Genomic DNA, 144,179 nt, shown 5'->3' on the forward strand with positions numbered 1-144,179 from the left:
CCGTATTTTAAAGAAGAAAATCCTTGACTTATTAGGAGAGCCTTCAGAAACATTTCTTCATATATGTACATGGTAAATATTACACATTGGAGCCTGCATCTACCCTGTTACTGTTTTCTACCTGAGAGACAAACGATCTATTTGAACACAATGACCGTCTGCCCAAATCATGGAGATGGACGAACACAGAATCCAAAGCAGCACAACTCTGGTGGTAGTGATCTTTCCTGGAAAACATCTGCTACCAGCTGAGTGTGTTTACATTTTGGCAGCACTGGCAGATGTGCTTATAGACAGCCCATCTGTGTGGTGATGGAGGCTGGAGTGAAGGAAGCTGGGCTGGACAGACAGCAGAGACACAGCTTACTATAATACACTGAGTTGTTCCGGAAAATGCAAATTATCACCTCATAGCATGTTTTTTCCTTCCTGTGTTATTAATGTTTTAAAGCTAACTAATTTGTGTATTGCCCAGTATAAGCAATAAAGTTTAGGTTTGGGACTGCTCTTAGGAATGTAGTCATGGTATGATTACTATTTTAGAAAAGAGAGTAATTGTTACTGTAAAAATTAATGTAAAAAGTTTAGAGAATAAATATATGTTTAAAATATTTTCCTATTTGAAAATATTATTCAAAAAATATTTTGGGCTGTGGGAAAAGAAAACACTGAATAAAGTAAGCATCGACCTTTCTAACTGAAGCTTCTTATCTGTTCTCTTCTTTTGTGTTGTTTGCTGTATTCAGAAGTGTTATCCAAAATCTGTTCTGAAGAACATAATTTCATACTTAATGGAAGTTATATACAAAATTATCCATGACTTTTTAAACAATAGAAATATCTCTCTTTATCTCAAGATTTCTCTGATCTTTTTCTATGTTAATGTATTTTCTGAATCTCCAAGGAAGAGATATACAGAGTTGTCATCCACTGAGCACATTTTTTGGAGCCTGTCCTGGACCAGTGTTCTCTTGTGTTCACTTGAGAAATTCCACTTTGGGGACTGAGTCAGAAATCAGCAATCTGGAAGCAAAAATATTTTTAAAAGAGATATTTATGTTAGCATTAGATTCTTTCACATAATTTATTGATTGAGATTCCAGAAATTAAGTACCTAAGTGACGGAAGTCTATCTTTTAAGAATGGATTGAATAATACTTATAGTCTTCTGAGAGTATTTATTTATTTGTTTGTTTTGCTTTCATGAACTCATGCATGATGAAGCCAGTATATAGGGGAAATCATTTAAACTGCTCCTTAATTTGGAGATTAGGTTACTTCCATTCTCAGGAAAAGAAGGAAACTAGTAAAAAAAAAATCAATATAAAATGGATGAACTTAGTCATCTGCAGAATTTCAACCTTAAGATATTTCTGTAAATATCATCTAATGCTAAATTGCTAATGGAGATGAAACACCCAGATTCAATTAAAATGTTTGTATAGAAATCTCATAATTAGACTCTAAAATGACTGCAGTATGATCAATTTTGTGGTACATAAAGTCAGATTCTAACATAACAGTAATCCAGCTTGCATGAAAAAAAGACAGGAAGAGTTTGGAGCAAGAATTATCAGTGTTTATGCAGAACCATCCAGGAGACACTGCCCTGAAAGGCATAGTTCTTCTTGTTATTAGAGATAATCATTTGTTTTTCACTTATTAGACTGCCCCAAAGTCTATATGATATACCCTGCCTATAGACTTACCTCAACTTTTAATCTGTGCTCCATAAATAATGACTTATTTGCAAACTAAGTTTCCCAGGAAACTTCTTGCCAGTTAAAAAGTATTGACATCAAAATCTGATCATCGGGCTTCCCTGGTGGCGCAGTGGTTGAGAGTCCGCCTGCCGATGCAGGGGACATGGGTTCGTGCCCCGGTCCAGGAGGATCCCACATGCCGCGGAGCGGCTGGGCCCGTGAGCCATGGCCGCTGAGCCTGCGCGTCCGGAGTCTGTGCACCGCAAGGGGAGAGGCCACAACAGTGAGAGGCCCGCGTACAGAAAAAAAAAAAAAAAAAAAAAAAATCTGATCATTAAGGAGGTGGACGCTGAAGTCAGACAGACCACTTGGATTCAAATCCTTGTTTTCTCACTTCTGACCTTTGTGACCTTCAGCAAATCACATAATCTCACATCTATAAAAATGGGATATTACAGCTCGCATCTCACAGGCTCATGATGAGGTCTGATTATATCCCAAGAATACAAAGGGATTCCCCACTGTATATAGATTTTTGAAAGTAAAAATTATGCAAATACAAATAAGATTGATATTCATCAACCATTGTTAATGGTTCATTGTTGGTCTCTAGCAAATGTTTCAAAATTACAAAAGGTTAAAAGTGACCTCATGAAAACAAAGTTAATAATTTCTGGAGAAAATAGTGCAGTCTGAAAACATAGACTAGCCAGTTCTAGAAAGCCATGGAAGATTTAAATATGAGGTTTTCAGAATCACCCCCTGGAAGGTGAACTGCAAACAGCACCAAGTGAGTGGAATAGCAGTCAACATCACAAGTCACAGGGAAGCCATATGAATGTGCAATGTGTAAGGAGCCACTGGCTTCTTCAGCCACGAAGCTGGAGTGACCCACTGACAACAGTCAGTGGGAATACAAATTGGATATAAATGACTGTAACTTGTGTAACACTCCATTCCCTCAACCACAAACAGAATGCACTACACAGAAAACTGTCAAGGATCTCCTGATGTTCATGGGCTTTTGATATTGTTCATATTGCCAGGTATACACTTTAAATAAATGATTTGCCAAATTGCCAATGGGTGGGGCTGAGGGGGAGAGAAAACAGAAGCACTAGCTAAAGCTTGTTAAAGCTTTACACTACCATATGTTGACATGTAAAGTGGAACAGAGGTCTTAGATATAAGAGATAAGAGAAAAATTGAAAAAAAATGGGGGTTTAATTTATTTTACAGTTTTACAAATGATAAAACAGTAACACCCAATTGCTATACATAAACAAAAGGAAAAACAGTGTTGAACAGAATGAACTTGACAGAATAAACCTCATCTTTCAATTCCACAAATGATGTAAGAAATACTCAGTAGCAATTATCCTGTGCAGCAATACTATCTCTGTAAACTCTTTTTTTTACCCCTGCTATATACATTTGAAACACTTGTGCTTTTGCCTACACAAAGAAACAGTATTTATTAAAAAGTGCTACTTAAATGGGGAGACACAGAGTCTGGAGCCACAATCTGAAAACTGCAATTCAAATACATTGCCAGCTTGAAGACATTTTTTTAATTTTTTTTTTTAAAGATTTGGATACACTAGACCCTTATTGTAACTCTAGGTATGAACAATGTAGAATTCAGTTATAAATAGATCCCTTTAAAGCAGGTTAGCAACTGAAGTTTCAAAAGAACTTCTTTATTCTAAAGTGGTCTCATCTCCAGAGTGCTTCACAGTGCAGGCCCCGAAGACATTAGCATAACACAAATCTAGTGTGTGTATGTTACAGACTAAGTGTGTATACACACAGACACACATATATAACATTGTATATACGCATCACACGTCTATTTGTACTATGTAGATATATCTATAACACATATATAATAAAATATCTATTTCTAGGTGGGCTTTATTTGGATTTTCTTCCATCAAATAGGAACAATAACCCTCTCTAGCTCAATCTGTCAAACGTTGGTATATTGATGTCTGATGGGGAAACTCTCAAACTTGTAGAGGTAACAACTAACTATACATAACTCTTCCTACACCCCTTCCACAATTATAGATACTCCAACAATAACCACATGAAAACAATTCTTTTATGAACCAAATACCACACTGTGTGCATTATGACTAACTGGCTCAATTAGAAATAAATTACTTTGTTCACCCTTTTCCTGTGTACTAGCTTAATAACTAGTTGGTATGTACACTACCTATAGCATTATTTAAATAAATTGTTTTTGTAAGCATATATGTAGAAATTCCCATTAGCAACTGATATATATTTCGTATGATATACAATACATAAAGACATTTGAATGCCCAGCACCTTCTTTCAGACAGAAAAACTTCCACAGTCATTTCATCAGTCCTGTGGGCTGAATCATTAGATTTGCCCAGAAAAGTCTGTTACTGATTTATTATTTTTATTCCAGCAACTTAATTTTAAGTATAGAACAGGCTGGGTAATAATGATGAAAATGTTTCCATGGCCTCTTCATGTCAACAGCACAGTAACAACCATGTTCTCTAAAGGACAGGAATATTTCACAATCAGCTGCCTGAGCATTGCCAGGTACAGGTTTAAATCGTGAAAAGGAAATAAAATATTAAAGAAGTGAACGTATGATAGTCTTAAAAGAAAAAAAAACCCCAGATATTTCAAATATGTATTTATAATTTGATTTCATCATTATCCCTTTTGCCCCCTGATCGGTTAAATCTCAATTCTTTTTCTTATTCTTGCTGTTAGCCTTCAGTGATTTCCTTGCCCTATCCCCGTAAGAAGGCCACAGTGGATCGCGAAGGGAAAGGGGAGATGGAAAGGTATACAACAGGGAATGAATTGGTCTTGTACAGTTTGTCTTCTTTGAACACTAAATGCCTTTAATTGAATTCATTCTTGAGTATTGAAAGTTCCCTGAGATGAACAAAAATAGTCTCAGTCGATACTGAAGCCCTTTTTATATGCTGAGCATTTTCAGAACTGGGCACTGTATTTAGAGAACACAAAGCATAGGGTAACAAAGCAATGTGAAGCTAAAAAGGCACTACTCTATGTACATCTATGAGATAAACAATGCACAGAACAGTGAATGTCTGGGATGCTTTTGCTGTGGCCTTAAAATTGTTTAAACACATTTGTTGAAAATGCAGTAAAAATGGCAAGGTACCTTGCTGCTGCTTTTTAAGACATACTTTTAATGAGTTCTGACATGTATTTTATCTACAAGAATTTACTCATGACTTCAAAATTTTTATTGAATTCAAATTAAAGGCTACTCAAACAACTTGTCTGCAAATAGTCCAAATTAAGTAATTACCTACTTTTGATTCATTGGGTAAATCAGACTTTTCAACCTTACATTCAAAATATTTATCTAGTACTTTAAAAACTTCCAAGAGGTAAAAGGTTCAATGATAAAAGTACATCATATTCTATCCATTTTTAGCTATGTGTCTTTATGGATTCTATTTTATGGGTTCTATTCTGTTTTCTTAGAGACACATAAATTCTCAGGAAATATAATCTTCTGTATCTCAAGGTTCTATCATATTTTTAAAAAGAATACCACATATTATTAATATATTGAGAACTGTAGTTACTGTGAATATCCTTTTTCTTGATAACAAATATATATATATATATTCTTTATGCTATTCATTCTTTTTCAGACGGTCTTCCCTAAGAAACAAAACATACATACTCCTCATGCTATTTCTTCTTTTCTCAGACTGCCTTCCCTAAGAAACAAGAAGTAATCTATGTTGTTTCAGGTCAAAAGTAGAAATGGGAACGCAGTATTTCTGCTTTCTAAAGAAACAATTTACCATCAGAATTACCTACCAGCATAGTAATTACCAGAAATTGGCCTATTGGTCAATTCTATTATGTGTTAAAATGTTTAAAAATCACTTTATAAAGAATTTCATGTGTTTCTCTGAAAACACATTAATGTGATAATGTGAATAAATTTAACTGTAGAAAAAATATTGGTCAATTTAATTAATCTGAAGTGCAAAATACTGATGTACAGTTTCATTGTTAAACCTCTTAAAATTAATCATCTCCGTGATGAAAACAATACTCTATTAATCATATTATTTCTGCTCTAAGAAAATTTAACAATAATCTAGAGAGCATGCCAATCTTTCCATCTGAATAACAAGGGGGATATCAAAGAAAAGTCACATTTCAGCCCTATCAAACATTTATTCTAATGGGCAAAATGCTTCCACAAAATCATTATGAAATGTAAAAGCTGTGGAAACTTCCTTCAAATAAAAATAAAGTTTGAATTTGGAAAATTTAAAATGCCTAGAGACAACTTTAGCTTTAGTAGCGTAAATAATATATTAATATGTTATTTTCATGAAAGGAAAATGGTTTGTTGTGTAGACACATGAGTATAATCTTTGGTACCAAAAGAACATTTTTTTCCTGCTAATTTTACCATCTCAAATGACAGAGTTTATCTTTCCTTTAGAATGGCTCAAAATTACTGAGTGATACAGTTTATCTGGTACCTTCTACACTGTTGGGAAAAAATCTGGAGGTTTAGAGTTGTGCAAAATAAAACTTTTTTTACAAAGTCATTGTGTGATAACCCTTTAAAAATACAAGAACTTTAAAAATGATCACTTGAAGGTTATTCATCTCATTCATTTTTATCTCAGAAGGATTTTCGAAGCACCCCAATACCCAAACCAAAAGAGATTCCAGAAGGCAAACAGAACAGAAACAAAAACATAAAGTTCATGATCAGACTCAGAATCCTGACTGAAGGCATTTATTTGAGTTATTTAATCTTATGGATTTCACTGCTCAAACTGTTTCCATCTTGATTTCTGCTGACAGGACTGTTCAGTTTCCCCAAGGGCTGAGTTGTGTTCCTGGGTTCCTCTTCTCATGTGCTTGGCGTTGCAGTGGCAGCCCAACAGTGATGAACATTTTTGCTTCATTAACTAATGACGAGTGCATTGTTGGATCTTGTAAACACTACTGATTATACATTCAAACTGTGTTCTTAGTGGAAGTGGCACTTACTAGGACCCTTGAAGTCAAAATACTTAATTTTCAGAGCACTTTGCAGGTATTTCATCAGTTGGTAGTGCATTTCTCATGAACGTCCTTTATCACCTTTCAGATAAGTGGTGGATGCTGAAACCCAGTCTCGTTTTGGATCCTGTTTTCAAATCTTAGGAAGCATCTTCAAGAAAAGAAGTGCATATTCAGTCTGTCTGTATGTTTCAGATGTGCTTTATTGCTTTATGCACTTTCCTGTTGTCAGTTTCAGAGCTCCTCTATTATGTAGCACATTTAATGTTTTGAATTCTAATGGCATTCTATGAGGGCTTGCATTGGAAAAGTACCTGTATTTTAAGTCATCATAGTAATGATATTTGACAGCTTTTCCATTCAGATCCTTAGGGAATGGCCAGAATCCATACAGGTGAATTTCATCACAGAATCTTGTGGCTAGGGTATACATGAGCAGACCTGTGCTGGGTCTTTTGATGGGAACTTTGTTTGTCAGCCAGTAACTGGGGAAAAAAACATACACACAAGAGAAGAATTTAGAGAAACGTTCAACATACCCTACAGCAAGTACACTTTGTATAATTAAAGTAAATGAAATTTGAAAAGTAACTGTATGAATGACATTCAAAAGACTGCTGAAGAAATAATATATTTCTTAAGAATTTAGAAAGTTGAATGCATTTATTTTATCTTTCTTATCCTTTATTTTCTTGCTTATTTTGCGGTCATATGAATAGCCAAGGGACCTGGAATGTGAGTAAATATTACTGTGGAATCTTGTATTCAAAAAGAACTAGAACAAAACATTTATATAACCTACAGAGTAGAATCTTCTCAGAAAGGGTTAAATATGACTGCAAAAAGTAATTGGGCAGTGATTAAGTAATTTTCCTAGATAAAGAGGATTTGAAACTATGCCTATAGGTTTTCAAAATCTTTAATATTTCAATTAAAAATCCAAACAAATAAATGCTTTGCCTGTATTATACTGACTTATTCAACTCCAACTTCTAAGTCACATTTTACTAAAGCTAATTAAGAATATTGCCTCAACCTGCAGAACAACATAACACAAATAACAAATATTTGTAAATAGTTCACCACTTATGCCATTTAAAATTTTTTTAGACAGGCAAACATATTTCAATGCTGATAAGTATTTTATACTATTCATTAAAAAAGGCAATAAAATACTCCAAAATGTTTGATCCACCACTGTTGCCAAACTTTCTTCACCTGAAAAACATGCACACTCACAACTTAATCATTACCTCTGGCAGGGAAGGAGGTGGCCAATACTTACTGGCACATTCATTATCTTATGTGGAATCAGCTACAAGTTAAGGAAGAGCGTGGATTTTCTCTGACATTCAAAGTTGTACAGTTATAAATAAAGTCAATAAATTGTTTGGTGTTTTTATTTTTATTATCTCCTATTCAGGGAAATATATACATGGTGATCCAAATATGAGGGCAAGATTGTTCAATTCTGGTCATTGCTGTGCTTAAATACTTGCCTCAGATTTTACATAATATTATTTCCTTTTTCTTAAAAAAAATAATTTATGAAGCTTTCCAGGCTGTATCAAATACATGTAGACTACTGAATATGAAAAAACCCAAATTTTGTTTTATTTCATTTGGGTAAAGAAATATTCAAACCTCACTACAAACATCCAAAAAAAGGGAAAAATATACTTAACCATTATTATTCCTGTTTATTTTTTTCCTTCTTTCTCACCCTTCCTTTGAACCTGGTTTGACCTTTCACATTTTTAATTTTTCTTGTTGGGTGAAGGCCATGTGCTAAATGTTGTGAGCAATGTGAAATGCATTATGAGCCTTTTGTTATCACAAGTGTTTTGAGAAAGCATATTCTCAGTAAAGAGGATTCATAAGGAATTGTTAGAGAAGAATATCTAACAATTTTCTCATAACCCAAAGGTATGAGCAAAAGCCATAGCATGTATATTGTTAGCATCTTGAAGAAATCACAGACATAGATTTCATGCAAGCAGAATAGTAAAACCACAGTCTGAAGGCTTTGAAGAAACTTTGATACAGCCTGAAGCTCTCTCAGCTCTGAGAAAGCAGGTGTTCTTAACATGAAATGGTTATTATAGGAAAGTTTTGTGAGCATGATTTGTGTGTGGTTACAAATGCCAGCTGAGGCAGTTGGTTAGTTTAAAAAAGTGCATTTATTTATAAATTTTTAAAGTGAGTGAAGCAAATTCATACTCAGTCAAAAAAATGATTATTTCCATCAGGGAATGTCAATTATTGGAAATAGTTTGGCAGTATGAAGGTCATGTTGAATTATCTTATTTCTAAAGCGGGGAAAAAATAGCTAGAAGAATATAACGTAATGCTATATCATTTGTATGGTATTCCAAGGTCACATTATATGTAATTACAAGATCACATTATAAATAAGCTTTGTGATGTTTGGCTTATAACAGTTTGAATAATTTCAAAGAAAAATAAACTACCCATTTGTCAGGACATTTTTGGAGAAACAATGCAAAATAAATGGCTCTTATTGATTTCTAAAAAGAAATCAGAGGAAAATAGGCCTTAACAAATGGCATCAATATTTAACAGATAAATTGAAATAAAATCTTAAAGCAGGTCAAGAACTACCGTCATAAGTAGTAACATTCTGTGAAATTAAAAAAACATAAGGAGAGAGGAGCTTCAAGATGGCGGAAGAGTAAGACATGGAGATCACCTTCCTCTCCACAGATACATCAGAAATATATCTACACGTGGAACAACTCCTACAGAACACCTACTGAACGCTGGCAGAAGACCTCAGACCTCCCAAAAGGCAAGAAACTCCCCACGTACCTGGGTAGGGCAAAAGAAAAAAGAATAAACAGAGACGAAAGGATAGGGATGGAACCTGCACCAGTGGGAGGGAGCCGTGAAGGAGGAAAGGTTTCCACACACTAGGAAGCCCCTTCGCGGGCGGAGACTGCGGGTGGTGGAAGGGGGAAGCTTCAGAGCCGCGGAGGAGAGCACAGCAACAGGGGTGCAAAGGGCAAAGCAGAGAGCTTCCCACACAGAGGATCGGTTCAGACCGGCACTCACCAGCCCGAGAGGCTTGTCTGCTCACCCGACGGGCGGGCGGGGGCTGGGAGCTGAGGCTCAGGTTGCGGTCGGATCCCAGGGAGAGGACTGGGTTTGGCTGCGTGAACACAACCTGAAGGGGGTTAGTGTGCCACAGCTAGCTGGGAGGGAGTTCAGGAAAAAGTCTGGACCTGCCTAAGAGGCAAGAGAATTTTTCTTCCCTCTTTGTTTCCTGGTGCGTTTGGAGAGGGGACTAAGAGTGCCGCTTAAAGGAGGTCAAGAGACGGCGTGAGCCGCGGCTATCAGCGCAGACCCCAGAGATGGGCATGAGACGCTAAGGCTGCTGCTGCCACCACCAAGAAGCCTGTGTGCGAGCACAGGTCACTATCCACACCTCCCCTCTTGGGAGACTGTGCAGCCTGCCACTGCCAGAGTCCCGTGACCCAGGGACAACTTCCCTGGGAAAACGCACAGCGTGCCTCAGGCTGGTGCAATGTCACGCTGGCCTCTGCCGCCGCAGGCTTGCCCCACATCCATACCCCTCCCTCCCCCCGGCCTGAGTGAGCCAGAGCTCCTGAATCTGCTCCTTTAATCCCATCCTGTCTGAGCAAAGAACTGACGCCCTCAGGTGACCTACATGCAGAGGTAGGGCCAAACCCAAAGCTGAACCCCGGGAGCTGTGTGAACAAAGAAGAGAAACGGAAATTTCTCCCAGCAGCCTCGGGAGCAGAGAATTAAATCTCCACAATCAACTTGATGTACCCTGCATCCATGTAATACCTGGATAGACAACGAATCATCCCAAACTGAGGAGGTGGACTTTGGGAGCAAAGATATATATATATTTTCCCCCTTTTTCTCTTTAGTGAGTGCATATGTGTATGCTACTGTGTGTGATTTTGTCTTTATAGCTTTACTTTTACCATTTGCCCTCGGGTTCTGTCTGTCCGTTTTTTTGTTTAACTTTAAAAATTTTTTTCTTCATAATTATTTTTTATTTTAATGACTTTATTTTATTTTATTTTACTTTATTTTATTTTATCTTCTTTCTTTCTTTCTCAGTATTTTTTCTCCCTTTTAATCTGAGCCGTGTGGATGAAAGGCTCTTCGTGCTCCAGCCAACATCAGGGCTGTGCCTCTGAGGTGGGAGAGCCAAGTTCAGTACACTGGTCCACAAGAGATCTCCCAGCTCCACGTAATATCAAATGGTGAAAATCTCCCAGAGATCTCCATCTCAACGCCAAGACCCAGCTTCACTCAACGACCAGCAAGCTACAGTGCTGGACACCCTATGCCAAACAACTAGCAAGACCGGAACACAACCCCACCCATTAGCACAGAGGCTGACTAAAATCATAATAAGGCCACAGACACCCCAAAACACACCACCAGCCGTGGATCGGCCCAACAAAATGAGAAGACAGAAAAACACACAGCAGTTGAAGGAGCAAGGAAAAACTCCACCAGACCAAATAAATGAAGAGGAAATAGGCAGTCTACCTGAAAAAGAATTCAGAATAATGATAGTAAAGATGACCCAAAATCTTGGAAGTAGAATAGAGAAAATACAAGAAATGTTTAACAAGGACCTAGAAGAACTAAAGAGCAAACAAACAGTGATGAACAACACAATAAATGAAATTAAAAATTCTCTAGAAGGGATCAACAGCAGAATAACTGAGGCAGAAGAACGGATAAGTGACCTGGAAGATAAAATAGTGGAAATAATTACTGCAGAGAAGAATAAAGAAAAAAGAATGAAAAGAATTGAGGACAGTCTCAGAGACCCCTGGGACAACAATAAATGCACCAACATTCAAATTATAGGGGTCCCAGAAGAAGAAGAGAAAAAGAAAGGGACTGAGAAAATATTTAAAGAGATTATAGTCAAAAACTTCCCTAATGTGGAAAAGGAAATAGTTAATCAAGTCCATGAAGCACAGAAAGTCCCATACAGGATAAATCCAAGGAGAAACATGTCAAGACACATATTAATCAAACTGTCAAAAATTAAATAGAAAGAAAACATATTAAAAGCAGCAAGGGAAAAACAACAAGTAACACACAAGGGAATCCCCATAAGGTTAACAGCTGATCTTTCAGCAGAAACTCTGCAAGCCAGAAGGCTGTGGCAGGACATATTTAAAGTGATGAAGGAGAAGAACCTACAATCAAGATTACTCTACCCAGCAAGGATCTCATTCAGGTTTGATAGAGAAAATAAAGCCTTTACAGACAAGCAAAAGCTAAGAAAATTCAGCACCAACAAACCAATTTAAAACAAATGCTAAAGGAACTTCTCTAGGCATGAAACACAAGAGAAGGAAAAAACCTACAATAACAAACCCAAAACAATTAAGAAAATGGGAATAGGAACATACATATCGATAATTACCTTAAATGTAAATGGATTAAATGTTCCAACCAAAAGCCATAGACTGTCTGAATGTATACAAAAACGAGACCCATATATATGCTGTCCACAAGAGACCAATTCAGACCTAGGGACACACACAAACAGAAAGTGAGGGGATGGAAAAAGTTATCCCATGCAAATGGATATCAAAAGAAAGCTGAAGTAGCAATTCTCATAACAAACAAAATAGACTTTAAAATAAAGACTATTACAAGAGACAAACTAGGACACTACATAATGATCAAGGGATCAATCCAAGAAGAAGATATAACAATTGTAAATACTTATGCACCCAACATAGGAGCACCTCAATACATAAGGCAAATACTAACAGCTATAAACGGGGAAATCGAAGGTAACACAATCATAGTAGGGGACTGTAACACCCCACTTTCATCAATGGACACATCATCCAAAATGAAAATAAATAAGGAAACACAAGCTTCAAATGATACCTTAAACAAGATGGACTTAATTGATATTTATAGGACATTCTATCCGAAAACAACAGAATACACATTTTTCTCAAGTGCTCATGGAACATTCTCCAGGATAGATCATATCTTGGGTCACAAATCAAGCCTTGGTAAATTTAAGAAAATTGAAATCGTATCAAGTATCTTTTCTGAACACAATGCTATGAGACTAGATATCAATTACAGGAAAACCCAGTAAAACCCCAAACACATGGAGGCTAAACAATACACTACTTAGTAACCAAGAGATCACTAAAGAAATCAAAGAGGAAATCAAAAAATACCTAGAAACAAATGACAATGAAAACATGATAACCCAAATCCTTTGGGATGCAGCAAAAGCAGTTCTAAGAGGGAAGTTTATAGCAATACAATCCTACGTTAAGAAACAAGAAACATCTCAAATAAACAACTTAACCTTACACCTAAAGCAATTAGAGAAAGAAGAATAAAAAACCCCCTAAGTTAGCAGAAGGAAAGAAATCATAAAGATCAGATCACAAATAAATGAAAAAGAAATGAAGGGAATGATAGCAAAGATCAATAAAACTAAAAGCTGGTTCTTTGAGAAGATAAACAAAATTGATAAACCATTAGACAGACTCATCAAGCAAAAAAGGGAGAAGACTCAAATCAACAGAATTAGAAATGAAAAAGGAGAAGTAACAACTGACACTGCCGAAATACAAAGGATCATGAGATTACTACAGGCAACTCTATGCCAGTAAAATGGACAACCTGGAAGAAATGGACAAATAGTTAGAAATGCACAACCTTCCCAGACGGAACCAGGAAGAAATAGAAAATATGAGCACTCCAATCACAAGCACTGAAATTGAAACTGTGATTAAAAATCTTCCAACAAACAAATGCCCAAGACCAGATAGATTCATAGGCGAATTCCATCAAACATTTCGAGCAGAGATAACACCTATCCTTCTCAAACTCTTCCAAAATATAGCAGAGGGAGGAACACTGCCAAACTCATTCTATGAGGCCACCATCACCCTGATACCAAAACCAGACAAAGATGTCACAAAGAAAGAAAACTAGAGGCCAATATCACTGATGAACATAGATGCAAAAATCCTCAACAAAATACTAGCAAACAGAATCGAACAGCACATTAAAAGGGTCATACACCATGATCAAGTGGGGTTAATTCCAGGAATTCAAGGATTCTTCAATATATGCAAATCAATCAATGTGATACACCATATTAACAAATTGAAGGAGAAAAACCATATGATCATCTCAATAGATGCAGAAAAAGCTTTTGACAAAATTTAACACCCATTTTTGACAAAAACCCTCCAGAAAGTAGGCATAGAGGGAACTTTCCTCAACATAATAACGGCCACATATGACAAACTCACAGCCAACATTGTCCTCAATGGTGAAAAACTGAAAGCATTTCCGCTAAGATCAGGAACAAGACAAGGTTACCTACTCTCACCACTATTTTTCAACAAAGTTTTGGAATTTATAGCCACATTTATCAGAGAAGAAAAAGAAATAAAAGGAATCCAAATTGGAGAAGAAGTAAAGCTGTCACTGTTTGCAGATGACATGATACTATACATAGAGAATCCTAAAGATGCTACCAGAAAACTACTAGAGCTAATCAATGAATTTGGTAAAGTAGCAGGATACAAAATTAATGCACAGAAATCCCTAGCATTCCTATAGGCTAATGATGAAAAATCTGAAAGTGAAATCAAGAAAACACTCCCATTTACCACTGCAACAAAAATAATAAAATATCTAGGAATAAACTTACCTAAGGAGACAAAAGACCTGTATGCAGAAAATTATAAGACACTGATGAAAGAAATTAAAGATGATACAAATAGATGGAGAGATATACCATGTTCTTCAACTGGAAGAATCAACATTGTGAAAATGACTCTACTACCCAAAACAATATACAGATTCAATGCAATCCCTATCAAACTACCACTGGCATTTTTCACAGAACTAGAACAAAAAATTTCACAATTTGTATGGAAACACAAAAGACCCCGAATAGCCAAAGCAATCTTGAGAACGAAAAATGGAGTTGGAGGAATCAGGCTCCCTGACTTCAGACTATACTACAAAGCTACAGTAATCAAGACAGTATGGTACTGGCACAAAAACAGAAATATAGATCAATGGAACAGGCTAGAAATCCCAGAGATAAACCCACTCACATATGGTCACCTTATCTTTGATAAAGGAGGCAAGAATATACAGTAGAGAAAAGACTGCCCCTTCAATAAGTGCTTCTGGGAAAACTGGACAGCTACATGTAAAAGAATGAAATTAGAACCCTTCCTAACACCATCTACCAAAATAAACTCAAAATGGATTAAAGACCTAAATGTAAGGTCAGACACTATCAAACTCTTAGAGGAAATCATAGGCAGAACACTCTATGACATAAATCACAGCAAGATCCTTTTTGACCCACCTCCTAGAGAAATGGAAATAAAAACAAAAATAAACAAATGGGACCTAATGAAACTTCAAAGCTTTTGCACAGCCAAGGAAACCATAAACAAGACGAAAAGACAACCCTCAGAATGGGAGAAAATCTTTGCAAATGAAGCAACTGACAAAGGATTAATCTCAAAAATTTACAAGCATCTCATGCAGCTCAAAAACAAAAAAACAAACAACCCAATCCAAAAATGGGCAGAAGACCTAAATAGACATTTCTCCAAAGAAGATATGCAGATTGCCAACAAACACATGAAAGGATGCTCAACATCATTAATCATTAGAGAAATGCAAATCAAAACTACAATGAGATATCATCTCAAACCAGTCAGAATGGCCATCCTCAAAAAATCTACAAACAACAAATGCTGGAGAGGGTGTGGAGAAAAGGGAACTCTCTTGCACTGTTGGTGGGAATGTAAATTGATACAGCCTCTATGGAGAAAAGTATGAAGGTTCCTTAAAAAACTACAAATAGAACTACCATATGACCCAGCAATCCCACTACTGGGCATATACCCTGAGAAAACCATAATTCAAAAGGAGTCATGTACCAAAATGTTCATTGCAGCTCTATTTACAATAGCCAGGAAATGGAAGCAGCCTAAGTGTCCATCATCGGATGAATGGATAAAGAAGATGTGGCACGTATATACAATGGAATATTACTCAGCCATAAAAGGAAACAAAATTGAGTTATTTGTAGTGAGGTGGATGGACCTAGATTCTGTCATACAGAGTGAAGTAAGTCAGAAAGAGAAAAACAAATACCATATGCTAACACATATATATGGAATCTAAGAAAAAAAAATGTTTATGAAGAACCTAGGGGCAAGACAGTAATAAAGACACAGACCTACTAGAGAATGGACTTGAGGATATGGGGAGGGGGAAGGGTAAAGTGTGACAAAGTGAGAGAGTGGCCTGGACATATATACACTACAAAACGTAAAATAGATAGCTAGTGGGAAGCAGCCGCATAGCACAGGGAGATCAGCTCGGTGCTTTGTGACCACCTAGAGGGGTGGGATAGGGAGGGTGGGAGGGAGGGAGATGCAAGAGGGTAGAGATATGGGAACATATGTATATGTATAACTGATTCACTCTGTTATAAAAGAGAAACTAACACACCATTGTAAAGCAATTATACTCCAATAAAGATGTTAAAAAAAAAAATACAAAAAACCCCCCATAAAAACCATAAGGAGCTAATCCAAATGCCATCAGTAAGAGTTTACTATGTGCTTATATAACTTTAATGTCATGCTTGAAATTGTTTAGGCTAACCTAAACTATCAAGATTCAGTATTTCCCTAGGAATACAGTACAATTTTAAAGTATCTGAGAGTGTCCACTTATATACAGCTGACATTTAAATACTACACATTTCTCGTGAAGAATTCATCAAAAATAGACTATTAAATTTTTAACCCTAATTAGGAAAAAAAATGGAAAACAATGCATTGATAAAATAATGAACTATTCATACTCTAAGTCAGTACAAGCTGTTCTAATTTTTATTTCAAGTTCATATCTGTTACATTTTAAAATTTAGCAATGTTTTCAATTTAGCAAATAATCTAGTTTCCATTGTATGTATTTCTTTTTATAGAAATCGATGTTTTAAAATCATAAAATCCATGCAGGCTCCCTGTAGAAGATTTGAAGCAAAAGGAAATGAATGAGGAAGAAAACTATTACCTAAAATCCAACCACATAGAGATAATTACTGCCACAATGTGCTGCATCCTTTTGTTTTTCTAGCTGTTTTGGATCTTAATATATATTACAATCATTCATAGACATACACAGAATATTTTTCATCAGCTAGGCTCAGTTTTACTTCAGATATTATTAATTCCCTCTCTCCCTCCCTTCCTTTCTGCTTTAATACTCTAATTGTCTTGTTGTATGAAACAAACTCACCCTGGATTTGCTATATAAGCTTTTGAACATTTCTTTTTATAGATGCAATACTCTCCCTAGGTTTCACAGCTTCCCAACAAGGAGTCTTATCTACTCTTCCTCCAGCATATCAGTCCCATTTCTTACTGCAAACAAACTCAACTTGGAATGCCTTTACTCACCAAATCGGTGAGGTATAGAAGGCCATATATATGGTTACAAGATGTGGATGTGAATCTGTAATATAATGCTCATGAGTCATTGGGAAAACTACTTCACTTCCTTGGAACTTGGTTAATAATATTTAACATACAAGATTGTTATGATAAAGTAAAAGAGATTGTAAGTATGTAAGAACATATCATAAAGCTTGACACATAGTAACAGTAGTTGAACTTCAACATACCCCACACAACCCATTCTTCAATCCCACTCACACATCCTACTTTTCTCCTGGCACCGTCTATAACTACATATTGGTTGGACAATTGTGGTCATGTCGTTTCACTTCAGTGGTCTGTTTCCTTAGGTGAGAAACAGAACCATCTGACTGTATGGCTTTGGGGCTTCCTCTATCTATAAGATTCTATTGCTGTTTCAAATCTCTCCACGAAACTGCACGCTCCCTGAAGCTGTGTGAAACTCTCTTGCTACTGCTCCGTTTCCTCCTCCCCATTCTGTTCCCTTTACCTTCTTTTAGTTTTTAATATACTGCAAAGCAAAGGTACTTGGTGACAAGTTGATATTATAATGGGTAATCACAGGCAGGCATACAAAATGGAGCTGGGAGGCTATTGAGGATCTGGTCTCAGACACATCTCTGCACCACTGAAAACCTGAACTGTCTTTGAACTGTACCAGGCCCAAGCACACCACCAGCCGTATTCAGAACAACACCTGCCAGCTGCAGCCTTACGGTCTCAAGGTCCCTCCCTGTAACGATGCAACCATTTCGGATTCCAACCAATCTCTTTACTTAACAAACACCCATATTTCTTCCCAGCTCCAATTATAATTACTGATAAACAACTCATGTAACTAACTGCAACCTTGTGTTTTTTGCCTTTATAAGCCTCCCCTATTGTATAGTCCTGTGGAACACAATTCAAGTGCTTCTTGAATATATGTCTCCTGGGCCACAATCCTAACAAACCCCAAATAAACACCTTTTTATTTCCAACAGGTCTCCATTTCTAAAATTTTGCTTAACATACGTAATAGGTGCTTTTTAAAGCCTGCAATATGTTCAATTTTATCTCATAATAAATTAAATAATCACCTTATGAGCCAAAATAAATGATTTCAAGAAACCCATGTTTTAGAAATAAAAGCAAAAAATGTTATATTCAAAAGTAGTGATTAATATACTGATGACAGCTCATACTCAACACATTGGCAAACAAGGAATATTAATTTGTATTTATGTTTAAACAGAGAAGCCAAAACGTTTAGAAGTAATATAATATTTTTTCCTCTTAAAACATTATCATTCTTCTTAAAATCAACCATGAAAATGTCTAGAAGAATTTGAATACAGAGTATGAAATCCCACTGTGCCAAGAGTTTTAATTTAGTATTTATACTATATGCAAAGTTTCCATTCATGAGTCCAGAAATTCTCTTCTCTGGGATGGGAGATGGAGCACACAGCATATTGTGCCTGTGCATTCTTACTTCCGCAGGAGTCTTCTCTATTTCTCCTCCCGTATTTATCTTCCCACAACCGAGCTTTGTGCTTGGCTCCAGAGGAAGAGTCTGTTAAAGGTAAATAACATGGCTTCTGGTTGTAAAATAGCTACAGAAATTTGAGATATTATAAAAGAATTAGCTTTCTATAATACATCTTTGCAGAAGATGTTTGCATCTTCCCAATTCTACACTCCACCCCCCAAAACTAATTCTTTTATAATATCTGAATATTATATATGAGTATTATATTCTGGGATTTTGTCTTCCACATTTGTCAATATGTTGGTTCACTGTTAGGAAGAGAATGTGTGTACAGGTTATAAAGTGTAAAACTTAAAAGCAATCATCCCTGGAATGATGGAATATCTCTGCTGTTTTATTTTCAACTGTTCAAATCGTCCTTTCATTGTATTCCCAGTCTGCGGTATACTACATAACATGACTTCATTTTTAAATTTTAAAATTAAAAAAATTTTTTAAATTGCATAAAACTTACTTTTTTAAAAAAACTGTTGTGGTAACATTCATGACACCTTTTAAGATTATGAGATGGCTTATCTTGTCACAAAACTAGGGTTGGAGATAATTTCTTTAAAAAAAAAACGAACTTCCAGCACTGTATTCACTGAGAATAATTCAGTCCACCATGAGTTATTCTATTATTCCAGAGAAGCAAAAAGTGATAGATCTTACATCCAATTCTTGTGTGAGGAAACAAAAGGACAGAGTAGCATATTTAATGTGATTTGGCAAGCTAGGAGTAAACCCAGGAGTAAAAACATAAGCAATTTATTAAATGGTAGTGTTAAGAACTCTACGTATGTAGTTTTTTTCATTTAATCCTCACCACAAACCTCTGAATAGATGTTATTTCACAGATGAGGACACCAAGGCCTAGGGAGGTTAAATAAACAGATTAAGGTCATGGAATTTGTAGATGATGGGACCAGTATTTAAGCCCACATCTATCTGGTTATGATGATTTCAGTTTTAACTTAAAAAGAATTGGATTCCTTAGCTTCTACAGAGCATTCAGCTAGGAATAGCAAGTCCTCAGGACTATTTGCAACACAGAGTTCACATGGGGAAAAATAAACATCTGTATGGTGTTTGGTGACTAACAGTCTAGTGTCAATAATGATGTGTTTTATGCACAGAGCTTTCTCGGTTTTCTTTGTTTTCTTCAAAGGTAAATAAGAGCTGACCAGTATAAAGGACCCACTTTTCCCATGAACACTCTCAAAAGTGAAGTCAGAAGATGATTTTGTAGTTTCAACATGTAACTTAACCACATTGCAAATGCCAAAGGCAATGATATTGAATCAAAGGGTAGGGATTTCCATGCAGATTTGAATAAGACTTCTTAAAGTATTTTGAAGTGTCATTAAAATGAAAGCAGGAAATTGTAACCCCAAAAGGTCAAATCTATCAATATTTTTTTCTGTGTGTCCTTTATATGCAGAGCTCTGTATGAAGTAGGTGACAAAAAGAAGACAGAAAATTCTTTCTGCTGAAGCCCTTCGTAGTCTACATACAGAAAATGTTTTATCCACCTTCATAAGCCTAATTTATCAGAGGCATAGAGGACTCACGGCATGGGAAAAGGAACAGAGATACTACTTTAGGCCTAAAATTCTCTACATTCTATTTGGTACCTATTCACGTTACTTGATATCTACTATAGGAATCAGGCTTTGACCTTAACTCTGAATTCACCCTTCTTTTTTTTTTTTTTTTTTTTTTTTTATGCGGTACGCGGGCCTCTCACTCTTGTGGCCTCTCCTGTTGTGGAGCACAGGCTCCGGACGCGCAGGCTCAGCGGCCATGGCTCACGGGCCCAGCCGCCCCGCAGCATGTGGGATCTTCCCAGACCGGGGCACGAAGCCGTGTCCCCTGCATCGGCAGGCGGACTCTCAACCACTGCACCACCAGGGAAGCCCCTTTGGGGACTTCTTGAAGATAATGCTTAAAAACTTGAACTGGCACATGAAGGCTATGGCAAAAAAATAGACATAATGCCACAGGCTTTAATGAGTTTCTCTTTTAACCCAATTGAATTCTGAAAGACAACTGAAATGTATAATCTAAACTGCCAGAATGAGGAAGTAGCGATTTCCAGATATTGGCAACATAGAAGGGGTATGGGTCTTTTGAAGCATGATGAAGGAATTAAATGAGGTTAATGCTAAAGAGCTTTGTGAACGATCCTTTTTATGAGATTGGGTTACTTTTTGAAAATAAAAAAATATGGAAACCTTACATTTTTCCTATTAAAATTAAAAGGAAGCAGTGAAATCATTTATCATAAGACATGGAGTCTTACAAGAAAAGAAAGAGGAATTAAGAGCAAGTAGAGTAGGTAATCCTAAAGCTTATCAAGAATGGCTTAGATATTGGCAGATGAAAATATTAGCAGTATTTTATCTATGTAATTTTTCCCTTTACATAAACATTTATTCTAAGGAGGCACTTAGAGATTATACTTCCACACTCCCCAGCCAACATAAGGGCAGTTTCTCAATAGAAGTCCATTTTACTATAATAACAAAATGTAAATGATCCTTCTAATGGCCTGATGATCTTATTTTAGCTTCATCTGGACTATTTACAAATGGATATGCCCAGTTTACATCATTAAGTCAGGTACATTAACCTTCCAGACAGGAGTTGTGCTAAAATCTATTTCAAGAGGAGTAAGGACCAGCAAATGTGATCTATAATCCATTCACTAATAATGGGATCTATAATCCACTCAATAATGAAAAATGCTTGCTAGCAAAGTGTACAAACTAAACATCAGCCAAAGATCAGAGTTCTCCTCAAAGCCCAGTGAAGAAACAGAATCAAAACAATCATAAACAAGTTCAAAGTAGTTATTTTAAGCTTTCTCAGCAATTATCAAAACAACATTTGGGGAGGTTAGTCAAATATAGATTATTCTCTATTTTTATTCTTGTCATAAAGTGTGTGATGCTGAAGAGACTGCCCATTTAGAAAACTGTCTTGTCCTTGCCATGAATTTATCACTCAGTAAGGGCTTTCTATGAGCATATAAGTCGAGAAAGGGGCTTCCAGCTGAGAGAAAAGCCCCATTAAGGAATATTGCCAAGACAATGCCACGGATGCAGGCATTGGGATCTGTATCATATATTAAAGCTACCTGTCACTAGAAATATTATTGCTGTAATTCTGTTCCACAAGGTTAATTAGGGGGTAATTTAAAATTTTTACCTTTAAAACCTTGAAGGCCAATGGGTGGTAAATAATATTTTTCATTATGTCAAATATTAATAAATATTTGGGCTTTTTTTCCCTCCAGTCGTCAATGTGCAGTTGATGAAAATCCAATCTAATGGAATCAATGCGAATTTTCCTCCCTTTTCTTTTTTTCAGTCTCACTTAATGCTGATCCCTTCAACATATTTGAGGCAGAATCAATTTATAAATCACATTTATTAAATAGTTGCTGAATGGAAGACCATTAGTAGATATTTAAAAAAATAGTGCTCTTCTGAGGAAATAAAACAATCAGAAACCCAGCTGTAAAGGCAATTATATTATGTAAACACTATTCTTTGCAATGGAAAAGTATGGAAGTGAAAATAGTACTACAAAATCAGGCTATTGTGCAACAAAATTGTATTTTGCCTAAGACTTGCCCCTATTATGATGTTTGTCATAATATTCAGCGAAAATGCAATGTTGAAAAAGTGAAGTTGGATCCCTCCATCACACCACATACAAAAACAGAAAGAAACAACTCAAAATGGATCATAGACCTAAATCTCTAAAACTCTTAGAAGAGATACAGGAGTAAAATGCCATGACCTTAGGCAAGGCCTTGTTAGGTATGATACAAAAAGCTCAAGCAAAACTCAAGCGACAAAAGAAATAAATTGGACTTCAAAATTTAATTTTTAATCAAAATTAAAAATTTTTGTGCTTCAAATGAAGCCATGAAAGTTAAAAAAAACCCCACAGAATGGGAGAAAATATTTGTAAGTCATATATCTGATGAGAGACTTGCATCTAAAATATATAAATAACTTCTATGATTCAATCATAAAAAGATAAAAACTCAGTTTAAAAAATGGGCAAAGGGATAGACATTTTTCCAAAGAAGACATACAAATGGCCAACGTGCACCTGAAAAGACAGTAAACATCAAACCTCACTATCCATTATGGAAATGTGAGATAATTTTTGCAGCAACTAGAATGGTTATAATAAAAAAGACAAATAATAATTGCTGTTGAAGATGTGAACAACTGGAACCCTCATACATTGCTGGTGCCTGTGTCTGAGAGTAAAATGGGGTAGCCCCTTTGGAAAACAGTCTGCAAGTTCCTCAAAAGGTTAAACATAGAGTTATCCTATGACCCAGCAACTGCACTCCTAGGTAAATGATTCTCTCCTCAACCAAAATTTAATTAGATTCCTCAGAGCCCTTCTCTCAACTAGGCCTCTATTTTTTGGCCTTCTGTGTCCATCCTTTCTGAGTCCAGTTTCAGCAAAAATCCTGCCAAGTTAGTTTAATGAGAATCCCTCTACTCTTTATATTTGACCACCATTGATATCTGATCAAATTTCCCATACCCCAACTTTGATGTCTAAGTTCTTGGCCTATCTTTAGCAGAATCTTGTTAAGCCTGTTCAGTTAAGAATCACCTCCCCCACCCCCATGTCTTCTCTTAGAATTTTCCATCTCTTACTCTGCTCATTGGCTGTAGATCTCTACTTGTTTTTTGCTGTATTCAGAATTGAACTCAGTTCTACACTGAAGTCTCTTTTCCCTTGCCGCAATAGTTTCTGATTAAAATCTGTCATTACCACTTTTAGCCAGTGTCTGGCTCTGTTTCTCCTTCATAATTATCAAGAGAACTGAAAGCATACGATCATACAAAAACCTGTACACAGATATTTATAGCAGCATTATTCATTATAGACAAAAAGTGAAAACAACCCACATTTTCATCAACTGATTAATGGATAAGTAAAATGTGGATATATCTATACAATGGAATATTACATGACAATTAAAATGAAATACTAATACATGCTACAAGAATGAACTTGAATACATTATGGTAAGTGAAAGAGGCCAGTTACATAAGAGCAAATATTACGTGATTCCATTGATAGGAAATATCTGGAATAGACTGATCCATAGGGACAGGAAGTAGATGAGTGGTTGCCAAGAATTAGAGTTGAGGGTTTCGGGGGGAATAAGGATTGACTGCTAATGCTGGGGTTTCTTTTCGGGTGAAGACAATGTTCCAATGTTGATTGTGATAATAGTTGCCCAGCTCTGTCAAAATACTGATTTAATTGTATACTTTAGAGAGTGCATTATATGGTATGTGAATTACATAGCAGTAAAGCTGTTATATTAAAGAAAATGTAATACCAAACATTTATACCTCACACTGGTAAGGAAATAAACTCCTAAGTCAAACATGTTATTTTCCTTTAATGTTATAAATTATTCACAACTCTCAAAAATTAAAGGATAGAGAATTATAACCTTACAGGACCTAAACAACAAGTAATTTAAAATTAGGCTATCTATCATCTATTTATCTATCTATCTGTCATCTATAATATACATCAGTTGTATGAACCATTTCTTCAATAGTATAGCATTTATCAAAACAAGAAATGGGAAAAAATGCAGAAGCAAGTATGAAACTGGCCTTATTATGTTGTACAACTGAGCAGCTTTGGTACAATGGAAAATCCTAGGACTCAGAATGGAGTCAGCTATCAGAGTGAGCTCTGCTCAAATTAGAATTTCCTTTGTGAGACCTGGTTGCTCCTTGTTATTTCTGTTTCTGTTTCCTATCCTAAATTTGGGCTAAAACATCTTACCTTCTGGGAATACTGGAGGAATTGAATAAGATACAAATAAGAGTTCACTGTGAACTATTAATTTACATATAAATAAATTTTAATATATTATGTTGATGCAATTTCATTAGGTAAGATCAGTCACATTACCTATGCACACACCTATGTCACACTCAACTAGTGAATCTGAGTTCAGTTTAGTTTAGTTCTTTCTTTGTTTAAAGAACTTGTTGAACTATTGCCTGCATTATGCAACTAGGGCTTAAAAATCATCTAGCAAAACAAAATAAATGAACAAACAAAAAACCCAATAGTTACTTCTTTTAAACCTGATAAATTTTAAGAGGCAAGGAGAAATGAGCATTAAGTTTCCATCTAGAATATGAACTATACAATTCGACTGAATATAGCAATCATAAAATTCACATAAATTTAGAGGCACTGCCTAAGACAAACATTTATTTCATACGATTTGTTTTCTTTTAGCCATACTGATATAATAGAAATTCAGGAATGAGAGTCACAAAACTTTCTTTCCAGGCTCTTTGAAGAAGAATATAAGTTGATGGAGATAATTAGCTCAGACTTCATAACAATAAACTTATCAAGAGGGTGAAACATAACTCTCTTTAAAATGAAAATGTAATTGAAATGGCTTTTTGTTGTTGTTGTTCTTCAAGAGGAATATTTCCATAATAATGCATCTTAAATCACTTGTCTGATGATTGATTCTACTTGGGAAAAAAAATCTGAAGATAAGCAATCTGTGGGAGTTAGCTTACAAAGCATGTGTACAGTATTCTTGACCATCTGCTTTTCTTTGTGTTAGAACATTCACGTAATATTGTTTTGTGTGCTGACTTGAATTTCATTTATAAACTTCCATAATGCATGAAACACACATAGAGTGCAGAAAGCAAGAGATGAATCTGGGGAATATACAGGTTTGGAAAAGGAGTATGCCCTACTTGAGAATAAATTACATTTAAATTTTGGAATAAGAGTGATCAGGCTTAAAATATTGAGAAATCTCACACTGAATCTCTAATGGTCTTGCTTAACAAATAAAACATCTCTGAAATATCTCAGTTGCTATCTTACTATTCATCCTTTCAAATACAGAGGATAAATGAAATGAAATACCCAAAAGGCTGCAAATCATTAAAATTCGTGGGCACTCTGTAAGAGCTGTCCAGAGGGTCCCTCATTTTGTACAGGCATAAAAACAAGCCTTTTTATCTTTGGTCTAACAATTGTGTATGAAAGCAAACTCAGGAACTCAGGGACAGAGCGATGTATCTGAGGAACATTAAATTATAGACCCTAAGTGAAAGAAAGGAGCCAATGTAGGCCATTCTGGAGAGTTCCCCAATTAAGTAAGAAAACATACCTAATGAGTTCTTTAAAATGGCTGCCTACATGAGAGACTTGGTAAATAAGATCCTTACCCAGCTTATTAGAACAAGTGATTATTCACTGAAGAAGGGGAAACAGGTACATTTCTGGAGTGAAGTAGAAATAGAAGAAGATTAATAAATACTATAGTTTTTTTGATTGGGTTTAAGTCATACTATTTAATTTATTTTGAAATTGCAAATATAATTAAAGGGCATGGAAATTTGGGGTTTTCAAAGGTGACAAAGTTTAAAAATGCTTTGAGGATGGTCTGTAAATTCTACCTAAAATATTTTATAATATTAGCATTAAGCTTTCTAAGTCAGTGATGTTGAAATGTAGTAATAAGCACAGACACAAAAAGTGCATTGATGACTGTCTTTAATAGTTCACATTTTGGTTATTAAATTCTGTCTGTAGCATGTGAAGCTCCCAAATTCTTAAGTGTTTAAATATTTTCAATTCTCTAATCTAGACCAATTTCTAATTAATTTAGTCTCACAGACTTTAAAGAAAGCTAAAAATACTCATTATGATTGTTCTTTTGGAAAGAGCTATCAGGTCAGAGACAGGCTCCGGAAGTACAAGTCAGTGACTGAATTCTAGACATTAAAAGGGCTTTTTAGGCCTGGCAACTGATTATTATATTGTTTGCAAGTAGATTATCAATGTACATATAAATGTGCATTTTAGAGCTATCGAATTAAGAGCTATCTGTCTTAGGTAGATTTTTAAAATAATTTTTTAAAACAAAAGTGTATTTAACTAATTTATAGCCTGTAGATAGCTTTCCCTGAAACTGAATTGCCAGTAAGGCTCAATTTAAGTTGACTCTATGAAGGTCAAAAATAGAATTTTAATTTGTATAGTTTACTTAAAATATAATTTGGCAGAATAAACAAATCCTTGCCAGAAGAATAATTCATTTCCTTTTCTATTAACATTTCGTCAGCACTTTCTGTATTTCTAGAACTCTAGTTCTTTGAAGAGTATTTTGATGAGAGAGAAAAACAGGCAATTTTTACACTAGTTAAAAACGCTCTTTTCAAAATGCAATGGAAGTTTGGTTGGTTTGGAATGACTTAAACCTATTTTTTTATATGTGGTTCTACAGATTAAAGAAATTGGAACTCCACTGCAATGCTAAGTGGTGATCTTCCAGTTTTCAGTCACACACTGGCCAGTTTCCCTGTTGACTGTCTCTTGCTCACATTTAAGAGTTGACTACATATTTCAATGTGGGAAAACACTGTTCCTTTTCAAACTAAAGTTCTACATTAAGTTTCAATTTCCAGCTGATTCATCAAAACGAAGCTGGTTCAGAAAGGGGAAAACTTACAAACTGCTTACATCTGTTTAACCTAAAACATTATTCATAATCTGCCAGTGATAACGGCTAAGCCCTCTGGGGAATATGACAGGTATTTGGGGGACAAAAAATCCGTCACAGTGCAGTGAAGAAATGACACGTATGAAAGTCTCAAGGTTACCTCATAGTTCAGTGATGGCTTTCAGCCCTGAATTTGTATACACACAAACTACAAACATTTATCTACTAAACAATTTTACATAGTAAGTATGGACATACTTGTTAAATAAAATAACGAGTTATTGGAAGCAAGAGTTTCTGAAATAAACAAGTGAAACAAATTACTATAGGTTATGATTAGGAAATAGGACATTTCATTCTAATTAGTAAAGCGAATCTCTCTATAAGTATAATATTAAGTATGGCTATATAATATATATAGTTATATGCTGCACATTATATTTACATATGTAATCATATATAATACATTAATATGTAGAAATGTACATGTAAATAAACTATATACATATATACATAAATATATGTAATTATCACTAGTTTGGTATGCAAATATGTGTACACACAAATATCTCACAGGTATATTAAATTCAGAATACATCGTTGACAATATTGCCTTAAAATCAAAAATAGTTTGGAATAACAAGTGTTTTGAACTGTAGTGTTAGTTGAATCAAATGTTTCTTTCCTTTCCTTTTTGCTATTAGAATGAAGTTAGTTGGCTGACAATACAGATCTGTATAATTCCGGATAAAACTTTGGCATTTTTGCTATGAGACTCGTTTCAGCCAGTTTTATCAAGGTTTCATAGTTGAATTTGGTACCTGACTTTATTTCCTACTTTTCAGAAGCTTTAAAAATGAAATAAAGAAAAGAAATTTGCTCTAACGTTGATTTACTGCCACCTATGTGGACACACCTGAGGGACCATGTATGTTAATTTCCTATTAAGAAAATGCTTATATAATCACAAATCTTACTCTCTGAACTTCTGTTGACATTAATGGTACAAGTTAGAAGTTTTCAAACCCTATTATACATTTTGGTTTTAGTGTTATAAATAGATAAAAATGTTGACTAGAATAAGTGCAGTATCAAGGAATAAACATGAAATAATTCTTTTAAATCTGGGTTATGGAACCATCTCTCCTTCAAACATTTCTTTAAAACACCTTGGGGGATCCATAGCAATTTTATCTTCATTGAGGAAAGAGAAGGACAACAAGGCATATTTTAAATCTGTCTGGCTTCCCAATACTCCCTACCCGCCTCAAATATAGACCAAGAGAAATACTGAACAAGTTTGCCTCCAGAAAATGCTCAGCAATCAAAGATGAGAAGAGGTACTGGGGTCACTTCCAGTCATCTGAATATTTAGGGTAGACCATCCTGTTGGAAAAAATCACATTCAAATGTGACTGAGCTGTGCATTTGTATTCATTCCACCATGGAAACAGTTTGAATGCTTTTCTCTGGAGACTTATGTATCTCAGTGACAGCTGCATTGCCACAATATGCTGAAGTGGCTCATCTTGACAGGTCATATCCTGGATTTCACATTCTGAATGGCAGCTGGGATACCAGAGAGTTTTCTCACAATGGGTAGGCCCTGTATTTAATCAGGTCTCCCTGGCTTCAGCGACAAGCTGCACGTGTGGCTACAGGCCATTCTGATAAGTTCAAGATGTACTTTTGTCACTCCCTAAATAGCAGTGACACTCACGGCAGCAATTTCTGCAGCTCTGTAAGAACCATGCTAAGTGCCTTTTAAGATCACAGATATCCCGCGTCCCCTTGCAGCACTTTTCCCTGATGCCACATGCAGCATCAGCCCCATGCACACTGTTGGTAAACACTGGTTAAGTGGTTCAAGTTTCAAGCTGAAATCTATATCTACATCCATTTATCTGTGTCTGTACAGATGTATAAACTGAAGTAAAAAATCTTAATTTAATTCTGGGATACCCTGCCAACCAGAGCAAATCTGTGATCATAACAACAAAACATGAGTCCACTCCCATTCACTGGAAGGTGAATTACCTGTCCTAGGTGAGTCCTTGCTTCCTTCTGGGGGTGAGTGTTCACTCCTTGAGTTCATTACCAACTGGGGCCTGCATAAACCAACCATGGTGCAAAATCCCAATAAGCTGATACATTTAATATGTGCTGAAGTAAGGAGTATCTCCCTCAGCTTTTCAGTCCCCCTGTTGTGCCAGACAGGCAGCTTTTCAGGGCATTCGCCCAGAGCACATGAGAGAGCAAATCTCTGCTACTCCTTTTGCACACTTGGAGCTCCACTTTTCACTCCCTGAAACCTCAGAAAGCAGCACCTCTTTGAAAACCTTTCTGAAAGCAGCTTGTAATGGAGTCAAACATTTTTCTGTTAGATGGGAACATAGGTTGAATTTCAGATTTCTAAGCACATCTTTGCAAAAAGACTCCTTTCAGGCCAAAAGCCTAGACTGTGCCCTAGATTTTCTCACTGGCGGGACTCCAGAGACATCTAGGGCCATGTTTCACGATTACACCTGCAGTTCGCCTGTGGAAAATCTAGGTAAAAGTTTCCAGCATTCTAATAGAGGAGGATCAGCAATTTGCATGGGGTGTGGAAGATCCTTAGTCTGCAGGTGTCAATTCAAGTCAACAGAGGTTAAGGCCTTTGGTTAATAGCACTCCCTAACTGAGCAAGGGATGAGAGCTTGTGAACCAATGGCTCTGGCCCAGCACTGTCTCTCTCTCCCCTTCAAAGCAATCACCTTTAGGCTCGATGCCCTCTCCTGTCTTTTTTCTTCTCCTGGATTAGAAATTAAACCTTAATCTTTTTTCAAACATAGATACGTATGTCCTGTTTGATCCCTTTTCCTTTACTCCTCCCAGCTGCTGCCTAAATGCTTTGATAAATCTTTTCATTTACTTGAAGTTTTTCTTTGCCTTAATTGTACTTTAGAGTAATAAAGAAAAGGTTGAAAAACAAAGGCTACTGACAGTGATAGATCTACAATAGGGAAAGTCATATAAGTTAAACAGAAAATGGACATAATGAATCACCTGTGTTCTTAACCTCTAAAATGCTTGAACATCTTTTAGAATTACCACAACGTTTCCACCTAGCAACAGTCTCTGCTAAGCAAAACTGATTTTTCTAAAGTACAATTAAATAGGATAAAGAGATACAAAATCTTATCTGTTTATTATTTATGCTATACTATTGAGTACAACAGTGATATTTTTGCAATCTTTGGCCATGAATGTGAAACATTAAAGATAAGGGGCACGTGTAGCTCAGTCTAAGAGTTTAGCTCTTTATAAAAATTTTTAAAATGTTGGATAAGACTTGTTCCAAGGGACAAACAAGTGAAAGGCAGCAGAGTTTAGCAAGATGTATCACTGTGCAGTAGTTACAGGCACACTGGAGCCAGACTGATGGGGTTCAATGCCCATTGCTAGAACTTACTGTATGAGCTTGTACAAGATGTTTAACTTTGTTGTGTCTTACTCCATCATCATCACTCCATCATCAGTAATATTTACCTTATAGGTTTGTTATAGAGACTAAATAAGTTAAAGTTTGTAAAGTAGCACAAACAATGCCTGGCACATAGTACTATACTATTTATTGTTGAAAATAATAAAAATAAGAAAGCAACTTTTTAAAGCTCAATCCATTTTTAAGTTAGAAACTGGGAATATGCAGCAGATATCTATACAAAACAAAGACTTTATTCTTCTGAATCCAAGAAACCCCTTCAAAGTCTTAAGAGACCTCGGGGCTTCCCTGGTGGCACAGTGGTTGAGAGTCTGCCTGCCAATGCAGGGGACACAGGTTTGTGCCCCGGTTTGGGAAGATCCCACATGCCACGGAGCGGCTGGGCCTGTGCGGCTGGGCCCGTGAGCCATGGCCACTGAGCCTGCGCGTCTGGAGCCTGTGCTCCGCAGTAGGAGAGGCCACAACAGTGAGAGGCCTGCGTACTGCAAAAAAAAAAAAAAGTCTTAAGAGACCTATTTTATGTCTTGTAATATCTCTGGGTGGTAATATATTGTAATAATGTTTGTGAGTTTAGGCAAGCAGTCAAGGACACTTCATCAAGAGTGATATGGAGAATTACTGCTTGTGTTATTTAGACAAAGATATCCTTTAGAATGATTGCGTTATATTTGTCTACGTGTGTGTACATGTGTGCGCATGTGTATAGACATGCAAAAAGTATATGTGTGCAAATACAACTAAAATTAATGTTTAAAAGAGATACAGACAAATGATTTCTAGAGGATTAAGTACATAGTCATATGTATTTACATAACCATACTTGCATATGACTTCAAATCTATGTATTATTTTTTATTACATTTGCTTAGGTTGTAACTATAAGTAGTGTTTCAAGAACAAATTGCTGAAAATATAGTATGACCAACACATCAGTTCTTAAAATTTAGACCCATAGTTTCTCAAAATAAATCTTACTGTAAATACATATAGGACTGACTTTGAGTGTCCACTGACAACTCCCTTTAACGATATGAGTTGAAACTGAAGTTCCTGGTTTTACCAGTGGATCATTAGCTACATTACATAAATATATTTATATGTTATAAATTACTTTTAGAAATATTTCTCTTTTTTGCATTTATGCTCCAGTCCTTCAGCAACCACTTAACTTTGAAGGTCTACTATCCGCCAGGTACTCTGCTGGGGAGCAAGTGCAGAGCAGGACATGCTCTTATCTTAAAAAGAGACTTAAAAAAAAAAAGAGAGAGACTTATAAAATCCACCTATTAGGAGGATTAAATGAAAGAATAAATGTTCAGTAAATGGAGTTATTCTTATTGCTATCGTCCTTCCTCCTGTGCAGAGACACACAACTCTTCTCCAGCGTATTTTCCAATCTGCATCCTGCTTCATCGTATTCTTTTTTCCTTCAGTCTCCACTACTTCTGCTCTACTACTTAACCTTCCACTGGAGTTGGAGTCCAGTTATTAGCTAGAGTGCTCCTAGATGGGTCAGATGTGATTATTTCTGAGGGGACCACCCCAAAAAATCATTTTAGTTTTAAAATTCTCATCTGACTCGATCTAACTTTTCTACATTTTTTTTTTGCAGGGGGGATAGATGGGTGACTTAGGAGTTGAGACACAATAGGAATCTGTATATGCAGGTGAAAAATATTGGAGTATACTCTCAGAATCTAGTACCATAATTTGGTCTAAAACACTGATTCTTGAAAACACTTAGCATTTACCTCTGAGTTCTAAACAGAAACTAGTTTTGTTTAAATACAACACTATTCATATTGGTCTAAATAGATACCAATTATCAATAACAGAGACTTCATATCTAGATAAGTTAAATATGTTGTGTTCATTCATTCTTGAAGTAAGAGCTCAGATACAAATCAGTCCATGCTTTAGGTTTTATCATTTTTTTTTAACTTAACCCACATGGACTAGTTTTTCCTTTCGAGGCTCTGTAGGCATACCACAGTTTTTGCAATTAGACCTAAAATGTGCTGCTGTATATCTGGGACATATGTCTGAGGGAAGCCTTCCCAATTCTTAAAAAATATTGAGGATATTTCTGTATCACAGATGTTTCATTACTAAAGACATTTCAGTAACACAGATGTCTCATTTTCAAATATGCTTTGGACCACAGCAACTATAATAATAAGAAGAAAGATTTGCTATTCCCATCAGTGAAGTGAAGGAAATTGTTCTTATTGTCAGTGTGACTCGCCCTTTTCAGTTAATGTAGGTTAGTGCACTAAAACGTATCACAGCGTTCTAAAATATAATATACCCTTAGCTAACTTCCACATCTTTCTGTTCCCTTCTCTTCTTGTTTTTATTGGCCTGCTTTAGACCATCAGTAATTTGCACACAGTTTAACAAATCAGCCTTTAAATAATCTTATAGGCCCTTGTTACCCAATACAAGACTAATTTTATGAAAATACAGCTCTGATCTTATCACTTCCTGCTCACAAACCTCTCCTGATTCTCTACTTTCAAAAGAATAAAGTTCCTTGTTACACGTTTCAAAGCTTTCTAGAATCTTACACTAGTCAAACTCTTTAGTAAACTGTCTCACTCTCTTACTCAATTATTCTCTCACTGTTCTTACTCAGTTATTTCTACTCTAATAATTTTGTTCATCTCCTCTCTGTGTCAAGCAATTTTCTTTTACCTTGCTAATCTACCATCTTCAAATAGGGAAATCCAATCCACATTTCAGGGCCCAAAATGCCCCCTTTTAATAAAATAGCTCATGATTTACATTGATGAAAGTAATTCTTCCCTTTAAAACACATTGTATATTCATGCATTCATTCTGTATTTAATCAGGTGCTAGACACTGTGTGATAAATTCAAAGGTGAATAAGGCAAATTCTCTGCCCTCATATTACCCAGGCGTCTATTTGGTTTTATTTGTTGTAAGTTTTATATACTGTTTTTGGTTAATATCTCACCTTACCCAGCAAAATTGAGAACCCCCTGGAGGGCAGAGATCAAACGAATTGATCTTTATATCCCTGGGTCCTAACAGGGAACTTGCATTTGGAGGAAGGCAGTAGATCTTCGTTGAAGTGAAGTGAATTCCTAGTCTATTATGGACTTCTGATTCATGATAAATGACACACGGGCTTCTTGATGATTCATATTACTATAGCCCTGGTGAGTGGTCTCTAAAATAATCTTACTGGTTTTATTAGACTCCAAAGTGAATACCTAGCATACTAAATTAAATTTTTATTTTAATGCATTTCTAGTGTAAAAGGCACTAGAGAGTACAGATTATGAAATCAAGCTGCATGGCTTGGATTCTGGCTCTGCCTTTTACTAGTTGTGTAAACTTGGTCAAGTTACTTACTTCCTCAGTTTCCTTATGTGGAAAATGAAAGAAACCACAGAACTAGCTTAGTGGGTTGTTTACAAAGTGTGAAAATCACTTGTAATAGTGACTGGTACATAGTGTTACATGAGTGTTATAATATCATACAATGAAATGATTGCAAAAAGGCATCTGTCTTTACACATGTCATTTTCTCTGCCTGTACCACTTTCCCCCATTCCTTACATTAACTAAAACACCCATTTCTCCAGCAGGTCTTTTTCTTTTAACCGAGCTCCCATTCTCATTTCTTTTAGAAGAGATCCTCCCACAGCATCTTTGCCTCCCCCTATCATAGCATTTGTTATACTGTCCTGTAATTTCCTGCTACTAATATAATCATCCAAATGAAGGTGAGAAACGTGTCTTTAGTCCAAGTTGGAACCCCAGACCTGCAAAGTACCTGGCACATAGCATATGTTCAATAAAAGTTGAATGAATGGGTGAAATTAGTAAAGAAAATTGAAGTTTAGGAAATCATCTTAGTCAAGTGAGTACTAATATAATAATAAGGGATATTAGTATAAAATGCAATCTAAATATATAAACATATACAAAATGTATATGTGAATATAATATTGAGGTCTATTTTCAATAAAATTAGAGAAGTCGAAAAAGGAAAGAATAATAAGTAGAAATAAAACATGAAATCCTACAGTGACAAAAGGAGCAACTGTTAATTTGTGGGGATTAGAAAGAGTAGAATAGGGCTTCCCTGGTGGCGCAGTGGTTGAGAGTCCGCCTGCCGATGCAGGGGACACGGGTTCGTGACCCGGTCTGGGAAGATCCCACATGCCGTGGAGCGGCAGGGCCCGTGAGCCATGGCCGCTGAGCCTGCGCGTCCGGAGCCTGTGCTCCGCAACGGGAGGGGCCACGACAGTGAGAGGCCCATGTACCGCAAAAAAAAAAAAAGAAAAGAAAGAGTAGAATAGCTTAGGATTTAGCATTTCTTAAAACTTCACTTGGATATTAAACACAGTAACCTCATGGTTGTCTATCTCACATAAAAAAGAAACGTCTTTACTTTTGACAACGCCTGTAATTTGGTATCTAATGGGGACATTAAAACATATTTGCTGGAAGGAATTATTGTGACTTACTTTAATTTGATGGTTTTGAATTTCTGAATGCTTAAAAAATTTATTTTCTCCTTCTCAAGTTGTCATGCTTAATGAAATTGACCTATCTTTCTTGAATTAATTTTTCAAAGCCATAAAACAAAGAAAAATGGGAAGAAGTCTTTCAATTTATATTCTTACACTTATAGCTATATAGCACTTTTGCATCCCAAAAGGGATACTAAAGATACTAACTTGGTCTTTTCAATTTGTACACAAAGTTCTCATCACAAATTCTAAGAGACCCATAGGTTTAGATCTATTAGCAAGTGGTCATTTCATTAACTATACAAAGTGACATTTCTCTCTTAGATTATGTGTTACAATAAGAACTATATTTGGTCTTTGTCCCCCAGTTCCTGGCACAGAGCTGCTAAACCTTGGAATTTCCTGAGTGATAGGAGTGTCTTTTGTTCTAAATAAAGATTACTAACATTAGTACTAAGTTTGTACTAATGAGGTGACTTAAGGTGAGGCCCCTAGATACCTCAGGACTAGTGCTGGTGATTAGAAAGGCCAATTCATTAGAGGGTGAAAAATTTCTGCCCACCCCTGACCTCTAGAAAGGGGAGTGGGGCTGCACTGGGGTATAAAAGGTCCTGAACAAGGCTATTCAGAGAGCTCCCTGGCTGGTATACAGTCCAAAGTGCTGAAAGCTCCCAGTCATCCCAGTTTTCCCACTCCCCACTCCATACCTTGCCATATGTATCTCTTCTATTTGGCAGTTCCTGAGTTACATCCCTCATAGTAAATCATTACTAGTAAGTAAAGTGCTTTCCTGAGTTATATATGTGTCCTAGCAAATTAACAAGCCCAAGGAAGGGGTTGTGGGAACCCTTGATTTACTGCCAGTCTGTCAGAAATACACAAGACCAGAGACTTGTAATTGGTGTCTGTAGTGGGGAGGTGTGTGGAACTGGGCCGTTCAACTTGAGGGATCTGATGCTAACTCTGGGTAGATTTTGTCAAAATTGAATTGAATTGTTGGACACACAGTTGGCGTCCAGAGAATTAGAGAATTGGTCCTTGGTATTAGAAAGCGCTCCAGAGATTATTGTGTGGGGAGTTATTCAATTGTTTATGGAAATGTTAGATATTCTGACAGCCAATGTTAGATATTCTATTTATTTTGAAAGATGTTGCCATTTTCCCCAAACATAACCAGATTATGTGGTTGAAGAAATAGGAAAATACATGGGAAAAACATTAATTAAAAGAAAAAGTCGGGCTTCCCTGGTGGCGCAGTGGTTGAGAGTCCGCCTGCCGATGCAGGGGACACGGGTTCGTGCCCTGGTCCGGGAAGATCCCACATGCCGCGGAGCGGCTGGGCCCGTGAGCCATGGCCGCTGAGCCTGCGCGTCTGGAGCCTGTGCTCCGCAATGGGAGAGGCCGCAACAGTGAGAGGCCCGCGTAAAAAATAAATAAATAAATAAATAAATTAATTAAAAAAAATTTAAAAAAAAAGAAAATGTCTTTCAGTCCCAATAAATGTGGCCAGCTGAAATCAGAACATGTATGTTACAGCAGGTAAACACATGACAATTTGCTTCATGCAGTATTGAAATTATTGGTAGTTGAAATATATTTCATATTCAGTCTTACCAAATTTTGCACCAGAAGTTTTACTTGTCACTCATGTGAAACGTTTAAGATAAAGTTTACAATGGAAAAAGACATTATGGATGCTGTGGTTGCCAAATAGTATTTCAGAAATAACGTAGTAAAAGACAATAGAGATTTATCAACAACTAATGCAGAGCTGTTTCACCTGCCAGGTTTAGAATAGACATATTTCCCCTTTTAGTATGCAGTAGACATATTTATCCATTATTAATATTCACCAGAATGGAAAGATAAACATCAGTTAACTTCAAACCAAACTGATGGAGCTATAGAAGTGAAGAGGAAGATAAACTCAGACATCTGGAGTACAGTACATTCTGACAACAGGGTAAGGTGTAAGATGTAATTACTGGTCTCCTATTGGATTTTTTTTAGCCAAAGGTTTTATCTATGTCAATATATTTTATTAGAAGCACGTGCTCTTAATTTAAATAAACCAACAGAAAGAAGGGGAGGTTGCCAGGAGAGAGGGGGAATATCTGAAGAGAGAAATAAGCTTTTCTGTACAGCAAAGGAAAGCATAAACAAAGCAAAAAGACAACCTACAGAATGGGAGAAAACATTTGCGAACGATGCGACCAACAAGGCCTTAATTTCCAAAATACGTATATAAACAGCTCATACAACTCAACCACACACACACACACACACACACACACACACACACACACACCCCCCAACCCAATTGAAAACTGGACAGAAGACCTAAATAGACATTTCTCCAAAGAAGAAATACAGATAGCCAATAGGCACATGAAAAGATACTCAACATCGCTAATTATTAGAGAAATGCAAATCAAAAGTACAATGAGGTACCACCTCACACCAGTCAGAATGGCCATCATTAAAAACTCCATAAATAACAAATGTTGGAAAGGATGTGGAGAAAAAGGAACACTCTTATGCTGTTGGTGGTAATGTAAATTGGTACAGCAACTGTGGAAAGCAGTATGGAGGTTCCTCAGAAAATGAAAAATAGAACTACCATATGATCCAGCAATCCCACTCCTGGGTATGTATCCAGACAAAACTCTAATCCGAAAGGGGTACATGCACCCCTGTCTTCACAGTATTACTATCTACAATAGCTAAGACGTGGAAACAACCTAAATGTCCATCAACAGATGAATGGATAAAGAAGATGTGGTACATATATACAATGGAATATTACTCAGCCATAAAAAGGAATGAAATTGGGTCATTTGTTGAGACATGGATGGATCTAGAGACTGTCATACAGAGTGAAGTAAGTCAGAAAGAGAAAAACAAATATCATATGTATCCCTTATATGTGGAGTCTAAAATATGACACAAATGAACCTATCTACAATACAGAAACAGACTCATGGAAATAGAGAGCAGACTTGTGGTTGCCAAGTGGGAGGGGGCTAGGAGAGGGATGGAGGGGGAGGTTGGGGTCAGCAGATGTAAGCTATCATATATAAAATGGATAAACAACAAGGTCCTACTGTATAGTACAGAGAACTATATTCAGTATCCTATGATAAACCATAGGATATTCTTTTCCATGATGGAAAAGAATATAGAAAAAGAATGTATATATATGTATAACTGAATCACTTTGCTGTAAGCAGAAATTAACACAATATTGTAAGTCAACTATAATTCAATAAAAAAAGAAATAAGCTTTTCTTAATTACCCAAAGGGTAATTTATTGAACCTGTTTTTCAGTGATGCATTAATTAGAGCTAAGCCTTGTTGAGCACTTATAATGTGTCAGGCACTAATCTCTATGCTTTACATATAACTCAAATGATCCTCTCAGCAACCCTATGAAGTAGATATTCTTAATAAGCCCATTTTACAGATCAGAAACCTAAAGCATAATGAGCATGAAGAACTGGTCCAAAGTAAGAGTTGGTAAGCTGTGGAACTGGGAAATAATAAATGATCTCCCTCCAGAGTCTGTGCCCTAAAAATTATGTTGAGCTGAATCTTAGTAATGCTATTAATTTGGCCATGCCATTTTTAGTTGGATGTTTTTAGTTACATGAATTCAATTTGAAATTTAAAAAATAAATTACTAAAAAGTAAAATGTGACTGAGGGTCCAATACTCCATGTTTTAATTTTCATGGCCATTATTCTGAGATTAGTTATTGGGCATGTTGATTAACTAATAAATATTGCAGAGAAGTAGAAATACTTCTAAAATCTAAAGTAGAAAAAAAGGTTAACACGCTTTTCTCAGTTAAATCGATTGTACTCCTTATTAAGTATAACCTGAAATTAAACAACTTTCACTTTTCTATGGCAAATGTTAAATCCCAAGTTGACTTCTTAACTTGTTAAATCCCAAGTTAACTTAACTTGTCAAAGTTATCATTCTCAATCTCTGAAGGGGACAAATAATTTTAGGAATAAAAAATAATTTAAACAATCAACTTGAATTGTGCATGATTAGAAAAAACATTTCTAGAAAGTATTTTATCATCTCTGGATTCTGTTTCTACTTAGATTTGGCAGAAATAACACTGATACTTGGGAAAGAATAAAATCCATCAGAGAAAAGTGCTACTGTTCAGTGCTGACATTAAAGTGGAATACTTTGGAGACCAACTTTCCAATTCCCAGGTCAAAAACACTCCTATGTCAGTTATTATCACTATTGACTTTACTCACAGGAGCTCTAATGGAAGTTTAGGGAATTTTCTCGTTAGTGCTAAAACACACACACACACACACACACACACACACACGCATACTCATTATACCTGAGGGAAATAAGAGGCCATTCTGATTATTAGCTCTACTTTCACTTGTAAAATCCGAGTCATCGTAAGTGTCAGAGGTACTTCGGGAGTCAATGCTGAATTGGTTTACAAAGAAAGAAAGAAAAAAGATAGGACAGATATATGATGGATAGGTAGATACATAGCTAGATACATAGATATATGATAGACAGGTAGGTATGTAGTAGATAGATTCCTGCAGCTTTATTTTCCATATTTTCTTCAAATTTGGGGAGAACACATAAAACAAAATCATAAGCCAATTTATATCTTAGTCTTATGCACCCATTTCTATACCCAAATTCTGTCTTGAGGATAATTCTAAAATATTAAAACATAGGAAATTTTACTTTTATGTTCTTTTTTTTTTTTCACTGCTCACCCCAAACTCAAAGTCCTAACCTTCTCCAAACCACTGGGAAAAAGAGATGATTTCCTTTATGTGATAGGTGAAAAACTATAAATAACAGAAGATAGAGTTCAACAACTGTGCCAAGTGATTCTCCCAGCACAACACACACATATACATACACACATGTGCACGCACACACATGTTCTTCCATTTTGCCAGTATTATCACAGACAAAATAAAATAAATGGTGTTCACAGGTCCTGTAAGCAGCAGGAACCTTTCACTAGGATTTAATTGTTCAAATCCAAAACTTATTTTTCTTGTTTTTCCTAAATCAAATACTATATTTGCTGTTTCTTATTGCTTCTCTCAATCAGGTAAGACAATTAATGGAAACGAATGGCACAGATTTGCTGTCTATAACACTTACTGGTTCTGTGGCATTGGACAAGCCATCTCCCAGCACCAGTGGTGAAATATTGTAGATGCAATGGTTACAATGGAACGACATTCAACCATGGAATGAATTTAAGAGGTTTTAGGTGCAATGTCCATGATACTATTTTGTCGGTACAGCTCTATAAAATCAGTTTTCTTGACAAAAGTCATCCTCCTCAATTATAAGGTTAAAACTGCTAAAAAACAGAGTAATGATGAATTCTGTATGATCTCAAGTATTTCTGTAAAAGGTTTGGTTCTAATTCTCTTTGCTGAGATGCTTTCTTATGGAATAAGGAGGAAACAATATTTCAGTTTCTTAACCTAAAACATCTCGGAAATAAATAACTAGGAGTTATAGTAAAACGTACAGTAAATGAAATATTTTTCCTATAAATCTGAACTGCTACTTTGCACACATACTTTCGTTCTATTTAGAAATGAATCTTAATCTGTAATAACAATTAATTCAATAGAAAACTCCATTAGAGTTCTGGAATATCTAGTAGCTAATATAGAATTGGATGCACATTAACACACACATATATACAAATGTGTAAATATATAAATTTGTTATAGTATTTTAATCATGTGTTATCAAGTATTAAAACTTATCTCTGTTTTCTTTATAACATTTTTATCAAAAACTATTTTTTTCCCTATATTTTTAGTTATGACTAAAGGAAATGACAATAAAATTTTACTTTCTCAGATAGGTTATTGTCATTTTTACATGTTATTTTTGTTTTTAGGTTATGTCATTAAGAAATCAAAATTTTCCAATTATGTAAGTAAACATATTTCTTACCTGTGAGAATCAATGTCAAAGCTACCAAGTTTCTAGGATAAAATGGAAAATTTTAACTCTTGTCAAAATGCTTTCAAGCTTTTATAATAGAGAAATTAGAACATAAGAATTTTGCCATGTCATAACTATCATTAATAAGATTAGGAGTTCCTACATTTTAGAAAAAAGAACAATATGTAGGTAAATAATAAGTTTAGAGTACATATTCATTTCTGAGAAACATCATAAATTGAATGCCATTCAAAGCATTTAGCCAGGCCAAACTCAATAGCAGGGAAAAGAAGTTGAGTATTTTTTCTTTAGTCAATAACATTCAGAGACTCCACTTTAGAAATTATCATATAAGTGATCCACTATGCATGCTTATATTTGATTAGAATAATAAACTAAAGAGATGAATTATATAAAAGTGATTGATTTTTCTTTTATATATATATCAGTGTTGTCAGTGCATTTTCATTAGCTGATCTAAACAATGATGACAGATACAATAAAAAGAAAATATTCTAGTAAGTGAGATAGACATTCCTGATAGAGTTGCCAGTGTGACAGAAAGGATTTTGTTTAATAAGCATGTATTGCTAGTGGCCTGAATTTCTCTGTAATATACACAAGATTCTCCTTGAATCATACATGTATTCTGGTTTGCTGGAGGTGGCTCTTAATGATTCACAAGAGCCATTGTTAAATTTTCTTGAATTTTATGAGCTGGTTGACGTCTCATAAGTAGGCTGAAATTGGACATGGTGGGAGTGTTTACACTATGGAAATCAGCAAATGCTATAATCCAGGTTTGTCTGTTTTCCTAGAGAGCTGATTATTAAACATTTATTAGCACACACTGCCTGAAACGAACCTCTACTGGTGAAATGCTGAGTAATTTTCTGCAACTATTCCACAACCAGTTTCTTAAGATAGTGAAAAGAACATGACATTTGGTATCAAAAGATGGATGTTTGAGACTAAGCTACTGTATGTACAGTCTCAGTAAGTCACTTAACCTGCCCAAATATGCATTAATGTCATTATTTTTAGTGAGACCTTTGATTAGATAATACGCAGTTTTCTCCAGTTCTAAGACTGTCTGAATCAATTGCCATATATGTTTATATCTCATTCTCCTCCCCATGAGTAGAACAATGAAACTAATGGTTAAGAGCTGGATAAAGCAGAGAACCAAGATAAGTTAATTAGGGTAATTGTCAGGATGGAAGAAACAAAGGGGTGTGTGTCTGGTGAAGACTGGATGTCTTCAACAACGCCTAGACACAGAAGACAGAACAACTCAGCTCTGGCTCACAGTTATCTTGAAGAAATGAAGGTCCAGTATTGCCAGATCTTCTGATATTTAAAGAATCAACAGAAATAGAAAATTTTATTTGAAAGCTCATGGCTCTGAAATATTAGCGAAAAATTTCATTTTTAAATATCTGTGTTGTTAAACAAGTCAGTGGACTGGTCAGTCATCAGTTTGATATCCCTATTCCATAAACAGGAAGAGGTACAGAAATAACAATAGGGTGTTTCTACAAGAGAAATGAAAGAAATCAGGTATTTTAATGAAAACCAACATTATATTACTTATACCACTAACAAAGAGATGAGTGCCAAATAGACGCCGAAAACAATATATTTAAAAGAATCTGTCTTGACCAGAAATAATATCTAAATTATACTTTTCTCATTCCAGTCCAAACATTAGTACCTGATTATGTTGGGAATACTACAGGGAGCACTAGAGAAAAAAACCTGTTAAATTAAATACTAAGATAAAACAGTATAACAAGTTGTTTGCTTATTTACCTATAAGAATGCAATTAGTTTAATCTGAATTAAAAATAAATACTTAAAATAAAGACTTGAGTCCAGAGATTCAAGTCTAAGTCATCAACATTGTAGCTAGTTAGAATATATTCTCTGGGACTTTTCTCAGGTATATCTTCATGAACATTTGCTTTGTATGGACTAATAAACGTGTACGATAGAAAACATAATTGTCACTAGGTAATTTCAGCAAATTGTGAAACAATGTCATCCACATTAAGCTTCCCAGCAAAACTGTTTAAACTATGTTGACAAAGCTAGTTCTTAAAACAGATTATTTTTTATTCCTATAGCCTTTCACCAACTTAGAATGTGCAAGAATTGATATTTAGTTATAATACAAATTTCACTGGTTCTCTGGACAAATAATTTTAAAGTTCCTTATGGTATTTCAAATTTCACTTAAAATAAAATATTTCAAATTTAGATGGTTTGAGTTTTACAAATAATATGGCACACCATCAATCAATTTCCTAGAAGAGATCTTGATTTTGCTCTGCAGATGTCAGCTGAAAGCCTGAGCAGATAAATGAACTTAAATTTAATGAAATGCTTCAGAACCCTCCTATAAGGTTTGTGTTATCTCTTTTGGAGTTGGAAAAAAAATTGGAATTCTATTTTAGAATTACTTTAAAACTTGTGCCTGAAGTTTGGGGTATAAATCCTTAGCTAGACACAGTTTATTTGGTTGTTTCCTCTTCTTGTCTATGAAAAATAATTTTCTTTTATCTCCTGCCAGGAAACACAGGCCAGAAACAGCTCAAGATCTGTGATAACATATAAACAGGAATGAATTCACTTTCTGAATATCATTTTGGTAAAGAGTACAAGGCTACATAAATTAATAGGTTTTATTATATTGAAAAATCATACATCCAAAAGGAATGATAAAATGGAACAAATATTATCATACTAATATAAAGCTACACTTTTCTATAAAGATATGTGTGGAAAGTGAGCTGCTGGCATCAGCAGTTCTGGCTCTGCTACTATCTGCATGTCTAGCCTTAGATCAGACTGGCTCTCAATAGCCTGCTTTGTAAAATAAGGGGTTTAGCTCGATTATGTCAAGGGATCACTACAGTCCCTTCAAGATATATTAATTAGCTATGCATAACATATTTATATATTTTAAAAATTATATCCTTTAAATATTTTCACTACACCTCAAATCTTTTTTTAACTATTCCTGATCCCAAACTTTATATTATATATGGTTTTATCAGTGAGACACAGCAAAATTTTCTGATTGTGAAATGACAATCTTCAATGCTTTTTAAATGGGTTAAAATTTTCTAAGCAGTTATGAACTTCCTTGCACCTTTTTTAACATTTTCAAATATTTTCTACTTATTTTAGGGAGGAATATAGTGCTATTTTTAAAGAAATCCAAAGCAAAGTATATACTTGCTTGATGAACATACATAAATACATGGTGATTTTAGAGGTTCCTTTAGGGTTAAAGATGGGGGATTTTCAAACTTGTTTTCAATGTATTACTACAATGAAATGAAGAACAAGCTATGAAAATGTTCCCTAATATCATCAACCATCAGCTTGTTTAGAAAGTCCCCAATCAAACCTAAGTGTTAAAAGGTCCAGAACACTGAGTGAGGATGCCAAATTCCCCAAGCAGGTCATTTCATCGTGAGTCACAAGGCTTGAGCAATGCAGTCATTTCCTAGCACACTAACTGCTGGAGAGGAAACTGCATGCCTCCATCATCTCCTGGCCAGTCAGGGCAGCATCACATTTGAATAGTCTGGTCTGCCTTTCAGTCTCCTTCCCAGAAAGCCTATGCTTGCTCTTGTGACTTTCCTGTCCCCAGGTTTCTTAAGGATATAAGAAAGCCAGTCTCCAAAGTTTTCCTATTATATAGATCCAAAAGAATAAAGTGAATGAAAATAGTGGTGTGTCACCTTTTTTTTCTTTTTCTTTTGTAATTGTTTCTTCCTCTTCTATTCTCCAGTACATCCCTGCCATCCACCTAATCTATTTGCAGTCCCAGTATGCCTCCTCTTCATATTCAGTGTCTCACACGCTATGAAAAATCCAAGGACTTAGTTCCTGTGCACACCAAGTAAAATGAGAAAACCAGAACAAGGGAAATGTCAAACCCACCATATATCATGGTGGACAAAGAAGAGAGATTCATAAATCCATCTGAATAAAATTTTGTTCTGTTACCTTGAATTATTTCTAAACAGGTTACTCATTTTAGTAGTTGTATACCTGTTTCCTTTTATCACCTTCCATCCCTTTCTAGAATAAATTTTAGCATGTGGAATCACTGTTCAGATCTTGAAGCTTTTTGTAAATTGGGATTCTGATGTATAGTCTTTTATTAAAAATCAAGCCATAAGGTATCGAAGTCATTCTGTTTAGTTCTTTCAAAAGAGGACTATTGGGCTTCCCTGGTGGCGCAGTGGTTGAGAGTCCGCCTGCCGATGCAGGGGACACGGGTTTGTGCCCTGGTCTGGGAAGATCCCACATGCTGCGGAGCGGCTGGGCCCGTGAGCCATGGCCACTGAGCCTGCACGTCTGGAGCCTGTGCTCCGCAACGGGAGAGGCCACAACAGTGAGAGGCCTGCGTACCGTAAAAACAAACAAACAAAAAAAAACAAACAAAAAAAAAACCCAGGACTATTATGCAGTATTTAGCTATGATACAATTAGAGAACAGACACTACTGTGAGTTCTTGGTCTATACGCCTAGCTAAGCTTTAATCCAGCTTGGAAACTGTTTTGTGCATCTCTGCTCAGTGATCCCGCTCAGCTCATATATGCCACTGGAGATATTCTAGGCATTTGCCAAATCCCTTGGGCTAGCATTTCCAAATTACCTTGTCTCTTCCTTAAATGAATCTCTGGATTATGAAGGAGGGGATTCCATCACTTGAGGAAGCCCATGCTTTTGTTACTTTCTCTGCAAGCTTCAGACCTAGCCCAGCTCCTGGCACAGGATGCATCTATAAGTGTTGAAGGGGTAAACATACAGAAACACATCTATTCATATTTTCCAAATGTGGAATTAAGTAATTTAAAGTATTTTTCCACTTCAGTATAAACTTTTTAATGAAAAACTTTGTATTTCATTTTTTTGTGCACTCTGATAGGAATGCCATGCTTTCTGCATTACTAAAATATTTGTATGAAACATATTCTGTGTTAATTATTTCCTATAAAATAATTAGCTTACTAATTTGGAAACTGACAGCAATACTGTTGTAGGCATCTGTTCTAGGGAAAAAAGAAAGACAATATTTGCCAGCTGAATAAACTACAAAATGTGCTTAGCAGCACTGATTCTGCCTAGAAGTGACTTTTATTAACGGAGACCTACTGACGGATTATATGACTACAACACTGTGAATTCACAAAGTATCAATTCCTTTTTCGTTAATGGTGACTACCAAGGAGCAAAAACAAACATGAGAGTTTTGGGAAAGTGCCCATATTCCACCCCAACACTGTTCCTTTAATTTTTATTATTTTAAAATAGATGCTATTTATGACGGTACTATTTTCCCAAGCACTACAGAGAAACAGATATTTTAATGCAAGATCAGGTTGTCATATTGCAAAAATTTTATATATGGCTGTAAAATAATTTCTGCAGAAAGTTTGCAGAATTCTCTTGAGAAGAGTAAGATGATCAATGGAATAAAATGCAAAATTATAACTTTAGCTGTAAGTAATAATTTTACTTTAAGTAAGATCCATTGGAGCAAAGGGAAAAAAATGAAGTTAAATTCTATTAGACTAAATCATCAAAAAATATTAGTAGTGTAGTACAGAATCCCTTGCACTTTAGATCATGTAAGAATATCCAGATGTCACATGATTGTTTTAGCTATTTAATTTCATCCAAGTCTGAGACTGGCACAAATATCATTGGATACCTGAAACATGGAAGCTCTAAATCTGAACTCAGTTGCTTGGTGCTACAGCTTTATTAATTCTGGCCAATTTCTCTGATCTTATTGCAAAGGCCAAGGAAACTCAGTCCATATAATTCATTCAGTGGAATCTATACAAGCTAAGTATCCAAGAATTCCTAATTACTTTATTGCACTATTACTTTATTACATTTTATTTTTTAAAGAAGAAGAAATGAATTCTCCCACTGATTTTGCTATATCTAGACTGACATCAAAGGACAATATTTTCTTCAAAAGCATGCTTTCAATGAGTAATTAGAGACTAGGACAAGCAATATGACCCATACTTTCATTATGAAAACAATTTGGTGTTGACAATGAAAATGTATACTGCCTGAAATAAAACCTGTTTCTTTTTAGTAAGGAATTAATGATAAGATAGCAACTGCCAGCCCAATCTCTCTGCAACACATTTCATTTGACTGCCAACATGGCCACTGGATGACGGTTTGGAGGATAAAAATTAAAGCAGGGTAGGATTGAGTGATTGTAACTGAGTTCTTAATACACTAACATTCGACTGATATTCTCTCCAGGAACATTAATCAGGGAATATAGCTAAATAATACCACTTCTGTGGCAATGAGATCTTATTCTGAAAACTCATGTAAAAGCAAGAATACAGCAGGCATTTAACCAATACAGAGCAGTGACTTGTCACCTACAGTTTTTTGGTACTGACCTTATCTGAGAGACCTAACTTCATGATCCAGCTGGATAAAGACGCACAGACAGGGTAAGAGCAACGTTAGCACAGAAATCAGCAGTACTGCTGCTCCCAATGTATATTCATTGGGCCTTTACGATTACTTTCTTTTAATCCCAACAACCTATTTGCCATTAAGTAAAAATTACTTATCAGTTATGTGTACCTTACTGCTTATCGAAGCTGCTCTCTCTCCTGAATATGTGAAGTTTAGGTGGCTATTTCTTATTGAGACAAAAATCTGCTCATATTGTACAGAAGTAAAGTCTTTTGAGGAATCAGGAATCTTTCATGGCATATACAAAAATTCTACCATATAGACGGAAACTTAATTTATGGACAAGGCGTAACAATGGTGTATCAGAAGGCTAAAGTTCTTAAGATATGATAAAAACTATCCGTCCTTAAGAACGGAGAAAATACTTTAGGATTTTACCTTCACTTAGGCCCATGAAGTGGGAGTCCCAGTATAATACCATTTGGAGGAAAGGATTGTGACAGTGAACACTGATCTGAAAAAATAAGTGTAAGAATTTGCAACTTATATAATGTGATTTGACTGGTTTTCAAAATAAACTACTGAACAATATTTCCCACATCTATCAACACATATACATTGTGTTTAAATACAGTCTTCAGAAAACCATATTGAACCACGAATGCCCTACCTTCAAGGGAGAGCACACTCACTTATTAATACATAAAAAGGAACACCATTCAGCATATTAGTGGGGAACAAAGAACAGCCCTGGCTTCTTGGGATATGCATTGATGAGGACAAGCTGGCAGAGGTATCAGACTCAGATCACTGCCATGTGATTTCCCTGCCTACCACTGAATATGGGTTGTTACTAGGGTTCTATGGTTTTGATTTTTCTCTTGTCTCTGTGAGCACTCTTCTTCACTTATTTCATCCATGAGGTGTGAAAATGTAAATGTCATTTCTGAAAAGTCAATCCCAGGTATCTGGCTGCAACTGGAATCCGTAGGAAACAGAACTTCCAGTCTGCCCCTGGCCTATGTGCTTTCCAATTCTTTGTTTGTATATAAACACAAAACCAGAAAGAATTGTTCAAGGGACTTTAAAAATATAGTCAAAAGTCCTTATTCTTGTACAACATCCTTACTTATTCACCCAAATTTTTACATGATTTGGGGGTAAGGCTGAGAAGAGAGAAAAAAAAGAGATGGCCTTTTCCTTGATCTCTTGCCAATAGGAATCATGGTGTGCTGGTGCACAGGCCTTTGAAATATGCAAAAGACTCTCTCAATAAGTTGTTTCCCACACGATAATTCTAGTGGTCAAGCCCCAAGTCTTGCCTTATTCTCTTTGTATACATTACTGTTACCTGGTGTCATTTCAAAGATCTATAGCATAATTTGGAAGTTGTAGCTTGAGGCTGTGATCATGTGATCAACCATATGAGGAGCTAGAGTTAGCTGACTATGATCAAACAAATGCAAACACTTAACCTAAACTATTTCCTTCAAGCTAAACCACATCTAAATTATTCTGAGGAGCTAAGAAACTGTAAATTTTAAAAGATTTTTGGGATACCTGATTCAATAACAATTCCTCAGCCAACTTAGACTGTATCTAGTCATACGCACTGTTTAAAAATTTATTATTATATATTTGCCTTTTATTTTAAATTCACAACTAATTATTTTAATGTATATAAGAAATCTCTGAATGTGGTCACTTCCAGATCACTTGAATTTAAATTACAATAGCTTTATGCAGATTAATTCAAGATATTCATATTGAATTCAATTCAAGACATTTTGCATACTGATCAGTGTTAGTCTTTTTTCCTTAAAGGTCAGAGAAACAAGGAAATTTCTAAAGTTATTTATGTACTTCCTACCACTCATTACAAGATTGGGTCTTGAGAGTAGAAAGGCAATAAAAGAACAAAAAGCATGTAATGAATACAATCCATGAAGTAAATTCATGAATTTTTCCTGCAGCTCTTAAATATAGCAGTATAAACCTTTGTTCTGAATACTAAATGTCAGTATATGAATTTTAAAAAATGATGAAAATAAATTTCTTTCCTCGGCTAACATGTTTGAAATAACCATTTTCTTCTAGAAAGCATCATAATAAATAAATATATATACAGAGAGAGATTTTGAAAGATAATAATTGAATAACATTAAGTTATTAAATTATGGAACAGGGCTTCCCTGGTGGCGCAGTGGTTGAGAGTCCGCCTGCCGATGCAGGGGACACGGGTTTGTGCCCCGGTCCGGGAATATCCCACATGCCGCGGAGCGGCTGGGCCCGTGAGCCATGGCCGCTGAGCCTGCGCGTCCGGAGCCTGTGCTTCTGTTTGTGTGTTTGTTTGAAACATACATCCCTTGTGAAGAGAATACAGAGAAAGGATACCCAGGTTAATTTCAGAGAAAGGAAGGAGAGTGAGGAACTGTGCCCAACTGGAACTAACCTTTAAACTGAAGAAGTAGGAATGATCTAGGTAGAGAAGAGAAAATAAAGCATACCAAGGAGAAACCCCAGGATATGTCAATATCACTGAGTGCCATGAAGGCTTCCCCACTCCTCAGAAGACACCCTAAATACTTTGCAAAAGCTTTTCATCTCAATGAGAGAGAACCAAGAATTGGGAAACATGTTGGCTAAGGGCAGCCTGGCAGGTCTGTTTCCCACAGGGTCCTGTTTGGGCCATACACCTATGAATGACTTCTCAGATGCAAGCCATTTGTATTTTCATATTCCACAATGAAATATGAATGATGGGAGCTGCTAGAAAATAATACCATGACTCAAGGGTAACTAGATTAAGATATCAAGAAACATTGCAGTTTAGAAGGGTGGATATCAGAGTCCCCAGTGAGGGAAGAAATATTCCATCATGGAAATATCATGAGGTTTAAAATACCTATTAAGCAGTTTCTAGCTACTCAAAAGCATTAATGAAGGACACACGTTTTATAAAGAAGTATTACAGCTGTGTTGCTCATTAGTCAAAATGGAAACCATATGGAAATGTTTTTGGAATAAGACTAAATTTAAAACAAGTAAGCCATTTTCAGAAAGCATTTGGAGTGAATCTCTCCATTTTCAAAGTTGTTTTTTAAAATTGCTTTTCCTTATGCAACTTTGAGTTGATTCAATACTCTAAAATAATCCACTTGAATAACAGAGGTAATTTACTCAAATTTCCTGAAGTCTACTAATGGTCTGTTTCAGCTTATATTTTTACCAGGGATTCTACTGGAAGCCTGGTCTGATTCAACTTCTTCTGCAAGTACATGCCATTCACATGAATTTAGCCTGCAGAGGATCAACCTAATTTTATACAGCCTTTTATCTCTATACTCATTTAAAAGTGGCAAATTTTCACATCTGAAATATAAGTTCAGAAACTAAAGTCTGAGATACGGTATTTTTGTGTTAGTCTTAAAACTGGAATAAAAGTTGATGCTGGAAGATGTATGAAAATACAACCTGTTTATTTGTAAGAACCGTATAGAAAATCGTGCGCTGTAACAAAGAAACTAATGTGTGCTTCTTTTCTTTTAATAGAAAAGTATACTTGACCAATAAAATATTTTACAACAGACTGACAGCTACACAGATAGGAGGTGAGCTAGAGATGTCACTGGATATAATTTCTGTAAGGCTTGTTATTCCTTCCTACATTGAAATCTACAAGCTAGGAATTATGAACTTGATCATTACATTGAGAATCAAATACTCAGCTAGTTTACAGGCTGAATGATAAAAGAAAACATCAGTGATTCAGTAAAACCCTGGAAAACTTAGGAGGTTACATTAAGGGATATCCCATTGCTCAACATAATTTTATTTAATAACAAAAATGAAGAAATGAGTACATTGGACATGAAATATTCAGATTAATTAGAATATTATCTTATATGTTGAATAAGAGGAAAAAATTCAAGTTATTTAGACACAGTAATAGTATAAAAGAATACTCAGTCTCCCAATACAAGATGAAATTACTAGAAATAATAAATTCAAGATAGCCAAAAACATAAATATAGAGTGGGAGATTTGCTGTATATTAAGCATGGCAAATAAATTTTTGAAAATCCAAGCGAGGACATGTTGAATATAAATCAACAATGTATCATCATTATAAAAAAAGACAATGTATTATTGAATATTGTTTGATACACTCATGGTCTAGCAGAGCAACTTGCATGGAATAAGTTGTTTTATATATATATATATCACTAGTATACTGTATTATATAACTGTGTATTATACATTATATAGTTTGTAAATATATGCAAGATCCGAATAGTATATTAAATATTGTATTTTGTGAGTAATATATAGCATATGTGTACACTTTTACTTTTCATATATGCAACAAATAAACACTTCTCCAGAAATAATTTTCCATAATTTGCATTTATAGAAAGATCTATGCTTTTTAAAAACTTAATAATTGTAGAAATCCAAAGAAAGAATAACTTCAATAGAATGAATGGCCCCATAACAAAGATATATACTTATCTCTTCTATACCTACTTATATACATATATATATACACATGCACATATACATATTTGTGTGTGTATATGTGTGTGTGTTTGCCTGTGTGTATTTTTACTGTAAACAGGACACATTTAGTGAGGGTGCGTTAGCTTAATTATGGTCTTGAAGAACGCGAAGAATATTCAAATTCCTAGACAATATTTAAATTCCAGACTTTAAAGCAGGAATATTTTAGTAAGCTACCTCAGTTAGTGATGATCAAAAGTTAAATGAACCTCCTTTAGGTTATAGAGAAGATATTCCTGAGGACGTTTATGAAAATTAAGTACAAATGTTTGTGGCATTTTGAATATTCATGTGAGTAAGAACAACTAAAGTACAGAACAAGTGAAACTCAAAGCCCAAGGGATCTAAATGATTATTTATGTCAATACCCACAATTCAAAGGCTACAAATCTGAGACTCAAGATTGTAAATAGTCTTGTCTATGGTCAGAATAAGAAGGGTTTGTTCTGACCTTCTTTGATCAAACTTTTAAGTCATTCTTAAAAATTCTGTAAGCCAGTGTTCTCAGCTTGGATCAATGTAAAAACACGTTTTAAAGGGAGTAAGAATATTTTTTCTCAGAACCGGCAAAATACATCTGTGAACTCCAATTTGAGAAACATTGCTGTAAGTCATGAGGGTTATATCAAGCATTTCAAATGAAATTCTTAATTCCAGGGAAATTTAAAGCAGTCATATAGTCAACTTATCTCACACTTGCACATTTCTTTTGTAGTTGTAAAATTATCCCTCTAATAAAAAAAAATTTGGAAGATTTGTCAAATACAAGGGTAGCATATGTATTCTAAACTAAAAGATAAAGAAGAAAGAAGTAGAACTCATATAGAAATTTTAAAAATCTATAAGAATTGAATTTATCCTTTCCTTAAAATTCATTTTGGTGAAGATGTTTGTTTACAAAATTGTTGAATAACTCTAGAATTATTAACTATGAAGGAGGTGACATCACTGAACACTATGTATTTTTATCAATCTCAATGATGACCAGTGAATTCTCAATCCAAGTATTTATCCTGATTAAAACAAAGTATTAGCTTGTCATTTTAATAAGTATAGGTCCTATTATAGGAATATTTATATTAAAACAAATTAATAATTAGAATGTGGTGACAAAATAGAGCAAAGACATCATTTTTGTCACAGTAAAATTAAAATAATAAAACTAATGGATCATAAAAATTTATAAAATAATTAAGGGAGATATTTTATCTTTGGTTTAAATACTTTAATAATAGTTCATAATATTTGCCAAGGGGCAAAGATTTCAAATAGAATTGTTTGAATATTTTTTCCAGAACTAATTATAAAGAAATCTAAAGTTTAAATCAATTAAGCTCTAGTATAGATACCTGAGTAGAAATAAGAGCATTATAATATAAGGGAATAGAGATGAGAACTACAAGAGCAAACTCCCCAAAGTACAAACTTCAAAAAAAATGCAGATGAGTACACATGATTCTAATCTAGAACAGTTTACATATAATATATTTATGCATATAAAATATAATTTTAAAAATGCTTATTTGTCTATTTCCTGGAAGAATTCTTTTTTTTTAACATCTTTATTGGAGTATAACTGCTTTATAATGGTGTGTTAGTTTCTCCTTTATAACAAAGGGAATCAATTATACATATGTTCCCATATCTCTTCCCTCTTGCATCTTCCTCCCTTTCACCCTGCCTATACCACCCCTCTAGGTGGTCACAAACCACATAGCTGATCTCCCTGTGCTATGCGGCTGCTTCCCACTAGCTATCTACCTTACGTTTGGTAGTGTATATATGTCCATGCCACTCTCTCACTTTGTCACAGCTTACCCTTCCCCTTCCCCATATCCTCAAGTCCATGCTCTAGTAGGTCTGTGTCTTTATTCCCGTCTTACCCCTAGGTTCTTCATGACATTTATTTTTCCTTAGATTCCATATATATGTGTTAGCATACAGTATTTGTTTTTCTCCTTCTGACTTACTTCACTCTGTATGACAGACTCTGGGTCTATCCACCTCACTACAAATAATTCAATTTCGTTTCTTTTTATGGCTGAGTAATATTCCATTGTATATATGTGCCACATCTTCTTTATCCATTCAACTGTTGATGGACACTTAGGTTGCTTCCATGTCCTGGCTATTGTAAATAGATCTGCAATGAACATTTTGGTACATGACTCTTTTGGAATTATGGTTTTCTCAGGGTATATGCCCAGTAGTGGGATTGCTGGGTCGTATGGTAGTTCTATGTGTAGTTTTTTAAGGAACCTCCATACTGTTCTCCATAGTGGCTGTATCAATTTACATTCCCACCAACAGTGCAAGCGTGTTCACTTTTCTCCACACCCTCTCCAGCATTTATTGTTTCTAGGTTTTTTGATGATGGCCATTCTGACTGGTGTGAGATGATATCTCATTGTAGTTTTGATTTGCATTTCTCTAATGATTAATGATGTTGAGCATTCTTTCATGTGTTTGTTGGCAATTTGTAATATCTTCTTTGGAGAAATGTCTATTTAGGTCTTCTGCACATTTTTGGATTGGGTTGTTTGTTTTTTTGTTATAGAGCTGCATGAGCTGCTTGTAAATTTTTGAGATGAATCCTTTGTCCGTTGCTTCATTTGGAAATATTTTCTCCCATTCTGAGGGCTGTCTTTTGGTATTGTTTATGGTTTCCTTTGCTGTGCAAAAGCTTTTAAGTATAATTAGGTCCCATTTGTTTATTTTTGTTTTTATTTCCATTTCACTAGGAGGTGGGTCAAAAAGGATCTTGCTGTGATTTATGTCATAGAGTGTTCTGTCTATGATTTCCTCTAAGAGTTTGATAGTGTCTGGCCTTACATTTAGGTCTTTAATCCATTTTGAGTTTATTTTTGTGTATGGTGTTAGGGAGTGTTCTAATTTCATTCTTTTACATGTAGCTGTCCAGTTTTCCCAGCACCAGTTATTGAAGAGGCTGTCTTGTCTCCACTGTATATTCTTGACTCCTGTATCAAAGATAAGGTGACCCCTGGAAGAATTCTTAAGAAATTATCTACGGTAGTTGGTAGTGGAACTGATGATCTACTTTGTGCACTGTTTAATTTTTCTTACACCATGTTAAAAAAATGAGAAAATAAAATATAATCATCCCATTATAAAAAAAACAGCACTTGACTATTATGAATCAAATTATAGTAACTATAATTTTTTTGTCTAACATTATATATTTTGTAAAAATATATTTTAATACATCTTATATAATAATTTAATTGCATATTAAATGACATCATTGGGTTAAATGTTTTTTTCAGATTTTAGGTTATACGTTGATAATTTTGTTATCAATGTATAAAGAAAAAACCTTGATTTTTATATCTTGTAGTCACACATTTTTAAAGTTTCAACAAATCATTTTAATGTTTCAAAATCTCCTCTTCACTCTTAAAGTCTTAGGAAAATTGTTCCATTCTTCACAAGAAAATTACAAAATAATAATATTAATATTGGACATGTGGGGCTTCTGAATAAATACGAATGAAAAGCTTGCAATCCTAAACCAGTGTAATACATTGATGTATTCACTTTAATTTGTAACTATAGTTTTTAAAATTTGTCCCCATTAGGCTACTCTTTCATTATTTGGTAAGATTGTTTTAAAATTAGAATCTTGCAATACCTTCCCTTCCTGTTTCACTTAACATGGCTTGGGAAGAATGACCATACATTAAAAAAACATCATTGAGTTTTGTGATTGATGGTTATATTTTCAGAGCTTGAAAAACTCTACAATTAAATGGATGCTTAAAGTTGGTAAGCCATCAAAATTTTCGGAGAGGAAAAAGTTTAAATGATGAGGCTTGACGATATGAAAACTAAAGGATTCTCCTAGTGTTCAAGGACTTTTTTGCTTTCCAAATCACTTAAACTTTCTACTTGTAACTGCAGTATTTGGAAGGACCTTTGCATTTTAACATTGTGATTACGTGCACTGTAAAACGCATGGACTGCACGAAGATCTGTCACGAGAGACAACAAACTCTACTAATCAACAGAGGATATGAAACTCTCTAAACTATTTTCCTGAACTGTATTAACCACAGGGTTTCAGAGACGTAAAAAAGATACTTAAAGAATAGATCTTTGGGGATTTTGCTCTTGCTTTCATATCATGTGAATCATCTTTGTTTCATCAGTGTTCCCACTTCCTTATTTTCTTTCTAAGTTTTAGTAGCTTAAACATTATGTTGAAATGCTACATTTGCATGTATTAATGTGTTAATTTCACTAGTTCCATAAATGATATTACCTTTCACATACATCATGAGTACAAATTTCCAACGTATTTGAAAGGTGAAAGGCAAATTTAGAGCTACTTTTTATACCCTGGGCCACCGTTTAGAACTCAATCACTTGACCTTTAGGGAAAAGATGTAGATGTGTAAGCAGGAAAGTTGCAAGTTAAGTTCTTTCTGGAGAATTCAAAATAAGTCTTCTCAAAAATACCTAAAATATAGTAATCAAAAGAAAGCATACCATTAACTTCACCAGTAGTCAGAAGTTTGGCCCTGTTGTTCTTTGGAATAAACTGTTTAGGAAATAGTGAAACAGTTTATATTTATAATGTTTATGGAAGAAAAGTAAATAAGACAAAACATAAGAGAGTATTGATGAACTAATTAGTAAAAGGTTCTGCACTTTCTATATTTAAAATAAATGTAAAAGGGCAATATGAATTCACGGTTGTTAATCATATATAATCCTATCTAGATTCTAATTTACTGAAAATGCTCTATTTCAACCATGCTTCTTATTGTTTTGCTGTTGGTAGTAAATGGAGAAATATAAACCAGAATCTAAGGAACAAAAGTACTAATTTCAACATTTATGCAGAGATGCAAAGACCCAGAATACTCAACACAATATTGATGGAGGAACAAAATCAGAGGACTGACACTACCCAACTTCAAGACTTACTATAAAGCTACAGTAATCAGGAAAATATGGTGCTGGCAAAGAATAGACAAATAGATCAAATGACACATGAAGAGCCCAGAAATAGACCCCCATAAATATAGTCAATTGATGTTTCAGAAAGAAGTAATGGTAATACAGAAAAGGCAGTCTTTTTAACAAATGGTGCTGGAACTATTGTCCATTCCCATTAAAAAAATGAATCTTGACAAAGAACTTTACACCTTTCACAAAAATTAACTCAAAATGGATCACAGATCTAAATGTAGAGTGCAAAACTATAAAACACTTAGAAGATAATATATAAGACAATCTAGATATCTCTGGGTTTGGTGATGACTTTTTAGATACAATACCAAAGGTGCAATCAATGAAAGAAATAATTGATAAGCTGGACTTCATTAAGACAATGTGTACAGAATGAAAAGACAAGCAATGGTATGGGAGAAAATATTTGCAAAAGACATATCTGATAAAGGACAGTTACCTAAAATATACAAGAAACTCTCCAGTAAGAAAACCAACAACTTGACTAAATTAATGGGCCAAAGACTTCAACATATACCTCACTAAAGAAGAGACACAGATGGCAAATAAGCATATTAAAAGATGTTCCACATCATATGTCATAAAAGAAATGCAAATTAAAACAATTAAATATCACTATATACCTATTAGAATGATCAAAATCACCAAAACGACAGTGAAAACACCAAGTGCCAGTGAGGATGCAGAGCAACAGGAACTCTCAATCATTACTAGTGTGAGTATAAAATGGTACAGCCACTTTGGAAGACAGTTTATCAATTTCTTACAACACTAAACATACTCATCATAAGGTCCCGCAATCTAATGAGTTGAAAACTATGTCCACCCAAAAAACCTGCACACTGATGTTTTCAGCAGCTTTATTCATAATTGCCAAAACTTGGAAGAAATAGGTGAATGGATAAACAAACTGGTACATCCAAACAATGGAATATTATTAAACTCTAAAAAGGAATGAGTAATCAAGCCATGAAAAGACATGGAAGAAACTTAAACATATATTACTAAGTGAAAGAAACCAATGTGAAAAGGCTATATACTGTATGATTCCAACAATACGACATTCGGGAGAAGGCAAAACTATGGAGACAGTAAAAGGATCAATGCTTGCTATGGGTTAATGAGAGAAAGGAATGAAGAGTCTGAACACAGAGGATTTTTAGAGCAGTGAAACTACTTTGTAAGATACTATAATGGTGGATACATGTCATTTAACATCTGTCAAAACACATGGAATGTACAACTAAAAGTGAACTGTAGTGTAAATTATGGACTTTGGGTGATAATAATGTTTCAGTGTAGGTTCATTAATTGTAACAAATGTAGGTCTCTGGTGGAAGATGGTGACAATGTGGGAGACTATGCATGTGTGGAGGCAGGGAGTATATGGAAAATCTCTGCACCATCTTCTCAATTTTTTCTGTTAACATAAAACTGTTCTAAAAATAGTCTATTAAAAAAGTACTAATCCACAGTAATCTTAAATTTTCTTATTAGTTTCCTATAGTCAAGGAGTACTTCAAAATATTTATTTTAACCTTAATAAAATATCACTGGAGTGTGTATACATGTGTGTATATATATTTGTATGTGTGTGTTAGAGTGAGTGTGTGTGTGTGTGTGTGTGTGTAAGATAGGACAAAGTGACTTCTTTATTTTTCTATGAATCAATGATACTCAACTTTTAACATATCAAAAAAGAAGATGTGTGGAAAAATAAACATCTCACTAAAGGTAAATTCATGGGCAATTATAAAAGCTAGTATTACTGCAACAAGGATTCATAACTATTTTTTCATTTGTTTCTACATAATTTAGGAGACTAATACATTAAAAAAATCGTTAGTGTAAAATCTAGTATTACTGTAACTTTGGTTTGTAACTCCAAATCTTGTTTTCTACATAATTTAGGACACTAATGCATTAAAAAAATTATTAGTTTATGTTTTGGGACACACTATATATACAAACATAATTTTGTGATGTCAACAATGGAAAGGGGTGGGGAAAGAACATTTTGTATGTCATTAAAGTTAAGCTGGTGTAAATTCAAATAAGAGTGTTATAACTTTAGGATTTTAAATGAAATCCCCATGGTAACCACAAAGAAAACAGCTCTACAATACACACAAAGGAAATGAGAAAGAAATTCAAATGTTTCCAGATTGGTTCAAGATGGCAGAGTAGAAGGACATGCTCTCACTCCCTCTTTCAAGAACACTGGAATCACAACTGGCTGCTGAACAATCATCGACAGGAAGACACTGGAATTCACCAAAAAAGAAACCCCACATGCAAAGACAAAGGAGAAGCCACAATGAGACAGTAGGAGGGGCACTATCACAATAAAATCAAATCCCATAACTGCTGTATGGGTGACTCACAACCTGGAGAACACTTACACCACAGAAGTCCACCCACTGGAGTGAAGGTTCTGAGCCACACGTCAGGCTTCCCAAACTGGGGGTCTGGAAATGGGAGGAGGAATTCCTAGAGAATCAGACTTTGAAGGCTAGTGGGATCTGACTGCAGGACTTCGGCAGGACTGGGGGAAACAGAAACTCCACTCTTGGAGGGCACACACAAAGTAGTGTGCGTGTCAGGACCCAGGGGAAGGAGCAGTGACCCCCTAGGAGACTGAGCCAGACCTACCTGCTAGTGTTGGAGGGTCTCCTGCAGAGGCGGGGGGCAGCTGTGGCTCACCAAGGGACAAGGACACTGGCAGGAGTTCTGGGAAGTACTCATTGGCATGAGCCCTCCCAGAGTCTGCCATTAGCCCCAACAAAGAGCCCTGGGTAGGCTCAAGTGTTGCATTGCCTCAGGCCAAACAACCAACAGGAAGGGAACCCAGCCCCATCCAGAGCAGACAAGCAGATTAAAGTTTTACTGAGCTCTGCCCACCAGAGCAACAGCCAGCTCTACCCACCACCCATCAGGAAACTTCCACAAGCCTCTTGCATAGCCTCATCCACCAGAGGGCAGACAGCAGAAGCAAGAAGAACTACAATCCTGCAGCCTGTGGAACAAAAACCACATTCACAGGAAGATAGACAAGATGAAAAGACAGAGGGCTATGTACCAGATGAAGGAACAAGATAAAACCCCAGAAAAACAACTAAATGAAATGGAGACAGGCAATCATCCAGGAAAAAAAAATTCACAATAATGATAGTGAAGATGATCCATGACCTTGGAAGAAGAATGGAGGCAAAGATCGAGAAGATGCAAGAAATGTTTAACAAAGATGTAAAAGAATTAAAGAACAAACAAACAGAGGTGAACAGTACAATAACAGAAATGGCAACTACACCAGAAGGAATCAATAGCAGAATAACTGAGGCAGAAGAACGGATAAGTGACCTGGAAGACAGAATGGTGGAATTCACTGCTGCAGAACAGAATAAAGAAAAAAGAATGAAAAGAAATGAATACAGCCTAAGAGACCTCTGGGACAACATTAAACGCAACAACATTCGCATTATAGGTGTTCCAGAAGGAGAAGAGAGAGAGAAAGGACCAGAAAAAATATTTGAAGACATTATAGTCGAAAACTTCCCTAATATGGGAAAGGAAATAGCCACCCAAGTCCAGGAAGCGCAGAGAGTGCCATACAGCATAAATCCAAGGAGAAACACGCCAAGACACAGCATAATCAAACTGGCAAAAATTAAAGACAAAGAAAAATTATTGAAAGAAGCAAGGGAAAAATAACAAATAACATACAAGAGAACACCCATAAGGTTAACAGATGATTTCTCAGCAGAAACTCTAAAAGCCAGAAGGGAATGGCATGACATATTTAAAGTGATGAAAGGGAAGAACCTACAAACAAGATTACCCTACCCAGCAAGGATCTCACTCAGATTCAATGGAGAAATCAAAAGCTTTACAGACAAGCAAAAGCTAAGAGAATTCAGCACCACCAAACCAGCTCTACAAACAAATGCTAAACGAACTTTTCTAACTGGGAAACACAAGAGAAGAAAAGGACCTACAAAAACAAACCCAAAACAATTAAGAAAATGGTAATAGGAACATACCTATCGATAATTACCTTAAATGTGAATGGATTAAATGCTTGAACCATAAGACACAGGCTTCCTGAATGGATACAAAAATAAGACCCATATATATGCTGTCTACAAGACACCCAATTCAGAGCTAGGGACACATACAGACTGAAAGTGAGTGGATGGAAAAAGATATTCCATGCAAATGGAAATCAAAAGAAAGCTGGAGTAGCAGTACTCATATCAGATAAAATAGACTTTAAAATAAAGAATGTTACAGGAGACAAGGAAGGACACTACATAATGATCAAGGGAAAAATCCAAGAAGAAGACATAACAATTATAAATACATATGCACCCAACATAGGAGCACCTCAATACATAAGGCAACTGCTAACAGCTCTAAAAGAGGAAGTCAACAGTAACAAAATAATAGTGGGGGACTTTAACACCTCACTTACACCAATGGAAAGACCATCCAAACAGAAAATTAACAAGGAAACACAAGCTTTAAATGACACAACAGACCAGATAGATTTAACGGATATTTATAGGACGTTCCATCCAGAAACAGCAGATTACACTTTCTTCTCAAGTGCGCAAGGAACATTCTCCAGGATAGATCACATCTTGGGTCACAAATCAAGCCTCAGTAAATTTAAGAAAATTGAAATCATATCAAGCATCTTTTCTGACCACAACGCTATGAGATTAGAAATCAAGTACAGGGAAAAAAATGTAAAAAACACAAATATATGGAGGCTAAACAATATGTTACTAAATAACCAAGAGATCACTGAAGATATCAAAGAGGAAATCAAAAATACCTAGAGACGAATGACAATGAAAACATGATGACTCAAAACCTATGGGATGCAGCAAAAGCAGTTCTAAGAGGGAAGTTTATAGCTATACCAGCCTACCTCAAGAAACAAGAAAAATCTCAAATAAGCAATCTAACATTACACCTAAAGGAACTAAAGAAAGAAGAACAAACAAAACCCAAAGTTAGTAGAAGGAAAGAAATCATAAAGATCAGAGCAGAAATAAATGAAATAGAAACAAAGAAAACAATAGCAAAGATCAATAAAAGTAAAAGCTGGTTCTTTGAGAAGATAAAAAAAATTGATAAACCTTTAGCCAGACTCATCAAGAAAAAGAGGGAGAGGACTCAAATCAACAAAATTAGAAATGAAAAAGGAGAAGTTACAACAGACACCGCAGAAGTAGAAAGCATCCTAAGAGACTACTACAAGCAACTGTATGCCAATAAAATGGAAAACCTGGAAGAAATGGACAAATTCTTAGAAAGGTATAACCTTTCAAGACTGAACCAGGAAGAAATAGAAAATATGAACAGACCAATCACAAGTAATGAAATTGAAACTGATTAAAAATGTTCCAACAAACCAAAGTCCAGGACCAGATGGCTTCACAGGTGAATTCTATCAAACATTTAAAGAAGACCCATCCTTCTCAAACTCTTCCAAAAAATTGCAGAGGAAGGAAAATTCCCAAACTCATTCTATGACGCCACCATCACGCTGATACCAAAACCAGACAAGGATACTACCAAAAAAGAAAATTACAGACCAATATCACTGATGAATACAGATGCTAAAATCCTCAACAAAATACTAGCAAACAGAATCCAACAACACATTAAAAGGATCATACACCACAGTCAAGTGGAATTTATCCCAGGGATGCAAGTATTCTTCAATATATGCAAATCAACCAATGTGATACACCATATTAACAAATCGAAGAAGAAAAACCATATGATCATCTCAATAGATGCAGAAAAAGCTTTTGACAAAATTCAACACCCATTTATGATAAAAAGTCTCCAGAAAGTGGGCATAGAGGGAACCTACTTCAACATGATAAAGGCCATATACAACAAACCCACAGCAAACATTCTCAACGGTGAAAAACTGAAAGCATTTCCTCTAAGATCAGGAAAAAGACAAGAATGTCCAGTCTCACCACTATTATTCAACATAGTTTTGGAAGTCCTGGCCACGGCAATGAGAGAAGAAAAAGAAATACAAATTTGAAAAGAAGAAGTAAAACTGTCATTGTTTGAAGATGACATGATACTATACATAGAGAATCCTAAAGATGCCACCAGAAAACTACTAGAGCTAATCAATGAATTTGATAAAGTTGCAGGATACAAAATTAATACACAGAAATCTCTTGCATTCCTATACACTAATGATGAAAAATCTGAAAGAGAAATTAAGGAAACACTCCCATTTACCACTGCAACAAAAAGAATAAAATACATAGGAATAAACCTACCTAGGGAGACAAAAGACCTGTATGCAGAAAACTATAAGACACTGATGAAAGAAATTGAAGATGATACCAACAGATGGAGAGATATACCATGTTCTTGGATTGGAAGAATCAATATTGTGGAAATGACTATGCTACCTAAAGCAATCTACAGATTCAGTGCAATCCCTATCAACTTACCAAAGTTTTTACAGAACTAGAACAAAAAGTCTTACAATTTGTATGGAGACACAAAAGACCCCAAATAGCCAAAGCAGTCTTGAGGGAAAAAAACGGAGCTGGAGGAATCAGACTCCCTGACTTCAGACTATAGTACAAAGCTACAGTAATCAAGACAATACTGTACCGGCACAAAAACAGAAACATAGATCAATGGAACAAGATAGAAAGCCCAGAGAAAAAGTCATGCACCTATGGTCAACTAATCTATGACAAAGGAGGGAAAGATATACAATGGAGAAAAGACAGTCTCTTCAATAAGTGGTGCTGGGAAAACTGGACAGCTACATGTAAAAGAATGAAATTAGAACACTCCCTAACACCATACACAAAAATAAACTCAAAATGGATTAGAGACTTAAATGTAAGACCGGACACTATAAAGCTCTTAGAGGAAAACATAGGAAGAACACTCTTTGACATAAATCACAGGAAGATATTTTTTGATCCACCTCTTATAGTAATGGAAATAAAAATAAACAAATGGGACCTAATGAAACTTAAAAGCTTTTGTACAGCAAGGGAAACCATAAACAAGACAAAAAGACAACCCTCAGAATGGGTGAAAATATTTGCAAATGAATCATCAGATAAAGGATTACTCTCCAAAATATATAAACATTCATGCAGCTCAATATTAAAAAAACAAACATCCCAATCCAAAACTGGGCAGAAGATCTAAATAGACTTTTCTCCAAAGAAGACATAAAGATGGCCAAGAAGCACATGAAAAGCTGCTCAACATCACTAACTATTAGAGAAATGCAAATCAAAACTACAGTGAGGTATCACCTCACACCAGTTAGAATGGGCATCATCAGAAAATCTACAAACAACAAATGCTGGAGAGGATGTGGAGAAAAGGGAACTCTTGCACTGTTGGTGGGAATGTAAATTGATACCACCACTATGGAAAACAGTATGGAGGTTCCTTAAAGAACTAAAAATAGAATTACCATATGATGCAGCAATCCCACTACTGGGCTATACCCAGAGAAAACCATAATTCAAAAAGACACATTCACCCCAATGTTCATTTCAGCACTATTTACAATAGCTAGGACATGGAAGCAACCTAAATGCCCATCGACAGATGAATGGATAAAGAAGATATGGTACATATATACAATGGAATATTACTCAGCCATAAAAAGGAACGAAATTGGGTGATTTGTAGAGACGTGGATGGATCTAGAGAGTGTCATACAAAGTGAAGTAAGTCAGAAAGAGAAAAATAAATATCGTATATTAACGCATATATATGGAACCTAGAAAAATGGTATAGATGAACTGTTTTGCAGGAGAGAAATTAAGACACAGATGTAGAGAACAAACGTATGGACACCAAGGGGGGAAAGCAGTGGGGGTGGTGGTGGTGGTGGTGTGATGAATTGGGCGATTGTGATTGACATGTATACACTGATGTGTATAAAATGGATCACTGATAAGAAAAAAGAAACATAAAAAAATACACTTCACTATGTCAGATATGTTATTTTTTAGGTTCACCATAATAATAAACCAATTTGTTAGACAATAAATATCTCAAAAAGTATATAATTTTTTTAAAGAAAGAAAGAAATTCAAATGTTTCACCATACACATACACAAAACCAAAAAAAAAAAAAATGATGGTAATACAAGAACAGGAGTGGCTATACTAATGTCAAACAAAATAAAATTTAAATTTAAAAAAACCCACAAGAAACAATGTACATTATGCTAAGTGAAATAAGCCAGTCATAAAAAGGCTAATACCGTATGATTCCACTTATATAAGGTACTTGGAGTAGTCAAAATCATAAAGACAGTAGAATCGTGATTTCCAACGACTAGGGGGAGAAGGGAATGGGAAGTAATTGTTTAACAGGTAGTATAGAGTTTCGGTTTTGCAAAAGGAAAAGAGTTCTGGATATCGATGTTAGTGATAGTTGTACAACAATATGAATGTACTTAAAAGCACTAAATTGTACACTTAAAAATGGTTGAGATGGTAAATTATGTTATGTGTAAACTTTACCACAGTTTTTAAAAGAAGCACAACTATAGACAAATTAGATTTTGTTAAAATTAAATTCTTGTTCATCAAAAGACAACATTACGAGAGTGAAAAGGCACACCACAGACTGGGAAAAATATCTGCAGTACATTGTAATCAATAAAAACTTAAAAAAATTAAAAAGATGTGTTCTTAGAACAACATGTTATGAACCTGCTCTCTATCAAGAACGCATCTTTTTTTTTTCAGACGCAAATTGTAATTTCAGGACTCTGTTGCTTAAAAAAATTGCTTACCTTCCAAATGCATTATTTTATGTTACTTTGTTGGAAATTCATGCCAAATGTCAAGAGAATGAATGTTGAATAACCAGGATCTAATTATAAGAATGCAATTTAGTTGCGTGCAGAATAACAATTCAAAAAACTGTCTCAAGGTTTAAACAAGGAAATGGTAAATCCTTGAAGGAAAATATCTCAATAACAAAACAAAACAAAATGAAAACACTTTAGTCCAGTCCCAGTGACAGTATATAAAGCAAACTATTTTTAACTCTGGGTTTTGACAGCTTTTCCTTTTAGGAGTTCTAGCCATTGTATTTACTTGGTCCCCTGAACTTGCCCAATCCTTTTTAGGTCCACTGATTTTGCCCTATGTCTTTATCATCTTATGAGTAAATTAATCAAAAGCCTAAATGGCCTTCATATCTCTAGCATCTCTGCTTGTCAACAGAGTCTGTAGTTACAAGATTTACTCTCCTAAATTCACATATCTAATTGTGCTTCATGATTATCTTCCCAACCAGATCACAAGTTATTTTTCCAACTTTGTATTCCAATGCACCACAATGGACTCCATTATTCCACAAGTCTACAGTGAATTTAATTATTTTCTTGCATCAGTTTGCTCTAATGAGGCAATACATTTCCTTCTGGTTTCTTTTCTCTCTCCCTGTCTTTTTCCCCCTGAGAATCGCTTAAAGTTCTTTAAAATCATTTTCTGCTTTAAAGGTTTAGTTCAAATTTTAGATTTTTAGGACTTCTTTGCTAACCTGAGGAACAAATTCTACACTTCGGACAATACACCCCCTTACCATTTGTTTATACCTTACCTAGCTATACATGCCTCTGTTTCTACCATAAAGCCTATGCATTCCTTTAAAGCAGTGATCAGCTCTTCCATTGTGAATCTACAGCATTTGACATTAAGTAGATATCTAATAAATATACAGTATTGCTTATCTTTGTGTTACATATCTCACACACTTATATGTATGCATGACTGAATTTAGCCTTTTGGTCATTTACCACTTTTAAACAAGAGTCTGCTTCTTAGGTCTTTCTTTTGAGCTTGTATTAATAAAAGGGAAATGTTGACTTAATTCATAAAAATGTCATCTTTGACTTCTGGGGGGAAGCATTAAGGCATATCTCAGCCAGCCTTCTCTACCACTAGTTGGCCTCTTAACTACAGATGGGACTTAATTGCTCCTTAAATACATCTAACGTTTAAGCTTCCACAAGATTGCCCACTAGCCATTTAGCACTTCTGTTGGTAGTTTTTACCCCAAATTCATGAATTATACTATGAATTCTTATTACTCTTTAACGTAGCAAAATATAAAAATCAGTAGTTTCTTCATGAGCAGATATAAATAAGTGCCAAGTTCAAATATTTGCTTTTTCAAGAAAGAGAATGAGCTAAAATAATACAGCACATAAACGAAATTCAAGTTGGTAAACAGAGCAGTCATTATAAAACAATGGAAACATATATCCATTGGGAAATTACTGAGGCTCCTTCCTGTCTAGGGAAAATGTGTAGTTATGTGTACCATGTGCCAAGGACAGACTGGTCCTTTCCAGACACTTACCCTCTGACAGCATGAATAAGTCTCAGTGATGGATAGGCAGTTCGCACTTTCAGTTTATTCTTAAGGATTAACGCATTAACCCACTCCACGTGCTTCTCTCCTCCTTTGACCATGAAAGCAGGGATCCAAAGGACACTGTCATTCAGCATGGAAAGTCTATGCACAAATTTTTCTCTGTCACTCTCATTCCGAAAGCCTCCAAATGCTCTTTGTACAACTGATGGATTCATGGTAATAAAATCTGATTTAGTTCCCACATCTGCAGCAAACTCCACCACAGGGGCTAGATTACACCTGAAGAGGAAAAAATTAATGGACAAATGAAAAGTAAATATGAAACCGTCACTCCTAAAATGGTGTGCATGAAGAGAAGAATGGGGAATGAGCATTTTTTTTTTCACCAGGTGGAAAAAAAAAAGATAATCTGCCTGGTAAAATTACATTTTCAGTAAGTCAACACACATTCAGGAATGCTGTCTTCAATAAAGATGTGCACTCCTAGTAATGGGGCTCAAATTGTCATTTATATTAATTCACTCTGCTGTCGAAGAATACTCATTGCTGTTATCTTCATAAAACCACATGATATGAATTCCTAATAGGTGAATTTATGATGGTAAATTCACAAGAGCTCTGCCACGTAGTAGGCAGTCTAAACCACATGCTGTTCCATAAGTAAGTAAACCACATTTGACCTGATACTCCAATCTGCACCACTTGTCAAGCTTAAGTCATTTCGACAAGCTTATGAACATAAGTAAGTGGAGATGGCTTTTCTGTACCCTGAGGTTAAGGGAAAAATATAACTCATGACGTTTTCCACAGACATATTTGTAATTGCCTTCTATAGGCCTAAATGTGAAGGAAAAGGAAGAAAAATGGAGTTATCACATTTAATATGCCTTTTTGAGATGTTAGCTAATGCAGAAAAGCCTCTACTATAGGATCAAATATCTTTCTGTTCCTCAAAATGCCTGTTTTCCCTACTAAGAGGCCATGTGCGTTTGTGGAGAAGGGACAGAATTTGTTGCCCTGTTCTCACTACCAAAGCTCCAGGGCCTCAGAAAGTACCTGGGTCAGATTTTATTCTCGTAACCTGATTTCATTCCTGTATTACAAGAAAGCTTTGGAAAGCACCTTGAATTTTGCCTTCAACCAATTTGTGATGCTTCTTTGATTCTGTCACATAGACCTTTGGATTTGATGTAACTTAAAAAATAGCTTTTTAATTTTACAATATTTTAACTTGCTAAAAAGGGCACATTTTAATTAGTTGATAAGTGAAAAATTAGATTTTTAACAAACAAGACTTTACTAATTTGGAGAAAAACCAATTGAATCTATACATTCATGAAAACACTCACACACACAGATTTTTTTCTTTTCTTTTTCATTGTTTATATCAGCCTTTCAAGGGAAGGGAAGAGAAACTAATTTCCTCTTTCTGCATTTTTGCAGGTTTGACTGCATTATGAAAGTTTCTCACATTTCTCTTCCTTGTGCATTTTGCCACATTAATTAAATTCTCAAACAAGTTAAATTTAGTTAGAAAGTAAAGTGTGTGCTCTGCTATTAAAATTACTGGTTTATATATCCTTCCTTATCTCTCTTAATTAATATATCTTATTACTTCCTAGATCTTGACAACATTTATCTAACGCAACAAGTATCTTTCATCTTACACAATTAAGCAAAGTCTATGTTATCTAGGATAACCTACTGAGAGAAAACAAATAAAAGTTAACACATATTATTTAGAAACAATCATTTCAAGTTATATAACTTTAATTATACCCACTATATTATATGATAGAGTATTTATTTGTCTCTATCCTTGATCCATGCACTACTGAGAGATAACAAAAGTTAACACATATTATTTAGAAACAATCATTTCAAGTTATATAACTTTAATTATACCCACTATATTATATGATAGAGTATTTATTTGTCTCTATCCATGATCCATGCACTACTGGAGATTAGTTATTATTCACTCACCTCACAGTAAGAATATTAGGAATGGGACTGCCCTGGGAAACAACAGCTACATGTGAACAGAAGCAAACTGAACATCTTATAGTGGAACTCATGGAAGACTGAGGATATGATAATTTTTGAAGTCCTAAAATGTGCTCCACACCAGCTTTAAAAATAGTCTAAAATTCTAAGCAAGCTGATTATAAGATGAATTTGGATACTGTGAGGAAATGCTTTCTGAACAACATTGGTACAAACACTTCTCATTCCTCAGGTAAAAAATAAACAACACTTGTTAACATGACAGTTAACACGTTCCTGTCAGGGGAGATGGCTTCAGACAGATCTGTTTGCTGTAATAATTCCTCAGTGATTCTTTTCAGAGGATTTCCACCATAGGAAAAAATATCTATACTTCATTTTCTCTATAATTATAAAAATAATCAGAGCCAACCCTGTTAAAGAAAGCCAAAATAACATCCCAATGAATTATCTTTTCAGGAAAAAAAATCACTTAATTACTTTATGCTTTTCATTACTTTTTCTTATGACATATTTAAAAGCCCCTCCACACCCATGTTTGCTAACACCCACTCTTTTAGGACTGATTCAGCATGTTTCTGAAACAGGATTGTCTGGCCATATGCCATTTAAGAGCTAATAAGATAGTCATCAATAAAATTGGGTGCTGAAAGACAGGGATTTCCACCTTGGAAGCAAAAGGAAACGAACAGAATAACAATATTTCTGGAGAATAGGGTTGGATCTAGGAGAGGAGCCAATATATTTGATGTAGTCAAAGAATGCTAAATGGCTGTGATGTAAACTGAAAGAGCACCAGGAGATCAAAGAGTAATCAATCCACCTGAGCTTTACTATAAAGTTTTTATGACCTGAGCACAGCCCAACCAGAGTTTGTGAGGGATGGAAACAGAGGTAAAGGAAATAAATAGCATGACAGAAGGACACACTGTAAAATATGAACTATGCTGGCTCCACAGCCTGCTTGTTCATTTTCCTTGGAGTGACTATGTCTAATTTTTCACTGGAAGGAAAGATTAACATCATGTCCACATGTGGCCAGCAAATTAATTTCTCTGTAGTTGAGTTAGATATCTAGTCATATAATTAGCTGAATGTCACATAATCAGGGCAAGCATTAAGGAAGCCAAAATAACCAACCAGCTGTGTTACACTCCAGCAATTCAGTAGACTTGTTGTGAACTTCACAGCGTTACTAGTAGCAATACTGCTGATTGAGCAAGATTATAAATAGATTTGCAATCACACATTCTTAACTTTCCTTTTTAAAAAATCTTCTCAGGGATTACAATCATCAGAAGTATCCAGAATGTGTAGCAAGCATTTATGAAGCATTATTTCACATGTTATTCTTAATCTCATAAAAGTGAAGTTCCCAATTTTTAAATGATGGATATCTGTGAGTCAAAACTACTGAGGGCACCAGAATATTTAATACACTCAAGTTCTGTTTCTTTAGCCAAATTAAATTTTTGTACTGACCAACTATTTTGACATATCAAAAACATGAAAACATATACACAGAATTAGGTCTGATGGCCAAACTCCCTGTTTACTCTAAGCTGCCCGATTTTCAATTTGTTTGTTTTTATTTTCCATCACTGATTAAAAATCCTTGGGAAGGCAGCTAGCTCCACTTGTACTCTAGACCAGTGGTTCCCAACCTTTTTGACACTAGGGACTGGTTTCGTAGAAGATAATTTTTCCACAGATGGGGTGGGGGGGAGGATGGTTCAGGTGGTAATGAGAGTGATGGGGAGTGATAGGGAGAGATAGGGAGCTGCAGATGAAGCTTTGCTTGCTCAACTGCCACTCACCTCCTGCTGTGCGGCCCAGTTCCTAACAGGCCGCGGATCAGTAGCGGTCTACGGCCCAGGGGTTGGGGACCCCTGCTCTAGACCTCTGAAATTTCCTCTGTGATCTCAAACTAGATGTGATTGCCTCTCAACATTCCTTTTATGCAGAACTGAAGGCACTTTCATTTATTTCACAGCCATATAAAATGTTTTTAATAAATTTTAATTCACTTAATTATTTAAGGAAAGATGTGTTTATTTCATGTATAATAGCTCAAGACCACTCAGTTCTCTAGCAAGACATATCTCTTAGATTTGTTAGTATTCTCTGCATGTCCCTTAAATCATGGCTCAACAGTCTAAGCAGCTAGGAGGTCCCTCTTTCAATAGCTCAACAGATATGCTTTGAGAGTTCATTGCGCAAATACTGCACAGTACTCAGAATTCTTTTTCCAGCTATCTTACTATTTGTGCTAATTTACAATGATATAACCTGGCCAAAACATGATCTTGACAATTATTATTAGTAATAGCGATAAGATAATACTCATTCAATTAGCTACATGTTTATGTATCCCACATTTGTGCTACCTATAGAACTAGTCATCTGAGATACTGAGGTACGACAGCATGTACTGTGATATAGGACGTGGTTAATTACTTCTTTACACATACAACATAGATTAAATGAGAAGGGAACAATACTGAGTGCACTACAGCCTTATCTCTATTCTTTCTCACCATTAGTTAATGTTCAGACAAGTTCCCATCACACAATTTTCCAAACACATCCTTTTTTTGTTGGCCAATCTCATTGTGTATTTATCTGTACTAACACTGAAATCCCTCAGCCCAAACCATCGTTGCCAATGGAACCACATTTGTCAACTGACTATGAAACGAGAGATAACCTCTTCTCCATTCTGCCCTCAGAGGAAGCATATGGTTCCTATCTGCTCCCATCCTGTTTTTGAGCTTGAAGAGCCAAGAAAGAGAACAAAGAATCTCTAATACCTGGTTTTGTTTTAGGCTTTGTGGTTACCCTCTCAAAACTTCTAGGGGAAGCTGAAACATGCAACCTATGAGCCTCTTTGACTTTCTTGAGGTGAGGCTAGTAGACCCGAAACCAATAATTTTTCAATACTTTGAGGTAAGGAGTAGTATTATCTCCACTTAGAGGTAAGGAACTAGGTCAAGGTGATTAGGAAATATGTCCAAGGACATGGCACATATAAAATAAAAGCATAACTATTTAAAAATGACTCCAGGACAGGAGTTTTAATTGACACTACTTATACATTGATTTCTTTCAGAATCAGCGAAAAACTACTTATACATTGATTTCTTTCAGAATCAGCGAAAAATGTCTGTATGTTCATGTTTCACCCCAACCTTCCTGTAAGAGAAGGAATGCCTTACCATTTGGTCTTAAGCATATTATACAAGGCCATTCAGCCATGACATTCTCCAAATCCTGAGCAGTTATTAAACAATAGGTATCTAACACATAAAAATAATACTTATATTTCAGATCTCTTGAGGGAAAGAATTTTCAAAAAATGCTGGTAAAAGGACTGAATATCTAATTGATGTGACTTTTTGAAATATGAAGCTTAGGGTTAACAGATGACTTATATGTGGTATATCATTATGTAGTAAACAAAATAAACAAATCCTCAAGTTGATAGAAATAAATACAAAAATGACACATATCATGAAAATAACTAAGTGATTAAACAGAAGAGAGACGTTTTTCACAAACGCAGATTTGTTTACATATTTGGCAAGGGTGAGAAGAACAGTGTCATATTATTTCTACGGAAATCACAGAATGAAAAAAAAATTAAACTCATTCTAGAAAACGAAGATCCAAATACCAGAGAAATATGTTAGACTATGGCATTCCCACACTTCAGTCAAAATCAAAATAGAGTCATTGGGCAAATTTGCTACAACTGCACAGATATTATTCAATAACTTAGTTTGTTTGGGGGGAGAGGGAAAGGTATGCCAAGGAATGGATATGTTGTGCTTAAATCAAATAAACTTGCATGCACGTGATTGTTTTCTTTTTCACAAAAGTGAATATATATAGTAGCAAGACTAATATTTATTTGAATTATTATAAATGTTAAGTTTCTGGAAAATTCAAATAAAGGAATATTAAGGATACTCTCTAAATCCTTCCTTTGTAATTAAAAATGAAGGATCATTTTAACTTTTCTGAAGAGGGTATGAAGAGAAAATTCTGGCAGCTGTTGAGAAATTTCCTGTTCATTGTCTTGGGTAAAAATTCATTATTGGGATATTTCAGACATGGGGGTGGGAAACCAAGCAAGATCTTAGAATGTATTTTCAAGTACTCTTGTCCTAGTCAGGGAACTGGACTACTCCATTGATCAGTGGTTGCTGAGCAGTTAGTACTGTTTTACAGAGGGAAGAGAACTGATTTAGCATGGAATTTATGGTCTTAAAAATTATGTTGTACATTAAAAGGAAAGAAACAGCATTCATGAAATATTATGGCTGATACTTTAATTACCCATGCCAGAAAACCAAGGCAGAAGGACTATAACATTTTCTCTTTGCAATTCATGGTGTTAATAAACTAAGTACAATGCGGTCATCACAGTGGCTGTGGGAAACATACTTGAGTTTTCTAACTTTTAGTGATTACACCAGCAAACCTGTCACAGTAACAGTGCGTTGACATTTAACTTCTTTGTTTAAGAAAACAAAAATATTTTTGATTTGTCACTCTAAATTATAAATTTTTTTTTCTTTTCATTTTTTGGAAAGTATAATCCAAGATTGAAAAATGATTTCTAATTTAGTATATATAATTTACTTGACACTTGGTCCTGGAAAGACAGTTGGTATAATGTTCAGAAGAGTTAGGTATTCTGATACCATCAAGCATTCAGAAAAGTATCATATCATGAGTGGATAAAAATGAATGTTTCATTTTCTAATATCACAAGGCAGGCCAAGGCAACTTCACATTCATTACATCATATTTATTTTAAGTGGATCTTTCTCATACTCTGTTTAGTAGAAAATAACATTTTGACTGGCGGAAAGCCCTTGATCTCCATAATTCTTTCATCTTCCATATCTGATTCATCACAAAGCCCTAAAAATTCATCTCAGAAAATTCCTCCTGAATATACTCTCTCTTCTCTATTTCTATTGATATTTTCTCAGCTTAGGTATCACCATGTTTTTTTGAACTATCATTGGAATAATTTCCTAATTAACTATTTTTCAGACTGTTAGCTGGAACAATTGGTGGATCATAAATTGATCTGCAACTTTTAAAGAATGAAAAAGAACAAAACTGTCTATAATAGAAAATGACAGTGTTCCATGCACATAATTTTATGGAAATTTATTTCAGATTTACGTGTGTGTGTAGTAATTGTAGCTGAGGAAGCAATAGCAGGAGTATATCATGATATAAGTTGTATTTCTTGCTATGCATTTTTTTAAACAGTACTGAAAAACATTGCTCTAACCAGTTCTGTAACACAAGGACTCCAGCTTGATCATTCTCTGTTTCAAGGATGGTATCATCTTATTAATATGCACATTTGACCACGATACTATCCTAACCAAAAACCTTCAGTGATATCAGTCCAAGGGCTTTCATAATTTGCCCCTACCCTTACTTTCCAGAATTTTTTCTCTATACGTTTGCCTGTCTTAGATCCCAATGGCATCAGACTACTCCATGTACTTTTCTGTCTGTGTCCCTTTATTTATGATGATACCTCTGCCTGAAATGACTACCTAAGACACTCCAGCCTCCAACCTCAAAAAATCCTACTTTTTCTTAAAACTCAAAGGTTAATATCCATTGCAATGTTTCACATGATTTCTTTGGCAGAACTAATTGCTTCTGCTGCACTGTTCTAAAATATTTACTTATATCTTTATTCTACAATGTATGGAACTTGATTACATTTAGTTGCTTGTATAGGGTTGATATCTTTAATGCAATTAGTCAAGCTAACCATAATAATAATGACGGTTACTCTGTGTAGGTGAATTGAGAACCTGTTTACAATGGTATTTGATCTCTCAGTCTTCTAGGAGCGCTGCTGAGCGTTTAAATCAAGTCCTGAAAATTCACAGGCCCCTGGACCACAGGTTAACATAACTCTGAAAAATGGGCAATTTTGCTGGGCTATTTCCCCATTTAAAGGGGACAGGCTTTCATGGGCTTGTGACGAAAAATGCGAAAGAAAACATATCTGCCACCTGGTTTGGGCCCTGAGGCTGTCAGTTTGTGAGCTCTGCACTAAATCTTCTGATTCCCTGTACAAACACTTCAATTTTTATTTTTAACATGTATGTTCTGTTAAACATGTTAAATATGTTTCATTAGAAAGTTGATACAATGTGTGTTTTGGGAGGTGAATTAAGGAACACAAAAGGTACTAATAAATATGTGTTAAGCTGAAAACTGCATTTTAACTGTAGTTGTTAAAATATTTAACTCTCAGAAGGTGTGCTAACTAAAATACACAAAAATTGAAAAAAGTCATCCTTTTACGTTGGAATTATTTAAATTACAACAAGAAATACAATCTGTTTCACTAATGTGAATGTATGTACATGTTTAAAAGGTAAGTAGGATTATTGTTAATGATCTCAGTCATCGAAGCTTAAAAAGCATGAAAGCCCCATTCACACAATACTTCGGTAAAATGATATATGCCAAGAATAAGGGCAAGAATATCCATACAAATATAACATTCCTGGAAAGGGAATTATTTTCCTGTCCCAAACTGAACTGCCTTAAAACTTAGCTTCACTCATTTTTATAATTAGTTCCTTCTGTCTCCCTGGCAGCAATGCTTTGTTCTTAGTTCTTATTACTGTCACTGTACTATTTTGTTATTCCTCCCTCCATGTCTGTCTCCTCCATCAGACTACAAACTCCAAACAGAACAGACCATGTAATTTATCTTTATATCCTTAATACCCAATGAAGCCCCTCAGAACTTGCCATCTAGTGGCTGCTTGATAATTGTTTGTTGAATGAATACTTGTTGAATTAATGGACTACAAATTAATGGAACCACTGTTTCCATTTTTAAACTTCAAATAAATGTTTTTTATTTTTTAAAATCATCATATTTAGGAGCCATACATTTATGCCAAAGGATACCAGTACTTAAGAAATAATTATGGGACCCTAATTTTGAACTGTTTTTCTAAACAATTCTTAATCACAATAGAAAAATCCCTCTCAATTCTTTATAGGATCACATGCTTTTGACTCAAGACCATGTTGTTCAGTCTGATCATTTATATAATTCACTAAACATAATAAGAACTATCAGTTACTACCTTATGCAAGATATTATACATATCTAAGTTATTCAAACTTTAAAGAACATCCATATAATTAAGTATAAGTAATCATATTCTACAAATGAGGGAAAAAAAATTCAGTTTACAAATCCTCAGAGCTGGGATTTAAATCCAACTTTGTATCTAAAACACTATGAATCCAAAATTTACTGCACGATACCACAGGTTCAAATGATTTTCATTGTCCAAAATACATACTCATTTTCTCCCTCTCCCCCCGCCCATGCACACATACACTACACTTGACACTAATGATAGAATACTCAGAACTAGACTACAAAACTATAAGTTGCATTTTTATGTGTTTGTTTAAACGAAAAACATATTTCCTGCTTAATATCACTCAGGTAGTGCTAGAGCTGTAACATGACCCCAAATCTCCTAACTCCCATATATATTACTCTTCTCATCTATACTCCAGAATTTTAACATAATTTTCAAAATTAAAATTGTTTTCATTTCCAATTTAAAAACAGTATTTGTGTTCATATACAAACACTAACAAAAAGAGAAGTTAAAATACTTTTCAAATATAGAACACTTGTACGTCTCCCTCTAAAATATAATCACTATTAACATTTGGTACCATACTGACTTCTAATATGTTAAATAAAATTTTCCAGTAATGGCATAAGTCAAGCTGTGGTTCCAAGAATTTTGGTGGATGCCAGTGAAATAGATATGGGAAGTAGGAGATCTTATCTCCCAGAAAAATGTCAAGGTCCTTTCCCCAAAACTATACTAAATGATGTTGCTATAAAACAATTTCTCTCCCTTTTGATAATGCTTGTATTCACTGGTTCTTCTTTATATATTTTGTTCATATGGTGACTTCCCAAGGCCCTGACTTCATCACACTTACAATAATTCATATGAATCATTAAAATGTAGTCTTGTTCCATAGAAAACAAGCTTATGGTTACCAAAGGGGAAAGGGGGGGAGGGATAAATTAGGAGTTTGGGATTAACATATACACACTACTGTATATAAAATAGATAACCAACAAGGACCTACTGTATAGCACAGGGAACTATACTCATTATCTTGTAATAACCTAGAGTGGAAGAGAATGTAAAAAAAAAAGAATATATATATATCTATATATCTGAATCACTTTGCTGTACACCTGAAACTAACACGACATTGTAAATCAACTATATTTCAACCAAAATTAAAAATAAACAAACAGACAGAAACTTAGTCTTGTTTTTCTTTGGCTAAGAAGTGATACCCTTCCCCCGATTTTAAGTTTTAACATTGGCTTGCATACATCAGGAGGAAAGGCAACACTCCTGGACCAAAGGAAACAAAAAGCCAGATTAGAGGATACAGTATTAAGTAGAGAATGCTATTTCCACAAGTTGACTGATGAAAAGGAAATTTATTCATAGAACATGGCAACCAGAAGGGAAAAAAAAATCACACAACAATGCAAGTTGACAGGCTCTATTCCAAAGTTGTCTACTGAATCATAAGGAAATAGAGTCATAGAGTTTCAGAGCCAGAAAGGTATTTATGAGTCCATCTAGTTCAATGGCTAGATTTGGCATATGAGGAAAACTGAAGCTCAAAATGGTTTATATTACTTGTTCAAAGTCACACAGCTATATTTAGTGGCAATACCAGCAAGAGGATCCAAGTTTCTGAATTCTCTCATGAGTATTATTTCAACTACACTCTTTGGGAGAATATATACTGATTAGCAACAATGACCATTTTAGTGCAAATATTTACATCTTCTGTGTACCTGGGTCACAGATATAATTTTACTACCATGAATATACAATACCACCAATACGTTAATCCTAAACCATCAAAAGGAAGAAAAATTTACATTTATTGAATAACTGATTTGTACTTGGATTTATTCTAGACAGTTTCACACACATTATCTCATTTACTTCTATACTCACAAAAAAGGGAAGATAGAGACTATTTTCCTCATATTATATATAAAGAAACGGGGGCTTAGAGAAGTAAATAAATCATTTAAGACTGAATATAAATTAGATGGAAAAGATGGAACTTGAAACTAGATTTACCTGACTTAAAGGTTTATCACATTTTTTTGGGTGGGGGGGTTGTACACGGGCCTCTCACTGTTGTGGCCTCTCCCATTGCGGAGCACAGGCTCCGGAAGTACAGGCTCCGCGGCATGTGGGATCTTCCCGGACCGCCCCTGCATCGGCAGGCAGACTCTCAACCACTGCACCACCAGGGAAGCCCCGTTTATCACATGAGTGATAAATGAGTCTCCTGCTTGATTATCTGTCTCTAGAATATTTTGACATATATTTTTGGCACATAGTAAGTGCTTAATTAAAGAAAGGAATTCTCACAGGATGGTCCACAGACCACGACTGGAGAAAATGCTAAACATTATAAAGTCAGCTTGGTGTTTATTTAAGTTTTTACTGTTTTTTCCCTAGCTTTATTGAGATATAATTGACATATAACATTATGTATGTTTAAGGTGTACAACATGATTATTTTATATATGTACATATTGTGAAATCATTGCCACACATAGTTACCATTCACACAGTTACCAGTTTTTGTGTGTGTGTGATTTTATTTGTTGTTCAATTTTTGTTAGCCTAGACTTTGAAGAATGGCTGGTAGTTTGTGGAAATGTCAGACATTAAAATGACCTTCCCTCTTCTGTCTTTCATGCTAAGTCACGAAAATTTGAAATGTACACTAATTAAGACCATTTCTCACTGGTCTTCACATTTCAGAATAAACGTACAACTAAAAAGTTCACACTCTAGTGCGGCACTGACTGTTATTTCTAATTTAAAAAGATAAGTGTTTTCAATCTTCATTTGAAAATAAAGTATTGGACTTTGAGTATGAGAGAAAAAACTTCTGTTGTTGCTTCCTTCTTCAACTTACTGTGTACACTCAGGAAAGTCACTTAGACTCTCTGTTCTATGGAAAAATGTGGTTTGTTAACCTAAGCCTAACTTCTACAGAGGAACCCCTAAGCCTAACTTCTTCAGAGGAAACAATGGGAACCAATTTGGATTATTCAAGATTCATTTTCCGTCATCCAATAAATGTTACACTTTAAAATGTGGCATATTTATATTCACTATCATTTGCCCTTTCCATGTATTATATAATTCATAGAGTCCTTGATTTTCTTAAATTGCCTTCCACCGTCTATCCCCACTGTCTCTATCCTACTTTGCCCCTCATTATCTCCATCTTTAGACTATTTTCAGTATTCCCATCTTTGTCCCCCTGTAATTGATCACCTAAAAATCTTCCTGAAATTTAAATGTGATCATGACATTCCTCTCCTGAGTGGCTCCACAGACTACTTGAAAAATTAAATCCAATCTCCTTAGCAAGATACAATGGACTCTGCATAACCTGTCAGCTTCCCTCTCCAGCCTTACCTGCTTCTGCTTCTTTTGACCCACACAACCTTCTATTCCATCATACTGAAACTACTCACAGGCCCAGAAAAGCCACTCATTCCTATACCCAGGTTCCTTGGTGCATCATAGATCCAGTTTGGACTAGGTCTCACTCTCTTTTCTCTCCTTTCCTTACTTCTTCAGTTTTCATCATAATTTAACTTGTGTTGCTTCTCTCAGGAAATCATACTTGACCATCCAGCTTATGTATCCTCTCTGCCTCATTATCAGTGCCTAGTTCTGTGAGTACCTCTAATAAAGTAATTTGTGCATTATCAGTTCGTTACTTTGTTTTCTTTACAGGACTACAATCATCTCAGATGTAAAGAACTGATCTTCATTTTTGTATCTTCCTGATAAATAGGTGAATAAAAGAGTGAAGGAATTAATGAAAAAATTATAAGGAAGACCAAAGCTATGCTATGCATCACCTGAAAACAATAGGTCTGAAAAGTTCAATTGTGTTTGGCTTTGGAGTACATATTTTGGGCTGATGTCCACTTACAGATGAGTTTAATAGTAGACAAATAACAAATGCTTTAAACCCAAAACTGAAGGTATATTTTGAAAATCCATGGAATGACCAACTGCCCATTTGCTAATGCTCCTTTCATATCAGGAAAGGATGATTTCTACCATATTTTACATTAGTATGAACCTTACCACTGAAGTTTATCATCTTACTCTGTCCTATGATTTGGATTTCATCACATTTGCCTCCTCTAGTATCTTCCTTATTGAGTGTTCTTTCTCTTTCTTACCTTTGATTTACTTATTACCATGGTCCTTCCATCTGCAAATCTGCTCATGCTTCTATACCTTTACATTCCTCTTATGCTTACAATAAGAACAACAACAAAACTCCAACAAGAACAAACAAATAAAACAACAAACTGTAAGGATCTTTCTTGGACTATAGGATACCATGTAAATCCTTAACATGGTGAAACGATCCTTCATTATTTAAGGCCAACATACCCTGTCATTCCCCCTTCCACATTGTCCTTCAATATGAACCTAATAGTAGAGTAGTCCCAAACACTGCCTTACCATAAGACCATTGAAAGCATTTGTCTTTGTGCTTACTGGTCCCTTTGCCTGAGATTCCTCTTTTCCATGTGTTGAATGACTAATCATCCAGATGTACAATGATTTACTCATCCTTTCTTGCTGTGTGTTATAAAATGCATTTATACTTCAACAATTGTTCACATTTGGGTAGATTCCTAGAACTGGAAATAGTAAATAAAGGAATCTGCTATTTTTAAGGGTTGGGGGACATTATAAACCTGATTTTTGGAAAAGCTGTATCAATCTATATTTTTAAAAGCATTTCAAAGGAGTGCCAACATCAGTATAACTTTATGCTGAATACTAAGAATGTTAAATATCCTTGTTAGATTGATAGATGAGAAACTGTAGTTGTTTATAATATTGCATCTTTAGAAAACAGTCACCCAAGTCCAGGAAGTGCACAGAGTCCCAGGCAGGAAGCCCAAGGAGGAACACACCAAGAGACATAGTAATCAAACTGACAAAAATTAAAAACAAAGAAAAAATACTAAAAGCAACAAGGGAAAAATGACAAATAACACACAAGGGAACTCCCATAAGATTATTAGCTGATTTTGCAGCAGAAACTCTGCAAGCCAGAAGGGAGTGGCATGATATATTTAAAGTGATGAAAGGGAAGAACCTACAACCAAGAATACTCTACCCAGCGAGGCTCTCATTCAGATTTGATGGAGAAATCAAAAGCTTTACAGACAAGCAAAAGCTAAGAGAATTCAGCACCACCAGACCAGCTTTGAAACAAATGCTAAAGGAACTCCTCTAGGTGGGAAAGAGACTAGCAACTTAAAACAACCTGGTACATACATAGACTGCTATATCAAAACCTCACAGGAACAGCAAACCCAAAAACTACAATAGATACACACACAAAAAAGAAAAAGCACCCGAACACAACACTAAAGATGGTCATCAAACCACAGGAGAAGAGAATAAAAGAGGAAGGGAAGAAAAAAGATATACAAAAAGAAACCCAACACAATTAAGAAAATGGCAATTGGAACACATATACTGATAATTACCTTAAATGTAAATGGATTAAAAGCTCCAACCAAAAGACATAGACTGGATGAATGAATACAAAAACAAGACCTGTATACATGCTGTCTACAAGAGACCCACCTCAGACCTAGGGACACATACAGACTGAAAGTGAGGGGACAGATGAAGGTATTCCATGCAAATGGAAATCAAAACAAAGCTGGAGTACCAATACTCATATCAGACAAAATAGATTTGAAAAATAAAGACTGTTATAAGACACAAAGAAGGTCACTACATAATGATCAAAGGATCAGTCAAAGAAGAAGATATAACAAGTGTAAATATATATGCACTCAACACAGGAGCATCTCAATATATGAGGCAAATACTAACAGCCATAAAAGGTGAAATCGACAGTAACACAATAATAGTGGGGGAATTTAACACCCCACTTTCATCAATGGACAGACCATCCAGACAGAAAATCAATAAGGAAACATAGGCCTTAAATGACACATTAGATCAGATGGACTTAATTGAGACTTAAAGAGCATTCCATCCAAAAGCAGCAGAATACACATTCTTCTCAAGTGCACATGGAACATTCTCCAGGACTGACCACATGCTGGGCAACAAAGCAAGCCTACGTAAATTTAAGAAAATTGAAATCATATCAAGCATTTTTTCTGACCACAACACTATGAGATTAGAAATAAACTACAAGAAAAAAACTAAAAAAACCCACAAACATGTGGAGACTAAACAATATGCTACCAAACAACCAACAGATCACCGAAGAAATCAAGGAGGAAATCAGAAAATACCTAGAGACAAATGAAAATGAAACCACAACAATCCAAAACCTATGGGATGCAGCAACAGCAGTTCTGAGAGGGAAGTTAATAACAATACAATCTTACTTCAGGAAACAAGAAATATCTCAAATAAACAACCTAACCTTACACCTAAAACAACTAGAGAAAGAAGAACAAACAAAACCTAAAGTTAGTAGAAGGAAAGAAATCATAAAAATCAGTGCAGAAATAAACAGAGACAAAGAAAACAATAGCAAAGATCAATGAAACCAAAAGCTGGTTCTTCAAAAAGATAAACAAAGTTGATAAACTTTTAGCCAGACTCATCAAGAAAAAAGGGAAGAGGACTCAAATCAATAAAATTAGAAAATGGGATAGTCATTTTAAAACAACGTTTTAAAATAGTTTGTCAAGTCATTGTCATTTCCATTTAAAAAAAAAATATCTCTTGTAGATAAAATCTTTTTTTTCCAAGGAGTGACATGATTGGAAGAAAAAGTTAGAGCCTTACCTCACATCACAATCCATAACAATTCCATATTTAGTTTTCAGTAAAATTTTAAAAACCATAAATCATTAGAATAAAATAGAAATTCTCATTTCTACCCAGAATATGAATTTGATGGTTAAAATCAATAGAAATAACAAAGATAAACAGTTTTTTTAAAACTATAAAATTTCAGATTAAAAATATGAATAAACCATTAAGTAAAAATAAGGTAGAAAATATATGTAGCAAATATCACATAAGCAATGTTGGTATTTCTAAAATATAAAGCGGTTATTTTAATTAATAAGAATTTTAAAATATGTTTCTAATGCCTGCACCAGTCTCCCTACCAGAAACTTAGTTGTTTGCAGTTAAAACATTTTATTTAAGCACAAACATTCTCAGTGAGAGTTCAAGGGAAAAAAATAAGGCCATTTTTGTGAACATGTAGAAAAGTAGGCATATTTTTTCTCTCCCAGAGAAGAGTCTATTTTTCTATAAAAGAGTTAGCATTCATAGAAGGTCAAAAAAGATGATTTAAAGTTTGCCATAAATTATCCACCAGTGAAGAATCAAACATTGAGTTATAAAAATGTATTCTATCAGTCAAGGTAAGTAAATTCTTCCATCTTTTTCTTTTGTGAAACATCTCATCCCTTCTCTTAGGAAGCTAGATCATCATAAAGTAAAACATTTTTATCTTATTCCTTTGGTTTCCTGAAGAAATATATCTCTTCACTACAATTCTTTCTAATTTTATACACTCAGATTTTACAGACACTCCTATCTGAGTAGTGTTCCTGTGTCTTCACATTTCATATTATCTAATATGTTATTCAGTGTCAACTATATACACGTTTGATATATTTGATAAATTTGAGGAAGGTTTGACTTCTTGTTTATATAAGACAAAGAGAATTTGCATTTCTAGCCAATGGTCATGGCTATTAGAAAAAGTGGTAATAAATTTAACTTTCAACTACAACATTTGACTCAAGCTAGGTGTGCTTTAATATCAGTCGACATTAGTTTAGATTTACAGTTTATGCATTTCTTTACTATTTATATTTCCCAACTGATACTTAGAAAATCACTTTGAAATAATAGGCCTATTATTATTATTATTAATATCATTGGATGTTGGAAATAATCATGTTTAGAACCTAAGGTATTTGTCCAATACTACATTTCCTGGCTTTATTTTTTTTTCATTTTATTTTTTATTGAAGTATAGTTGATTTACAATGTTATATTAGTTTCAGGTGTACAACATAGTGATTCTAGTAATTGTCAGGAACCCAGCTTTTCTGATTCCCAATATCTAGGACATTTCACTATACTACTCATCATATTTCTGTATTTTCTTTTTAATTTTAAGGGTTTAAATGACCATAAATGACCTTATATATGACTCCTCTTACATATTAATTTTGGAATCCAGTGTTGTATTCAGTGTCTAAGGCAAGAATACATGAACACAAACCAAAATTTTCTCAATTCCTACATTAATTCTTTCATTCAATAAATAAATAGCACATACCTTAATGTATCAAATTTGGTACTAGGTCCTAAAGATACAGGCTAACTAAATCAGACATGGTGGGGAGTCCCAGCTTCCCTAGACCATACTGTTTAGGCATATTGAGAATTCCAGAACATTGAAAACCTTAATGCACATAAGAATCACCTGGGCACTGTGATCAAATGCACATTCTGACTCAGCAGGTCTGGTGCAAGTTCTGACATTCTGTATTTCTAACAAGCTTCCAAGTGATGTTAATGCTGGTAGTTCAGAACCACAATCTGAATAGCAAGGATTTACTTATATAAATATGTATATATTTAAATGGCTATTTTAAGTGATCTTTCATTGCTGTTCCTATATTTTAAGAAAAAAACTATGAACCAAGAGGAAATTAGAAGGAAATTGGTCAAGCACTGCAGGAACTGAAGATGTTGATTAACAAAGGAAAAACGAGCAAAGTTGTCTAGGCTAGAAGAAGATGGGGACAAGAAAGAATGCAGAAAAGGAAGGTAGAAAGAGAGAAATAAACAAACAAAATTAAATTTGGAATTCCAACCAGCCAGAACAACAACAACAAAGTGTTTTGCAGCTCTTAGTTAACCATTTCTGAATCATTCAAGTCATACTCATTATTTCTAGTATCTCTGTTTAAGCACAGTGAGGAGTGGCATTTGATGGTCAAAAAATATCAGTTGCCAATTGCAACTGTTAAGTAACCCCTCCCCCAGGGTTCTCTATATAACATCAAAGCTAGTACACTGTGGGACCAGGTTTACTTTAGATGAGGCTGGACAAGATCCCTCTTCTATGGAAAACCAGTACTGACAGGCTGCCTGACATTTCCTACTATCCACAGACAGCCCAGAGAATGGAAAGAATGCCCCATCATTCTTACCTGGGGGGGAAGAGAAGAGCAGGGAAGGTGGAATGAGAATTTGTTCTCCACCACCTTTCAGCATTAAAATTAGGAAATATCTGATTTTTTTGGTTCTCATTAGAAAACCACAATTGTTAAGTTTATGAAATTTTTGAGTATAGACAATACAGATATTAGAATGTACATTTTTGTAAATATATATAGGACTAAAATATCCAAAAAATGTGAAAAATAAAGGCAGGAAAATTGAAAAGCACTTTATATATCATTTTGCAAAATCCAAAACAATTTTCTCCACTAAATAGTTGTATTCTTTAATGTAAGATATGCACTGTTACAATAATTTTACACCTAACACCAAGTAAAAAAAAAAAAAAAAAAAAAGACCCAAGAAAGGATTCAAAGATACTTTTAAACAGATTGCACAAAGGGAGCTTTTTAACCCTGTTTTCCTTTACCTACAGTGATATATAAAGGACATATTATGTCTTCAAAACTCTAGATTCTTGAAATATTATAGCAAACCTTTAGATAAGTAATTATACATGGGGTAAACTTAGGGCTGAGATTTCGTAGAGACAATTCTGTGGTTTCTGTGAGTAGGTAAGTTGTAACACTCTAAGGAAGAAAGGAATAGTTCATACAATAATCTCAGTTTCTAAATTAGAAAACTAAAGTACAGCGAGGTGTACAACTTCATCCAATATCACCTACAATGAACTCTCCTCGGACCCCTGGAACATATATTGGGTGACGGTTTTCCTCTGCAGCACTGACTCCATCTCTTTCCAATATTTAGCATATGTCAGGCCATCCAAATATAAAATATAGAATTTAATATCAATAGGACAGTGTCTCTAATGCTTACCAGGTGAGAGAAGGTTTATAACTGACACATCAATGCCAGATTAAACTAAATTTTTGCTTATCTGGAGCTGTATGACAAGATCTTTAACATCACAAGAACTTTACTATCCTTTATGAATTTTCCCTATCAGACAGAATTGCAAGTCAAGAAAAGCATGATATTTTCAACCTGAGTGAGTGACTGACCACCCATGTTTCTCGATCCTGGCCTCTTCCTTACAACATGGCACTCGCTGATTGAGGAACTATAGACTAACTGTCTTGAGGGTTGCACATATAAAAATCACTGATCAAGTGGACATAACACTATTATTTGAATTATGATTTTAGGCATTTTTTATTAAGAAATAAAGTTATTTCTCTTATGTCCAGTTTTCTGTTATTTAGGTACATATGAAACCTAGATTTTACAAATCAGTTCAATATTTAATCAGTAATTAGAGAATCAAAGTAAGGCTTTAATTGATTTTCTTATCCTCATTTTTTTCCTTTAAGCTCCTATTTTGTATGATATCCCACAAAACCCAGCATTTAATTTAATTGATTAACTTATGATACAAACAGCCACTGAGGGAATATCTCTTCTAGGAGAGGAAATGCATGACATTGTGTGTGTGTCTGCATTTATGTATAGTTACCATTACATGGGCAAAAATACAACGTGAGCACTTTTCACTGGCTTATTTAAAAATATTGTGGGATATTAAAAATAACTTTCTCCAGAACTACACTTCACAGGACAATAATGCCATGTATCTGCACCTTGCCCTCCTCCTCAATAGCACAACTGTTTGGAGCAAGAGATTCCTGTGTGCATATGATAATGCATTCTGTACATCATTAAACAAAGAAGATAGCATTTTATTTCTTTAAAGTACTTTCAGAAAAAATAAAGTTTAAAATCTAACTAATGCTGAATGAAGATATTATCTAAAGATAATGCTTTGCTTTATAAAGTTAGAGGTCAACTTGAACATAATACCTGGGTGAATCTGATCCTTGAGGGGGTCACTGAATTAACAGTGCCCTCTGCAAGCAGATCAGGTGTCAGTTATCTCTCTCATAACAAACTTACTATCTAACAAGAAAAATGGGAAACAAACTGGGAACAACAGGTTACACATGCAACCAACCAACCAAAACTATCTATACCTATGCTGATATGCATACACACAATAGAGCTCTGGGAAGGTGGGAAATTTGAAAGATTTTTAAAGATTGTTACTAAAATTTGTAACAATATTAACTAGTTTGACATGGATGGCAAACTATTTCAAGGAATAGGGCTTTGATTGAGGTTTAATGCAAAAGTCCTCTTTGATGTTCTAGAGTAGAATGGACACATGTACAGAAACAAAAGGTCATATACTCTTGGGGAAGGAAAAGATATTTGGCACACAGATGATGAGTCAGATGCCATGTGAAAGATTAGAATTTTAGGAAGGATGGAGGTCTGGTAGTGATATGTCATTGAAGTCCCTTGTGTCCATGAGACTCAAAGGGATGACTTTCCAAACTAGGTATTATTACAAAAGAAAAAGGTTTTTCTCCAGGGATTATTTGTTTCTAATGCAAAATGTATTCCTGCCAAAGTTTACCTGGAAAATCAGAATCCCAATCATGGGCTACACTTCCCTAGCATATACTTTAATCTACAACATTCCAACTTCTAATTTTGGAAAGCAGTAAAAATAGGAGGAAAAGAATAAAAAATAATTATGGCAATAATTTTCATGCCTTCATTAAGATGCTTATCCTCATTTTTTTATACTTCTTGGTAAGAGCATAACAATTATAGACTCAAGATTGGTCACTATTGTGCTCTTGTTAAATAAGTTTTTAAAATAATCATAGCTTAGAAAAGTATAAAGAACCTCTTGAAGTTTGATTATGCTCAAACACCAGTGAGTGACTTACAACAAACATAACTTCTGGAGATCTAATGCACTGCCTAATGATTATAGCCAACAATACTGTATTATCAACTTTAAAGTTGCTAGAACACTAGATCTTAACTGTTCTCATCACAAAAAAAGAGAGGAGATAATTATGTGATCTGATTGAGGTGTTAGCTGACACTACAGTCTTAATTTCAGAGTTAAAGGTGAGGCTGAATCTAGTGGGTTATGTAGATCCCAATGCTAAAGCTTAAAGGGGTGTAGGAACAAGGAGTCAGTCACATTCGGATCCTGTAGCCCTCCAGGATTAATCAACCTTACAAATTCTCTTCTTCACCTTGCAACAATTTCTACTGTGCTCTAAAACCTTTTCCTCTTCACTTAATCTGCCCCCTGATTTTAATCTCTTCAGAAATTCTAGAAGCCTTACTCTTCCTTCAGAGCCATACTTCACACAGACTTCAAAGTTTGAAGCTCATTACTTCCACTTCCACTGTCATTCCCTCGTCAAATATTTTTGTCTCCTCTTTGGACACAATTTTCTTGGTATATCTACATATTGACAAGGTTTTCTTTCAGTTCAATCAATTTAAAAGTTCAGGTTTTTAAAGGCTCAACTGATGTCAAATCAATCTCTGACCCTGCATCCAACTGAGAAACGATAGTATGGCAAAATGTTTGTAGTTATATTCATTGTTATGAATTGTATTCCCTGAGAGTATTCTCTTATGATTTTCCATGGTTATTTATTCTTTTATAAAAAACTGTTGCCTATTTATGATTAATACTTATATAATTGTATTTATTTTTAATACTATAGTTCAAAAAGATTTTTTTCAAGATCTATACTTTCAAAGGCTGGATTCCAGCATAGCTTCAAGACTTCAAGTTATTTGTCAACATGGCAAATCAGCATACTTTCCAATCTATCTTTATATTGCAGTATTTCATATTTCAAAATACACATTTCATTTATTCAGCAAATATTTCTGAAGAACTAAAACAAGCCAAAAAACTCTATTTAGATATACTGAGAATTAAAAAGTGCTAATTAATATCTGTTGTCATTACAACCTTAAGTCTACTGTTGTCTTTTTTTCAGTTAATCAAAAGCTAGAACTAAACACGTGACTCATCAAATATCTGCTGACCATCAATGAAAAACAAATAGCTATGTTTAATTTTGTGAGAAAACTAAAAAACTAAAATATACTACCATACACAAGTACCATGTATAAAGAGTGATGAAAGCAATTTGGTCCAAGATATCAAATATAAACTTGTTAAATTATGTTCTTAGACTATGCTAAATAGTTGTCATTAAAAAACTAAAATTAACTTATATCTGTTATATCATTGTATAGTAATGTTCATAATTTTATGAATAAATAAAATAATACAATTTATTGAATAGAAATAGGATTATGAATGTAATTAATTAAGTGAATTAATTCATTCACTAATAGAAATAAATAATTATTTCTATTAGTGAATAAAATAGTTTTTCTGTGTATTATATTTAATAAAATTGTCATTTGGCCAAAAAGGAAAGCTGGTGTGAATCTTACTGCTATGAGATCATCTTTTCTTTCAATGATATAATAATTTTAATTTTACATTCCAGGATAAGTGTAAATTTGGATACTACACAAATAAAGACATAAAAGATAAATATTTGTTTGAGATTTCAATAATTCATAATATTAATATTAGATTTAAACATTTCTGCCAGTGTTCTACTCCTAAATAAAGGGTCTTTGAAGAAATTACAATCTTTAGGAACAAAAGAAAGCTCACCTTATTACAAAATTGTGACTGTCAATCTCTTTTCCACATTCACTATCTAGTAGAATGCCAGAATTTCCAACAACTGCACAGGTCTTAAATCTTCGATTTTTCATTGGTGAAACTTCAGGTAGGAGGCTATGCAGATCCTGAGAAATATTTAGTGTCCGGCGTCTGTCCAGCACATAGTGTATGACATCACCAGGCTTAAAACTGCTCTTGACCACTGAGACATCTCGTTCTGCATCTAGGAAACGAAGAATGTTCTTCCTATATTTGAGATACAAGCAAAGTTTTCCATTAATGACAACATGTCCAAGGACTGGTAATATCATTTACAAAGTAACATATGATAAGATATAAATTGGTAAATCACTAAACTTTAATATTCAGGTGATAACTAAACCAACCAATTAAGTAGATTCTAAAGGAAATAAAATATATTTTTAAAACGTCACTTGTACATAGTTTTTCAATGATTTTGTAAATAGATATATAGTATACACACCTATCTGTGGAGTGAAAAAGGCCCCCTATCAAAATTTATAGAAAAGTTTATTAAATGAAATACTATTGCCATGACTTGACTTTCCTTAGCTAGACAGTATTCTGCCAGCCTTAATTATCCATAATCATCTATTTTGTTCAGTGTTGTCTAGTTAAGGTGAATAGAAAAACTTGAAATTGTTTAGAATCATAATTTAGTTAACTCTATTAAAAGGATTGAATTTTCTAATAAAATTATTAACATTTATCGAAATCATGTGTATATTATAATTATTTGAAGTAAAGTTAAACTACAGCACTATATATATATGTGTATATATGTGTATATGTGTGTGTATATATATATATATATATATATACACATATACATATACATATACATATATATGAAAGTTTTCTTCCAAGCTCAAGGATCCAGGAAATAAGATGGCTATATTAGAGGAAAAGATGGACAGATAGAACATTGGACCTTGCAGGGCAGAGATAGCTAACTGTTCCTCAGTGTTCTTTCTTCCCTTCTTTCTTTTCCTATTTGAATCTTCTAAGTTTTACTTGGCCACACTGATGCTCAGCTAGAACATTTCCAAGTTTCCAAACCCAAGTGAAGCTGGGTGTGGTCACATGAATTGGTTTTCTTAAACAGGATATGAGTGGATCAAGTGCATCACTATAGGAGAAAGAAATAAACTTCTGATTTGTTTGATTCACTGTATTTTAAAGTCTCCTTTTTTATGGAAGCTTAGCCTATCCCATAACTAATAAAGAATCTGATAAAAGATATGAGATACTACATACACATATACGCACATATTAAGTTAGATGATGGAAAATAAGAAAATAGATATGGCTGCCTGGAAAGCTGGTGACTCTTGGCATGATACAGAATAGCACCTTATAAAACTGTGGTCTATAATAACTTAGGAGTCATACCCTATATGTAATAAGCTTGTTGCTCTTGGATAATTGGTTAAAAGGTGCTAGTATGTTGTTTTATGTTGGTTACCCATTTTAGCAAGGAACTAAGAGGCAAAGTCAGATATGAAATACCCAAGTTGAAAGTTGAGTGGAGGAGAATATCTCTGGCAACGGCCTATAATCTAAACTGTGTGAGAGTCCAGTAACTGGGACCTCCTAAATGACTCCAATAATACAATTAGCAAGAGATACAACTATAAATCAGAGCCACGCCAGCAGTAAGAAGGATATTGTCTTCTCCCCTAAGTCTATAGATTCAAACGTTTTAAGAGTAGCTGCCAATAAACTGTAGAAAAGGAGGGTTAGGTCAGAATAATTAGGGGAGAATCCGAAGGCTAAAGAACTGTGTTCAGAAGCAATCTTTAGGTGGGGTTATTCATACCAGGAACAAACTCCAAAGAAATAGCTCAGGAGCCTAGTAAGTTTTTGAGAGAATTATATTGACAAAGAATCTATGAATCTGGCTTACAAAAGTTTGGGATTGCTTGATCCTCATGCTACCAAACATATACCACCCAGAAGTAATCTGAGAAAGCAGTCTTCTCGGTTGGAAGTTGGATAATACTTACTGAAGTGCTCTTAACGGCAAGCTTGAATTTTCAGAATGCTCAAAACAATGTCATTATTATAACATTCATGATAGATAGACATTTTCCTCTAATGCTATTATTGTTTAAGCTCCATCACTATTTATAAATTTTATTATTACGCACAAAATATGATCTCTTCCTATCACTCCATCAAAAGGGCAATTCCCCAAATCATACTCATAAACCAGAAGCATGACTAGCAAGGAGGGATGTAAAATAACTAACTCATCTTTCTTTTTGTTTTCTTTATTTTGGTTTGCTTTAAATAGATCCCACTTTAACGTGTGATCTAATTAGGAAACCAGATGATTGAATACTTTATTTGGCTAGATTTATACACAAGGAATACACCCATCAACTCTCTGAAAAAGAGACCATTTAAAAAATTTTTTTCTCGGGCTTCCCTGGTGGTGCAGTGGTTGAGAGTCCGCCTGCCGATTCAGGGGACACGGGTTCGTGCCCAGTCCGGGAAGATCCCACATGCCATGAAGCAGCTGGGCCCGTGAGCCATGGCCACTGAGCCTGCATGTCCGGAGCCTGTGCTCCGCAATGAGAGAGGCCACAACAGTGAGAGGCCCACACACCGCAGAAGAAAAAAAAAACAATTTTTTTTCTCAAATGTTTGGAATTTCAGGTTTGCAAGGAGTAAAATTTGTACAGCAAAATCTATATAAATGCCCTACAAATGAAATTTTAAAATTAATAGAAATTATCAGGCATTATAATAATCTTAACAAAGTACAGACTACATAAGAAGAGAATTGCTGGTGAAATCAGCAGCCATAGAGCATATGAATTGCAGAAAATTGAGAACTCTTTCATTATGTTAAGCACATGTGATTCTTCACAAAAGTTAACAGCTAGCACCAAGAGCAGCAATCAACTTTTGTACAAATTAACTACCACTTACTCGTTTGGTGAAAAAATTAAATAATGCCTGACACCTGTATTTCAACAAAAAAATTTTTTTCATTTCCTGTGAAAATGACAAGCTTGACTCTAAAATGAAGACTGCACGGATGTGGTCAGATCGCCAAACTAGATGGTGTTATTTTCCTTTGAACATAATTTAAAGGGGTTGCTGTAAGTATTTGAAGATGCCACTCACAAGTAGTGGCATGTTTGCAAGCATGAAGTGAATAGAGGTCCAGATTTCAAAGAAGACTCTTTAGCTTGGAAATCCAAAACGGAAAATCCCCTTACTCATAAAGTTAACACTTAAACGCTTGTCAACTGATAGCAAGAGGGACTTTGCAATCACAGAACCTTTGCTGTGTTATAGAAAGTTAGCAGCAAAAATATTTTCAAACATATGTCTTCTAAATCTGAGTATAAGAGAACACCTTTAATTTATTCATTCTTAGGGAAAATTGATATTTAAAAAGTGGACTGTAAGAGTTCAGGAAGAAAATAATGCTTAATGTGATAAATAATTATTAAGTACAGATGATACTATTGTATGTATTACTCCAATGATGTCTTACAGGCTCAACAGTTTACTTTTTAAATGGAAGCAGTAAAAAATAGTAAAAGTATTTTCCAAGACAGAATACAAAATACCAATTCACCCAGTCTAATCAAAATATAAAAATGTAAGTTTCTTAGAGAAAACTCAGAACAATTGTTAGTGTTGAATTTGCTTTTTTAAACTGAAAAGGGTGGGGGGACCTTGAATGTCTCTAGTTTGTTCTTTATCCTGCATTGAACCAAACTTTTGTTTCTATTTTAGGGCTTAAATCTATACATGGAAAACTATCTGAGCTAAGATTCCTGGTATAGGATGCAAGAAAGACTGAAAATAATTACTATGAGTGAATATATTGATAAAATGCTTAATATTTTCTGGTAACAGTAAAGTTAGTTTTTTTTTTCTCCCTAGTAGGCTGTAGGTATTTTTAGATTATAGATTTAATGGACTGTAAAAGTTCTATGGATTTGCTAAGTCTAACTGTTGTTCATACTGTAAATCTATTAAAAAAAAAACAAAGAAGAAAACTAGTGCTTAAATGTAATTAACTAAATATCACTGGAAGCCTGAAAAACTCTTGTACTTATGCTGAACTGAAACAACACGTTAAGTACTACCAAGGAGAATGTATACGCTTTGCTCAAAAGGTACTTGATATAAATGAAAACAGCAAGTTAAACAAAATTACTTTAGAATGAGAGAGATAGAAAGAAAACTCTAACTTCTGGGCTCTAAGGAAGCATGAATCAACAAAAGCCGATGTTTAATATGCAGGCTGTACCAGAATAAGTTTTTGTAATATGTGGTTGAGTTACTACCAGATTTTTAAAGCAGAGGATTGTGTTTTTTGTGTGTGACTTAAAAGAACAGTAACAACAAAAGATTCCTTACAGGTCTCTGTCATTCTGTTAAGCATAATGTAACTTTTGAAACCCTATTCGAAAAGCGAACACCTAAGTTCAGCAACTGTTTTAACGATAAAGATAACTGATAGAAATCAGGAAATATGCTTCACTTTTGGTAAGACTAAAAAATTAGTCATAAAGATTATATTTTTTGTTAGGCAATGCTGGCTTAAACTGAAAGACTGGTTTAGACTGTGAAACTGACAGGAATAGATTCTATACAGAAACTTTTCAGCTGAATTTTCAAGTAGAACTTCCCTTTCAACATCACCCACCACTTGAAATAGCAGCTGCAGAGTCCTGGGGAATTAATTTTCTAAACATTGTTTTCACTTGTGAAATGTTACATATAGCTAACCTATCACCAGGTGCCACTCTTTCTTCTCTGTAGGTTTCCTGTCAACAACAAGCACATGTGCTGTGGCAACTAAAATTTAATCTAAATGACATTGTTGACTCCATCAGCAAGTATTGTGAGGCAAATCTTACAGCTGGAATGCATCTCAAGTTGAGAAACAAATTAGGTAGTGATACATATATTAGGAATCAGTTTTTGCAAACTTTTGACTCCAGACAAAAATCAGTGAATCAGTTCAGTTGTTACTGACATAGTTTACTAAAAAGAAAAAAAAAGAGTTTAAGAAATGCCAAGTGTTTCATTATGCCTACAAAAAGCAGACAGAACACAATTTTTTGTCTCAAGAGATTATTTCTGTAAGGCAATATGCCTTGAAGCTCTGAAAAAAACATAACCTATAGCTTATTAGGGCTTCTGAGCTAAGGGTCTTAGCTGTTATAGGAAAAATATTCTAGTTAGTATTAAAAGAAAAACCCTGAGCACAACCAAATGAAAAGGCAAAATTGTCTCAAAAAAGCTTGAAGAAAGCACTTTTTAGTTTACACCTCAGACAGACATTTGATATTTGGCCCAGCATTTGGTAATATTGGATGAATACTATCTTATATTATTTTAGAGCAAAAAAGTCAACTTCTCTGTACTTCATAAAGATGCATTTTAATAGTATTCATTTTTAGTATTAAACAATAGTCTTCCAGAAGATTTATCTCATAATAAGAGCTCTGGCTCCACAGTCAGGCCTGGCTTTGAAGCTTGACTCTGGGACTAACAAGCTGTGTGACCCACGACGTGTGCTATTGAATTGTATGTGGACCTTTTTCTAAAGTAAATCAATGCATGCAACAGCAAATTCTTTTTGACAGGTGAAGCACATATAAATTTGCAATTATGTTTAGTCAACCTGCAAACCTTATCTGGTTAAGAACTTCAATATATGATGACACTAAGAGTTGAAAATATTTTTGCTGACTAATTATGATGTGCTTATTCTGGTCCTGATGAGTAGCTGAGCTCATACATTTCTATACATCCATATCTGGTACTGTATGTAATTCTTTATGTTTCTATCCAACATATGAAAAATGAGGGGGAAAGAAAGAAACAACCCGAAGATGAAAAAAGTCAAGTCACAAGTGTTGGACGTGACTAGATAATTTCTCAGTACAATGTTCACAGATATACTCACAACATCTGATACATCTTAAGTGTATCATTTCTTAGCTTACAATAATAAAGAACTACTACCAATAACATCAAGCCTTTAACCAAGCTAAGTAGTTTAATTGTGAAGTTAGCTGTGGAATTCATGAACTTCCCTATATCTTGATGAATTTTCAAAGTACAATGAACTAATACATGAAACCGTCTCTCTCAGACAACTCCCCAGAGGTACAGTTGTTTGATGAATATATATGAATCAATTCTTGATGTGCTTATGAAAGCGGCAGAGTGCATATAGGGCTGGAAGAATCAGTAATAAGAAAGAAAATCATGTCTACAAATATAGGGAAAAACAATTTATCTTCAGTGACTGTTTCACATTTTAATGCAAATAGATAAATAATTTATTAGGAATATCACAAGTGCATTATTAAGTTTAATGAGATTTTTTAAATGAGAAAGATTTGTAAGCAGAGTTCAATCATGTAAGATCAAAAATGATTAGTTGTAACATCTTAATCAAAAGCTTCAAAGTAGAATTTTGAAAACACTTGTAAAATATGCCCATACCCACTCATAGACACAAAATAATGTGGTTCTTCATAAATGCTATAGATGTGGGGAAAAAACAAAGGAAAATAACCAAAATACTTTAAGATTAGTTTCAAGTATGACTTAGAAAGAAAGCTAAGCCAATAATCAGGTATTTTTATATTCTAAATTTTTTATTATAGGTGTCAAATTGATTGATACTTACTAGTCACTACAGCTATAGGCAATTATAATTTTTATGAACTGTTTGTACATTGTACAGTAATGGTTTTACAAATTATTATTTCCTTGTAAGGAAGTGACAACTTTGTATGTCTTATTCAATATTTGCTCACTGTTTTATTGTTTACTTATCTGTTAAGGAGAACCATATGAAGAGTACTAACATTTCATTCATATTATTAGCTGTTATAATTGAAAATAAATCACCCTCAAAGATATGAATGCAACCCTCATTAATTTGTAAAGTTGCAATAATAAATTGCTTGGGTCAATTTATGTTAAATACCCTTAGCTTGAATATCTTAAAAATAGCAATAGATATAGCCTCATGCACATCTATAGTATTCATTTTTTCATACATACTAGGAAGGCATGGCCAGATATATTGATTAAACTATTGTTAATTATGTATTTAATTTATTTATTAGACTTTATCTGATATATTATTTAGCATGGCTAGATATATTAAACTGTTACAATTTCTTACTTTACTTTACTTTCTTCCATTACTTTCCTTTACCTGATCTACAGAGCCTTACATAATTGACACCTTTCTTGCCAAATCATTCAAACTTGAAGGTTCTCTTTCTAGGCATCCTCAGAGATCAAATATTTTCTTTTTTAATCACCCATATTTCTCTCTTTCCAATCTACTTCTAAGAAACATAAATCCTTACTCTGTGCTAAACTCAACCACACTGTATTTATGGCCCCATCTAGTTCCATATCCTGTAGCTTTTTCCTCATAATTATCTCCTCCCTTACAGGGTTTCTAAATTCAAATGTGGGTATAGGAGTATGAGTTAGTGAGGAAGACACTAGGTAGGTATCATGAGAAAAGGGAGCTCCAGGTGTAAAACTGTCAAACTGGAGAGCTCGTGGTTAGTGTTGGCTTCGGCCAAAGAGTTCTCAGGAGGAACACAGGTCCAGAGTTGTCACATTTTAAAATTTCTTAAGAGTATATGAAAATCTGTACTTTTATAAGGAATCTGCTAATTTTTAGTACTGCTTTAAGTTTCTTTTCACCCAGTTGAAATAAATATTGCTTTCTGAACGTATTCTACACAGAAGACACCAACTTATAAACTCTGTCAGAGTTGCACTACATCACACGCTACTCATCTCACTGTTCTTGCGCTCTGCCTACAAATACACAAAGTTCACCCTAAACTAAAAACAGCCAAACATACACCACTTGACATTGCCATGGTTTGATTCCTGTCTCCATTCCAGTCACTTTGAAAGCTTTAAAACAAAGTAGTCTAACCATTCCTGCATTTCCATGGCACCCATTTCTTTTTAATTTCCAGACATTCTTTCAACTATATTTCAACATGTAGTGAGTGCCTTTGCTGCAATGCATTCTATGAATTGCGATGCATACTCTAAAGATGAAGGTAGTAGACTCTTCCTTAAAGGGGCTTATAATCTACATTATACATACGTGTGATCCAAGAAGTGAGGAGGTAGAAACCCCAGCAGATCAGCAGCTTACCCTCGTAACCACTAACCTACTCTTACAAAATCTGTGTGTTCGTATCCAATCGTGGAGTAATTAGCATTTTGCCAATACTAGAAAAATGCAATGATTTTATTATGTAGAGGACGGCTGTTCTCTTGAACTTTTTTAAAGAGTTCTGATTTACTGAAATGCTGATTTAAACATACCAACCAATAGAGCAACGTAACTATAGAGAAAATGATCTGCTTGCTTCCTCCATAATTAGGAAGGTCTGGCCCTAACTTTCTTATTAGAGAATTATAATTGAAGAAAACAAGATATAATGGATATATGTAGGCACTGAGTTTGATTTCAAGAGCTTATCTAAGCGAAAATACCAGAATCTTACAGAGAATAAACCTGTACTCTAGAAGCCTTATTTGCTAATTGTTACCTATTTAGGGTATAATTATTGAGACTTTTATTATAGGAGCACACATAGAAATACCCCTTCATAGAATAAGTCAAATTTATTTATAATTGTTGGCTAAATGGCAGTTGAATAGGCTCTACTTATATCCAGTGTGAGAAAACACAAGATCAGTATGAAGACTTTAGAGAAGTTAAAGATAATTCTCAAAATATACGTCCATCCTGAGTAATAAAGAAAAGTGTGTTAAACATTAGGATTCTGTCGAACATTTTATTTCATTAGTATAAAGACAGTATATTAAAAACTCACATATTCATCCTTATATTTCTGGCTGTATAATGATTTCAGTTTTATAGTTTCACATCCTTCAGTGAGAAACATTAACAGCCTGTTCATTCTTACTAAAGTATTCATACTTAAACTATAAATCAAGCATTCAATATAAGTTTGCCAAGCCCAATGTATTCTAGAACATGATATGAAATTTATTATGCCTTATTAAAGAAACTCACCTTATCTCTAGGACCAAAGAGGAATTGATTTTCCAACCTTCTAGAGAATGCTGGAAGACTGAAGAGCCAGACTTTCGAATGATTTTATCCGAACTATTGACAAGTGATCGACTCAAACACAGCTCACCATCTCTGAAACAAATCACAATGGCAGCTTTGTGAAAGTAAGAAGCATTTTGTATAAACAGCATAATACATAATTTGATTTAGATTACTGGTGACAACTTGTAGATACAACTTTTTCTACCTGTTAGAAGAAGAGGTGTAAGCATGATGAAAGGTATTATAAAGATTAGGTGAATATGACTTTATCAGGAGAATCATTTACACTTATTATTTTTGAAATAAAACTATTTTTATCCAAAGAAAAGACCTTTGTAGTATTTCAGGAAAAAAATTCTCACCGCAGTTCTGTTCCCCTTTAGCCCCTCCCTCCCCTGCTGTGCTTAACAATAGAGACAGGATGTTTGGCCAATTCTCCTGCATCTGGGTAACTGTGACTCCTAAGATTGTCACAGAAGACATACAGACATAATGGAAAGAGCTTTTGTTTTGGAGTAAGAAGTCTTTGAATGTCAGGTGATCTGGGCATGTTTGTGATTCTATCACTTGCTAGCCCATATGTCCTTTGACAATATTCTCTTTCACGGTGGTAAAGCCACCGTGACTTTACCTTACCTTGAAAATTGCAAAAACATTATCTAATATGCTTTGACTTTGTGAGAAGTGGAGCTCTGCACGTGAAAGTAATTTATAAAACACAATTGAAGTGCTAATTCTAAAATTACATTGGTCTCAAAACATCTCAACAATGAGATGCTTCCCTGATAGTTGGTGGTGGGGAGATAGAGATTGCAATGGGGGGAAAACTCATTCAGTAGCCATTATTACTGGTATTTTCTGTTATATCAAATAATTAACTATGCTATCCCCACCAATTAATAGCAATAGGCAAGTATATCATGCTGCATGCTACTAGCAGGGGTGTTGGTGGTAGGTGACAGACACCTATGATCGCATTTATACCATTAGTACCTTTATAGATGAACCTCTTCATTGTTCAGTAGACTATTCCTTGGTACTTTATACAAGTAAACCCGGATTCAGAGAATAAAAAAGCCACCTCTCTAGGCATAGCCCTTTCAATATCTGTATTTCATTACATGTCACCTCAATTTTTTAGAATCTCAAAAACATAGTTAAAAAGTAACATGACTAGGGCTTCCCTGGTGGCGCAGTGGTTGAGAGTCCGCCTGCCGATGCAGGGGACGTGGGTTCGTGTCCCGGTCCGGGAAGATCCCACATGCCGCGGAGCGGCTGGGCCCGTGAGCCATGGTCACTGAGCCTGTGAGTCCGGAGCCTGTGCTCAGCAACGGGAGAGGCCACAACAGTGAGAGGCCCGCGTACCGAAAATTAAAAAAAAAAAAAAAAAAAAGTAACACGACTATTTGCTCAGTCACAAAGTCTAAATCTGTGTTTATTATGTAGGCAATCCTCCCCTACTATCAATGGAAACATTGCCTGTGCAACAGCTGCTAGATGAATTCTGTAATTGGAGGCTGATAGTTTGGTATTTTGGTTTGCATTCTTTTTTAAACATGTAGTTCCAATTTGAAGCAACTCAAAGCATCAAATGCAACTACTCCCTGTGAAATTTAGAACTCTATAAAAATTAATATTTTAAACTGTCCTACTGATGAAAATGATACACTTGCATGCCTATGCATGGCTAATCATAGTCATTTTATAGAGGTCATTTAGGATGCAAGGAAACATAGGGTGCAATTACTACTCAGTAGCCCCGAGTCAATTTTTATATTACACGTCTAATGATAATAACTATTACATATGAATGAAAATGTGGATATATGGAGTTAACCTTCACACTTTTGGAGATACGCCTTCAAGAGTATGGACACAAACTCTCACCATTTCTAGGGGTAGGGACCTTCCCCATCTTCATCTTGTTAATAACTAACTGTCCTGTCAATATCATCTTTTTCTAACCACAGATTGCTACAATTAAAATAATTATTTTCACCACCAATAAACTTTTACAGAAGAAGTAAGCTGGCATTTTAAATATCTGTGGGAGATTGCTTTACTGACAGGTAGATAAAGATACATTTTTATAAGGCAGAATGATTGCTATGATATTGTATGGAGGCTTTTCAGAACCTCTAAGATTTAAAAAAAAGTGCTTTAAAAGTTTAAATCAGTTTTATATTAATGAAATGCTACCACATTACTCTGCTCTTTGAACTGGTGATAAGTCAAATTTCAGACTTTTACCACTGGAAAGAATTTTGAATGAAAATAGCTTACAACTAGTCACACTTCTTGAAGTCAATGGAATTCATGTGTGAGAAGGCCAGGCTGCCAGCAACCTGAGGCTCTGGAGCAAATTTCTTTGTAAAGGTTAAATGAGTCCCAAGGGGTTTTTCTGCTTGTGACCTTGGTAGTACTCCGTCTGGAATAGGCTTTTCCTTCCTGTGAATGCAAGGCATGAAGGATGTTGCCACCCCCTACTAGTTTCTCATCCCAGATCAGAGACGAGTGCTAAACAGCTGCACTGAAAACATTTCTCTGATGGGGCTGTATACAGGAAGATTCAACACGTACTTCTAAAGGGATAATTACACAACATATAAAAGAAATAAAGCAATATATATTATAAAGTATCCCTGCTTATATCGAGCTAAGAAAAACCCAGTTAGATGGTCATCTATGCGATACCAGTGACAGAAGCTAATCAGCAGTTATATTACTAGTCTTTACAAATATTTTTCTTTGAAATATGAGTTGCCAGGCATCACTACAATTTATTCTATTAATTCTGAAGTACATAACGCACAAGATTAATTTTCGTTCATGAAATTAGGTCCCCAAAAGCCCTGCAATGAACCCCACTGTAAGCTCTTCTTGACTTGGCTTTGGAATGAATGTGTTCCCTTAGGTTAAACTTTCTCTTTAATATAAAAATTTAAGTCATTTAAATGAAAAGAACTTGCATCAAATTAAGCCTGAACACAAACAGCAGGCAATTCTGTGTTTTCATTCCCTAAGTGCCAAACAACTAAAAATAAAGATGCGATGTACTACCTTAACTTACAGCCTATGGCTTTTAGTAGAATTCCAAATATAACATATGAAGTAACATGCAGATTCTGGTTTCCTGAGTTACAAGAGTGTGTTTCCACCCTAGAACAAACTGGAACTACCATTGCTAACAGTGATAATACTCTAAGTATGAATGCTTATCTCCACTGTCACTTCTATCATAAGTTTCAGAACTAATACTGCTGATCATCTAGTGAGACAACCTAAAGTACACAGTCAAATTAAAAATGAAATCTGTAGATAGTAAGGAAAGTAAGTTAAAGTGTCATTTAAAGTCACCCAGGAAAACAGTATGTAGCAAGTTTTAAGGAATAATAATCAAAGCAAATGTCTATTTGGTATTAAAGTTTGTTACACTTTCAAATACATTATTTCATTAAATGCGTATACCCACATATTTTTACCTGTAGGACCCTTAAGTTAACATATTTCTAATTATACCAAAGAGCACACAGAGCCAGTAAAATTACAGGCCAGTTGTGAGACAAGTGCCATTTTTCCCATTAAGAAAAAAATATCAATTAAGAATAGACCACTTCATACCCCTAATGCCCTTTCAGTTAAACTTCACTAGTCAACAGACCAGGCAATTGATAGGTTAGCTTCGAAGGAAACAGTTTTAAATGTCCAATTATTACTTGACCTATTCTCCAATAATTCCATATTACAAATATGCTGCTAATATTTCTCTGGAGAAACGAGAATGTGGATGGTTGGTAGGAAAGCTGGGCTGCTGTTCTTTTTCCTTCTCTGTGGAATGACTGCTCCATACTGCATACAAGAACCTTGTTACACTGACTCTAGATGGGGCCTCCAGTGTTAAAACGGAGGCAGGTCGAATAGATAAAGAAACTGCTGCCTATTGCAAAATGGTAGCAGGAAAGCTAAATATGAATCTAGGAGGATGTTCTAAGAATTGAATCCGCCGCCCACTGGCAAGGCACGCAGTGTCCCCCAAAAGGTCAGGGACTGCCGTTTACCTCACTGCTGATGACTGGCCTGGGTTCTGAGGCCAAACCGCCACTCTAGTTTACTCATCTCAAAACGAGTCCCTCCACGTGGCTTGGGTAGAAAGAGAGTCAAGGAGAAGAAGGCCGTTTGATGAGTCAACTCCTCCACCAGAAGCACTATTCTGGAGTTGAAACGAAATTATAAACTGGTATCACAAGCTTTTCCTCTGAACGTTTCATGTGAGGGAAAAGCGAAACAGCGCTCAGGGGGAACTACCTGTCCTCACGTTGCCCCCGGCAGCGCCAACCCCAAGGGCTCAGGGAAGAGCTGGCGGCGGCCGCCTCGACGCTGCGGGGCACCGGGAGACGCGCGCTGTCTCGCCTGCACGGCCGTAATTGCGGGATTTAATTAGGAAGGAGGAGCCCGGTTGCCGACTGAGCAGCAGTTATTATTATTATTTTTATTTTAAAGGGGGCCTGATTCCTGCAGTAAAGGCTTCCGCGTCTCCTCACTCATTCTTCCACCCCCGCGGCCAGCTCTCGCAGAGCAGCAGTTGCTCCGCCGCGCACTTCTCCTTCTGTTTGATGAACCCGCGCCCACCCCGCGCAATCTCGAAGGAGCAGGGAAAGCAGGCTCAGCCCGAAAAAGGTGCAAGAGAATCCCCTCACCCCCAGCTGGCCCGACCGCCGCGCCCCTGCCTGCGCCCGCCTCCTACTCCTCCTCGGCGCCCTGGGCAGCGCCCACCGGCCGGCGGCGTCCAGGAAAGGCCACGGGAGGAACGTCGCCCGGGAAATGAGGCGCATCCCAGGTCGGTTATTTGACCCGGAGTACTCGGGATACGCTCCTCCTTCCTGCCGGCGGCTAAGGGAGGCCCGGAGAGGACGCCTGGGTGGCGTGTGGCGCCTCCTCTCGCCTGCCTCGTCCCTCCCACTCTCGCTCTCCAGGGTTGCCAGCCAAGGGCCCGAACCTCAGAGTCCTGGCGAGGCTTGGCCGCTTTGTCTGGGCTCAGGCATATCTTCGGAGCCCACCAGCCGGGAAGGGAACAAAGAGCCTCGACCCCCACGCCCCAGCCTCCGCCTCTCCCCCACGCGCCGGTTCACCACCTTCCTGAAGACCCCTTTGTCTGCCTGGGAAGCACAGGTCTCTACCGGGGGTGCCCACACCCCCGCCCAGAGTCCTTCTTTTCTGACAATCGAGCTAGGCTGAATTTTCAACCCACCCACTCCCTGTGTTAACATCATACAGTTCGGCGTTTTTCCCCCCAACATAGACCATTTAGAGATTTGTTGATGAATAACAATCAGCCAGCCCATCCCTTATTAGCTTTTTCATTCTCTTCCAGTCGCTTTCGACTGTACTTCTATGTTAATTTTCTATAAAATAACAATTTCTTCTGTAAATTTAAGCCGGCGTCTTGCTGACTTAAATTCTCATTACTTAGGGAGGAGCAGGAATATTAAGTAACGGAGTGCATTAAGTTTGTGTGTGTGTGCACGCGCGCACACGTTTTAGCAGTCCTGTCCACCGCCCACCCCCGACCCCACCCGCCCCAACGGCAAGGGTTCTATCTTGGTTTTCATAAATCTTAGGGAAAATAAAAACCAGGCTGGCATCTCTGCCAGTGTGGAGTTTCCGATAGCGATAGCAGACGCCTCCGGATGAGGCAGGATTTCCGAAACAGGACTTTGAACAGAGTTGACAACCAGGTTCACATCCTCAGAAAACGCTTCCAAGCTATGTAAGCAACACAAAGTTGCCACCACCTCCTGGGTAAACTTCAAAGACACAGAGGCCAGGGGGGAGGGAGGAAGGAAGTGTGATATTTAGAGAACTTACTGGGGTGGAGGAAGATTCTGAACTCATCTAGACAAACTAAAGAGCAGAAATATAGTCTGTGTGAAGCTACAGCACCCAGTTTCCAAAACTGTAACCATGACGCCCATGGGTTTTACCCACGGACAGCAAATAAGGAAGTATAGTTGTTTGACCTGGAGTTTCTAATCAAATTATGATACACAGATCTACCCGACAACAAAGAATTGTAAAGAAACAGAGGAGACACATTTCCTGCTTTCTGAGCTTTAACTTCAGCCTTTCAGGAAGCCAGCTTTCTCTAGTACCTCCCTAGAGTGATAGGGCAGAGAAAGAAGGAAGGGCAACCAGATGGTGAATAAAGACATCTAGATTGAGTTCTGCCCTGGGACTAAAAGGACAAGGGCACCCATTCTTTGTTGACACTTCTGCAGTGACTTCTTTGGCGTGCGAGCCCCAGCACCAACACAACTGTCACTATCACCGCACAGGGCAAGTTGAACTCGTACTGAGAACCCGCTGTAGAGAATCACACACACCTCAACAACAGCCTTTGTTATTTAATTCACGAGACTAAACACTCACAAGCTGACATCAACACAAATACTACCCCAACCCTCACTCTGTCGTCTATATTCACATTTCATTTATGGCTTGACTTTTTATCATATCCTAAAATGAAACTTTGCATTTACCCGATGAGTTGCGTCTCCTGGTGCTCCTCAGTTCTTGCTATTTCTTTTGTTTTATAAAAGATCAGGAGCAGACTTATCGTGCAGATCGTCCACCTCTTCCTAATGGAGCGCATCTTGGGTGCCCGGGAAAGTCCTGGTTGCCCCAACTCCCTCACCTTCTTTTCATATAAAGGCTCCGTTTTGGGGAGATGTAGTCGCGGGGAGGGGGGGAGGATCTGTAAAATGGGAGGAGAGCGTGGAGCTGGGATCTCAGAAGCAGGTCTCGAGGGTCCTCTGCGGCCAAGCTCCCGCTGGTCCTCGAGCGCTGCCCAGCGCACTCTCTCGCGGTTCCCGCCAGCCCTAACCCGGTCGCTCCTCGCCGCCTCCCTGGGGCTCAGGTTTTTTTCCGAAGAGACACCTTGTACATTGGAGGTGGCGGCCGCTTCTGCAGCCGGGTTCGGGGGCGTCACTGGCCCTTCCCTTTTCCTAGCATGGAAATGATGAACAAAACCAGCCAATCACGGGACTCAGGGGCGGAGGCTGCTGTTGCCTTTCGTCGCTGGCGGCTGCTTGGAGAGTAACGTCGCCGGCCTTGCCTGAACTGTGCAGAGAGAGGAAGCTCACAAGCCCACAGTCGTGTACAAACACACGCACACACACACGCACGCACCAGTGCTCGCACACCGTGGGAAGAGAGCAGCGCACTAAGAAGTCAGGTCGCCCTCTCGGGACACCAAAGCGTTAGCTCTGTGGACAAGGAAGCACCGAGATAGTCCGTATCAGCGTGGAGAGGACACCTCAGCTGGGGACAGATCGGAGACGCCTGCTCTATCGGATAGAGCTGGTGGTGGGTAGTAAGAGGGGTACTTTCTTCCAAGCGTCTTTGCTAAATATACACACACGTGCGCGCGCGCACGCACACACACACACGCACGCCCTCTTAAGTGGAGTGAATGCGGGGAGGGATAGGGAAGGAGTTTATATTCCGTGCACCGCTCAATCCGGAAAGTACAAATACACACGCGAGCAGATCAGCCGATCGCCCACTCAGCGTGGGTCGTGGATGACGACCCCGACTCAGGATTCTGCAGGAAACAACTGATGACAGAGGTGTCATTAGGAACTTCATGGATATTTATGTGACTCGTTCATTGCCATTTGGAAACTCCTCACGCAGGAGTCAAGACTCCAATCCCACTTGAACTTCCCTGCTGAGAGACAGGATTCTGAGAAAAGTAGGACCTCCTTTTCAAATGCAAGTACACCTATACACACACACAACACACACACACACACACACACACACGAAGGAAGGAAGGAGAAAAGAAATGAAGGAAGAGAGGAAGGAAGAAAAGAAGGAAAAAAATGGAAGAGCCAGCTTTTCTCTGAAAGTCTTAGTAATGTGCATTTAGCCTGATTTTCACCCTCTCCTCCCCTTTACTCTTTGTCTTTACTTCTATTGTACTGTGTGGCAGGGGCACTTTTCCCGTCCTAGGTTCTAGTTTTCAGAGACCTTCTCCAAGTCTTGAATCTCCGCCCTCACCCAGGGAGAAGCTTGCAACTCAGGTTGTACCATGCCTTGGCTTGGCTTTTACTGAGGGGTGGTGGAGGTGGGTCAGGAGCCACTCCTCGGGTGACATAGTGCCTGGAAGACAGGATTTCCCCCATCTATTTGAGCAGGTCCCAAGCTCTTCACCTCCACCCCTTCCCCCAGAGCCTCTCAATTCATTTTCTTGTTCTTTCAGGTTGAGCGGTGTCTCCAGCTGTCATCCACTCTTGGCCCCTGGGGTTTACACCTTCCTAAACCCAGAAACGGTGAGGTTCACCCCCAGTCCTCTGCTGGAGGGGCGCAAGAGTGGCTGTTCCAATTTCCAGTCCCTTGACAGCTTAAAATAACAAGGATAACAGCCAACACCTTTGCTTGAAAACCCGAGAGCCCTGGCAATGTTTGACATTCTTCCCCTAAGATGTAGAAAGTTAAGAACCTCTCAGGTCTCTGCTCACAGCAGAGCGAATGGGAGGTTGGGTCTAAAATACTCAAAGGAGCAAGTAATTATGAGCATTTATTGACACTACAAGTGGCCTACCGGGAGCGTTTCGAGTTTATTGATGTCTAGGCAAATCCCACTTGCATTAATGCAGCTCAATCACACTGCCTTCTCAATTAGCAGAAACTGCAAGAATAAAACAGCTTCTTATTTAAGTGAAAAGGGTACTGGGGTGCGGAGGGGGTGGGCAATGCATGGTTAGGATGCTAACTTCTCTAGGTTAACTTTTGATTTTTAAGCAGTAAACAAATATATTCTGGATTTCAAATAAAACATTACCTGCTGCTGCTGATGGAGTAATATGTATCACTTAATTAAATTCATCCAACATTTCTTAAGCAATTACTATGGGCCAGAAAATACATGTGGGCATGGGAACATAGAGATGAATAAAATACAGCATCTAACCAGACAGAAAGATCACGCACTCAGAGGGGGACAGATTGTGAAAAATAAATAAATAAAAATAAGTTGCAATATGGCACCATGAACTAACAGCAGCATTTGAAGTACATATCGTGTATCTGGGTAAGCTACTGGATGGAAGCAGATAGAGTGTTTAAGTCTTGGGGAGCAAGGAAGGTGAGTTTCCTAGGAAAGGGCACACATAAACTGGGGTTTGCAAAGCTAAGGGGTAAGCCAGGCAGAGGGAGGGTAGAACACTGCAAGCACAGGAAAGAGTATATATACACAGAGAGGAATAAAATGCAGGAGCTTTGGGGTAGATCAGTACTGTTGGAACAGGGAATGGGAAAGGAAAGTAGTGGACATAAGTCTTCAGTGTGATCATAATAATCTATAGCTACACAATGTCAAATTGTCTTCTCTAATGGGAAAGTTGCAGCATGAAAATCTTCAAGAGCAAAGTGGGTTTAATTCATGTATTAAGCTATAAGTTTGGCGAAACGGTTCACATGGCCCAAATGAAACAAAACAAATCCAACAACAGCAAAACTAAAGCAAACCAAGAACTAGTTATAGGAATACATGGCAGATTTAAATGCCTAGGGAAAAAAAAAAAAAAAGAACTCTCCAGTCGTATAATGCTGCTGCTTCTGAATTTGTTAAGCATAGCACATTTTATTGATACATAGAAGTGAACACTTCTGAATGACTGATAATGGTTCAGTGGAACTCAAGAGATTCCCCTGCCCATATTTGAACAATTAAGTTTTTTTTTAACATCTTTATTGGAATATAATTGTTTTACAATGGTGTGTTAGTTTCTGCTGTATAACAAAGCGAATCAGCTATACATATACATTTATCCCCATCTCTCCTCCCTCTTGCGTCGCCCTCCCACCCTCCCTATCCCACCCCTCTAGGTGGACACAAAGCACCAAGCTGATCTCCCTGTGCCATGTGGCTGCTTCCCACTAGCTATCTATTTTACCTTTGGTAGTGTATATATGTCCATGCCACTCTCTCACTTCGTCCCAGCTTACCATTCCCCCTCCCCGTGTCCTCAAGTCCATTCTCTACGTCTGTGTCTTTATTCCTGTCCTGCTCCTAGGTTCTTCAGAACCATTTTTTTTTTTTTAGAGTTCATATACATGAGTTAGCATACGGTATTTGTTTTTCTCTTTCTGACTTACTTCACTCTGTATGACAGTCTCAAGGTCCATCCACCTCACTGCAAATGATTCAGTTTCATTTCTTTTTATGGCTGAGTAATATTCCATTGTATATATGTGCCACATCTTCTTTATCCATTCATCTGTTGATGGACACTTATGTGGCTTCCATGTCCTGGCTATTGTAAATAGAGCTGCAGTGAACATTGTGGTACATGACTCTTTTTGAATTATGGTTTTCTCAGGGTATATGCCCAGTAGTGGGATTGCTGGGTCATATGGTAGTTCTGTTTTTTAAGGAACCTCCATACTGTTCTCCATAGTGGCTGTATCAATTTACATCCCCATCAACAATGCAAGAGGGTTCCCTTTTCTCCACACCCTCTCCAGCATTTATTGTTTCTAGATTTTTTGATGATGGCCATTCTGACTGGTGTGAGGTGATATCTCATTGTAGTTTTCATTTGCATTTCTCTGATTAGTGATGTTGAGCATCCTTTCATGTGTTTGTTGGCAATCTGTATATCTTCTATGGAGAAATGTCTATTTAGCTCTTCTGCCCATTTTTGGATTGGGTTGTTTGATTTTTTAATATTGAGCGGCATGAGCTGCTTGTATATTTTGGAGATTAATCCGTTGTCAGTTGCTTCATTTGCAAAGATTTTCTCCCATTCTGAGGGTTGTCTTTTCGTCTTGTTTATAGTTTCCTTTGCTGTGCAAAAGCTTTTAAGTTTCATTAGGTCCCACCCATTTGTTTATTTTTGTTTTAATTTCCATTTCTCTAGAAGGTGGGTCAAAAAGGATCTTGCTGTGATTTATGTCATAGAGTTGAACAATTAAGTTTTGAGAGTGTAATTTAATGTCATTTATTTGATATTATTAGATTCATGAAATATGCATCCATAACAATTTGCCAAGTTTAAAAATACGTATAGACCAACACTATGGCCAAACTGAGGACAGTCTGGTTCACTATGCTATTAGGTACAAGAACTATAAATATATATGTTGGGTAAAAAGTCTTACCCACAGCAGTGTCTTTGGACTTACCTCCCTCCATTAGAATGCCTGTTTTGATGATCCTGAAAAATTAAAGTTGTTCCTAAATTTCCATGCTATCTTTGGACTGTAAGTTCTTCAATAAAGAGAACACATTTGTCTTTATTCAGCACAAATCTGCAATTACACAGTAGTACCCTTTGAATAAATAATGCAAGTAATGGCAGATGGTTTTAAAATGCTACTTTATCCTTTAACTTAATGTAAATCATGTTTTAATTGCTGGCTGTGCCCTCAACTTCAGCTGGAAAGAAATGAATAGACACTTGCAATCTCATAGTGGGGTTTTTAATAGCCCATGACATTTTTTAAGAGGATATTTTTTAGAGCAGTTTTAGGTTTACAGTGATATTGAGAAGCAAGTTACACACTTACCCAGTTGGGAGGTGGAGATATGTAATAATATCCTCGAAACTGAAAAGGAACTTTGAGACCAAAAAACAAAGCAGGCAACTCCATAAAGTGCAACTACGAAGCTTATTGTGGGTAATTTACATACAGGCAGGAAGGATCCCCCACACAGATGATCCAGAGACAATTGTAGCTGCATTCAGCACCACCAGAAGGGGTACAGGGGGATTGAAAGGGGCCAAAGCTAAAAACAGAATCTGACTACCAAGTGAGAAGCACATCCACACGAACTGGAACTGGAACCAGGGGTTTTTCCTTCCCCTCAAGGTCTCATGACCATTAACCAACTGCATCAGCAAAAGGCATTCTTTCAGCTTTCATGTCAGGTGAAGGCAAGAGTAAAAGTTGACAGGGAACTCATCTGGCTTGGGTGCATTCCCTGTGAGTAGACAAAAGTTTAGCCCTGAGGAAAGGGGGATGGGTAGGACTATGGGCCTAACATGGAGCTGACGTTTGTCAAAGTCAGTGAAAGTACAGTGAAAGTGGCATCATTGTCACCCACCGTCTGTAGTTTACAATAGAGTTCACTCTTGGAATTGTATATTCTGTGGGCTTTGACAAATGTACAATGATATCCACCAATATAATGATGGTATAATATCCACCATTATAATATCATACAGAGCAGTTTCACTGCCCTAAAAATCCTCTGTGCTCTGGCTATTCATGCCCCCCTCCCCAGCCAGTTCCAGGCAACCACTGATCTTTTTACTGTACCTATAGGTTTGCCTTTTCTAGAAGACATACAGTTGGAATGATAAAGTATGTAGCCCTTTCATATTGGCTTCTTTTACTTAGTAATATGCTTTAAAGATTCCTCCGTATTTTTTCATGGCTTGAAAGCTCATTTCTTTTTAACACTGAATATTCCATTATCTGCATGTACCACAGTTTATTTATCCAAATGCCTACTGAAGGACATCTTGGTTGCTTCCAAGTTTTGGCAATCATAAAGCTGCTATAAACGTACAGTCTTTTGTGTTTGTGTGTGGGCATGTTTTCAACATTTGGGTAAATACCAAGGAGCGCTGTTGCTGGTAAGATTGATGGTAAGGCTATGGTTAGCTTTGTAAGAAACCTGAAGTGATTTCCAGGTGGCTGTATTATTTTCATTTCATCAGCAAAGAATGAGAGTTCGTGTTGTTCCACATCTTTACCAGCATTTAGTGTTTTTGGTGTTTTGAATTTTGTCCATCTAACAAGTATTTAGTGGTATCTCACTGTTGTTTTAATTTGCATTTCTCCGATGACATACAATATGTTTATTTGCCATCTGTATATCGTCTTTGGTGAGATGTCCAGATCGTTTGTTCATTTTTAAATTAGGTTGTTCATTTTTTAATTGCTGGGTTTAAGAGTTCCTTGTATATTTTAGATAACAATCCTTTATCATATATGTCTTTTGCAATATTGTCTTCCAGTTCATTCTCTTGACTTTCACAGAGCAGAAGTTTTAAATTTTGTTTAAGTCCGGCTTATCAACTATTTCTCACACTGATCATGCCTTTGATGCTCTATCTAAAAAATCATCATCAAATCCAAGGTCATCTAGATTTTCTCGTGTGTCATCTTCTAGGAGTTTTGTAGTTTCCCAAATTACATTTAGGTCTATTATCTATTTTGAGTTAATTTTTGTGAAGAACATACCTAAGGTATATTTGCATGTGGATGTCTAGTGTTTCAGCATCATTTGTTGAAATGACTATTTTTTCTTAATTTTTTTGCTTTACTCCTTTATCAAAGGTCAGTTGAATACACTTGTATGGGTCTGTTTCTGGGTACTTTATTTGTTCCATCGATCTATCTGTCTATTCTTTCACCAGTATCACATTGTCTTGAGTATTATAGCTTTATAGTAAGTCTTGAAATCTGGTAGTGTCACTCCTCCAACTTTGTTCTTCTTCAATATTGTGCTGGCTATTTTGGGTTTTTTGTCTTTCCATATAAACTGTAGAATCGGTTTGTCAATATCCTCAAAGTAACTTGCTGTGATTTTGATTGAATTGTGTTGATCTGTTAAAAGCTGGGAAGAATTGACATCTTGACAATATTGAGTCTTCCTATCCATGAACCTGGATCATTTCTTCATTTATTTAGTTTTTCTGTGATTCCTTTCATCAGAATTTGATAGTTTTCCTCATGTACATCTTGTACATGTTTAGTTAGATTTATACCAAAGTATTTCATTTTTTGAATGCTGATATAAATGGTTTTTTTCCATTTCAAATTCCACATGTTCCTTGCTAGTACCCATGATATTTTAATAATGGGAATGTTGGTGTAGTAGTCAGGAATCTCGAGAGAAAAGGAACCAATGGAATGTGTGTATATACAGATATAAAGAGATTTATTTTAAGGAATCAGTCACACGATTGTGGAGGCTGGCAATTTCTAACTCTGCAGGATAAGCCAGCAGGCTGGAGACTTGGGAAGAGGGAAGAGTTGATGTTGCAGCTCACATCCGAGGTCATCTGGGGGTAGATATCCCTCTTTCTTGGGGAATCTTTGTCTGTTTTTCCTTAAGGTCTTAAGCTTACTGGCTAAGGCCCATGTTATGGATGGTAATTTGCTTTACTCATAGTTTATTGATTTAAATGTTACTCTCATCTAAAAAACACCTCACAGCAACATCTGGACTGGTGTTTGATCAAATATCTGGGTGTCTGGCCTAATCAACTTGGCACATAAGATTAACCATCACAGATGAGCTGATTGAAGGTCTTGTTTATGACCTAGCAATATAGTGAGAATTATTCATACAAAGCCTTTTACCTATGAATCAATGATCAAGAAGAACAAGAAGCATATTAATGCGAAAATTCAGCTGTTCACCAACAGGCAACTCAATCTCTTTATTTGTTTCTGGACAAAATATCTAGTTTTTAAAAATTTATTCCGAATTAATTCATTTTGCCCATGTAAATATTCATAAAAGCGTCACATATTTTTCTGTATGTATGTTCATTGTCCTTTTGTTACTCTGTTTTTCATCCATAGTAACCAAATATCGTAGGCTTACAGCAGAAGGGTGATTTTGACTTTAGGTACAAGATATAATCATGAATCTAGTATAATTTCTGGAACAACAGGAAAAATCCTATCATTGCCATTCTCAATTCTTCCCCGTTATTTAACCCACGTCACTTACATCATCCTTTGCATTTAATACTTAATCTCTATTTAAACATGAATGTCCTTAGAAGAGACAATTCTTACATACTGTTAGTCAAATATTAAAAAATTTTTAATATCCATTTGAAATGTCCTCTGACATCTTGTAACCCCTGCCAGTTAAATATGCCTCATTCTGAAATAAGCACTTCAGCTGCTCACAAGTCCACATTTTAATTGTTTATCAACTCTTATCTCTTTCAGTTCTACAGTCCTAGTTCTTGGTGTTTTATTTCCTACTGCACACACCCCTGAAATGTTAAAATAAACAGGCACACTATCCCATACATGTTTTGGCAAGTCCTAGATACCCTACCTTATTACCTACTGATTTTTTTTGTGTTCTCCTTTTGCTGTTTTTCTGTGCTTAACAGTGATGGGAGAAACTATCTCGTAGGAAGAGAATAACCATCAGGCTAAATATTACTCCAAACTGGTCAGCTATTGAATAGTGGTCACTTCATAGGCAATTGTGTGTGTCACTACCTAGGGAATTTACTGTTTGGGGTTTGTAATTTCTTCAATCTTTGTGTACCTTCTAAAAGTCTCTCTTGGGCTTCCCTGGTGGCACAGTGGTTAAGAATCCGACTGCCAATGCAGGGGACACGGGTTCAAGCCCTGGTCCAGGAAGATCCCACATGCCGTGGAGCAACTAAGCCTGCACGTCGCAACTACTGAGCCTGCGCTCTAGAGCCCACGAGCCACAACTACTGAAGCCTGCATGCCTAGAGCCCATGCTCCACAACAAGAGAAGCCACTGCAATGAGAAGCCCACGCGCCACAATGAAGAGTCAACCCCGCTCGCCGCAACTAGAGAAAGCCTGTGTACAGCAACGAAGACCCAACACAGCCAAAAATAAATTTTAAAAAACAATAAAAATCTCTCTTGTATCTGATTTAAACAGTTTCTGTTCTCCTCTCTTTATTTTCTTAAATTGCCCAATGTAATCACCCACTTAATGTTTTCTTTAATGGAACCCACATTCCTTTTATATTATTTTCAATTCATCATAATAAAAGCAAAAGAGAAATAGTAGTAAAACTTGTTCATGGCTAAAAATTATTTCTGTAAATCTATCTCTTTCTAGATATCTATATCTATGTAACTTTTTATAGTTACAATAGTTACAGTATCTCTGGAAAATATTGCTTTGATATACATATACTGTTATAACGTGGAACAGTCCTATGTAAATTGAGTTTTGTGAAGCATTTTAAATGATTTTTAATGTTTGTCATTTGAAGATTTTAAAGAAAAATAATATTGAGGTCATCACTAACTGGTAAACTGGTTATCGACATAGCCTGCAGAAGACATTTTGTTTTCCTGCAAAATGGATTGAAATAAAATACACACACATGCATACACATGCACACACACACACACATACACACACAATTAGTTGCCAGTACTTCAAATTTATTTTCAAAAATATAAGAAGACTTGTTAATACCAGATTCATCTACTCTGATGGTAACAATTAGGGGGAGTTGAGTAGCAGCTGTTTCATCTCTGTAATTTGTGATTATTCCAGAATTTTAAAATTTATTTATACTTTAGCTTCTTGGCCCCTGCAGGTATTTGAGTTTGCAGCCCTTCAAGTAAGTAATTCTATTAGAAGATATACACTTCGCGATTTACCTGTCTAATGTATTGAAATTTAGATAATTTCAGCTTTTTTTGTAAAGTAACTAAATAAAGCCCCTATTAACTAAAATTTTGAATGCCAAGTCTAGAAGTGCCTAACCTGTCAGCAGGAGAAAGTTGCTCTGGGAGAATGAATCAAGATACTCACTGGAGGAAACCTGTGGGAATAAAGGAAAAATAATGAGTGTAATTCACGCATGACCTGTGCCTCACAATATAAATAAATGATCTGTCTTCTGCATTAGCACTATAGTATTTCCCTACATTCCACCAGAAAACTTTATGTAAATAGCTATGGATACCGGAGGCATTGTGGCTAACCACATGCTCACAAATAGGCAGCTTATGCAAACTGTGATAGCTTATGTTAGTTACAGTTGTGATCCTATCATTAGAAAAATAAAGAAATGTGTTTTAGAATTCTACTGGGAAGATCAAAAATATCTGGGGATTTTACCCCTCTTGTGTGACCTAAATGTAAAACTATTTACCTTTTGACCACATGTCTTAGATGGAGATAGGAAGAAGGAAGTAGATTGGATTTATCCACTTAGCATCTTTTTGGCAGAGGAGTAGTAAATTTACAGAGAATTCTCAGAAGTGAGTGGATTATGACTATAACATTTATGGTGTATGGAATTCCTGTGGAGACTCACCTAGAACCTATGAAGATTTTGAATGTGTGTCTTTGGTATTAGAGATACCTGTCATAGCTCTGTTGAGGTGAGCAGAGATGTTTGGGCAGTTGATGATTCTTGTCCATGGATGCTGAGATCCCTTTGAAGATGAAGTCATGTATAGAGAGCATTAAAACTAGCCTTATATAGTTCTCTGATGACAACTGGTAGAACAAGCACAAAAAGACATGTCAAACTACCACTCCAACTGGTATTCAACTACCCACCTAATCCCATGATAGTTACTCATAACTTACAGTTAAGGGGTTAAAGAGATGAGTAGAATCTTTGGAAATCTAGTCAAAATATTTATCGAATAATTACATACTGTGATTAGTGTGTGAAGGAGTCAACAGGGCAATGTAACAGACGGTAATAAAGGAGTTCTTTGAACAAGATGGTCAGGCAAGGGCTCTCTGAGGAGATGACATTTGACATGAGACTTGCAGAATAAGAGGAATATAGCAATACACAGAACTGGGTTTAAGAGCATTATAGGCTAAGAGAATTGCAAGTCAAAAGGCCAGGAAGTAGAAAACGGCTAGGCAGAAATGTTAGAAAATAAAGAATACAATGGCAGTCATTATATCATGCATAATAAATTAAGGGAAATAGAAGATACCATATAAGAAGGTATTTGAGGAAAACAAATTTCTGAAATATTTATACCAAAGTCTGTGAAAACAAACTTATTTAGGACATGTAGTATTATTTTTAGGCAATGCTACTTCTCTATTTGAGGCCTGAGCTCATGAATTTAAGCAGAGACCTGTCAGTATGGTTATACGACTATTTCCAGTTGAGTTGAGTTATACAGGTTTCAGACACAGAATGTATATACTTGAGTTCAACCAGGGTTGAGGTTTTGCCAGACAAGATGGCAGAGGGAGAGTTGACAGCATTTAACAAGAGTTGAAAGGGCTACCAAATCTAAGATGGGAAAAAGGGTGTCAAAACAGAAGGGCACAGATGCATAAAGTCTACAACCCAATGGGATGAAATTTCAATACAATGAAATAATTTTAAGGGGCTATAGGAGAAAGTTAGCTGAAAAGGTGGGAGGTAGTACTCAAAGAGTGAGGTACTTGCAACTTGGATTTCAGGGGAAAATAAGTTAATGGCAGTGCAAGATACAGAATTTCTATGGGAATGGGAGACTAGATTGAAGTAAAACCAAATTTTGCTAGACATGAGAAAAAATGCAGAGAAAGACTAGAGTTTTGGATGGATAATTTACACGATTATTTGAAAATCACCAAGAATGACAACAGGAGTAAGTATAAATTGCATGAGTTGAGCAGGCCTTTAATTACTGGGAGTGAGTAGGTGCTCTGTAGATGACAGCATGAGGGTTGGTAGAAGAGGATACCAATGATGGCATATGTGTCAAAGGAGATGGAGAGATGTTTTGTATATGTAATGGGGAACCAAAAAGGATATCTTTCCTATTACTGGCCATGATTTATATAACATGTCAAAGAAGAACAGCCTTCACTTGTGAGGACTTGTTGGAGAAAGAGAGACCCCCTCTCAAATGCTCTGAAGTAATCATTAAGTGATGAGAGACAAGTTACTTAACCTTAAATTATTATAACCAAAAGACAAAGAAAGCATTTTTTTTAGTAACTCTGGATGGTAGACGCTGTCATACTTAAGATTTTTTCTTATTTGTATTCATTTTAATATTTTTGCTTAAACAGTATAGTCTTCATTCTTATGTGATACATCATCTAAAAAGGATTCACATTTGCTGTTACGGTATTTCATTTTGATAATCCTAATCCAGCATATGAATTTTGTTAGTTAGCTTTATTAATAACAAGTGACCCCCCCAAAAATCACAGTGACTTACAACAACACATATTTATTTCTTGCTCATGATAGATGTCAGTGGCCTGGGTCAGGTTCTGTGGTTCTGCTCCACATGTCTTCTCATTCCAGATTCCAGCCTCAGGGAGCTGGCCTTATTTGGGACATTCAGAAAGACAGCTGGCAGGAATTCCTGATGCCTCCTAAAGTTCCTTCTCAGATATTTCTGTATGCTATGTTCTCTCACATTCCTTTAGCTACAGCTTGTACTGTAGCCAAGACCCAAATCAATAAGTCAGTACTGTAGGGTCCTGCATGCCATGTGTCCATAATAAGGCAGGGTAAATCCCATACTAGGAAGAGAGTGAAAATTCAGCAGAAAAATAAGATCTACCACTGGGAAATCTAATACCTCACACAAGATTAAAAGATATAATAATAAATCATTAAGAGACGAATACTCAGGAGATAAATCCACATTGGGCAGATAGAGTTGTGTCTGTCATGGATAGAAATCCAAGCTGACAAAGTCTGCAGGGTCCAAAGGGATAGGAGATTTAAAGACAGAATACATGTCAACAATATTTTTTTTTCTGTAAAAAATCACAGAAAATAAAAGCAGGTGAAGCAATGGGAATAATACTGTTAGAAAAGAAAGGTTAGCTAGTCCATATCCTAAAACCCTTACAAACTGGCAACTCTTTCATGGTAAATTTTTCATGATCCAACACTTAGCCACCAAATTTACTGATCCTGATATATGAATTTTGTCGTCACTACACAAATGCTCTGTGTGTCAAAGAACAGACCCACATTATTAAAGCCTAGAAGCTAACAGCTTGTTTTATTCATCTCAGCATAGGGCTGGTTTTGCCAGTGGGCTAAATGTGTTTGAAGGTTGATGGCCAAAGCCCTCTTTCCATAGGACTATGCTTGGGCTGCCAAAACTTTTATCTTCAATTTTCTTTTCTGTAGTATTTCTGGTTTAATCTTGACCCTTTCTGATTGGCATGTTTATTATTTAGCATTCTTATCGCATATAGTCAGGTTACATTTATGTATTCACAGCTATGTAGCTATCCTGTAATTCCAGAGAACCAACATGATATACACATATTCCTGAATTTTAAACCTGGAGAAAATTTTCCCTTGACTATATTGCCTTAGTAAATTAATAACATTTATAGAGTAATATAAACATATTAACATAAATTAATGTTTATATCTTTTGAAGATAGACTTCAAAACTCTTCAATATCAAACCAACGAACCTAAATAATTATCTGATCAAGGCAGAAAGACTTAATTAAACAAAGAAGCAATTAGCTATGAGAATTGAGGTGTTCATAGAGGCATAAAAATGAGTTAGCTATTCTCTCTCATGGTCCACTGTGGACTTTAGCAAGCATCATTTTTATTTCATTATCAATATATCATAATAACTGACATTTGGTGAAATGTACTATTATAAAGGGTAAAATTTGATGAGTTTGGTAAAGTCTATAAGCAATAACCAACACTCTGATCAAAGCACAGAACATTTCCATCTTCCTGGAAATGCACTTTGTTCCTCTCTCCAGTCAATCTCCGTCTACCAAATGCAATGATTCTTCATTATTTATCTCACCATACATTAGTTACCTTGTTCTTGAGCTCCAAAGGGATGGACTTAACGCAGTACATACTCTTTCCTGACTTGGTTTTGAGAGTTTTCAGTGTTGTGTTACAGCAAACTGTATTCTGTTTGGCTTCTAATTTCCTGCATTTTAATTCAGAAAGTGGCATGCATTCAGAAAGTAGTGTGAACATGAGGCTCACCTTAAGCATTTCCCTTCTCTTAGGGATCACATATGCGTTAGTTCATTTCCTCTGAGAAGCAGACGCCAAGACAGGATTAGACATGCAAAAGATGTACGGGAGGAAGGGACTGTGAGGAATGCCAGGAGGCAGCCAGAGGAGGCAGGGGGTCCATCAGACTGTTATGCAAGTCTTATCTCTGTGAAGGAAGAGGGAAGGAAGGCGAGCTGTGCAGGAAAATAAATGTCAGGCTTTAGAAAAACTCTATGAGAGTTTCAGTCAAGGATATGAAGAATCCTTAAGACGAAGTTGCCCACTGGAAGACACTAGTATTTCTGCCATAATCACTCATTAGCTGGGAGCAGCCCATAGGAAGTGGGGTCCTGGCAGGATTGCGGCAGTGAATTCAGAGTGTAGCACCTGGGGTCTTCTACCATTTATGCTTTCTGTAGCAGGATATATGAGGAGGACATTTTCTTTTTCTTTTTTTTTTTGGAGTATAGCTGATTTACAATGTTGTGTTAGTTTCAGGTGTACAGCAAAGTGAATCAGTTATACATATACGTATATCCACTCTTTTTTATTTTTATCTCATTTTTTTATTGGAGTATAGTTGCTTTACAGTGTTGTGTATCCACTCTTTTTTAGCTGTGAGGGGACATTTTCATGACCACTCACCTCTACCCATCCCCACCTAGCCCCCCACCCTGGCCCAAGATTTACTTCTCCACACATGTTCAAGAGGCAGTCCTTCTATGATTACCATGGGCCTCTCTTTCTGAGGGGACCCTTAGAAGACAGTGGTTGGTAGAACAAATATAGTCCGTCACTGCTGTTGGTCACAGGGCCATATCCTGTACTCATGGTCTCCCTCCTCTCACCCTCAGCAGGCACCTTTGAAGGTCTTGATGGCTTAACTAGTGGTTTGACTCAAACCTCCATTCATGAGGGCTCCAACCCCTTGGTGATCATGATCTTCCTAGAACAGGGTTGCTGCATGTGTCTCTTCCCAATTACATTAGAGGAAAGGAGCAACAGAAGTGTCCAAGTGGGTCACATGAATTCCACATTTATTCCTCCCTGCCCGCAACAGGTGTATCATCACACCTGCAAACGTATTCTCTTCTGCAAGGCCATTTTTGCAGATCACCACTGGTGTGATTATTAGGGGTTGGGCCACACCTTGCACCAATGTCCCACCTTGCATTCCGGATTGCATTTTCTCTGCTTGCTGGGTTCCAAACCTTGGTCTTATCACATGTTTTTTGGGGGTTAGTACCAGTACTATTTGCATTATTTCACATTGTCTGAAAGGTAACTCTCAGATAGGCAGCGCCTGTGGCAGCCACACCAGTTTTGCTACTCATTATGGCAGCCCGCTTTGCTTCTGATGGTTAGATGCTACCTTTGACCTCTATGTTTTCAAGATTCCATCATCATTCTTACCTTCAGCAAACACGGTTCTGTAACAGCACTTATTTCCACGAGCCCTACTAATAGACCACAGCTGCCCTTGAGCTTCTCAAGGATGATGGTGTTTCTTTCACCAGTGTATTACTATTGCTTTTGTAATTGAGGTGTATTCCAAGCTCTCCCTCAGAACATGGTTAACTGGTGGGTTTTCTGGCCTTAAATAATATACCCAGTAGCTTGGCAACTTTTGTGAATTTTTAAAATTCCTTTTTTCCATGTCTGCCATGGCAGTTTTGGCTTTTCTACTGTACTTATTATGGGCTATCACTTTCTCCAAGTTTCCAAGAACCATCTTAATAGTGTATCAGCACTATTTTCTGAGGTCTTGTCAAGCTGCCAAACCCTTTATCAGAAGATAGTTCTCCCTTATCAATAAACTAAGGAATCCTTATCCCAACTCATGTTCTACTATTCTTGGTACAGGATCATCAGGATGCAATCTCAATAAGATTGTCCCAACTCCATCCAGTGCATACTGACTAGCTCCTGCAGACCCACTAGAAGCCTACTGGGAGATGCCCACAGGGATCACAGGTCCTTATCTCCTTTAGCCTGCCCAGCACTTCCCCAGCTTGGAATCTAAACGGGGAGCGACAGCCAGGTGCTGAAGGGTGTTCATGTTGTCTTGTGCAGCAGTGATCACTCAATCATTTTCAAGCAATGGAGGCATGCAGGCCCTTATTAGGAAGGAGAAGGCCTCTTCTTCAAGTCCAAAGGATTCAAGGGATCTGGAGTTAATATAATGAGTTCATCAACCCAAATGTCCCCAGCTCAAGCCTCAGTATCTCACTCTTTCCAAACAGGAATCCATCACTGGCACAGTCTTTGCTGGAAAGACTGACAATTCAACCTCCTCTGGAAGGCTCTAGGCTATTATTGTAATTAATTCCCAGGCCGAATACTCAGTTATTTTCCTGTCTCCAGCTGCAGGAGATAAGAGCCCCTTTGCAAGCTGCAAAGGAGGCCCTCTAAATTTTACACTTCACCGTCAATTGGTGATTAATCACCCACAGCCTTTTATTGGTCTTCTCTGATGCATCAAAGTCATTCAGTAAGAGACACCTGATGTGATTTCCTTCTAATACTTCCCTTAGCCATGCAAAAGCCTGAGATACTGCACCTGTCAATGCATTCATTTGCACCAGCATACCCAACCAATTCACCACAGGTGAGAGTTTTAACAAATGCACTGCTATAATTGTAGGGCTGGGCCTACTACCAGTGATGGAGTCCTCCTTGCCAGCTTGCTGGCAGGGCATCTGGCTTCAGTATCTCATATAAGAACTATTTACTTAGACCACTGCTGACACTGATTGTCTTAAGTCAGAACTTTGGAAAACAGACTTTGAGATTTGCAAGTCGGAAGTGTTTGGGGCAGCACCCTCAATACCAATATTTAGATATAAAGGCACTAGAACTAGGCAAAGAGGAAAGCTGAACTTCAGTGAGTTACAAAGGATGAACTCATATAGTTTCATGGGAAGCACTGGAGTTGGGTTGGTCCTTTAGAGTGGCCTTGGCTTGACACCACTTTGGGATGGGACCTGACTTGAGCTTAGATGCTCACTTGAGCTAAAGGAAATTTCTGGAGAGGGACACAGCTGTTGGCATTCCCAAAAGGTGGAGGAATGAGTGTCTCAGTCTTGCAGGGGGAGTTTGGGTGGTCCATCGTATTATCTACTATTGAAAGTGATTGAGAATGACATTGTGTTTGTTGGTCACTCCTTCTTGATTTTTCATTCCTAAGAATTTTAGGACCTTTATTCTTTCCTATTTTTACTGTAGTTTCTGGGAGTATTGATTCAGGTTTCTTTAGGTTTATTCTGTACTGTCATTAATGTTGATTCATGTGACAGCTATTTTAAGTTACACATGTCGGAGTTTTGTTACTTTATATTTCTCTGAGAATGACAATATATTCCTTTCAAGAAACCCGGGATTTTATAGTAAAAAGGAAGATTATGTCTGACACTTCTTACAAAGGCTAAGTTCAGCAAGCTCAGTATCTCTGTAGGCTTTAGAAAAACTGGCTATTTAATTAATTCTTGGAGGCTTAAAGGAAAATAAAAAGAAGTGAAGAAAAAACAAACACCACCTACAGTTTTAAGTGGATTTTGTTCATCTTGCTGTGGGAAGCAGCCCATTGTTAATTTTAGAAATGCTTTACAATATTTAACTTTCAGATCACCCTTAATGACACTGAGATTTACTGTCTAAGTGAAACAATCAAAATAAGAGACAGTCATGTAAGTGACAAACACCTCTGCTCTACTTTCTCTTTGCAGTGGGATAATGAAGCTCAGGTCCGCTGATCCAGGCAGTGGTGTATAGGAGCATCCCATGGCTCATAGCACAAAATCCCAAAGATGATATGTGCAGAATCACACTCTAATATATTAAAAGCCCCATGGTAAAGTAATATGTAACATTATGGTTTGAAGAAAGAGGATTTTTTGTGCGAGATTGCACATTCAAACATATTGAATGCTCAATGTGGCATTTATTTGGATGAGCAATGGAAGATTCATATAAATGTTCATGAATTATCACATGGTTGCACGTAATGTTCAGCTACACTTACCTAAATGTTTTCATATTGTGTGAGATAGATTCATCTATAAAGCCTGAAAGTCACATTTGAATGAATGATTAATGAAAACAGATCTAATTGATATTATCCTAGCATCACCTACTCACTCTAATGTTTCCATATGTCTTTGTATTGTTTCCAAACATCAAAATAAAATGTTGTATAAGAGCTATAAGAATAGTTTACAGGTTATTCTGAAGAATGAAGAAATAAAATGACAAATGAATTAGGAGCCACTTTATGATATTTTCATAGATTAAAGAGAGAGTGTTATTTTGTTTAGAACCTTGTGATAATGGAGGTGGCTCAATTACCTTTGAGTACTTGGGAGAGTGCTGTGTTTGACACGAAAGGCAAAAGATTCTGTTCTTTATTCCCCATTTCACCCAGTGTGACTGCAGAGTTGAACTAAAATATTCCTAATCACTGGATGGAGCAGGTATCTTTGAGGGTGGAGGATAACAATCAAGGGAGCATAGGAATTTTACACATTCTAAGCATCCTGGGAGAAGAAGAAAGAAAGTAAGGTAGCCAGGGAAAACTCCTTACAAATCATTCAGGAACACATTCATTTTTCGGTTCTTGCCTTAGGACTGATAAGAGAGGTTCAAAAAAGCCAAAAAAGAAAAAAAAATCAATCCAGTTGCTATGGATTGGGAGGCAGAAAAGGAACTCTTCCAACAAAGTTTAATTATTTAACTATTGCTGTGTATAATATTGCTTTCTGTTTAGGAATGTTTACACCAAAGGCTAAGGTTAAAAAATCTCTTAGCCCTTGTGTGATTAAAACTGCTAATTAATTGTCACATAAATTAATTGTAGGGTTTTCACATATGACTCTTTGAAGTATCTGCTGTCATTAGTTCTCACAAGTCTTCACAGCTCTCCTTCTATGCCACTGGCATGTAAGGCTTTGGGACATTAGGTACTTGATAGACATTCAATAATAGAATACAACAAATATACCACTTTTTCCTTTATCACAACCTCTTGAGTATTTCCCATTCTAATGCATTTTCTTTAATCCACACCTTTACCTCCTCGCAACACCTCTTCTCCATTTCATCCTATAAAATGAGCATGTCTCTGTTAGCTTATCAAAAATTTTCATTGTAAGTTGTCTATCTTGTTAGTATTTTAATAGGCCTAAGGGATTAATATAAATGTTACTGTGATGGCTACTTTTATATGTCAACTTGGAAGGTGTTGTGGATGAAATTAACATTTAAATTAGTAGACTTTGGGTAAATCAGATGGCCCTCTATAACCTGGGTGGACCTCATCAAATTAGCTGAAGACCTGAATAGAGTAAAAAGAATAGCCTGCCTGAGCAGGGGGGGAATATTTAGCAGACTACCTTTGGACTTCATCTGCACCACTGGCTCACCCATGCCTTGAGCCTGCTGGTCCACCCTGCAGATTTTGGACTCACCAGCCTCCATAACTGTGTGAGCCAATTCCTTATAGTGAATCAACCTCTCTCTCTCTCTGAACATATATACCTTATTGGTTTTGCTTTTCTGGAAAACCTTGACTAATAGAGCTATCATATGAAACTTGGATATTCAAATTTAGATAAAAGTATATTTCAGAAATTTAATTGTGATTACATTGTTAGCTTCTCTCTATGGTTACATCTAGGCCCTTAAATACTGTCTGCTTGGATAGCAGAGCTTGCTTAATGGAGATATTACATCGCTAATTGCATTGCCAGGGCAGGTTTATGACTGCACAACAGCTATCTCTCTCAAGAAAGTGACAATAAAAGCAGTTTATTGAATATTTGAAATCTCAAAAACAGCAATGGCAAACGGAAAAGGAATAAAGAGGGAATTACATAGAGAAAGAGCTCTGGAGATCTACAGAAGGATCTCTTGGAGTCTTAGGCTGAATACCAATCTGCAGGTGTACAGTGAAACTCCATGAGAGCAGACACAGAAAAAATCCAGAGGAAAGAATAATTGCCAGGTACTCATAAGCCAAACAATTGCTATACATTAAAGAGGTCCATGGATCCTTCCAAAACCCAGAAACCAAAGGAAGAAACCTTATTAAATACATGAGCCATTTAGTAGAGATACAAGAAAGGTCATGCTTTAGTAATTGGGATGAACTACTCCTACAGAATAGATTATTCTAGACCAAGGTTCAGCAAACAAAGAACCAAATCTGACCCACTGCCTGGTTTATTAAATAAAGTTTTATTGGAACACAGATATTCTCATTCATTTATATTTTATCTATGGAGGGTTTTGTGTTACAACAACAGATTTGTTTAGCTGAGGTAGAGAACGTAGGCCTTGCAAAGCTTAAAATAGATGCTGTCTCATTCTTTACAGGAAGTTTGCTGATCCCTCCTCTAGAATTACCCTGATCAAAAGAACTTTCATGCAAAAGATGATCATCTTTGCTAATTACTAGAGAAATGCTAATCAAAACTACCACAAGGTACCACCTCACTCCAGTCAGAATGGCCATCATTAAAAAGTCTACAAATAATAAATGCTAGAGAGGGTGTGGAGAAAAGGGAACCCTTTTACACTGTTAGTGGGAATGTAAATTGGTACAGCCACTATGGAAAACAGTGTGGAGTTTCCTCAAAAAACTAAAAATAGAGGTGCCATATGATCCAGCAATCACACTCCTGGGCATATACCCAGACAAAACTATAATTCAAAAAGATACATGCACCCCTATGTTCATAGCAGCACTATTTACAATAGCAAAGACATGGAAACAACCTAAATGTCTGTCGAAAGATGAATGGATAAAGAAGTTGTCATACACACACACACACACACACACACACTTTGGAATATTACTCAGCCATTAAAAAGAATGAAATAATGCCATTTGCAGCAATATGGATGGACATAGAGATTATCATATTATGCGAAGTAAGTCAGAAAGAGAAACACAAATACCATATGCTATCACTTATATATGGAATCTAAAATATGATACAAATGAACTTATCTGTAAAACAGAAACAGACTCACAGACATAGAGAACAGACTTGTGGTTGCCATGGGGGAGGGGGTTGGGGGAAGGATGGATTGGGAGTTTGGGATTAACAGATGCAAACTATTATATATAGAATGGGTAAACAAGTCCTACTATATAGCACAGGGAATTATACTGAATATCCTATGATAAACCATAATGCAAAAAAAATGGAAAAAGAATATATCTATGTATAACTGAGTCACTTTGCTGTACAGCAGAAATTAAACACAATATTGTAAGTCAACTATACTTTAATAAAATTAAAAAAAAAAGAATTTTCATGATTTCCATGCAACTCAACAGCCTGTCAGAACAAAGTCCAACATTATTAAAAGTCAGACAACAAAATTCAGCAACCAACAATTTAAAATTTACAATGCCTGTCATCCAATCAAAACAATTTTCAGGTTTTGGTCAAGATGGCAACGTAGGAAGCTCTCAAACTCCCTCTTCCCATGGATGAATGAAAAAATAACTTCAAAATGGGTAGGAAAGACTGAGGTCTTCCAGCACAGCCCCATACAACTGGGAAGGAACTCCCAACTCCCACCTTCACTGAGCTTTGTGTCCATGAAACCTACAAGGCTATAGCAAACAAGGGAGCAGTTGTTAATGAAGGCAAAGGCACTCTCATTTCAGTGCTTTCCCGGCTCCACCCAGGGCTCAGTGTAGAGGGAACAGATAAAATCACCCACCTCCCAGTCTTTTCCTGAGAGGGGTCCATCTGCATACTTTGAAGGCACTATATAAGAGTTGTGTTTCTAATTTAGCATACATCTCTATCTCTATCTATCGATCTTTTGTTTCCTATTTCTATCTTTAGATGTCAGGGCTTGTGATTTTTATTCTCATTTATATATATATATATATATATATATGTTCCATAGTGATTTTTAAATGGAATTTGGAAGACAGAGAATGAAATACTCTTAGTAACCTACCTCATAATTGAGAGATTTACTATATATATATATATTTTGTGTGTGTGTGTGTGTGTGTGGTACACAGGCCTCTCACTGTTGTGGCCTCTCCCGTTGCAGAGCAGAGGCTCCGATGCACAGGCTCAGCGGCCATGGCTCACGGGCCCAGCCGCTCCGCGGCATGTGGAATCTTCCTGGACCGGGGCATGAACCAGTGTTCCCTGCATCAGCAGGCGGACTCTCAACCACTGTGCCACCAGGGAAGACCTACTACATGTAGTTTTGATAGTTGCCTTATTGGCATCATCATTGTCTTAAATTTAATGGTTTCACTGCTATATTCATCCTACTAAGAACTGTTCTCAAGTTAATAAGGTCCAGTCTGCTAAACAGACCATTCCTTTTAGGTTTCTTTCCATTTTCCCACAGCATGTTGGAAAGGTAATCTGTATGCTCTGGCTGCATATTATTATTACAATTTTACTTTTAGATTGTTTAATATACTTACATGATTAGTTGTATTATGTTACATTTTAATATGACATTCTCATTTTCACTAGATTACATGAGTCAGGTACTCTTTCCTAAAAGATTTAGCTACTTATATATAAATTTTTGCCATAATTTTACCAACACTGTGCTGTCTGTAAAAATTTCATGGCACCTAACTGGTAAGTGATATATTAAATGACCTCAGACCCTGGTATGGAAGACATATTTTGAATCAAGTTCTAGCATTTTGTTTGAGCTATAACAATGCAAATTATAACACTGTACTACAGTTCTGAGATGTACTAAAAAAATAAGAGGCATAACACTAATTGTGCCAGGTGGTGCCTTTCATTTGCAGTGACAAAGCTGATTACTCTACAAAATGAGTTTACCGTAAAAGAATGTTAAAAATTTCTATCTAGTGCATCACCAATTTCTTTAATTACCTACTGTTAATGTACCTTCAATAGCAATACATGGTGCAGACAAGCTACCAGAATTAAATATTTAAATGAAATTGTGCATTTTTTATTAAAGGAAGTATTTAAATAAAGCAAAAGTAACTTTATATCTAATAAGCCTCACTTATATGAATGAAGATTAAAGCAGTTCATATTCTCTCTTAGGGAACTTGATAGCAATTGCTGAATTTCTTTAATAATGAAAAATTGGATTCAACAAAATTTAAACAATACAAATAATCATATATTTTAGTGTTTCAACATTTTAGTGTGTTAATTACCTTCAAAGATACATTCTGCCTCAAAGCCTCCTTACATGCTGAGGAACATACTGAAGAATTATAAAGGTGTCGTGTAAAGTATGTTGTCACATATTCTGCAGTAAGTGGGTTTCAGAAAAACCTGCCCAAGGCTTAAGGAAAAAATAAAAGAGTTTAAAGTGTTATCTGTCTACATCAAAAGCAGGAGCTCATCACTTAAATGAATTATGGTAACTTTGTGAAATATAGAAATTAAGATGCATCTGTGTAAAAGAATAATGTGTAACCAGTAGAATAGTATAAGAATACCTGAAGTTATTAAAATATTCATGATGTATTAAATAAAATGCAGTTGGTATAAAACAATATGTACCTTATGGCAAAAATAGCATGGGTAAATGTAGTATGTGTGTGTACATGTACATGAAGAGTGCATGTAGAAAATGAGAGAAAGACTGCTAGTTAGCATCCTGAAAGAATGATAATTGAATGGTAACAAGCATCATCTGGGTAGTGGGGTTATGCGTTCTTATTTCCCTTCACATGCTTTTAAAATATATTTAAAGTTTTCATTATGAATGTGTATGACCATTATAATAAGACAGTGATAATTGCAAGAGAAGTATTCATTAATGATTGTAAAAAATTGTTATTAACGATTTAATACATACTATACTAATAATTGCTTATTTCAACAGAAAAAATAGACACAAATATTAACCAATTACTAATAAGATATTATTATATCTTAAAATTATAACTCCTAGATTCATCTGCTCCATTTTATACTTATTTTTCTATATACCTCCAAGAAAGGAATCCTGTTCTTTCTTTTACCTCTTGTTTCTTCTATATTGTCTTTTCTTGTTACTCCCATAAATGCATATGAAGTTTGTGGTAGATGTTGGGTGTGCCCCAGGAGACTCACGCCATTAGAAACAGGGAGTGTTGCATGACGGTTACTGGCAGCTGAGCACTTCCCTCAGAAATGCCTTTGTTTGAAGAGAATTGAGCCACCCAAGATTTGACGAGCCCTCCCGTGGAGTGGCCAGAGTCCAATGATGGCTAATGTGGGGCTACAGGTGGCCAGCCCCTGTGCCTTGGTTCAGGACTTCTCTCAAGGGCCTTCCCCATCTCAGGTTCCCTGTTGGGTTGTCTGAAGCTTCTGTTCCTTCTACATCCAGTTGCTCCCTCTTCTCTTCCCAACCCTGCCTCATGTATTCCCTCACAAATACTGTCCCTCAAAACATGGCCCCATACAGTTACCGCTCACACATCTCTGTGTCTGGGTCTATTTTGCAGAGAACATGTCAAACTGATGATACAGAATTGCTTCCAGGGAATAATTTATTGGGAAATGTAAGGCCCTATATAAGAAGAGGAGCCCATTTTCAGTTCAAATCCCTCATGAGAGAAGTCTCTTTCTCTTGCCCTCACACTTAACATAGGAAGGGAATTTCAGAATAGACAGAGCTGCAGCCAAAGCTGCCAGACAGACACTATTCCTGTGGAAAACAAGTCAGGCTGTTAGTCGGCATATTGCAGAACATCTCAGGGGGAAGCAAAGTCCCTGTGGAAATCAACTGATGTAAATTCTGCTTAAAGTGAACTGTGGTCTTTTATGATTTCAAAGGCTAATTTTTAGTGGTAATGGCTCATAAAATCATTGTTAGAAGGAAAAGGATCAGCAGAGTTAGGATAATTTAATTGAATTCAATTAAAGCAATACTTATTAAATTCTTACTATATTTTTCTAGCACTGTTCTGATGCTGGGAACAGAGAGGCAATGCACATAGTATAAAATAAAAATCTTCTTCATTACTAATGAGAAACGTTAAGGAGAAAAACAAAGCCAGGAAAAGAAATAGGTAATTCTGGGTGGAGTTTGGGATTTCAACAGGATGAAGAAGGAAGGAGTAGGTGATATTTGAGTTAACACCTGAATGAGTTGACAGAGTGAAGCATCTAGTTATCTGGGGAAAGAAAATGAAAAATGAGTTTTAGAAAAGATTATAATAGAGATTTTATGGTGAATAACAGGGGTTAACATCTCTTTACTTCCATAGTGAGGTGAAATGCAGAGCTCCTTACCTGTCCATTCCTCACCCACTTCTCATTGTTCAATCCCTTCGCTTGCTTACCTTGCACTCTCTCTAGCACTCAGCCAGTCCTGTCTTACATCCCCACAATTCTTGAAACCTGATAGCTAAATTTAAATATTATTCACCCTTAGAAAAAAGAAGGAAAACCTGCCAGTTCTGACAACGTGGATGAACTTGGAGGACATTATGCTAAGTCCAAATAAACCAAATAAACCAAACACAGACAAATATTACATGATATCACTTATATGTGGAATCTGAGAAAATTGAACTTAGAGAAACAGAGAGAAAAATGTTGGTTTCCAGGGGTTGGGGGTTTTGGGGGAGACAGGGAGATGTTTGTCATAAGGTACAAACTTTTAAGAGGAATAAGTTCTAGAGATCTAAGGTACAGTATGGTAACTACAGTTAATAATCTGTTGCATATATGAAATTTGCAGAGAGTAGATCTTAAGTGTTCTCAACACATATGCACTCACAAATGGGAATTCTGAGGGTGCTCTTGTTGCCAGGTCAGAAATATTCCTTTCCTTTTAACGGCATGATGCCCACTCATCTTCAGGTCCCAGCATTAATGTCAGATGCCTTGAGAGACATTTCCTTGACCTAAGAATAAGGTAGTCCCCATTGAGGAAATGTGTCCTTAGCATCCTGAGTCTTCTATAATCTTATTTAATTATTCTATTAATCAGTGGATCATTTGGGGTTAAGTCAGGAAAAGAATCTACATGACACAATTTATGGAGGTTTAGAAGAGCTGAGAAGACAAAAAGAGGATAATAAAGCTAACAAGATATTAGTAGCAATTGGAATCTTGAGGAACAAAAGGAAAACGTGGTGCTAGGAGAGCTCAAAATCCAGGATGACCAGTTGAGAGCCGAAAACATGCAGAGGAAGCTCTCATGAGTCCATGGTCTCATCTGGGACCATGCTCAGAGTGGCCCTTGGAAGAAGTGGGAACCACTGAAGAGGCAGAATAACAGCAACAGAGGTAGAGTACGAGGGCAAAGAATATCCTATCTTCTCTCTCCCTCCTACTTCCCACCAGTGCTTCTCTGTGGCGGGACCCAGACTGGTGACGTGGGAGCCAGGGAGATGCTGTCTGAGAGCATCAGCCCCACTGTGGTACAGAGAGTGAGGGGAAGAAAGGGGATACAAATGATGAGCACTGACTGTATGTTTTGGGAGCAGAAAGACTGTTTTCCTTGTTTCCTAATTGATTTTCAGAATATGGCCTTGTGCCTAGTTCACAGCAGGTGCTCATAAATATTTATTTGAAAGATTAATGATACCAGTGTCCCCATATATATGTATGTATTTTACCACACACATAATTTATTTCTAGGATTTCAGATATTCTCAATAAACCTTTTTTCTTCACAGCACACTGTTTAAGAAATTCCTCTAGACAGAGTTTGATAGTTTCCTGTTCTATATCTGAAACATACTTGTCTATGAACATTCAAAATTCAGGTATCTGAAATGGATAAAACCAGATAAGCACTACTGCTTTATATATGCCATCTTAATTCAGGTTGTTTCTGCCTGAGCTTCTTATGTCTACACAATTTACTTCGCTTCCTAATGTATCCTTCACTATCTCATTCCCTCCTTCATCTATTTCTTTGGGTGATTTTTGCATCCTTAGTGAATGCCATCCTTGATACTTTCTTTCATAAGACTCGTGTTGGCTTGTGGCCCAGGATACAGCAAGTTATACTGGGTTTTTAAATGTATTTCAAAAGCTCTGAATTGCATCTTGACATCAAAGGGCTATAGAATGATAAAATGACAGCCCTAGATTGTACTTTGAGAAATCATCTAGTTTAATCCCTCTCCTAAAAGGTTAATAACTGCAGTCCAGGTAAGTCTATTGTATACATTTTTATCTTTTCCTTTTACTCAAGCCGACATGGATGGCATTCCACCATGTCACAAGTTACCCTATTCCAATATTTAAATACTGACAAAGAACTACTTCTTTTTCTCCTCCTCCTTCTTTTAGGCATACTTGCTGAGTATTTTCTCTTGTCCAAACATTCCGAAAACATGAGGAACAACTTGTCAGTACTGCTGTCATATAATGGTACTAACTTTATAAGTTATGTGGTCAATATAAGATGACCATTATTGTATTGAGATGTCTTCACTGGTAGAACAGGTGCAAAGTTCGTAGTCTGCCAAGACAAATTGCCAAAGTAAAACTTTGTTTTTCATAAATGTCCTTAGGTATTGCATCCTAATTTCTGCTTTTATTAAAAAATTAGTGCCCACTTAAGGTAAAAGCAGTTCTCTGTGTCTCTCTCTGTCTAAGTCTTCCCCTCCCTCCCCGTCCCTCTCTTCTAGAGATTAGACAATCAGTCAATTCAGTACTTTCCATTCTCCTTCATTATTTTTTCTCCTCTCTTCCGAGTTTGGAACGTGAGTGAGGTGGGCAGGGACTTACATGCCAGCCATTGAACTGTCCTCACATTTGTTCTCCAGTTACCATGTCAGTGCGGCTACCTTTACCCATAGAGAGGCCTCTTCATGCCTACTTTTCTGCTCTCACCCAGGTCCTGTGGATGCAGAATACTTGGAGATGTTCTCCCATGCTATTTCAGATTCAAAAGGAAATGGTGGTGGTGATAGGTGAGAGTGAATTTTTAAAATGTCTTTGTTTTGCTTTATTTGCTTTTTAGTTTTGTTTCCTCAATTTTCACATGGTATACACCTTTCTTTACCCAGAATCCTTAAAAAATTATATGGATTTATCTCCTGAAACCTACTTCCCTAATAAGCCCAAAGGATAGGGGGAGATGCAAGTTTGCTTTCTGTATGAACATCCACTTTGATCCTCAATCTCTTGCCACATGTCAAGCTATTTTCTCTTTTGGGCTTGGCAAAATGACCTCACATTACCATAAATTCTCCTTCAGGCTATGGTCTACAGCAAAAACAAATTTTTTTGTGCTGAATCATCCAGATCTGAGAGCGATATGAGTACTGGCTAATGTTCTGCTCCCATGGACTCCACAGGGGTCTGCAGTCTCTGGTCCTGGGAGCTCCAAACCATCATGAATGTTGGCTGTATGGCCGTGGGTTCTTCTCCCACGGTCTTGCTGTTTCCTCAAAGTACTGTCTCTTCCAATTTGCCCAAAGTCACCAACTTTACAATCTGAAATCGTTTTTTTAGAATTAGTATTTCTTTTCTATTAAGACATTCTGTTCCGTTAGCTCTTCAGACTTTCAGATAGAGACTATACATCACCAAGACTCAAGATAACTTATCTCTATGTACACGTTTTTTGTTTTGTTTAACTTTGTTGTGTTTTGTGGTGAAGTTATGCTTTGCATAACAATTCTTTTGAAAGCTACTGAGTTCCCTTTAAATGTCACAGTTTATATCTCATAATGAATCACAGTGGCACAAACTCAGGGGTACAAAAATGTTGTAGTCATTTCTGTATAACTGAAATAATGGTTGTATAACTTTTAAGCCTTTATTTTCCCTAGAAAGAAGGAACTTAATCTATTAATTTCCAAACAAACATTGGGCAAATTGAAAGAATTTGAGGAAATAGGAAGACATTTGAAAACTTTTTTCCTTTTTTTTTAAAGTTTTCTCTTTATTATACAGAAAACTTTTTATTATTTTCTAGCTTTGAATCCATTTATTTTAACATGAATGAAACAGACTTAGTATATTCTGTATTACGTATATGCTATATAATGTATACTATATTTCTTTATCTCTGTCTCGGTCTCTCTGCCCTGAGCATGTCTGACTCAGATGGAAAAGCTGCAATCACTTTGGTTCAGTCTCCAGTGGTGCTGGTGTCAGTCGAATGCAGTCCTGTAGTCCAGAGTCATTTCAAAAATCTTACATTCTTAATTTTTTTAAACTTCTCAAACATTCTAGAGGAGAAACACTGTTCATTTTATTTATCCTCCTTTGCTCTTACTCCAAAGCTGTTCTCCTTCCTCTTGTTTTACTCTTTCCTCTCTCCCCAAAGAAAGACACGTCAGCACCCACAACCCCAGCCTTCAGGGCTCAACCGGAGGCACTCTGTGCTCTTAGTATAACATTACACTGTTTTTGTACACATTTCAAGCTATATTTATAACATTAGCTTTATGAGGTAAGTACAATCAGTGACATGCATTTTCTCTCTGACAAAGTGAGAAAAGGATTGCAAGTCTAATTTTCAAAGTAAAACTTTGAATTTGAAACAAAATAGCATATCTTTGGGGCTTCTCTGGTGGCGCAGTGGTTGAGAGTCTGCCTGCCGATGCAGGGGACATGGGTTCGTGCCCCGGTCCAGGAGGATCCCACATGCTGTGGAGCGGCGGGGCCCGTGAGTCATGGCCGCTGAGCCTGTGTGTCCGGAGCCTGTGCTCCACAAATGGGAGAGGCCACAGCAGTGAGAGGCCCGTGTACCGCAAAAAAAAAAAAAAAAAAAAAAGCATATTTTTTGTAAACAGATTACTGAATAATGACCATGGCTGATCATCTGACCATGGCTCAGATTTTTTTATTCCAAAGCAATTCTGAATTTTTAAAAATTATTTTCCTATATGTGAGTTGCAGACATGATTTACGGTGACAAACTATTTCACCAACGCCTCTCAAAAATGTTTTGAATTTTAGTAAGAAAAGCTTGCATACCACTTTTTTTCCCCTACAGATAAAGAATTGAAAGAGAGGGAAATGTGTTATAAAAATTTTGGCATAGCAAATGAAAGATAATTTATCTTAGCTTATTTTAGTCATTCTCTTCAGTTAGATTGGTGTCAGTAGCTTGCCTGTGATGCAGCAAGACCCTGTAAAGATTTTCTCTGATTTTTACAAATGGATTTTCTTGTGAACATTGCCAAAAAAAGCTGTGTGTGTGTGTGTGTGTGTGTGTGTGTCTCCCCTCCATTGGTACTGACAGCCACTGGCATTTTCCTTATCCACTAGCATATCATTTATAGAACTATTCTTAATCTCTTAATCCCTCAGTATTGCTTCAAAAATATTTGCCAGACTGGGCATTTTGCTAATTTATTTTCATTTTTATTACTTGTACAGCATCCCAGAATGTACTGAAAGAGTATCTGAATATTATTAATTATCCTTATACTTTAGTTTAATATTAATTTTTATTCAAAAATATTGCAGGGAACATCATGGCGCTCCAGCTCTTCCTTTAAACTAGTTTTAGTTATCTTTTAAGTTCTTACTTCTTTAAGAAAGCATCCCTACCTAAGAACAACTGTTGCTGCATCCTACAGTTTGGCCCCTCTCATTCTTCTCTAGCAACTGCGCTACGTCTGCCTGAAGGTGTGTATGATCAGACCCTCATCCCTCAGGAGTCTGAGACAATGACATTCTCATACTAAACCTGTTGTACTTATCTGTTGACAGTCAAAACTGGGAAAGGAGGTAGAAGAATGTACCCTAAAAGCTCTTTCCCCCTCACTCACTGTGTGACAGCAGCCCAACTTCCTCCCAAGGAGCCGAGATGGTGGTTCCTTGTCCCGCCTGCTGGCTGCACAGGATCCTGAAGCGACCAAGTAGTAACCATGGCTCAAGTCTTTATGGGAATCTTGCGGTAAACTGTTGAAAATATTCTCCCTCTGGAAAATAACATCTCTAAATCCATAAAAGCCAAAGGTTCAGGGACTGGAAGCACAAAACAGTCACTGGGAGCGATGGTAAGCCGAGTGTGGAGGCAGGGATTTGGTCTCCATGATCTTCACCCCCTAGTATTACACCAGTGACAGTTTACAAAGCAAAGTGTAATTAAAGTTGCAGATAGTTCAGAGATTCTGGGCAACTGGCTGAGTAGCAAAACTATCTGTCTTTGGGAAAACGTACACAAATAAATCCTAATTAACTGTTCAAGAACAGTTTTTTTCAATTTCTGTTGTTTGGCAATTTGGTATAACTTGTAAAACATCTAAATGTATCAATTTTAGGTAGCACTTTTTTGTTTTTACCTAAAAAATAAACACACAAATATGTGTGTTTTCATTGCAGAGTTATTGACTTATAATTCAGCAGACTCTTTTAAGTCACTGAATTACTTTGAGTAAATAGCACCAATTAAGTGACTAAATGGTCACCAGGGGTCTGCAAGACTCAATATAAATTAGCTAAAGAATAGTTCACGTTAATTTCACTGTTAAATCAATCTTTTTTTTTTTTTCCTGGCTGAGTAGAGGGACAAATCACACAAAAGCACAACCACCCCAGAAATTCTATGATGCTAGAAGAATCAACATTATTTCAAAATCACTGTTAAAGTTTAAATAAATGTAAACAGAATGCTCCCAATAAAAACACATGGCTTCAGACTCTGTTAATAGTTTAGTACAGCTGAGCCCTGGAGAAGAAGTTCTACAATTTAACAGTGAGGTTAGAAGTACTTAAATGATAAAGATAAGATAAAAAGTATTTAAATGTTTTCTGATCAGTTTTTAACTTTTCAGCTTTATATGCAATTAACGTCATTTAAAAACCTTTTTATATAAAGGCAGTATGGATAAGTGCATAAATAGAAAGATACTTAATATTTTAATGAAATTAAAATGAATTTTACCATTCTGTTTATACTTAAAAGATCTTTAATTCTCCAAGTTTCTAACTAAAGTGGGCTAACTTGACGATTAAGTTTGGTTAGTCTAAATCGTCAACTAACTAAAACTTTAGGATGTGTTTGGTGCAAATGCTATTTTAAATCATTAGGATAATTAATCAGGTTAATTCCATAACTTCCTAAATCTGCAATTCATACTATACTATAGAGAAATAACCTTAATGATACATACATGGTGTATACTCGTACAAAATGTCAAATGGAAGGAATATTCAAAGCTCTATTCTTATTGAACTAATATTTAATATAATTTCAAATTTAAACACAATTATTATAAAACAAATTTTAATGATGGTTGGATAATTTTATATAGCGTTTATTGTTATTATGTTAATTCAAAGTTTATTATGGATATTAATGTTTTTCTTTTATTATTCAAATTTATTATTAAATTTCTTGTACAATTTAATTATATTTTTACTCAAAATTTTATTTCATAGGATGAATTCTACTTTAAAGTTTCATCTTATACTTTATTAAGAAAAAAACATTTTGCATTGATTTACTTTTCTCCAATACCCTTTTCAAAGAAAATAGATTAGTATTATATTCCTTAATTTACAAGGTTCCTGCACTTCACTCCCAAATACCACCACCAAGAGCAGTCTGCCAAGAAATCATAGTAAGGTAGAGATTTTAAAGTATTCTCCCGAAATCTGTAGTTGATCTGTCTTAGATACAAAGGTAGAAAATAATTGTACCAATTCCCTGCATGTGGTGTGTATCATTCAGTGTAGTCCTTTAATAGATGAAGGCACAGACATTGAAGAATATAAAGCAGTTGTATAAAGAACCTACAAATAATTAGTATTCAAACTAAGAGTTTTAGTATAATGGTCAATATTTTCCCATGCGTGTGTTTTTGGGAAAAAGGGAGATAATATTTTAAAGAATACCGTGGGCTTACTAGAATGATTTTTAAATCAAGCAGCACATTCAAATATGTTATCTTATTCAGTGTGGAATTTGCTCCAGATACTTTTGGGCCTAGGAGTTGGGTGTGTCCTCTCTGCTTCTTTTGTGATAAATATCTATTTTATTGAATTTGTTACTTATCTATGTACAGTGAAAAAATAAATATTAGGCTGTCGAAAATTAAAATTAAAAAAATTCAACTTGCATGTTCTATCATTGGTTGATCTAGAGCTAAAAGTAAATACTAAGTTGTTAAAATACACACACTATAGATAAAAATCTTTGATATGAAAATAATCACTTTCAGATCTTATAGGTTTTAGGCCATTGACATTGCTCACCCTGGCTCACATATAGGACAACTTAGCACATGTTCATTGTTGTTCATTACAAAGTCCTACGGAAGCTTTTTTTATTTAGGTAGGCACTCACTCCATTAAATTTGAAAATAAAATGTTGGTCTTTTGATCATAGGATTTTTTTCCAAAGGATTTTTTAAAAAAATTTTAATGCATACAGAGATCAGTGTAGCTATAAAAAGCAAACACATAAGACCACCTATTCTATGTCTAGAGAGAAAGAATTTTCACTAAATAAAAGGTAAAATTTTAAATTTATAATTAAAATATCAGTCTATTCCATATCTGAACACAGGAGAATTATTTGGGCTTAACAAACTCAAAAAGGCCATTTAATGACTAAGCATAAATATAAATATGATTCACAATAGCTAGGGCTGGCTGACCATTGTGGACACATTAAAAGTCATAAGTTCCAAAGACACAGGCCAGATTCTGGATGAGTCAAATCATTGTCATTCCCTTCAGCATTCAAAAAGTTCAATGTACAGCAAAAGAACAAAATGAAAAACTATACAATTCCACTTGGGTATTATCTAGGAAATCTTACTTAACATATCTTTTAAATGCTATAAAAATACATTGCTTTTTGGATGTCATTTCTTATTTTGAGAGAAAGAGATAGAGATATTCAATTCTTTTATAATTAAAGGGCATTATTACAACTGTAACCAAGATTTTTTAAAATGGGCTCTGATTTTTTTAAATAAAGAAATTGATATTAAAGTAAACCATTCATATTTTAACAGTTATTCTCTTTTACCCTATACCTAAAATGCACTTCTATAAATAAGTTATAGAGTTAGCTAAAGAAAAAAATGACTGGAAAAAATAGAAAATGGAAAAGGTAGTATTGCTGATATTTCGGTGTTTGATAGTATTTTTACTCTCTATATAGGAGTTCTCTGAATGTATTCTCCTTTTCTCTAGAGGTATTTCACATCATGTTTAAGTATTACAAACTTATGATGGGCAAGACTAACAGGAAATGCAAACCATACTTTCTTTAAAATCAAGTCCAAAATTTGATGTGGACAGTATGACCTACGATCCATGAACATGTTGATGTGGACAGTATGACAGTAACAGAATGTTCTCATTTTAACTTTTTACTTTGAAATAATTACAGACACACAAGAAGTTGCAACCATATCACAGAGAAGTTTCACACACTCTTCACCAGCTTCCCCCAATGTAGCTTCTGTTAAATGATAAAGTACATTAAAATTTTCAAGAGTTTACTTGAGCACACATCTATTTTGAAATTGGGCACTGTCAAACTGAAAGTGGTTAGGAGCTCTCTGTTGGCAGGAGCTAGGGGAAAGTTTTTATATAGCAGACAGGGAAGCAAAGAAAGGAAATAATTTGGCTTTAGCTTTTAAAAAGTTACCTTATTTGGGAAAGGGTATTTGGCTGTTTGTGATTGGTTCTTCTTAAATTTTGTTTTCTTGGGTATGAGTGTACTGACCCTGGCTTAGGTTTTAGTTTTCTTACATAGACTATGAAGGCATCAGAACCACCTCAGTTTCATGGCCTCTTTCTTTAATTACTTTAACACACAGCCTACATAATAACAGAACATTATCAACAATAGAAAATTAACACTGTTGGACTACTATTAACTAGACTGCAAACCTTACTAAAATTTCACCAGTTTCTACATGCACTGGTTTGTGTGTTTCTACGAAATATCAACATTTTCACATGTTTAGATTTACCACCACAATCAAGATACAGAACTGTTCCACTACCAGATAAGAATTCCAAATTTGCCAATATCCAGGTCCTAAAGATTTTTTCCTGAAGTTTTTTTTCTTAAATCTTTAGATTTATGTACATTATCCATTACAAATTTATTTTTTTAAGAACTGAGGTTTATTTTTTCCATACAGATAGCTGTTTATTCCATCATTCATTTCCCCCATTGCAATACTTAAGAGACACTTGCTGAAAATCAATTTATCTTTAATTTGTGGGGCTATTTTTGGATTCTGTTCCATTCCATTTATCCATATAGCTTCCATGAGGTTAGTATCACACTATCTTGATTATTGAAGCTTTATCCTGATATCTAGTAGTTTGAAATGTACAAATATATTCTACTTTATCAAATTGTTTTAAGTATACTGTATCCTTTGCATTTACATATAAATTTTAGGTTCAGCTTGCCAATTTTTATAGAGGGGTACCTGCTAAGATTTTGACTGGAACTGCATTAGATCTACTGAAAAATTTGGAGAGGATTAACAACTTAACATTAAGCCCTACGATCCATGAACATGTTGCATCTCTCCATTATTTAAAAAATTCTATCAGGCATGTTTTACAGTGGGGTTTCATATATCTTGTGAAGTACAGACTCAAGTACTTCTTAATTCGGATGCTATTGTAAATTGTATTTTATAAATTTCACTTTCCAAATGTTTGCTGCCAGTATATAGAAGTACAGCTAAGTTTTATAAATTGGTCTTCTATCCTGTGACCTTTCTTAACTCATTTATTAGGTCTAGTAACTTTTTAAATAGATGTATCTAGATTTTCAACATACACAATCATATGTCTTATAAACAAAAACCATTACATTTCTTTCTTTCCAAAACGAAAATTTTTTTCTTGCTTATTGCAATTGCCCCCTAATATACTATTGAAAAAGTGGTGAGAATAGATACTGTTGTCTTTTTCCTGACATTAGATGGAAAGTATTTATTGTTTTACCAGTAGGTATGATGCTCCATCTAGATTTTTCTTAGATGTCCTTAAACAGAATGAAGAAATTCCCCTCCATTTCTAATTTGCTGAGATTTTTGTTTTGTTTTTATAAATTGTTGCTTAATTTTTTCAGATTATTTCTATGCATCTATTAAGATATATAAATCTTTATAGATTATTTCTCTGCATCTGTTAAGTTATAGTTTTGATCAAAATTTGAAATTATTCCTTTATTATTTTATTTTATGCTGTTTATATAGTGAATTGCATTAATTTATTTTCAAATGTTATATCAACGTTGAATTTCTAGGATAAATGTCACTTGGTTCTGATTTGTTATATTGATTATACTTTGTTAGACTCAACTGGATGAAATTTTATTAATGATTTCTGCTTCTGTGTTCATGAAGCATATTGGCATGTACTTGTCTTTCCTTGTAATGTATTTGTCTAGTTATGATATCAGGGTAATCATGAATAGACAAATACATGAGTATTTATCTCATAACATGAGTAAGCAAGTTGTATGCAAACAGAGTTGATTTCAGTTTGCCTGCTGAAACCTTGTTCTTATCTCCTGAGCAACCTGAAGTCATAGTGCTAACCCTTGATTAAACTTGAAATAAATGTACTATTAAGTGATTAATATAATCCTGTGTTAGGGTATGAAATAGATCAGGAACAATTTATGTCTTTTTATCAGCATTTAACTGATTGCTATTTTGCACCAAGTTTGTTTTATGTGTGCTTCCTGCTATTGAGCCTTATCACGCAGCCTAGTTTTAGTTACATGACTAAAAGAGTATAAAAAATCTCTCTTTGGATGAGACTGTGCATCCCCTTAAACTAAGATGTTTCACATACACCTGATGGTTCAAAATACGAAGATGAAGTTGTCTTGTGTAACTGAGAAAGGACCCAGGGAGCTGCGCCCGGAAGAGTTGTTTACCTGTGATTTATTTCTCCTGTTTACCACATCTATTACCTTTATTAAAACATTACATGAGTGTAGCCTGTGAAGTTTCAGTAGTCTTTTCACTTATCCAATACTGTGTAATTGCTGAAGAAGTGTTCCTTCCTGTTCTATTATCTGAAATAATTTGTGTAGGATTGGTATTATTTCCTATAATTTACCAGTGAAGCCATCTGTGCCTGAAGATTTTTTTGTAGGAAGGTGTTTATACTATGAATTTGTCTTTTTAAATAGATACGGCACTATTCTTGTTTTCTATTTCTTCTTGGCTCTGTTTTGGTAATTATAATTTTCAAGGAATTCTTAAATTTTGTCAGATTTGTTGGAATAAAATTGTTTATAATATTTCCTTAAAATTTTAATGTTTGTGGAATCTATAGTGCTGTCTGCTCATTCATTCATTATATTGTTGATTTGTATTCTTTTTTCCTTGATCAATCTAGCTAGACATTTATCAACTTTTAGATGGTTCAAAAAAAAATCAACAGTGGTCTCTTTTCCCTTCTTTTTTCCATATACTCTTTCATTTTCTTCTGCTCAGTTCTTTATTATTTCCTCCCTGCTTTTCTTTTCTTCACTTCCTAAGGTGGATGGCTAGATCACTTAATTGTATCCATATGCAGATTCCTGAAGCTTCTTATATGCATAACTACCCCATCTCTTGTTTTCTGCCCTGTAATTTCTGTTTCATGCTCTCAAACCTGATTATCTTTTTCTTCAACTC

The 144,179-nt window shown here is 35.9% G+C and overlaps 1 protein-coding gene across 2 annotated transcripts; it reads right to left on the reverse strand.

The window, feature by feature from the left end:
- Window positions 1-2,931: 2,931 nt before the first annotated feature.
- ST8SIA4 (ST8 alpha-N-acetyl-neuraminide alpha-2,8-sialyltransferase 4) lies at window positions 2,932-106,820 on the reverse strand. 2 transcript variants are annotated; one of them, XM_030848505.2, is made up of 5 exons: window positions 106,554-106,820; window positions 99,821-99,952; window positions 90,709-90,966; window positions 67,762-68,055; window positions 2,932-7,255 (listed from the first exon to the last, which is right to left on the reverse strand). In XM_030848505.2, exons 1-5 carry the CDS (start codon window positions 106,562-106,564, stop codon window positions 6,973-6,975), a joined length of 978 nt encoding a protein of 325 aa, XP_030704365.1. In that variant the 5' UTR covers window positions 106,565-106,820; the 3' UTR covers window positions 2,932-6,972. The 2 variants fall into 2 exon arrangements, with proteins under 2 accessions (XP_030704365.1, XP_030704374.1); XM_030848514.2 differs by having other exon boundaries at window positions 106,399-106,820.
- Between the last annotated feature and the right edge of the window lie 37,359 nt (window positions 106,821-144,179).

The sequence above is a fragment of the Globicephala melas genome, chromosome 3, assembly GCF_963455315.2.
Source record: "Globicephala melas chromosome 3, mGloMel1.2, whole genome shotgun sequence".
Taxonomy (NCBI): Eukaryota; Metazoa; Chordata; class Mammalia; order Artiodactyla; family Delphinidae; genus Globicephala; species Globicephala melas.

What these genes read in the sequence shown, in the direction of transcription:
- ST8SIA4 (XM_030848514.2), bottom strand. Translation starts at nt 106,511, where the DNA reads ATGCGCTCCATTAGGAAGAGGTGGACGATCTGCACGATAAGTCTGCTC. An exon ending in TCTTTGGTCCTAGAGATAAG is followed by an intron (nt 90,967 to 99,820) that starts GTGAGTTTCTTT and finishes TCTCAAATATAG; the next exon opens with GAAGAACATTCTTCGTTTCC. An exon ending in AGTCACAATTTTGTAATAAG is followed by an intron (nt 68,056 to 90,708) that starts GTGAGCTTTCTT and finishes TTTCCTCTTCAG; the next exon opens with GTGTAATCTAGCCCCTGTGG.